This window comes from Echiichthys vipera, assembly GCF_963691815.1.
Source record: "Echiichthys vipera genome assembly, chromosome: 7".
In the NCBI taxonomy this organism is placed as follows: domain Eukaryota; kingdom Metazoa; phylum Chordata; class Actinopteri; order Perciformes; family Trachinidae; genus Echiichthys; species Echiichthys vipera.
Window position 1 is genome coordinate 33,478,149 of NC_139832.1, and position 144,179 is coordinate 33,622,327.

At 39.7% G+C, this 144,179-nt stretch overlaps 1 protein-coding gene and 1 long non-coding RNA gene across 2 annotated transcripts; one reads left to right on the forward strand and one right to left on the reverse strand.

Annotated features, from left to right (window-relative positions):
• The first annotated feature begins 40,711 nt into the window (after positions 1–40,711).
• Positions 40,712–42,457, forward strand: LOC310949607. The gene is made up of 5 exons (XR_014593280.1): positions 40,712–40,746; positions 41,269–41,360; positions 41,468–41,530; positions 41,649–42,027; positions 42,144–42,457. It is a non-coding gene; the product is annotated as an uncharacterized lncRNA (long non-coding RNA).
• A 7,484-nt stretch (positions 42,458–49,941) lies between these two features.
• On the reverse strand, positions 49,942–117,202 carry dnaaf4 (dynein axonemal assembly factor 4; the record flags this gene model as incomplete). Its single annotated transcript, XM_083916970.1, has 9 exons — positions 49,942–50,057; positions 50,277–50,382; positions 50,921–51,074; positions 51,155–51,264; positions 62,046–62,191; positions 62,279–62,492; positions 62,577–62,710; positions 105,596–105,740; positions 117,080–117,202. 9 exons carry the CDS (start codon positions 117,200–117,202, stop codon positions 49,942–49,944), a joined length of 1,248 nt encoding a protein of 415 aa, XP_083773096.1.
• Positions 117,203–144,179: the final 26,977 nt, after the last annotated feature.

Genomic DNA, 144,179 nt, shown 5'->3' on the forward strand with positions numbered 1-144,179 from the left:
TGTCCTTTGATTCTCACATAAAACTAACGACAAGGACTGCAAATTTTCACCTGCGTATTATTGCGAAAATTAGAAACATTGGCCCTCATTTATCAAACGAACTTACGGCAGAAAAAAAGTGCGTACGACCATTTCCACGCAAACGTCGGCATTTATCATGTGTCCTGTTGTATGACCAATTCTGTGCCCAGATCTGTGCCCGTTTTCATGCAAGATTGATAAATGAGGGCCATTGTGTCTCAGAAAGATGGAGAAAAACTAGTCCATGCATTTGTCACTTCTAGGCTGGAGTATTGCAACACCTTATTATCAGACTGCTCCAATAAGTCTGTTAAGAGTCTGGTAAGAGTTGGTCCAAAATGATGCAGCTTGTGTACTAACTAAAACAAATCAAAGAGAACATATTTCTCCTGTATTATCTTCTTTGCACTGGCTACCTGTAAAATCTAGAATAGAATTTAAAATCCTTCTCCTTACCTACAAAGCTCTTATTGGTCAGGCTCCGTCGTATCTTAAAGAGCTCAAAGTACCGTATTACCCGACTAGATCGCTGCGCTCTGAGAATGCAGGGCTACATGTGGTTCCTAGAGTCTCCAAAAGTAGAATGGGAGGCAGACCCTTCAGCTACCTACTCCTCCCCTGTGGAACCAACTCCCAAGTGTTGTTCAGGAGGCAATTCAATTCAATTCAATTCAATTTTATTTATAGTGTCGAATCATAACAAAAGTTATCTCAGGACACTTTACAGAGTAGGTAAAGACCACACTCAATGACTTATTTATGATTTACATAGACCCAACAATTCCTCTGTAGAGTACAGTGGCAACAAACCTTCCCTATAACAGGCAGGAACATCAGACAGACCCAGCTCTGTAGAGGACGGCCATCTGTCTTGACCGGTTGGGGAGGAAGAAAAGGAGAGAGAAAGACAGAAAAGACACACAGATCGACAGAGAGAGACAGACACACTTCCAGAGATGCAAGCAAAGCCTAACAGTAACTATAATGATATTTATAGTAATGTGAATATAACGTATATGTTAAGACAGTTAATACAACAGAATAGTAGAAACAAGCACAGCTAAGGTGACAGAATATGAAAATGATAATAATTATGGTGGCAAACATGATCAATGATGAGTAGTGGCAATAGCAGCTACGATACAGCTACAAATTTTATAGTTTATTAAACTAGTGATAGTATATATGAGTAACAGTGATAATAGCAGCAGGAAGCGTCATGTAGGACCACGGCAGCAGGCACCACCACGATCAGCAGAGACCTGCGAGACGACAAAGCACAAACAGCTCCGGGGAAGAAGCTGAATTAGTAACATGCATTGATGAGACATGAATGGTACAGACAGAGAGGAGAGAAGCTCATAGTATCAGGAAAAGTATTATCCCCCGGCAGACTAGGCTTATAGCAGCATCATTAAGCAGAATAAAGTCTTATCGTAAGCCCTAGCTGTAAGCTTTATCAAAAAGGAAAGTTTTAAGTTTACTTTTAAATAAGGGGACAGTGTCTGCCTCCCGAATAACATTTGGGAGTTTGTTCCACAGGAGAGGAGCTTAGTAGCTGAAGGCTCTGCCTCCACTTCTACTTTTGGAGACTCTAGGAACGACGAGTAGCCCTGCATTCTCAGAGCGCAGAGATCTAGTTGGGTGATGCGGTACTATGAGCTCTTTAAGATATGACGGAGCCTGACCAATAAGAGCTTTGCTTTGGCAGACACCATCCCCATATTTAAGAGTAAACTTAAAACTTTCCTCTTAGATAAAGCTTATAGTTAGGGCTCACGAGCCCTTTGCTATGTTGTTATTGGCATTCAGTTTCTCTTAGAGCCTGCTGATTTTGTTATGCTTAATTATGCTGCTATAGGCCTAGTCTGCCGGGGGATAATACTGTTGCTGGTACTCTGAGCTTTTCTCCTGTCTGTCTGTATAATCCATGTCTCATCAATGTTATTACTTCAACTTCTTCCCCGGAGTTGTTTGGGCTTTGTCGTCTCGCAGGTCTCTGCTGATCGTGGTGGCGCCTGCTGCTGTGGTCCTGCATGACGCTTCCTGCTACCATTATAACTATTAGTCATATATACTATCATTAGTCTTATAAACTATAAAATTTGTAGCCATAAAAACTCCATCAGTGGTATGTCTCGCTGTTTGCAGCTGGTATTGCCGCTAATCATCACTGGTGATGTTTGCCACTATAATTATTATCATTGTCATATTCTAGCACCTTAGCTGTGCTTGTTTCTTACTATTGTGCTTTATTAACTACCATTACATATAAGTCATATTCACATTACTATAGATATTATTATAGTTACTGCTACTTTTGTTGCTTGCATCTCTGAAAGTGTCTCTCTGTCTGTCTTTGTGTCTGTTTTTGTCTCTCTCTGTCCATCTGTATGTCTTTTCTCTCTTTCTCTCTTTTCTTATTCCCCAACAGGTGCAGACAGATGTCCATCCTCCATAGAGCTGGGTCTGTCCCACGTTCCTGCTGTTAAAGGAAAGGTTTTCGTTGCCGCCGTACTCAATGGGGGAATTTTTGGGTCTAAGTAAATCATAAATAAGTTAAAGAGTGTGGTCTTGACCTACTCTGTAAAGTGTCCTGATATAACTTCTGTTACATTTTGGCACTATAGATAAAGCTGAATTGAAAAATTGAATTGAATAGAACAATGACAACTACTGTCCAAAATATTCCCCAGAATAACCTCAAAGGTGCTGCATGCTCAACAAATATGCTGAAAGGTCATATTGACCTGAACGTTACATTACTTGGTAGGGCTGAACCAGAATATTTGAATCCTGTTTGTTGGGTAGGTATTCAGTTTTCAATTTAGTTATTTGGATATTAATTTTTATTTTTTTTACTCATTACTTATAAAATTATGTTTTTAATAAACCTCAAAACACATATTGTAGCTCAGTGTTTCCACTTAAGCTCAGTGTGAGAGTCTTTACTCTGTTTTGCTGTCAGTTACACAGTACAGTACAGTCTTTTTTCTTGTTTCCTCTCCTGACACTTGGAGAGCAGCTGCAGGCTGCTCTGTTTCAACAATGTAGGCTTAAAAGACATGTATGCACAATTACTAGTAATTAGCCGCAAATGTATGAATTCCAGTGAAACAGTGCAGCCTGTGAATGTCTGAGATCGAGACACCTCTGTCAGAGTCATGTTATAACAGAGCCATCTGGTGTGTGTAGATGTCTCTGTGTACTTGAACTATAGCAGACCGCTGTTGTTTTCAGGACAATGAAGATAAACACCGTCTACATCCGTGTGTAACTACGTACGGAGCTGTGAGTTGGCTGGCTCACTTCGCTACCCGCATTAATCGTGCGTCAAACGAATTTGCGTTAACGCGTTGACTTCGTTAGCGTTAATATGAAATTATTAAAATGAGCTCAACCTTTACTGGGATTGGGTAACGAGACAAGGACAGGCAGCACGAGGCACGCTGAGGGTAAATGCAAAGCAGGTGTTCAAGGGAAGACCAACAGGAAACACAGACAGGGAAGAAAACAAGACATGGCACAAGAGCTAAGAAACTTGCTACATTTGCTACATTTTGTATTAGTTGTTCAACATACCCTCCTTCACTTCCCCTCAGCCCGTAGGTGTTACATGACAGCACACGTCACACAGAGGCCACTTCAAGAGCTGAGGGAAATTAGGTGAACCATCTACCTCTGAGCAACAGCCGCACACAGCTTAATACTCATTTCAATGAGATAAAGGGGTTTTCTACGGATGATTGCAATACGTCTGCACCTGGTAAATAGAGCTCTGTCTTTGATTCAGAAACTTCTGTTTTTGATCTGTATCACAATTATCATCATTATAATGAGTTTATGATATATTGCAAAATAGCAGTTTTCCATGCATTTCGAGATTTCTACAGTTGAGAAGAAAATCACACAAGTCAAGTGGATACATATAAAACTAAGACAATATTTACTTAAACTAGTAATTTCCAGTAAAATATTAAGCTATCAATGAGATGTTCTGAAGAAACTGTCTGCTTAATAGGCGAGTGAGCAGCCTACACATGTAAGAGTACAGTAATAAGGAGCTCAGTCTCCTCATCCGACCCCATTACAATTGGAAAACAATCAGCTATTCAAATGTTGTGGTTTTTCAAGCCATGCAGCATTAACACAGGCATAGAGCTATACAAGTTTTACTTTGTGGCAAATGTTTGTATACGTACACTTGTAGATAGACCCTGTATGGGTGTTGGCATTGCAATAATTACTGATAAGATGTTGCTTTCTTTATGCATTTTGTTCTTCTTTAGTGGTGAGTAATGGCAGTGTTTTACGTCCATTACTGCTACCTACCCATGGGTTTATCCTCTTCTACCAACTGATAACTGCAATGCATTGTGGGTGATATTCATCTCTGGAGTGACCATCACTTGATCACTCAGCCCTCCAAGGGTCGATCTAACCATCTTACCTTCAGTTTTTCCAGTTAAGATGGCGGCAGGTATTCAATATGAATTCGGCAAAGGCCTTATAAATATATAAATCTACAACCCATATGAATGTTACATTTTATGATTTTTTTGCACTAAGAGCTGCTTAGTCAGAGAAAAACAGGTTACGGTTTGGAGGGCAAATGAGGAGAAGAGAACGAGGGCAGTGAACGAGGGCATGGTGAACCACTAATGAAACGTAGCAAATAAAGCAGGAAACAACTGAACTAAAACACAGATTCCACCTCTGGTTACTAGTGTTATTGATTTATTTTCCACTGCTCAGGGCTAATAAATTGATGATGATGACAACAGTGCATATGGTAAATGGGCTGCTGCGTCAACAGGTGCATATCATGAATTCACATTGTATAGAAAATGAATGTTTATATCACAGACGACTTACAACCAAGAACTACTTCCAACCCAGCATTCTAAAGGAATGACTGGTAGCCTACTCTTTTTACCTGCAACCAAATATACCCTTGGGTACAATAAAAGTTACCTTACCTTACCTTACCTTAGATGATTCTCTGACATTCTTGATATCATGTTCTGCCTCTACTGCCTGTGAAGATTGTAAAAACCCTGAGTGCATAGTTTCTTCCTCAGACCAAGCTACAAACTTCAACTGACTTGAACTCAAACTTACCTCCTGAGGTGGCCTGAGTCCGATTTGCTTTGGAGCAGCGTAAGTTGATTGCTGACTTGTTGATCTGAGTTTGTTTGGAGGGCTGAAACGGACCAAGTGTGAACACCTGAAGCAAGGAGAATTAACCTGGTGTGGCAGGTTTTCTGTTATATTTCAGTGTTTGATCTGAGTGTATTTGTAATTGGAGAATACTTGCATGTTATCTATTTTTATAATAGTTTCTTGCTGTGAATTTTGAATTTCATGTATCAAGTTTAATATTTAAACCTGTGACTGGTCAAGTTAATGTCATATATTTTACACTGCGTACCAAAGTAGATATTACACATTTTGATGTGAGACTTGTTTGGAAAATGAAACCCATTTTTCAAGGCATGTCTCTATTTCATCACCATGTTCCTTCTTATTATTATTTTTTAATTAATATTATTAATGATAATAATAACACAAATTGCCAAAAATCTAAATAATAGTCTTCCAAGAGAAACATACATTAACAACACATAGGGTAATTGTTACTTGTTACTTCTGTCTTTGGTGAAAAACACAGACAAGATAAACAATCTGATCATTGAAATTTCTCCCCCTTGCTTCTATGGCTTGCTTTAAACCTTAGCCATCCTCTACCTACCCCCACCCCTCTCCACTCAGGAATAATCCCTAGTTCAACCTTTGATTTTACCTTCAACTTTCTCTCTTGATCCCACCGTCTGCCCAAGCAGAGAGAGAGAGGGATAAAGTGACTAGTCGGCTTCCTGCTGCTTCTCTCTTCTTGTTCTTTGCTGGCTTTCGGCCCTTTAGCCTGGGTCTTTACTTCCAGCATGCACTCACACAACAATACACACACACAAACACACACACACACACACACACACACACACACACACACACACACACAGACGCATATGTGAACACAAATGCACAAATGTATATGCTTGCGTGTGGCTTGATCTGGTTTCCTGGTGGACTCTATTGTGTCGGGGCAGGAAACAGCTAATCCACTCAGATCCAACCCAGTCAGGGATCTGCTGCTCATATAATCTGACTGGCAGGGTCTCTGCTTTTGGAAATACAACCCCAATTCACATAAAGTTTAGATGTTGTGTAAAACGTTAATAAAAACTGAATACAATGATTTGCAAATCTTTCAATCTCTATTCATTTGAATACACTACAAAGACAAGATATTTAATGTTAAAACTGATAAACGTTATTATTTTTTGCAAATATTGACTCATTTTGAATTGATACCTGCAACACGTTCCTAAAAATCTGGGAGAGGGGCGTGTTTACCACTGTGTTACATCACCTTTCCTTTGAACAACACTCACTAAGCGTTTGGTAGCTGGTAATTGTAGGAGCTTTGTAGGTGGAATTCTTTCCCATTCTTGCTTGATGTACGACTTCAGTTGCTCAACAGTCAAGGGTCTCAGTTGTCGTATTTTGCGCTTCATAATGTGCCACACATTTTATGCTATGAAAGCATCTGATCTAATTCATCTTTGAATGTCTTATTTGGAATCCGCCGTGGGCCACAAAAATATAAATGTACGATTCTTAAAACATTTTAACTCTGCACTTCTGCTGCTCCCTTGAACATTTGAAATATTTTTAAAGCCCATATATCATTCCTTTGTTTATCCAATCCAACAGTCCATCATTAAACAAAAACATGTTGGAGCAAGCATACAAGTTCACTAACTGCTAAGTCCCAGTGTCTGTCGTGAGATTTAAATCACGGATTATGGTAACCACTGTTACGATCATCCTCTCCGGGAACCATCACCTTATCGTGGTGAAGAGGTTTGTGTGTCCCTGTGAACCTGAGGGTCTCACATGGCAGACTGGTCTCAGGGGAGGGGCCGGACTAAGAATGGTTCACAAAGACTCTATGCACAAACGAGGAAGAGGAGGAGAGACCCTGTCCGGAGGAAGCCAGGCCCAGACGGAGGGCTCGCCAGATTTGCCACGGAGCCCGGCCGGGCACAGCCCGAAAAAGTGATGTGGCGCCTCCCTCCTCTCCATCCTGTGGGCCCACCACTCGCAGGAGGAACCGCTGGAGTCGGGTGCGCTTCTGCACGGGTAGCAGTGAAGGTGAGGGGCCTCGACGGACCAGACACAGGCAGCAGAGGGCTGGCTCTGGGGACGTGGAATGTCACCTCTCTGTCGGGGAAGGAGCCAGAGCTTGCGTGGGAGGTGGAGCGCTACCAGTTAGATCCGCTGGGGCTTACTTCCACACACAGTCTGGGTTCTGGAACCGTACTCCTGGATAGGGGTTGGATCCTATTCTTCACTGGAGTTGCCCAGGGTGTGAGGCGCTGGGCAGGTGTGGGGATACTCACAAACCCCCAGCTGAGCGCGCGGTGTTGGAGTTCACCCCGGTGGACGAGAGGGTCGCCTCCTTATGCCTGCGGGTGGTAGGGGGGAAAACTCTGACTGTTGTTTGTGCATATTCACCGAACAGCAGTTCAGAGTATTCGGCCTTCTTGGATACACTGAATGGAGTCCTGCATGGGGCTCCAGTAGGGGACTCCATAGTTCTGCTGGGAGACTTCAACGCCCACGTGGGCAATGATGGAGACACCTGGAGAGGCGTGATTGGGAGGAACGGCCTCCCTGATCAAAATCAGAGCGGTCGTCTGTTATTAGACTTCTGTGCTAGTCACGGATTGTCTATAACTAACACCATGTTCGAACATAAGGATGCTCATAAGTGTACGTGGTACCAGAGCACCCTAGGCCAAAGGTCGCTGACCGATTTTGTGATCGTATCATCTGATCTGAGGCCGTATGTTTTGGACACTCGAGTGAAGAGAGGGGCAGAGCTGTCAACTAATCACTGTGCGGATTCCGTCCTGGACGTGGAACAACGGACCAGCTCTTCACTCTCGCAAGGATCCTGGAGGGGGCCTGGGAGTATGCCCATCCAGTCTACATGTGCTTTGTGGATCTGGAGAAGGCATATGACCGGGTCCCTCGGGAGATACTGTTGGAGGTGCTACGGGAGTATGGGGTGAGGGGGTCACTTCTGTGGGCCATCCAATCTCTGTACACCCAAAGCGAGGTCGGATTCGTTCCCGGTGGGGGTTGGCCTCCGCCAGGGGTGCGCTTTGTCACCAATCCTGTTCGTGATTTTCATAGACAGGATATCGAGGCGTAGACGTGGTAGGGAGTCGTTGAAGTTCGGTGGGCTGAGGATCTCGTCTCTGCTTTTTGCAGATGATGTGGTCCTGATGGCATCGTCGGTCAGTGACATTCAGTACTCACTGGATAGGTTCGCAGCCGAGTGTGAAACGGCTGGGATGAGGATCAGCACCTCTAAATCTGAGGCCGTGGCTCTCAACAGGAAACCGGTGGATTGCTTTCTACAGGTGGGGAATGAGTCCTTACCCCAAGTGAAGCAGTTCAAGTACCTCTGGATCATGTTCACGAGTGAGGGGACGATGGAGCGTGAGTTTGGCCGGAGAATCGGAGCAGCGGGGGCGGTGTTGCAGTCACTCTACTGCACCGTTGTGACGAAAATAGAATTGAGCCGGAGGGCCAAGCTCTCGATCTACCAGTCAATCTGCGTTCCTACCCTCACCCATGGTCATGAAAGCTGGGTCATGACGGAAGAAACGAGGTTAGAGATAGGGTGAGAAGTTCAGCCATCCGTGAGGAACTCGGAGTAGAGCCGCTGCTCCTTTGCGTTGAAAGGAGCCAGTTGAGGTGGTTCGGGCATCTAGTAAGGATGCCCCCTGGGCGCCTTCCTAGGGAGGTGTTCCAGGCACATCCAGATGGGAGGAGGCCTCGGGGAAGACCCAGGACCAGGTGGAGAGATTATATCGCCACACTGGTCTGGGAACGCCTCGGGATCCCCCAGTAAGAGCTGGTTAATGTGGCCCGGGAAAGGGAAGTTTGGGGTCCCCTGCTAAAGCTGCTGCCCCTGCAACCCAACCCCGGATAAGCGGTTGAAGATGAGATGAGATGTTACGATTATGATCTTGGTGTCGGGATGATACAAAAAGTATTTAAAGTAGCAGCTAATGTTACCAACTCCTGTGGGAGTGATTCTGATGCTTTTACATTTTCATTCTATTTTCACTTACTTTTTCATGGGTGTGTCGGCTATACGGTATATTGCAGTGACTTGAAAAGTTTTACCCAAAATTGCATTAATTTCTCAGTCATCTATTTTTACTTTGTCATGATTAAAAAAATATTATTTTCATTTTCAGCATCAGTCTGCATTGGTTAATTCAAGGGAGCTTTGAGGGGACTAGGCATCCCCACTACCTGAGGACTGCATTGATGAGCCATCAATGGAACAATGGGATATTTTCTAAGGGCGCACTCACACTGTCCATTCGTACCATGTCCCGTGCTTTAGGGAAATTGTCCCCCCCTCACTCTTCCCCAATGGCCCAGGCCCGTTTGTAATCACATTACTTGAAATGATCAGGGCCGCAGCGCAAATGAGTCTTGCTCAAACGTCATCACCCCTCGGACATTTAGTTTTGTCTGACTGTTTTTGAACATTTCATCTGATAAAAGCTGCAGTAAACACTTCACCTCTGCATTAGACCACCGCAAACCGTTCAGCTGCATCTTTGTAAATGTCCGTCGCAAGGAACAGAGGCATATAAATAGATATCAGGACCGCCTTCAATGCTCGTGCTCATGCTCGCACACTTGCGCACATGTGCACACACTTGTGCCTCTACATGTGCATCCGTGCTTTACTGAAGTCAACCTCTCTCAACCGGCAGCGGCCTGTAAGCGTGCCGTGGCAGTTGTACTCACACTGGTCAAACGTACTAGACATTAGCTGTGAAGCTGTGCTCTTGCAACCACCTGAAAGTCTACTGAGTGGTGAAGGACACAGCAAAATGGGCAGGGTTTTCAAAACTTGGAGCAAGACTATTTTGTTGTTGCTAGCAACGAAGATTCAACATCTGTTCCATGCTAAGAAGCATGCACTAGCCCTACTTGGTAAGAAGAGAGCAACAAGGAAGAAGAGGGTGTGGCTCCAAGGTCTCCGTACGATGGATACTGCCAACTTAAGTCAACACAAACCACTTAAATCCTGCCAGAAAAAGAAGAGAGGCTGTTCACGTGTCAAAATTACATTTTAGGGTAGTTTTTGAAAAAAAATTTAATTGCGGACTAGGCATGTAGAGTATAAACTTATACGGTTGTTCTTCTGATTGAAAGAATAATAAAATTAAATCAGGAGGAAACAAACAAATAATAATATAGTCTGATACTTGCATTTGACTTGGACAAGCATTGGAGCATAGAAGCACCTGGACCTTAGAGGCAAGGATTTACACATTAGCTTTCCTCTCTTTTCTCAAGACAGACCCCCATGAAATCACCCTTTGACCAAGGGATCACTCAATGTGTGTTTGTGTGTGTGTGTGTGTGTGTGTGTGTGTGTGTGTGTGTGTGTGTGTGTGTGTGTGTGTGTGTGTGTGTGTGTGTGTGTGTGTGTGTGTGTGTGTGTGTGTGTGTGTGTGTTTGTGTGTGTGTGTTCATGCTGGTAATGCCCATGGTAAATTGATACCATTACTGTCTGGTTGTGAAAAGGCAGAACTAAAGACCATTCCTGTGTCCCAACACTCGCTGTTGACTTTTTAACAGCTGGGTCTCTGTGTGTGTGTGTGTGTGTGTGTGTGTGTGTGTGTGTGTGTGTGTGTGTTTGCACATATACATGCACATGTGCATGTGAGAGCAGAGTGTGTGTGGCACATATCTTTCTTTCTTACGTTCATTCATTATTTCTTTCTATTTCTATGTCTCTCTATGCCCACCCACCCCCACACTGCTCCCTCTCTTTTTCTCTTTCCTTGGTCTCAGACCTAGCCATGTATGACAGATATGGTTGATTGTGAGTAGATCAGAGAAGATCATTGAGGTGAATGACTTCAGTGAAACCTCTCATTCAGCTCAGAGTTGAAGTTTTCAAAGGAGCCCTGGTATGGAAGAAATGGGGATATCCTCCTGGCTGTTCCTTTATTCTAGTGTGTGTGTATGTGTGTGTGTGTGTGTGTGTGTGTGTGCGTGTGTGTGTGTGCGTGTGTGTGTGTGTGTGTGTGTGTGTGTGTGTGTGTGTGTGTGTGTGAGTGTGTGTGTGTGTTTGTGTGTGTGTGTGTGTGTGTGTGTGTGTGTGTGTGTGTGTGTGTGTGTGTGCGTGCGTGCACGTGCAGAGTGTTTGGGTTGCTGACTTTAGTCCATGTGAAATTATCAAACAATGCTGAAATAGGAAGTAGAATCAACAGCAGCCACGCTGGGCACATTGAACATAATCTGGTGCGTGCACACATATGTCTCCGTGCACATTCGCTGTATGAGAAAAAATGGCTCAACACAGTTTTCAAACAGGAAATGAGAATGTTTTCATCCTGTTCTTTATGTGCAGTTTTGAATTCAGCCTTTTGAATTTTTCTTCAATGATAATGGACATGATGCTTTGCTTGTACTATCAATAGTGATTTTCTGAGAGATTGTCAGTCTGCTTGTAACATGAAAACGGTTTGTTTTTCTCAGAATGGATATGTAAATGAGTCATCTGAATATATCTTCATTGTGAAAATGCACTTTAAATTCAGCCCATAACAAGACCCTGTGGCCTTTCCCCAGTGCATTATAAGTGTCATACCCTTCCTTCATTATCATAACTTTTGTAAACATATAGCAAAAGCAGTCCATTGTTATTTACCAACAAGATGATCCCTGACTCACTCAAAATGTATATATGAAGATATTAAGAATGGCTTTTCCTATGTCCATCTTGGTCCTTAGACAGTTTGGTGTTTTACTCACTGGGGAGGGCCAAATCTGGACCGGATTGATAATGTTGACTGATTTTTAATAACCTGAAATAAAATTAAAAAAATGCACACCTTTAGTAATTCTCCCTACTTAAAAAATCCAGAATCTATGAATATTTTCCAAAAGTTTAACTTTACTGTAAAGTCAAATCTTAGTGTGTGACCTAGACGTTACTATTGTTTTGGTCACATATTAGACCATGACTGTCTTCCAAAGTAGTTGGATGTCACAAAATAATGCTCGTAAGAAAATGCCTTGAACTTAAACATCCCCCCTTCAGCGGATGAATGTCTCAAACTCTGTACATACATCATTCTGCACATTGAAGCTCGAACATCACAGTGAAGAAACAAATAAGCAAACATTTTGAGTGTTGGGGGGCTTCAAAGATTTTATGATGTACAAATGCTGCTTTCCAATTATACACATCAAGATCAGGCACAAAGTCAGAAGGACAGGCAGACAGACAGACAAAGGGATGCAAAGCAACCACAGAAAATAATGTAGAAATAACGTCAGTTAAAGTCATATCCCTTAAGAATTGAGATATCTTGTTTCTAGCGGCCTCTGTGGCGGTATGCTGTACCTGCAGGTGCGCCTGTTCTTTCAGAGCCTCCATCTTGTCACGTTCACTGTCGGGATGTTTAATGATTTTTTGCCCTTCTTACAGTTTTACAGTTTTAAGACAATATGAATAATAATAATTATGGTGGTGAATATGATAAGATTATATGAATAGTAGCAATAATAGCTGTAGTACTTTATACAAATAGTACAGTATAGAAATACGACTAATAGTATTATTATGGCAGTGAATATTAGAACTAATAACAGTAATTATAATATATATAAATAATAGTAATAATAGCAGCAGGAAGCATTAAGCAGAACGGTAACAGGCACCACGATCAGCAGAGACCTGTGAGATTAGAAAGCACCCAGAGCTTTCGTTCTGCTCATTGAAAGTTTTTTTGTCTATATGGAATTTAAAGGCTACTACCCTCCACTCTAAAAGGTGTTTTCCTTCTCTTCCTTTCATCTAAAATGACTGACACTGTCTACAGTGACTTGTATCCAATCATATTTTGTCACTACAGAGGTGTTTTTACATTCCTCTCCTGAAGGAGGAGATGTCTGTGCACAAATCTGATTTCTGACATTCAAACGTAAACATATTCCTCATCTGAGTCTGGGTCTGACTGACACCGGGTTCGGGATGCTCAAACTATAACTCGTGCCATAGCACGAGTTGGCGATCCGTCCAAGGTGTTCTGCCGCCTCCTGTCTGAAGCGGGCTCAAACATGTAGGCCTATGGCTGATTCTCTCTGATGTGTTAAGTCCTCATTATGAGCCGTTCAGTGTTTCCTCTAGGGTTTTTTCAGCAACGGGGGCAGGCCAACAACAACACAAAAGAATGCAAGAAGTGGAGCTGCCTTTGTCCTGATTGAAGTAGTGAAATAGTTTACATCTGATCTATGGATGTATGAGGTCTAGTAGCGGAGCTCTGTGTTGGTGCCTTATAATCCTCATAAGTAAAGAAACAATGTGATTGGTTAATGTCTTTATTTGCGTCACTGTCGTGGCGTCGTTGTCTTCACTGTCTTCACTCGTCACTGTTGTCACTGTCATGTGGTCTCTCCTCGTGTGGTCACTGTCATCACTGTCATGTCCTCACTGTGGTCACTGTCATGCGGCCTCTGTCGTGTGGTCACTGTCATCACTGTCGTATGGTCACTTTCATCACTGTCATGTGGTCACTGTCATCACTGTCATGTCGTCACTGTGATGTGGTCTCTCGTCGTGTGGTCACTGTCATCACTGTCATGTCCTCACTGTCGTCACTGTCGTGCGGTCTCATGTTGTGTGGTCACTGTCATCCCTATCGTGTGGTCCCTGTCGTCACTGTCATCACTGTTGTGTCGTTACTGTGGTCACTGTCGTGTGGTCACTGTCATCACTGTCGTGTGGTCAATGTCGTCACTGTTGTGTGGTCACTGTTGGTGGTCACTGTCGTGTGGTCACTGTCATCACTGTCGTGTGGTCACTGTCGTGTAGTCACTGTCCTGTGGGCACTGTTGTCACTTTCGCCACTGTCTTGTGGTCACTGTCGTGTGGTCACTGTCGTCACTGTCATGCGGTCTTTGTCGTGTGGTCACTGTAATCACTGTCGTGTGGTCACTGTCGTCACTGTCATTACTGTTGTGTCTTTACTGTGGTCACTGTCGTCACTGTCATTACTGTTGTGTCTTTACTGTGGTCACTGTCGTGTGGTCACTGTCATCACTGTCGTGTGGTCAATGTTGTCACTGTCGCGCGGTCACTGTCATCACTGTCGTGTGGTCAATGTCGTAACTGTCGTGTGGTCACTGTCATGTAGTCACTGAGTTGCATCTGCCATAGCACGAGTTGGCGATCCGTCCAAGGTGTTCTGCCGCCTCCTGTCTGAAGCCGGCTCAAACATGTAGGCCTATGGCTGATTCTCTCTGATGTGTTTAGTCCTCATTATGAGCCGTTCAGTGTTTCCTCTAGGGTTTTTTCAGCAACGGGGGCAGGCCAACAACAACACAAAAGAATGCAAGAAGTGGAGCTGCCTTTGTCCGATTGAAGTAGTGAAATAGTTTACATCTGATCTATGGATGTATGAGGTCTAGTAGCGGAGCTCTGTGTTGGTGCCTTATAATCCTCATAAGTAAAGAAACAACGTGATTGGTTAATGTCTTTATTTGCGTTGTCACTGTCGCGTGGTCAATGTCGCGTGGTTACTGTCGTGTGGTTATTGTCATCACTGTCGTGTGGTCACTGTCGTGTAGTCACTGTCCTGTGGTCACTGTTGTCACTTTTGTCACTGTCTTGTGGTCACTGTCGTGTGGTCACTGTCGTGACTGTCATGCGGTCCCTGTCGTGTGGTCACTGTCATCACTGTCGTGTGGTCACTGTCGTCACTGTCATCACTGTTGTGTCGTTACTGTGGTCACTGTCGTGTGGTCACTGTCATCACTGTCATGTGGTCAATGTCGTCACTGTTGCGTGGTCACTGTCGTGTGGTCACTGTCGTCACTGTGGTCACTGTCGTGTGGTCACTGTCGTGTAGTCACTGTCGTGTAGTCACTGTCGTCACTGTTCACCCTGTCGTGTCATGTAAAATGAATAGCTCTCGCAGATCCACCCCAAATATATTGTAGGAAGTCAATAAAAAAACAATGCATTTACTATAAATTTCTTTGTTATTAAAATGAATTTTACACACAATTTACTGACTTACAGTATACATGATTTGTTGATTTGATAATAACTCTCACTTCCACAGTGTTTTTTTCAAATGTATTCCCCTACAGATTACTGATTACATGTCTTAAAATATAATCTGTAATGTAGTCCCTTGTATTACTCAAGTAAAATAATGTGTTCTAAATACTTTTGGATTACTTTGATCTTACTTTAAAATCGTCTAGTTGAACGTGTTTATCTGGGACACTGATTTTAGTTCGCACTTGGATTAGAGAACGATCTTATTCCTGTCTTCAGAGAGAAAGTTATGCAAATACACAAATGTGGTACTATTTGTCTGCAACTGATACTATTTAAAGAAACATGGTATCCAAGAGACAGTACTCTTCAATTTAATTTACCTTTATTCATTTCCACAGCTGGGAAATTAGGGAACGGGCGGTCGTAACATGTCTAAAATAAACATAATAAATGACTTAAATACTCCAAATGAAAAAGAAAATGTAGCAGTCATATTATAATGAACGTTAATTTATTTTCTTTTTTCAAATAATTATCTTTTATTCACACTACATGATAAAAGACGTTTTAATGAGTGGAACACACATCATCAAATCTCTTCATCACGGGTGAGGTGGACATCCTCAACAATAAACATACAAGAGAAAAACCTTCTCCCCAAAAAGGAGATAAAACACAGCTATCTGTCTTTTTCTCTTTCTGATATTTGACATCCTGCAATCAAACACATTACAAGTGACTAACAAGCAGCTATACTCATTACATTTAGAGATAACATTTAATATTTTTAAATCTATCTATTTATCTACATCTATCAATCCCTCTACCATCTATCTATCACATCCTGTGGGCCCACCACTTGCAGGAGGAACCACTTGGGTCGGGTGCACTGCTGCAAGGGTGGCAGTGAGGTTGAGGGGCCTCGACGGACCAGACACGGGCAGCAGAGGCTGGCTCTGGGGACGTGGAATGTCACCTCTCTGTCGGGGAAGGAGCCGTAGCTTGTGCGGGAGGTTGCAGGGTTGCAGTTCGGTGGGCTGAGGATCTCGTCTCTGCTTTTTGCAAATGATGTGGTCCTGATGGCATCGTCGGTCAGTGACCTTCAGTACTCACTGGATCGGTTCGCAGCCGAGTGTGAAACGGCTGGGATGAGGATCAGCACCTCTAAATCTGAGGCCATGGCTCTCAGCAGGAAACCGGTGGATTGCTTACTCCAGTTAGGGAATGAGTCCTTACCCCAAGTGAAGCAGTTCAAGTACCTCGGGATCATGTTCACGAGTGAGGGGACGATGGAGCATGAGTTTGGCCGGAGAATCTGAGCAGCGGGGGCGGTATTGCAGTCGCTCTACCCAAAGCTGAGCCGGAAGGCAGAGCGCTCGATCTACCAGTCAATTTTTCCTGTTCCTACCTTCACCTATGGTCATGAAAGTTGGGTCATGACAGAAGAAACAAGGTCGCGGTTAGAAGCGGCCGAAATGGGTTTTCTCAGGAGGGTGGCTGGAGTCTCCCTTAGAGATAGGGTGAGAAGTTCACCCATCCGTGAGGAACTCAGAGTAGAGCTCCTGCTCCTTTGCGTTGAAAGGAGTCAGTTCAGGGTGGTTCGGGCATCTAGTAAGGATGCCCCCTGGGCGCCTTCCTAGGGAGGTGTTCCAGGCACGTCCAGATGGGAGGAGGCCTCTGGGAAGACCCAGGACCAGGTGGAGAGATTATATCTCCACACTGGTCTGGGAACGCCTTGGGATCCCTCAGTAAGAGCTGGTTAATGTGGCCCGGGAAAGGGAAGTTTGGGGTCCCCTGCTAATGCTGCTGCCCCCGCGACCCGACCCCGGATAAGCGGTTGAAGATGAGATGAGATATCAATCCCTCCCTCCATCCATCCATCCAAATATTTACCTATCTATTCATCCATCCATCCATATATTTACCTATTTATCTGTCTATCCATCCATCCACACACACACACACACACACACACACACACACACACACACACACACACACACACACACACACACACACACACACACACACACACACACACACACACACACACACATACCACCACAACCGCCGTAGTGGCTCCACAGTCCCACCTGCGTGGTGCAGTAAAGTAATCTGTAACATCTTTTTTAAGAAAGTTTCTGTATTCTGAATACACCAATTTAAACTGTAACTATCAGAGAATACAGTTACTTGTATTTTGTATTTTTATATACGTAACAAATAATACGTTACTCCCCAACCGTGCACTTCCATAACTTATTATACCCATACTTCCCTTGTCCACCGTACAGTCTATCATATCCCTCTCTCATCAGGTTTTGCCTTCTCCTTCGCTACCATCCCACACGAAAAAAATGAAATGCTTGCTGTCTTGTCTGCTGCCCAAAACAAGAAAACTTCACACCAAATACATGTGGTGTGAGGGACACAGTATTCAGTTCAATCTGCAACCTCACTGCTAGATGCCACCCTGGACCGAAACATCAGGTCTGGAGTAGGCAACTGAGACAGCTCAGTACTCTAATAGTCAGCCTGTGATCACCTACAATGTGTTTTAATGCAGCCTGATTCACTACAGTTGTTCTTATTTACTCTCATTTTCAGTTCTCTGTTGTCAGACATTTTTAAAGGAAGTAGCGACACATTATAATAGTTGCTGACAGCTCATCACGGCTCATAAATATTTCATGTTAACAGACGTGTCTGGCTGCACTATATATATTATAACTGTGACATTGCTGCACAAAGTCAACAAATATATGTGTTAATGATATAACAGCTGTGCAATATATCAACATTTATATAGTTGCTTCTGACTCATAGACTGTATAAAAAAATGGGCGTAGCCTCTCCGTCCGGTCCGTTCTCTCAACTTCATCCAATAATGAGTGCTCATATGACTGCTGTAATGTACTGCATCAGCTGACGTCAGCCTAACGCTAGATAAAATAGAGATGAGCCAAAATTAGGCACTGTGAGGCAAATAACACAGACCTTGAACTGCTGTGGTGGATAAGTGGTACAACGCACTCCATTAAAAGAATGTACTCCTTTCAAATATGAATAAACAATACTGACTGAATGACTGCTGCAAAGTAGCCATGGTAAATGATCAAAATTAAAAGAGAAATAAATAAAAAATACAGAGACTAAATGTTTTGTGTTATTTTTCAATAATTAATAACAATCTGGACATGATTTACGTGCTCTGACAAGTCCTTAGAAAAAAATCTAAATGTCATCCACGTAGACGAACACAGAGCGGTTCAGCATATCATAGAGCACATCATTCACTAATGCCTGGAAGACAGCTGGGGCATTAGTTAAGCCAAAGGGCATAACTAGATACTCAAAGTGGCCAAGAGGGGTATTAAAAAGCGGTCTTCCACTCGTCCCCCTCCTTAATTCTGACTAGATGATAAGCGTTGCAGAGATCTAGTTTGGAGGAGACAGTGGCACTATGCAGCGGTTCAAACACGGAATGAATCAATGGCAGAGGGTACTTATTCTTCATAGTAATGTTGTTAAGGCCGCGGTAATCAATACAGGGTCATAATGAGTTGTCTTTCTTGGCCACGAAGAAAAAAACAGCTCCCAGGGGGGAGGAAGAAGGACGAATGAGCCCGGATTTAAGTGAGTCGTTTTGTACGTCTCCATGGACTCACGTTCGGGTCCTAACAGGTTATACAGACGACTGGTAGGGAAAGCTGACCCGGGTAGCAACTCAATGGGGCAATCATATGGACAGTGAGGTGGCAGGGAAAACCCCTTGGCTTTGCTAAGCACCTCGGCGAGGTCATGATATACTGGTACAGAGGACAAGTCTGGAGGTTCAGGCAACAAAGGTCTGGGGTCACTGGGGCACCTAGAAGGGGCTAAGAAGGCAGGAAGAGTGACAATTGCTGCTCCAACTCACAACCCTGCCTGTTACCCAGTCAATAACAGTGTTGTGAGTGATAAGTCAGGGGAGACAAAGAATAATGGGAGCATTAGCGAACGGCATAATGTGAAAAGCTATGGTCTCACTATGATTACCTGCTAACAACAGGGTCATGGGAATTGTCTCGGCAGAGATCTGAGATCTTACACTCCCCCAACTTCCCATTATAATGCTCCGGTGCAGGGACATAAGGCTCATGAGGCAGAAGGGTACTCACAGTGGTAGCAGGTGACTCAGCATTCGCCGAGGAAACAAGGAGAGTCCCAACCTGTCTCTCTATGCGCGAAACACAGGTGGACAGCTGGTTCAGACACCCAAGGACTCCTTGCAGCGTCTGCGAATGCTGACCGAGCAGAATACCCTGAGAGGATACCGCTTGACGAACGCAAAAACCCGGAGGGTCGACTTCCTTGTCTGCGGGGTCCATATTATGGTCAGACCATTCTGTCATGAACAGTGCGGGGAATAACACGATGAATCGGACCCAAATGCAGACAAAGACACAGTGAAAGGGTAAAAAGGAATATTTAATAAAACAGAAAACAAGGGAATCCAAAAACAGGGGAAAGAGACTAAACAAAATGTGATGAGACAGTCGAGGGTAGATAGGAACGGGATCTTGGGAAACTATAACAAAAGGGAACAAAGAAACAATCGTTAACAAACAAACAAATATGTGCAAAGATTCAAACAGACAAAGTATGGGTGCCAACTGACGAGAAGTTACCACGTAAATGAGGTCTGGTGCCGAATGTGTCCCAAATCCGGCTTCTTATGCAGCATGGCAGGTCATCAGTGGAACTGGATACAGTTGGGTAGAACCATGCCTACCAGCTCCAGACAGACAAAACACCAAGAAGGGAGACACATGCAGGGAACAACAGACAGAGGGAGACAAACATAAGCACAAAAGGAAAGGGAGAGGCTGGCAGAACAGGGATCCTGACAGCTTATTTACATTACTAATTATTATTGTAATGTGTATTTTTTCAAGACCGTTTCATTTCCAGGTCAACAAATACTTTATTGCAGCCCACTGTGTCTGATACCAACACACAGGCCCTCCTTTAGTGTCCATATGAGATGCACCAGGCTTCCAACTAACTCCAGTGTAAAGCCATTCATACCAATATTAGCTGTTCATAGACTGCGGTGCTGTGAGATGACATAGTATAAAGAGCGACAAAGTGCGTGTAGGAAGTAGGTCAGGGTGGATGGAAATGTCAAACAAATATTCACCCAGGATACTGCTGTTCATGTCAACATTTGAAAACAAAAGTCAACATTTACTTATTTCAACTTGCGCACTTAACTTATGTAACATAAGTAATTACTTATGTTTATCACTTAGTATCTGTAAGAAACTAAGAAAGAACCCAAATCACTATATTTTCCCAAACCTAAGATAGTAGTTATAGTTGAATTCACTGCATTAACCACATGTTTAAAGCGGCATCATAGTTTGTTGCATGCGGCTACCCAGAGCGTTAAAAAGGGGCACCAAGGGGTCCTGACCAAGAGTTGGGAATGAGAACAGGTTGTTTTTTTTGTGTAAGTTATGAATTGGGATTGAAATTTAAGAGAATCCCATGTATTTTTTCTTTCAAAACTGTTGATGCTACCCATCTAATACAAAAATGATGTTTTTTTTTTTTTTACTGCATTTCTGTATATTCAACTTTTAACTAGACAGTAGGAACAAAACACTCGCCTTACATCTGTGCTGCTTTAATACCCCAGAAGTCCAAACACCCTCAAGAAACCCCTTAAAACTACTTTCAATTTGGAAAGAGTAAGTTCAGCTGTGTAACATGTCCATTCATATGTTAGTCTAGTGTGTGTGTGTGTGTATGTGTGTGTGTGTGTGTGTGTGTGTGTGTGTGTGTGTATGTGTGTGTGTGTGTGCGCACGCATGTGAAAGAGTGAAAGAAAGCAGTGTGTGTATTGTGTGTGTGGCCTACACTCCCTACAGCTCTAATCCCTGTAATAGAGTGAAGATCATGAAAAGCCCTCTAGCCCGGCCAGCCTGCTCCACTTCACCATATGTCTGTTGGGCTACATTCCCTTCAAATTATCATTCCCATCATTTACTTAAGAACCCCCCGTCCTTCTATCCTTCCCTTTCTCCAATCCATCCATCAATGCATCCACATTTTTTTGTGTTGAGATAATTGTTGCTTTTCTCATCAAAAAGAGAGAAAGGAATGAAGGGCAATCCTACGCGACCAATTACATTATGACATAATTCCCTCATCTCCATTTCCCTAGAGAGAGAGGACCACATAAAAAGTGAGTTTTGTTAAACATCTAACGTCTTATCCACAGCACCTTTAATTAAAGATCAGTTCCAGTCTCGTTTGTCAATCACTTACAATTTACATGTACATTTTTCTCTTTTCAGCGAACACTTTTGAAGTCATTGTCATTGGAAATAAACATAATCAGAGAAACGGCGTCAGCTGACTTCACTGAATGTGACTTACATCTCTAACACCAGTGTATAACATAAATGTATATCATTGTTCAATTATCCAGGAGACCTGTGCATTGCATTCACACAACAAAGAAAAACAATTTGAGATCTTATTTTGTAATTATGATTTAGTTATGTCATAATTATGTGATTTACTATAAGAAAATAATCTTCCAATTTTGAGATGTAGAAGAAATGATGGTGCTACCTGATTAAATTAGCTTTTATTTCCTCAATGGTTTGAGACAGCTGGATAGTGTCTCTGAGTAAAGGCCCATTCCCACCCTACAGCAAATACAGATACGGACCATTTCGTCCGGTCCCGGAGGTCGTATTGTCCGTCAGTGGGTCCGTCGCCTCTAAGCTTACAAATCCGGAGTGCTCCGGATGGAACAGGGCAATACCATCGGAAATCGAGGTGGCAGTATAGAGTCAGTATAGAGTCAGTCCAACCATTTCCGAAAAATCTACGAAGAAGAGAACTGTAACTGGACATTTAAAAATGGCGCAAAATTTTGAGGAGAAAATCGGCCAGTTGGTGAGGGTTTACATCCAGGTAACAAATCATTGAAGGTAGCGGCGGACATCTTAAGTACTGGAAGTGCTTTTTATCATACAGCTCTGACATTGGCAAAACCAAAGATAAAAAATCTCCATTATAGTGTTTTTTTTCCATTGAGTCCAAACAGCAAAATCCTCTCCTCTACCAACAGACTGTGTTGCCTCTACAGACGCCATGTTTGCGATTGTCGAGGCCGGTAATTTGCGACACGGCACTCCCCTCTAAAGGAGGTTTTACGTAACATCCATAACAAAGCTGAAACCGGGCAGAGGTATGAGACAGCGGAGACAGCGTTTGGGACGGACAGAAGAATTTCGTCCGGCTACTGAGGAATGAATCCAGCTTAAGGTGGATAGAATTGCTAACAGTATGACAGAACTGTACCTGCTACCACCATATTTGGTAGCAGCTGTCAAAGCATGCAACATAGCATACTTAAAAAAATTGGAGGTGGTAATATATAGACAGACTACTATGTAACACATATAGAATAATTATGAGATAACATTGGGAGATCTTTGGTAACTGAGATACACCTCAGTTTCTATGTTGAGGAGCATGGATAATATCATTATAAGAAACCTTTATTATTATTAATATTAATTTAGAGTGATAAAAATATATAATAAAAGACCTCCTGTTGTGCAGCTATTATTACTTTGTCATGTAAAAACTGAAATCATTCTATTGTAGTGTGGGAAGATTGAACTCAACTCATTCACTGTCCCTTTCAGTTTGCCTCTTGACTGTAGTTTTGATGAAGGTTTTTATATCAGACCACGCACCGAAGCCCTGCTTAGCCACAGAGCTCTGTGTATACAAGCCTCTACCACCACAGTGCCTGGCTGATTATTCCCCTGAAGTGCTGCCGCTGCAGCAGGACTTTGAAGTCCCACATTCATCAATCCCTTTCTCTTCTCACCCTTCTGTATCAGTGTCTCTCCCTTGCTCACAACTAATACCATAATGATGTAAAGAGGCAGAGGAGGAGGGGATTTAAATTAGAGCACCGTCTTTCTCTCTCTTTGTGTTTAATGGCTCTTATTGTGAGAGCTGTCAGGCCCCAAGGAATCCCTGAAGGAGGGATAGGGCCATTCCTTCTGCCACTCTGAAGAAAGAATGAGGGCAGAAGTGGATCAAGAGAAGGAGCATGGTCAGTGAAAGTGGAGTAAGACCAAAGTATAGAGATGTGAGAGGTAAAAGGAGAGTTTCAGGGATAAGTATCCAGGCACTTTTCTTGGGTTTAATTAAAACACCCAAAAGAAATTCTAAACAAGCCTATTTCTTTCTCTGAGTTCAGAGCTTAATGTGTTGGAAAACTCGTCTGGGTCATAATGGGAGAGGGATGAGAGAGAAGTTGAAGAGGAGAGTACTGAAAGCAAATGAGAGGCTGTTTACAGATAAAGCCATTTACATTTATCGTTAAACAATTAACTTATTCATGGATGAAGAAAAGACTAATTAACTCCTGGTTAAAAGGACATGGGAGGCTTGTGAAGGAAAGGTGCTTGCAGAATGAAGAACTGCTGAGAGGTTTCTGAAGAAAAAAAAACAATAGTCTGAGCAAATCAGCCTCTTAAAATTAGACTGTGCTTATTTAAAGTAGTATAATGCATGACTTTAATATAAAAGGTAGGTGAAAACATTTGACGTATTTTCCTTTTGCTTTTCTTTCCTTTCTAATCCAAATCACCCTTTTCCTGTCTCCTTTAATCCCTCAAATATGCTGTTTCATTTCCTTTAATCCAGTTTGCATTTTCTATTTACCAGCATGGCTGGGTGCTGAGGAGGCAGCATCAAGGTTACAGATACCAGTATTTTGGACTTGGACCAGAGTTAACCAGGACTCTTTATAGGCCATGTTAGAGGGGACAAGTGAAATCTTAGGTGTTCAAAAATAGGTCTTTCGAAAATACCAGCAAGAAGGACCAAACTGAACCAGAGAGTTTATAGACTTTCAGTCTGCTTGGTGTACAGCTTTAAAACTCCTTGTTCGCAGTAAGGGAATGCCTTCCTACCTAAACCCACATGGCTTTGCTAAAGTGCAAAAGTTTAATGTCCTATGTTATTGTGGCAACGTAGTTTAGAAACTAGAACCAACTGAACACCAGTTCTTCTCAGGTCAAACATGTCACAGACAAGTGGATACAAAATACAGGCTTCTGTAACACACAAGAATTTGTGCAGCAACATTTAGTTCTGTGTAACCACTCATTGAAGGAATGAACAAATAAAGGAATCCACATCAAGATTGATAGCTTTTTTGTCTTTCTTTCACTTCTCTTAGCTCAGTAAGACCCTGGCGGAGCCTTACAAAGATCTCATCATGTTAAATATATTTATGTATATCTAATTTCTGTAATGGATGTCCCTTCTAACAACTGTATTTTCACCTTAAAGATAATGTAAGTGGTTTTCAATAATGTAAAATGCAAACTTGAATTGGTAGAGCAAATTTAGAAACTGATTTAAGCTGACTGGTATGTTGTTAAAATTGGGTCATTAATCCAGCACAAAAAAAAATGACTCACAAGCACAGATATTAACCATTGCTTGCAGATTTAAACCCCTTAGGCTCAAGGGAATAGGCAGTGTCCCTGCTCAAGGGTTATTTCTGTGCTCATGGTGCACATTATCGGTAGCTTCCACTCACTCATGGAGTGCTTTCTACGCTTGTGGGTAAAGTATTTGACACTTTGGGGGCAGAGCCACTGGAATATGATTGACAGCTTTCAGGTAGCCAGGGGTTGCAAGGTTTGCGAATTTCACGTATAGGATACCGGCAAGAGGAAAGACAGTGGCCGCATCGGCAGGAGGAGAGTCAACTGACGGTACCGTTGTCCATAGAACATGTTTAATATTTACTGTTCACACACTTTCAAGTAGGCTGTAGCTGTCAAAAACTACTTGATAACTAAGTTTCGTTAGCTACTCATAAAACCTATCAACCTGAGTCAGCAATTTATAGGTTTTCTAGGTAGCTAACGAAACGAGCTATCAAGTAGTTTTTGACACCTACAGCCTACTTAAAAGCGTATGAATAGATGGTAAACGGTAAAATGGTAAATGGACTTGTACTTACAGTATAAACCCCCTTTCTAGTCCTTACTACTCAAGGCGCTTTCACATTACGTTTCACATTAACCCATACATTCACACTGATGGCAGTCAAGCCATCTACAGTACATACCATCACCACAAGTTAGCCTCTGCTCATGGGTGAGAAGCTGTGGGTGGTGGGTGTTAACGACTCGATGATCTCCTGGATTACTGACTACTTGATGGGAAGCCACAGTTTGTCCGTCAGAGCAGTGTCCTGTCTGACGTGATGGTCAGTGATACAGGAGCTCCACAGGGAACAGTACTTTCTCCCTTCCTCCTCACCTTATAGACCACTGACTTTCAGTACAACACTGAGTCATGTCACCTGCAGATATTTTCTGACGACTCAGCTGTTGTAGGGTGTGTAATGTGGAATGAGGGTGAGTACAGGACACTGGTAGACAACTTTGTAGAATGGTCTGAACAGAATCAACTGAGGCTGAACGTCAACAAGATCAGAGAGATGGTGATCGACTTCAGCAGGAAGAAGAGGATGCCTTCACAGCCACTACGGATCGGGGGGAGATGGTGGAGGCGGTGGAGGACTACAAATACTTGGGAGTGGTGATCGACAACAGACTGGAATGGAAATCTAACACCGAGGCTGTGTACAAGAAGGAGATGAGCAGACTCTATTTCCTGAGGAAGCTGAGATCCTTCAACGTGTGCAGCAGGATGTTGGAGATCTTCTTCCAGTCGGTTGCTGCCAGCTCCATTTACTTTGCTGCTGTGTGTTGGGGCAGCAGCATCAGAGCCAGTGACACCAACAGACTTGATAAAATCATCAAGAAGGCTGGCTCTGTACTTGGTCTCAGGCTGGAGTCTTTTGAGTCCGTGGTGGAGAGAACGCTAAACAAACTGTTATCCATCATAGACAGTGATCAGCACCCTCTCCATCACACAGTGGTCAGACAGCAGTGCACCTTCTCACACAGACGGCTGGAGCCGATCCCAGTTAACATTGGGCGTGAGGCTGGGTCCCTGGACCAAAAAAAAAAAATCAATTTTGAGTTTGAGTCGTATACCTAACTTTATGTTTAAAAAGAGGTTAATATCTTGCCACAGTGTTTGACTAAAAGGGCATTCCCTAAAAAGACGCAGTGTTGTTTCATCTGTGATGTGACAAAAGGAGCAGAGAGGATCAATATTTCATCTACATCTTTGTGTTAATTGCTCAATACATCTATTATTAGTTTTATACTCAAAAAAGGACCTGAATGTCCTATGTAAAGTTGGATTTAAGTCAGGCTCCTTTCAGTCAGAGAGACCCTATAAAAGAGGTAGTGAGGCATGCTGGACGGCAGAGAGTGATCTGCTTCTTCTACCTAAGAAACACACACACACACACACACACACACACACACACACACACACACACACACACACACACACACACACACACACATACACACACACACACACACACACACACACACACACACACACACACACACACACACACACACACACACACACACACACACACACACACACACACACACACACACACACACACACACACACCATACCAATGGGCTGTCAAGTGCAGCTGAGAGAGGGTGTGAGTTGGGCAACCACAGTGGGCCCCTAGGGATACAAAGTGACCCCTAGGAGTCTATAATTCAGAAAGGGGTTAGTCTATCATTCACCAACTCTCTGAACAGATTCACAGGGGCAAGACAGGCAGTTCATTATCACAGAGGAAAGGCAGAGGGGAGGAGGGAGGAGGAGGAGAGAGGAAAGAGGAGGAGGGCTGAAAGGAAGGAAGAAGAGATGGTGTGAATAGATTTCCATAGTGAATTAAAACAGCAAAATAAGCTTCAATTTCTACATTAAGAAAACAGAAGGAAGCAACAAACAACACAGAGAGCAAAGGCCACGTCTATTGGGACTGCAAATCCCTTAGGACTTGTGTAATAGGAATGACTTGTTATTGAAAACAAATAGGATATCTTTTTTTTTCAATATGGCTTTCCTCATGAAGTTCAGTGGTCACAAGTAGTGCAAAGCCCCTGCAGTAGTTTAGGGGGTTCAGTCTCATTTTTAGAAGTAGAAGACTAATAGTCCATGGCCATGCTTGTGGCTCTGTGAGGCTCTTCTTGGGCACAGAGGTGCTTTGAGCGAAATGCTGCTGGAGGCATATTATTACTGTAACATGGGTTACAACAGGTATAATGTTTCCATGTTCACAGTCTAAGTCTAGCATGTTAGTATTCTAATATTTAAACTAAACACAAAGTGCAGCTGAGGTAGTTCATTCATGTAGCTGTTATTTGATTAAAATTTGAAATATTCTGCACAAAAAATTGTATGACATCTTACCAAATATAACATTCTATTTAACGTGAAATAGTCAATGGAAGTGGACCGGAACTGTTATGTTTATGAAACAAAAGGTTACGTTCAGGTTTAAATACCAAAACTACCGTTAAAGAACCATTAATAAGTTTATAGGTAAAAAAAGGTGATGTTAGAGTTAAGCATCAAAACAACTTGGTTACGATTAGAAAAAATGTCTTGGCTTGGCTCAGTACTTGGAGGAAACGAACACCTCAGGGACATGAACACAGAGGTAGTCCTGTATTTTGGGATTAGTTACTTTTCATTGTTATATGTACGAACAGCCTGTTCAGTTTCACACATTTCATCAACCCAATTCCCTCAGCAGCATGTGTTTTTTTAATTTTTATTTTTTTATTTTTAGCTAGTGCCTGAAGAAAGTGGAGCATGTACTAAAGCAGCTAAAAAGACAGCTATTTTTCTCAGGAATAGGTGAAGATCAAACCAGAGGTAAAAGGAGAGTAACCATTGGACAAATAGTTATCAGGTGGACACCAAGTGAATGCTACTATCGCTCTGTCTCTGCTGGATGTGTAACTATGATATTATATCAACTTTACAAGCACGCTATGGTGGTAGTTCTCTGCCCCCTAGTGGCATGCATGTTGATGACAGTGACACATCTCTGACATGCAACAACACATGGTTTCTGATATGTGTCTGTTTATATGGTTACTAGTGTCTGTGTGTGTTAGATGGTACCACAAAGAGCTGTGACTAAATAAGCAAAATACAGACATTTCACACACACACACACACACACGCACACAAACACGCACACATGCACACAGAGCTTTTCCGCTCATTAGGCAGAGGGTTGCATGTCTAATCAGGTTTTGTATGGATGGTGCAGGGACATTATGATCTAATTTACCTTTAGTGGTTATTCAGCTGAGCAGAAAGGGAGGAAAAAGGAAGGGGGGGGGTCCAGATCTTGTGGATGTGTCTGTTTGTTCTTCACACTGATAATGAAACATCATTGGCAGAATGCTGAAATGAGAGAAACATGAAGATATCTTTGAAAAAAACCCTCTTAACTCTTATAAATGCGGCCCATGATCTGGTTGGCTGGTCGCGGCTTGCAAATAATTTAATCAGCAAATGTTATGAAGCAAACAATGCCAGATCCATGCATCTTAGCAAGTTACAGATGTTCATGTTCACTGGAACCTAAGCTGGCTGTGTCTCAGCTGTGTGGCATGAATCTGCCGTCAGTTACTTTGTGGCTTTGGCTGATGGAGTGATTTGCAAACAGTGAGCTATTGTTATTATATATGATTGTAATTATTTTATTGAGTTTTGCAAAAAGAAAGAAAGGAAAAAATACAACAGTTGTATAATACTTAAAGACTGCTTTAAGATGAAAAAGAAGAAGAAAAAACCCCAACATAACTCCTACTACCCCTCCCAACAACCCATGTCAGACAGTAAACGACTACGTAATTAAATAACATATAACATAAGTAGATAATTGAGGTAGAATGAAACAAAATAGAGCAAAAACTGTAGATAACAGTAAAAAGAATTGAAGTAAAAAGGGGGGGGGGGGTGTCTCTCTCCTTACAAGTATTAGGAAATCCTCAGCATCAACAGTAAGACTATTACTAAGAGCCAGCAGTGGGTCCTAGGTTTGGTGGAATGCTTTCAAACATCCCCTCTGTGAAAACCTTAACTTTTCTAACCTTAGACATTGTAAAATTTTACGTATCCAGCTGTTGTGAGTTGGTGGAGAAACATGTTTCCATTTAGGGGAATGTTATGTCTGGCGAGCAGGGTGGTAAAGGCCACGATACGTTTTGTAGTAATGGGCAGATTTTTAGACAGAAGGAGCCCAAAAAGAGCAGTGTGAGGATTTGGTTTCAAATTTGTGTTAAGAGCCTGTTTGAGGGTTTGAAATATATCGGACCAAAATTCAGCAAGCTCCGGGCACGTCCAGAACATGTGTGCATGGTCAGCTGGGGACTGCTTACAACAGTTAGAAGCATCACTGTGACTGGGGTATATCTTAGCCAGTTTAGCATTGGTGAAATGGGCTCTATGAAGCACCTCCACTGTAATAGGCTGTGTCTGTTACAAATCGAGGAGTGCTTTGAGTATCACAGAGTCTCATCTCATCTCATCTCATCTCATCTCATCTCATCTCATCTCATCTCATCTTCAACCGCTTAGGGTCGGGTCACGGGGGCAGCAGCTTTAGCAGGGGACCCCAAACTTCCCTTACCAGGGCCACTTTAACCAGCTCTAACTGGGGGATCCCCAGGCGTTCCCAGACCAGTGTGGAGATATAATCTCTCTACCTGGTCCTGGGTCTTCCCCGAGGCCTCCTCCCAGCTGGACGTGCCTGGAACACCTCCCTAGGGAGGTGCCCAGGGGGCATCCTTACTAGATGCCCGAACCACCTCAACTGGCTCCTTTCAACGCAAAGGAGCAGCAGCTCTACTCCGAGTTCCTCACAGATGGCTGAACTTCTCACCCTATCTCTAAGGGAGACTCCAGCCACCCTCCTGAGAAAACCCATTTCGGCCGCCTGTACCCACAACCTCGTTCTTTGGGTCATGACCCAGCTTTCATGACCATAGATGAGGGTAGGAACGAAGATTGACCGGTAGATCGAGAGCTTTGCCTTCCGGCTAAGCTCTCTTTTCTTCACAATGGTGACTGCAACACCGTCCGTTGCTCAGATTCTCCGGCCAAACTCACGCTCCATCGCCCCCGCTTAAAAAAAAACCATCTGCACTTCATTCACATCCACACCAAACCTTAGACGGCACATTGAACTGAAGCACCCGGCATTTCAAGGTCTGTGCAAGCAAATAAAAAAAAATCAAAAGACGGTCAAGACAGATCCTCGACCCAAATCCCATTAACTGCGTACAGTAGCAGCTCTGCTGTCATGTCCCGGTCACAGCTGGACGACCTGGTGGTGCAGTACACTGTCGGAGACCTGCAGCCTTTGAGTAAAGTGGAAAGCCCAGCTTTCTAAAATTTTATTTCAAGTTCAGCCTTAGTTTCCTACCTCAGCCTGGTTTCTGGTTTTACTATTCATGTAACTTGTTTGTTGAACCAGGATTCCAGTATTCCTTTTTAGTATACACTGAAATGGAAAATTATTAGAATTAAAAAACATTTGTACCTTAAGGATTACTGTCCTGTTTTTCTCTATTTTAATTCCTCATTAAAAAAGACCATTGAAGCAGCAAGTTTTTCCTCATGGTTTTGAGAATATACTGTAGGTGTGAAAGCTGCAGCTGCTGGTGTGTGGACTGGATATGAAGATGAAATCTGATGCATAGTTTTAGTGTTAAAACTAATAAAATAATTGCTGTCTGTTGTTCTATATAGACTTTGGCAATCATTTGGAAAAATAATAGCTTGCAGCAACATATTGAAAAAAAGAACTATGAACTAGTTTTTGGAACAGTTCATAATTTTAAATTATGAACTATGAACTGAACTAGTTAATTTTAAAATGTGTAAACGGAACTTTGAACTAGTTTATGTAGAAAATGAACTTTCCCAACACTGGTAAAACCATCGGGACCAGGTTTCATTGAGATTTACCAGTTTCTCTGCAATTTCCCTGGAGGTTTCTAGACCAGGTGGGCGCATAAACTAAGACCACTGGTGTGTTCTGGAGTGTGCCCGAAACTATGACATAGCGGCCTTCAGTATCTAGGATTACATTTGTTGGCTCAAACAGGACCCTTTTATGAATGATTATAGCTGAAACTATAACTCTATCTGTAAACTGCCAATTAAATAATTGGCTCATCCACGCCCTCTTAATATGTGGGGTGTCAGCTGATTTGAGATGTGTTTCCTGCAGAATCATCACATCCCCCTTAAGGTGCTGTAACTGTGTCAAGACCTTACCGATTTTGATCATGGTGTTTATGCCCTTCGTATTCCAGGAAACTAGACACACTCCAGTACCTGTCTTTACAGCATTAGCCATAGAAACAATAATAATAAGTTAGAATGACACTGCATGACCTGAAGTATTCTGTAGTAGAGGAGGTAGAGAGTGGGGAGGAAGGGTAAAAACAAACAAAAACAAACCCAAACACACACAAAACAGAACAAAACAACATAAAAGGGAACAAAATATTAACATTTGTGACCAATCTGAGGGCTACTTCCATAGTAAAAAACATCATCCAACTCACAGCTAAACTGAGCTCCCGGGGTCTCCTCCCTTAACTAACAGTGTTTGACACACTGGATCTTGAATCAACATGTTTGCAGTGCATTGAAATGTCCATTTAGTGGTTTCTGTTCAAAACTCTTAATAGACTAGAATATCAGCAACCTGTCAGGACTGTAACTACTAATGCTGCGGTCCAAAAAAACCATCATGCTCCGACATCACCCCTCGGTATTTCTGGCGTTGTTTCACCATCTCCAGCGCGTAGTCCTTGTAGATGGCAATGGGGGAGCCTCTGTACAGTATCTTGCCTCTCCTGGCACGGGCTTTGCATATCTCCTTCACCTGGTACCTGTGCAGTCTGTTAATGACATGCTCTCTGGTCTGGCTTCGGCTTCTTGGATAGCGTGTGGTGAGCCCTGTCACATTCTGGCGGGGATTCCAGGAAGCCCTCACCGAAAACCTGGTATGCGAAGAGGGCTGTCAGCCCTTATTATTCTACCGGCTCCTGGACTCCAGGTCCCTTACCTTAGCCAGCAGCTTTGCGTTGCTCTCTGCCGGCGTGGCATACAAGGCCTCCAATGTCGACAAGCGCTCATCTTGTAAATTTGCATTTATCTCGAGGGAGCCTATTTTCTGAGTGTGGTCGGACACTATGGCGTGGATGTGGTCTAGCTTCGCCTCAAGTGTTGAAATGGAGGCTTTTGGATCAACAGGGAGGGCTTTGAACTCAATGGATAGGGCTGTACGGTGCTCTTCCAAGAGGTTAGCAATAGCTGCCATGCTAATCTCGTCCCCTGGTCTTTTAGAGTCTGTCTGGTCGCATAGGTCAACATATTTCCGTGGTGTATCCGTCAAACGAGTCAAACTATTTGTTTCGACTTATGGGGTTTCATCATCTTTCAGCTCAACATTTTTAACTCACTATTTTGGTTTGGTCTCAACCCTATCATACCCCTGACCAACCTACTGTACATTACCTGTCCTGCAGCCAACAGCAGAAAAGGTTGATGACTAGCTGGTGAGAAAATAATAGAATAAGAAGACCAAAACCAAGCAAAACGGATAGTAAATATTGTCACATTAATCAAGATAATGTTGCTCTGTGTCTGATGGATGAGTAAACAGTCAATATTTTGCTAACATGTTAGCAATATCAACTTTACAAGGCCATGTTGTGGGGGTTCAAAGATGGAAGATGAAAAAATAACTACACTAGCCTTATCCACCACACAGTGGATACTGTGGCAGATACAATGAGATTTATATTAAATCAGTATGTTGTAACCCTAACCCTGACCTGTTCAAATTAAATCTTATTTCCCCTTCTTTATAGATGAGCATTGATTTTAAAATAACAAATACAAGCACAATGTCATGTAGGGTCCAACTGCATTATTCTGGACCCCAGGAACAGCTTAAATTCTAAACTGTGCTATGGTGCAGGAACATGTATACATAGGGGTTCACTGCCTTTGTTAAAGTGTGTTAAATGGGTTAAAGAGCAGTGTCCAGAATCAGCAGTGTGTGTCCTGCTCAGCATGTAGGGATAAAGACCTCCATATGATACTGGTCAGTCAGGTCCAGCACCCAGCCAGCAGGGTCAACGACCTGCCAATCAAACAGAGCTCACACAACAATAGGTGGGAGTCAGCCTGAGCCTGCGCGCACACACACACACACACACACACACACACACACACACACACACAACTGTATGACTCGCTAAAAACATACCATGATCACATACCAAATTTAAAAGTGACATCACCTGTTATGTCATATAATAATATATATGCACATTTTTGATTAAGGATTGAAGCACCCTATAATGTATTAATTATCTGTAAATGTAATAACGCCTGAAAATGTAATAAAACATTTTCGGGCAATGCACTCATCAAATAAGCCATTGAGACAATGTTTCATGTAACATTTATTACCAGAGAAATCCCAGAGAGGCACTAACAGTCGCTAACAGCACGGGGCAGCGCACTATAATCAAGGTAAAGGCTTTTTGGCCTCTAAATTCCACATTGTATCTGGCAAATTTAGATTTACATCTATGTCTTCAGAAAGGTGCTGAATCTCGGGATACAGACCACGGCACATTTCTGCTTAGTATTTTTGCACAAAATCGCATCAAATGAAAAACCTATTTTTTCGAGCTCCTCCCAGCTGAGAGTCCGATCACCATGGAACTTTTTTTTCTTTTTTTCAAAAGAAACAGAATTTTCCACACAAAATCTTCTACAATCAAAAGTTATCAAAAGAATTTTCATAATCCAAACAATGTGTAAGTTATGGAGGAAAGACTTCCTGTACATTGTAGTCCAAACAGGAAGTTACTATGCAGTAGTTTCTCTGAATAACACACAACTTGGAAAAGTAATTTGTATTTGTGTTGTTCAGACTTTAAACAGCTTTATGCAGTTCAAGCTCTGATCTGACAAGGTTTGTTTCATTATCTGATCTTACAACTTGTATTTGGCCTCTCTTTGCGATGAACCTTCTGATTGCTTTGATGCATGAGTCAGTGTTAAGAGTTTGTGCAACCTGGCTCTGATAATCAATCATGGGAAGACCACTTCATATAGCTTAACAGTAACCCTCCCACGCTTTACATCAAACGGTCCAAAGACATCCACACCCACATTAGTAAAGGGGGGATCACCTGGAGTAACTCTTTCCTTTGGTAAGTCAGCCATGTATTGTTCGCCTTTAATGGCACCTGTATTTCTGCAGGGAACACATTTAGTGATAACCGTTTGAATGGCTAAGATAGTTTTAGGTATCCAATACTTCTGCCTCAAACGTGAGTGTGTATGACTTATGCCACTGTGCCCAAGGTCTTCATGAATGTGTCTGGTGATGAGTTGTGTTATGAGATGAACCTTTGGCGGGATAACTGAGTGCTTGGCTTCTGAAGGTATAGCAGACCTGTTCAACCTGCCACCAACTCTTATCAACTGATCTTGAAGAATTGGTTCAAGCTTGTGAAGATGGCTACTTCTATTCACCACATTTCCTTTGAGCACCGGCTGTCAGTCCAAAAGTCTGATGGTCCAAGAGGGAGTTCAATCTCTTCTCACATCATGCAATCCATCCAAACAGCTACAGCGACTGCTGTAAGCTCCGTTCTGAGGATGGTCACAGTGCCATATCCATTTTTGCTAGCATCAACAAAGTGATGAAGCTGCGATGAGACTGGGTGTGCAAAACCATCAGGTTTAAAACATCTTCACACCTCGTAGTCTGATAGATGGCCCAAGTCTCTCCAAGATTTTAAGGAATCCAAGCTTCATCCAGCAGAGCTCCTGCAGGATCTGTCCAGCAGGGAGGATGACAGGGGCCACCATAACCAGCGGATCATAAATGGAACTCACTACTGATCCTAAGCCGAGTGAGCGTTTTTTCTGGGAAATGGATCTTGAATGAGTCCGTCTCAAGGCACCATTGTACACCTAGTGCTCTTTCGACAGACAAAGAGACTTGCTCTCAATCCAGATCCTTTACCCCCTTAGCTCGATCCTCCGCTAGTATTGAGAGTATTTAAGCTTGGCTGTTGCTGACCCAGTTGTTGAGCTTAAAGCCTCCTGTAGCACATAACGTTGTGAGGTCCTTAGCAAGTGTGGTGACACAAGTATTATTATTATGTTATACACCAAATATCGAAAACGCCACCTTGGGTTAGGGCCCAAGTACCTGTACTAAAGGTACATTTTTACCTTCAAAACGAAAAAGGACACTTAGGTTCGTTACTCCGGGAGGGAAGGAGACAGCGTTCAATGATCACATACAAACTTTATTATTAAAATAAGCACAAGGTTCAGCACAAAATAAGGAGAAGGGAGCCCAATTAAAAAAAGGTGGAATAGGAGGCTTACCGGCTGGAGGAGGGTATGGTAGGGAAAGTGACATCCAAAAGAAAGGGAACACTCCACCCACACTGCAAAAAGTGATGTACAAACAAAGAAAATCTTAAAAAGGGAATCACAAAGCAGACATGAGAACACCACCACCAAGGAGAACCACCACCACCACCACCACCATCGGCCTTCAACACTAGGGGGAAAACAGAAACACAGTTAAAATTAAAGAACAAACAGTATTTTATAGTGCGTGCCAACCAATATAAAATGATCAATTAACTTACTGAAAAGTGTTAAATGGAATTAATAACTCAACTGGGTAAACGAAACAAAACAGTCTCCGGCCAGAGATATCAAATCAACAATTATCCAAGTTTAGTAATTTAACTTAACTCAACCCAAATTAACGGAAATTCAACCATTTAAACAGAAAGTAAATAAATAAACAATTAAACCAAACCTTGACAGACTACATTTAAAATACTCACACACAAATACACACAGTCACCTAACAGTCTTAATGATGAGACTCCAGGGAAAACATGTCGCATCCAGCGGCATGTTACAGCCACACGCATGCACGCACGCACACACAGACACACACACACACACAGAAGCAGAAAGCAGACAGACCATCAGCAGCCGACCGGACCTGAACCAGGCCGTCAACAGCAGCAAAGCAGCAGCAGTAGCAGCAGCCAAATAGCCGTGCTTGATCAGCTGTGCTCGTACTTAGTGTTAGCTTTAGAGCTAGCGTTAGCCGCAGCCTTAGCTTTACAGTTATAGTTTCAATTATAAGTCAGGTCGCATTGGCATCCCTTCCAAAAAGGGAGAGGGGTGAAGAGAGGCACACAAACAGGGAAGACAGCCAACATGAAGCACACGACCAGACGATTGTTAGAGAGAGAGGAGCGGAAGAGGAGCTTAGCACCTGGCTACTGCAATTAATGACAGAAGCATGCCATCACACAGCTGCTTTACTGGGGAAATGGAAACCGTTTTTTTGTTTTGTTTTTCTAGTGATTTTAATGTTTCGTTATCATAACTAGAAATCGAAATCAAATAAAACTCCTTGTAATTCAATTTCGAATTTAGTATTTTAAACAAAAAATCAAATAACCACTCAGCTTGTTTTTTAATATCGAATTGATAATCGAATGACCAAAAGATACACGGACCAAAGGGTACAAGACCTTGGCACAATCTCATGGGGGTAGGCCTACCTCATTTTGAGCATGTTTTACATTGTAAAGTAAATATTACCGTAAGTGGCTGTTTGACTGTACAGTTGTTTTATCCCAAACATAATGCTGTGTTCACACACCTAAATGTCTTCTCATATATGTCCTGTTCTGTTAATTAACTAAGCCTATTTAAACTAAGACAGACTTCTACTCAGCCAACAGAAAGTAAGCAGATTCCCTTAAAACGGGTGGTGGCCCAGCACCACCACCTCTAAAGAAGACACAAGTGCTTTTATAAAATGTAATATGCCCTAGACATATATATATATATATATATATATATATATATATATATATATATATATATATATATATATATACACACGTATATGTATATATATATATATATACACGTATATGTATATATATATACGTATATATATACAAACGCATATATATATGTATATATACATACACATATACACTACCGTTCAAAAGTTTGGGGTCACTTAGAAATTTCCATATTTTTGAAAGAAAAGCACTGTTTTTTTAAACAGTGCTTTGAACTAATCTAAGCTTAAACTAATCTATACGTTGCTAATGTGGTAAATGACTATTCTAGATGCAAATGTCTGTTTTTTGGTGCAATATCTACATAGGTGTATAGAGGCCCATTTCCAGCAACTATCACTCCAGTGTTCTGGTACAATGTGTTTGCTCATTGGGTCAGAAGGCTAATGGATGATTAGAAAACCCTTGTGCAATTATGTTAGCACAGCCTTCAGAGAACAGCACAAACAGGCTCTAACCAGAGTAGAAAGAGAAGTAGGAGGCACAACTGCCCCGCTGCACAACTCAGCAAGAAGAAAAGTACATTAGAGTCTCTAGTTTGAGAAATAGACGCCTCACAGGTCCTCAACTGGCAGCTTCATTAAATAGTACCCGCAAAACGCCAGTGTCAACATCTACAGTGAAGAGGCGACTCCGGGATGCTGGCCTTCACGGCAGAGTGGCAAAGAAAAAGCCATATCTGAGACTGGCCAATAAAAGATTAATATGGGCAAAAGAACACAGACATTGGACAGAGGAAGATTGGAAAAAAGTGTTATGGACGGACGAATCGAAGTTTGAGGTGTTTGGATCACACAGAAGAACATTTGTGAGACGCAGAACAACTGAAAAGATGCTGGAAGAGTGCCTGACTCCATCTGTCAACCATGGTGGGGGTAACGTGATGGTCTGGGGTTGCTTTGGTGCTGGTAAGGTGGGAGATTTGTTCAGGGTTAAAGGGATTCTGAATAAGGAAGGCTATCACTCCATTTTGCAACGCCATGCCATACCCTGTGGACAGCGCTTGATTGGAGCCAATTTCATCCTACAACAGGACAATGACCCAAAGCACACCTCCAAGTTGTGCAATAACTATTTAGAGAAGAAGCAGGCAGCTGGTATTCTATCTGTAATGGAGTGGCCAGAGCAGTCACCAGATCTAAACCCCATTGAGCTGTTGTGGCAGCAGCTTGACCGTATGGTACGCAAGAAGTGCCCATCCAGCCAATCCAACTTGTGGGAGGGGCTTCTAGAAGCATGGGGTGAAATTTCTCCTGATTACCTCAACAAATTAACAGCTAGAATGCCCAAGGTCTGCAATGCTGGAATTGCTGCAAAAGGAGGATTCTTTGACGAAAGCAAAGTTTGAAGGAAAAAAAACATTATTTCAAATAAAAATCATTATTTCTAACCTTGTCAATGTCTTGACTCTATTTTCTATTAATTTTACAACTCATGGTGGTAAATAAGTGTGACTTTTCATGGAAAACACAAAATTTTCTGGGTGATCCCAAACTTTTGAACGGTAGTGTATACGTATGTATATGTATATATATATATATATATATACGTATATATATACGTATATATATATAAACACACACACATATATATACACACACACATATATACATATATATACACACATATATACAGTGGGTACGGAAAGTATTCAGACCCCCTTAAATTTTTTACTCTTTGTTAAATTGCAGCCATGTGCTAAAATCATTTAAGTTCATTTTTTTCCTCATTAATGTACACACAGCACCCCATATTGACAGAAAAACACAGAATTGTAGACATTTTTACAGATTTATTAAAAAAGAAAAACTGAAATATCACATGGACATAAGTATTCAGACCCTTTGCTGTGACACTTGTATATTTACCTCAGGTACTGTCCATTTCTTCTGATCATCCATGAGATGGTTCTACACCTTCATTGGAGTCCAGCTGTGTTTAATTCTAATGATTGGACTTGATTAAGGAAGCCACACACCTGTCTATATAAGACCTTACAGCTCACAGTGCATGTCAGAGCAGATGAGAATCATGAGGTCGAAGGAACTGCCTGAAGAGCTCAGAGACAGAATTGTGGCAAGGCACAGATCTGGCCATGGATACAAAAAAATTTCTGCTGCACTTAAAGTTCCCAAGAGCACAGTGGCCTCCATAATCCTTAAATGGAAGACGTATGGGATGACAAGAACTCTTCCAAGAGCTGGCCGTCCAACCAAACTGAGCAATCGGGGGAGAAGAGCCTTGGTGAGAGAGGTAAAGAAGAACCCAAAGATCACAGTGGCTGAACTCCAGAGATGCAGTGAGGAGATGGGAGAAAGTTCAAGAAAGTCAACCATCACTGCAGCCCTCCACCAGTCAGGGCTTTATGGCAGAGTGGCCCGACGGAAGCCTCTCCTCAGAGTAAGACACATGAAAGCCCGCATAGAATTTGCCAAAAAACACATGAAGGACTCCCAGACTATGATAAATAAGATTCTCTGGTCTGATGAGACAAAGATAGAACTTTTTGGCCTTAATTCTAAGCGGTATGTGTGGAGAAAACCAGGCACCGCTCATCACCTGCCCAACACCATCCCTACAGTCAAGTGTGGTGGTGGGAGCATCATGCTGTGGGGGTGTTTTGCAGCTGCAGGGACAGGACGACTGGTTGCAATTGAAGGAAAGATGAATGCGGCCAAGTACAGAGATATCCTGGACGAAAACCTTTTCCAGAGTGCTATGGACCTCAGACTGGGCCGACGGTTCACCTTCCAACAAGACAATGACCCTAAGCACACAGCTAAAATGACGAAGGAGTGGCTTCGGAACAACTCTGTGACTGTTCTTGAATGGCCCAGCCAGAGCCCTGACTTGAACCCAATTGAGCATCTCTGGAGAGACCTCAAAATGGCTGTCCACCAACGTTCACCATCCAACCTGACAGAACTGGAGAGGATCTGCAAGGAGGAATGGCAGAGGATCCCCAAATCCAGGTGTGAAAAACTAGTTGCATCATTCCCAAGAAGACTCACGGCTGTATTAGCTCAAAAGGGTGCTTCCACTCAATACTGAGCAAAGGGTCTGAATACTTATGTCCATGTGATATTTCAGTTTTTCTTTTTTAATAAATCTGTAAAAATGTCTACAATTCTGTGTTTTTCTGTCAATATGGGGTGCTGTGTGTACATTAATGAGGAAAAAAATGAACTTAAATGATTTTAGCACATGGCTGCAATTTAACAAAGAGTAAAAAATTTAAGGGGGTCTGAATACTTTCCGTACCCACTGTATATATATATATATATATATATATATACACATATACGTATATATATATATATATATACATATATATACCTACATACATATATGTGTGTGTGGAAACATTTCGTCTGTTCAAATCTTCTGCCTCGTGTTTACGCGAGTAGCATCCAGCTGCAGACCCGGAGTACAAGCCCCTCACTTGACAAAGCCCCTCACTTGACAAAGCCCCTTGCTTGACGGAAGTGAATCAGTAAGTGGGCGGGAATTTTAGCGAACTCGCTGTCACGGCTGAGCATGATGAAGATAATGGAGACGTTTAAGAACAACGTAAGCTTTGCTATGTTGATAATGTTGCTAACTACGAGCTAACTAGCAATCTTTGATGCGCGGGAATTTGAGGATAGTGCTGTCACTCTGTGGCAAATACATTTCTGATAAAGTTTTTATGTAACCTGTGAGATGTGTAAGGGATTTTCCTGCGCTGATATTGTTGTGTCGGCCGCTAAAGGCTTATTAAACTGCCAGTGCTAATGAAAACCCTGAGCACCACAGTGATGAAAAGACAAGCCAGCCTCGGCATGTTTCTCTTTAACCCGTATATGGATGCACCATTTGACTTCACTGTTGTAAGTAGACATTATCAAACATGCATAATATCTCTTTGGAATCATGAGGTTACCGTACAACAGAAAAATACAAACAAGCACTATGTATTTGTGGCAATGTTCTTCCTTTAGGATGACATGGCAGCTCTGCGGAGATGGTGGTGTGCAGTGCTAGTGGAAAACCTGCAGCTGGAGGGGTCTGTGTCTGTTTTTGTCATATTTTGACTATTTGTTTGTTCTACAGACATGGCAGAAGGTTTGCCCATTTTTCCAAGGAGGCAGAAAGCATGCTGAATGGTCTTCTTCCACCAGTCTTCAGACTAAAACGAAAGAGAGGTGAATTAAGTGTCCAATATTATAAACGTCTATGTATGTTAATCACCTTAAATGATTGATTTCTAACAGTTTGACATGGTTAAAAAAATAAATACTTTCCTCAAAAGGACACAGCTGTTTTTAATGTCCAGGAGGAGGTGACAAGCCAAGCGGAGGACAAAAATGGAAAGGTTTGGGACATTATTTGTTTAAGAAACTAATGTGTTTTTTACAATTTTAAATAGTGGTAGTAATGTAAATTTTCATGACATTACTATAAGTTCATTATATTATAAATGTGGCCAACAGGAGCCAACACAGGATGATCACGTCATCAGGGAGCACAGTGACTTAAAGAGACCATGCACAATCAACCTGGCTGAGTTGGTTAGTATGTGATTTAGTTATTAGTATCAAGCATGCTATCTAGTCTCCCCAATTTATATCAAGCATTTACTAAGCATAACTACATTTTAAAATGTTTACTTTTAGGACAATGGATCTAAGGGAGCATGAAAAGACTAGAAGTCAGTAAAAAGCCATCCAAGTATGTGGAATTAACTGCGCTTAGTATAATTTTAATATTTGCTCTGTGAAACTACAGGAAATGGTAGAAGAGGAGCAGGAGAAGCGGAAACAGCAGTGTTTCCGCTTCTCAGGGAAGACTAAACTAAGACAACACCTTGAGGTATCTATATGGCACTTAATTCATTAGCAGTTATGGCATTCACTGGATGTCCATCTTAAAGCATTTATCAGAAGATGATCAATGCCATGTCATTTTAAAGTGATGTTTATTTGCAGGCCATCACCACCGGCTATCTGCATTCGCTGTAGGAAGGAAAAAAAGCAAACGGCCACCATCTGCTTTGATGATGACACGCAGCTTGATGAAGTGGTCTCTTTTCTTTTTGGACTCCTTAAAGACACACCAGGAGCGAGACAACCTATAGATTCTGTTGCCTTTGTCTTTAACGTGCTTTTGCCTGAGGTAAAATGTCAGTGTTCATCATTCAGATCCAGATTCATTGGTTGAAGATGAATGAATGATTACAAACTGGTTAACTTTGCCTCATTAAGATTGAAGTAAAAAGTGACAAAATAACTTATGTATTGTTGCCTAGATGATTATTGATTATTGAATTCTAAAATTGTATCATGAAATCAAAATTAAAAGGCTATTAAACTAAACTTTGTTAATCCATACTCGTGTCTGCTGATCGAACTCCGCACCATCTCACAATTTGTCTGCTTTAACATTTACAGTTTACATTTTGTGATTTCTTTAAAATGAACTGACCTTTCACATAACATATAATCATTTAATATAAATTCATATATTTTTCAATTTTATTAATATTTATTGGCAGTCACAGGACTGTTGTGCTAGTGGACTGACTAAGTATCATCCTTTCCTACAGCCCACTATTATTTTGAAATTTCATGTCACCCTGTGATAAAGGGCTTTCAAATATTTGTTTATCAAAGTTGCATTTAATTTTCGTTTCCATTAAAACTTTGCAGATGTTTATCTTCACAAAAACATCCACATTGTAATATTTGATTTTTAATTTTATCTTTGTAATGTCACAATATTCAGGAGTACATTAACTGTAGGATACACTAACTGTGTATAAAGGACTGAGACCTGACTGAGGGGAACTGTATGTTCTTTTTCAAAAAAAAGAAAACTTATTTTTTCAATAAAGTTAAAAAAAAAACCAATTCCTTTAACTTGCTATGTTTTTTGTGCTTTTTCAAAAAAGTTTAAATAACCTATTAAAAAAAACTATTGCGTGACTTTGCATAAAGTAAAAAAAACTACATTTTCACTTCCGGCAAGCAAGGGGCTTTGTCAAGTGAGAGACTTCTGTCAAGTGAGGGGCTTGTACTCCGGGTCTGCAGCTGGATGCTATTGGTTTACGCCGCTTCCTCCGTCCTTTCTGGTGCTCTCTCTGTCGCCCGCTTGCCGCTCACTTCCATGTGCAGTTCAGGGTCAGCTTAGTAAAAAGGAAACACTGCATCTGACCAGGCTGGGTCCAATTGGTCAGACCAGTCCCAGCCTGGTCAAATGTCAGATGTGTACATGATCTGATGAAGCCAGACTACAAAGAAAAAGTAATAGCACGAGGTGTATGGTAAGAAACCATAACTCAGTATATTAATTTAAGGAAGGACACAGAAAACTCAACTAAACAAAAATGTACAAATAAAAAATCTGAGCATGGTCAGTCTGTATGAACTAAAAACGGTGAGGGGCATGAAGTTATAGTGAGGGAAGGGGATCATTAACTATAAAAATAAAAAAACGTATTATTATCATTACTAGAATTTAGGGGTGACCCCGAATAGTTTATTCGACGATTGTGCCAATCTCAGTCAAATCGTTGCAAAATGTGGTTATGAAACAATGGATTATTCCATTCTGGATCTGGGGGTGCTGAATGTCTGATTTCACATGTAGATGCTTGGTTTCTCCCAATAAACCATGATAAATAGCCTAATTGGGTATAAATAAGCCTATTAATAAATACTGTTGCTAAAAATGTGAAAATAACTCATCTCATCTTCAACCACTTACCCGGGGTCGGGTCGCAGGGGCAGAAGCTCGAGCAGGGGACCACAAACTTCCCTTTCCTTTTTGAAAATAACTCGTGTTCTTTTAATCTTCTCCTTAGTGTGCAGGATTAACCCCCTTCGACTAACATCTTGGCTGGACTTTATCTGTCAGACCCAGGCAGGAATGAGGACTCAGATGCGGAGGTTCGCGGATCCAAACTGAATTTATTTTCTTGACGACAAGAACGTGGCACAGAGCAAAAAGGCCACAAACAAAAATTCACTCCGCACAGGAGGAACAAACAAATATTGATGGTTATGAAACAAAGTACAAAATAAAGTCGCTCAGTACAGGAGGAATAACAAAAAACAAAGTGAACAAAATGAGAAATTAAACAAGGTCGCTCCAACCAGGAGGAAAAAACAATGGAGACAAGAGAAAACAAAAGGTTAAACTTACTATGATCAAACGGGGAATACAAACACCTGAACGTGGACACAATGAACTCAATGGCATGAACAAGACTGTGGAAAAACGCTGGATACATTCAATACAAGGTACGAAATATTCTGGCAACAAGACAGGGGAAGGCATGGACTATATATACACATGAAGGGAGGGGGCCACAGGTGGAAACAATCAAGGATCAGGGAAAGACGTTAGACTGGTGACACAAGAGGAAGAGCAGGTGACCTGGAACGAGAGGATAGTTACTTTTCAAAATAAAACAGGAAATTCACAGGACAAAACCCAAAGACAGGACAGACCTCACCGCAGCGTGATAATCTGGGCGTCAGAAATAACAGTCCTGTTCCTGTTTAATCATCAGCATCATATACTTTGAATATTAGCCCATTTGTTGTTTTTCATTATAGACGTTCAGTCCGACACAGTCTGACACAGCGCCGTGAAAGTGAAACTACAGCTGCTTCATGTCCATGGCTTCACCGGATCAGAGGGTTCTTCATGAGCAAAAAAAACTAAAACTGAATCGACAATTAGTCAACTATAGGCAAGACGTGACCAATCAGATTGGACGAAGAACATTTTTAGTCAGTGACACCCCAAGTAGAATTATTATTATAATCACCATTATTATTATTATTATTATTAGCATTTTTACCACTGTAGTCATTATACAGAGTCCAAACAAACAAACAAAACCAGCAAAAACAAAGATACGAACGATTTGGAGAAGCGAGACTCAGTAGGCCTAATGAACATATATAGTTATATACAGCAAAAAATACATATACAGCCACCCTTTTGGAAAGTCATACCGGCACAGTCTCCAGGTATTCTACCTGGACTCCAGCATATCAACTGTTTTTTGCAGCACTGTGATTTTCTCGTCGCCGTAAGCAAAATGATCCCCGGTGGCACTCACTCTGGTTTGAACCTCAAAAAGTTGATCATTCATTGTCTCCATTGATAAGCCAGAATAGATAGGATAGACTTGGCTGACTCAGCTCTCACCTACTCACATGTGTCTGCCTCAAACTCCATCCTGGTGACAGGCATTAATAGAGCAGTTACGTTTCAGTGGACGTTAGGGGTGTATAGAATAGAGCAGAATGAAACAATACAATAGAAATACTTAATTGATCCCAAGCTCAGAAACTGCAGCAATATAATGCCATTTTCATTTTAAAATTGTTAGAAAATTGCAAAATATTACTTGCATAAATAGAAAATGCAGTTACATTGTTTATATTGCATTTTCAACTTTGAATCAACATTTGAATGCTATCTACTATACAACGGAGTGTAACTTAAGGACATGTCCCACAGCTTTCCCATTATTATTCAAATATGTTCGTAGAATGGCCATACCGGTATGTGGAAATGAAAATGCAAATGAGATTATTGCATCATTATTTCCATTTTTACTCAAATAAAAATGAAAATTTGAATGCTATTGTTGGAATTACATCTTCTTTTTCAAGGTGACAAAGGCTCTGTACTCAGCATTCAGATTAATATAGCAGCAAACAAACATTTTCTATGTAAAGATGTGGTGGAGCAATAAAGTCACTCTCCCCTTGTGTGTGTTGTAATCCGAGTTTCTCGGTTGTTTGTTTGATAGACCTGGCCATGCATGTGAGTACCTTGGCGTTGGAATGAGTCGCTTAGGGCTGTGACAAAGCGTCAGTATTTAACTATGAGAAATGTGTGGAGGCAGTCCCAGCTCACTTTTCTTTTTCAGTATTTCGAGTACAGCACCTTTAAAGCCCCCTGTGGGCTTCCATACAATTTGTAAATGTGATTTAAACAAAGGAACAACTAAATTGGGCCTCTGAGGTTTTTGCCTCCTGCTCTACATACAGATTTATAACAGAAGGAAATGCAATCAAAATATTTTACTTTTCGTACCACAGCTAAGTCGTCCAGTGAATTCCCAGCATGCATCTCCGATTGCTCCATTCCAAAGACTTTCATTAATCTTTTGTAATAGCAAAACCTCATCAGTCGTCTATGCTGGAATTGTGTTGATCTTTTCAAACACTTAGAGAAGTCATTCACTGACAATCATTCAGTCAAACTGCCCTAGCACAATGCAGCTCGATTACAAATCAAAGACTTTTAATGATGCCATTCTTTTCATGCTGAATTTCAACCATTTGTAATTCTTTGGAAAGCTTTTGGCACATTTGATTAGGAGATTAGCAAAAACTGAAAATTGGTAGAAGAAAAAAATAACAAAAGCAGCTTTGCGGGGTGTTTACAGATTTCAATTGTGTCCACTGACAGAGGGCAGGGTGTGTGGTCGAGGTCTTCAAGTGCTACTTCACAGTCACATACTTGGCCAGAGTGGAGCTCTGATCTGCTTAGATCAGTGCACTGACAAAAAAATATTTTCTGTGGAGCCACATTTTCATGCTGGCATATTCCTTTTTGTAGATTAACCTGCATTGAGTTGAGTCTGTATTATGTCATGCTTAAGGAATTCAAAAAGGCTCAGACAGTAGCCCAGTTAGAATAAAACCACCACTTTTTCCAGAATTATCTGGAGACTCACACCAGCCTTAACCATGACCAAACACTGGGTCCTGACCCACTGTGTGGTCTGATCAGTTGACCTCAATTTGCACTTCAGATTCAAAGCGAAAAAGGGCCTTCACAGAAAGCGTGTTTATAAAGAAAAGTGGCAATTTCCAAATCCCTTCAATCTGAAATCAGCATCATCAAAATCTGTAGAGTTAGTGGAGTGAAGTGAGCTGTCAGTCTGATGTTAACTTAACAAAAGCCTCTGATCAGGCATCAAGACTGATGTGCCTTTAGTGGAAGACATATTTAGGTCCTTTCCTTTGGAAAAAGTACCAATACATTAATGTAAAAACACTGTATGAGTAAAAATCCTGCATTCAAACAACGTCATCAGTAATATAAATAAGGACCAAAAATGACAGTAATTGCTTTTCAAAAATATGGCTGCTGTGACTGATCATATGTGACATTATTAAATTGTTAATACAGAAACAACGACGTGTACATATTTCAGTGTTGTAGGTACTCAAAGTGGAGCTTGTTATTGTAGGTACTTTGGGTTTAATTGGATCAATAGTGTGACTATCAAATGAAATATTTGATAAAGAAAATTAATAAAGAAAAATTACTAAAAATTAATAACTTCAATTTATTAAAAACGTCACACGAAGAACCAATCAAAGATAGGGCCTTGACTCACGTTCAGATTATGAGATTGAGTATTCTCAATAAACTTTAAATAAATAAATAAATATTAGTTATCACCAATAATTATCAAAGATAATAATAAAAATGACTCTAGTTAAACCAGAGTTCCTCGGGGCACCACCGTCATAGGGGAGTGATAACTAATATTAAAGTCTCGTAAAATATATTAAACTACTAATTAAGGGTTAAACACCGATAAATATAATAGTTTAATTAGTTGAAGGATTTAAAAGTTCTTTTCTTAGTAGAAGCTGGCTCATTCATCTTTGTGTAATATTAAATAATCAGACATATGGTAAACACAAACATTTATTAACAGATTAATAAATGCAACAAACAAAACACAATAAACTAACTAAAGCTAACAGCAAACGTATGTTTGTGTGTGTATGTGTGTGTGTGTGCGTGTGTGTGTGTGTGAGAGAGAGAGACAAAGAGAAGAGGTGGGGGCTCGGAGAAGGTGTGAACATTCTCTTTGTTATACAAAGGCCGGAAGCCTGATCTCTCAGTTCTTATGACAAAGTTACAATGGTATCTAGCCGTTCATACAGTCCTATAACATGTAGTAATGCCCAGTTGGTGATTAGTTACCAGTCCATGAGATGGGAGATGTTTTGCGTTGCTTGATGCCAGTGGCTGGGTGAAGAAAGGAAGCTCCGTGGTAGTTCTTGTCTGATTGTGGCTCTTAGGCAAAAGAGGAAACAGATCGCTCTGTGCTGTGCTCAGTTGAGGATAACCGGTTGGTTAACCTTTGTGGTGATCCCACACCATAGGCCAGGTCCAGGGCCGAGGGGACAGCGGTAGGCTGGTCTCCAGGATCAGGATCGCGTAGAGTTGGAGAAAAGCAGGAGGAAGATCCAGTAGAAAGATCCAGTAGAAAGAGAAAGAAGCTAACCTGGTCCCGACCAGGTTTTTCTCAGAAAACCTTGAGTTTCTCTCTGTCTCCGCCCTCTTTCAGCCACACACGGTGTTTGATTTCATCATTCATTCAGTCAGCAGGCGAGTTTTGGCGTAGTATAGTTCTGTCGTCTGTTTTTTCAGAAAATCATTGCAAAAATCAGACATTAGAAGTTATATTAGGTGGCGACTATTTCACTACCATGACATGTCCTTTTGATAACGATCCCGTGGATGAAGGTGCAGCATTACTGCACAGAGAATTAAATATTCGTCGGGAGATGATTATCAGACCGCGCATAGACGTCCTTAATATACTGCAGCCATAATTACAAAATAAATGAAATGGATCTTTTGAGCAAGTTGAATGTATTTGACTTAGCGTTTCCTAAATATAATCCCAGCTTTTCTTGCAATTCATAGGTTCAAAAGTGTGTGCTTTAAATCGGGTTACCGGTATATAAACTACCCCTATATAGCCTTCTGATCCAGAATATCATCTATAGTGCATTTCACGGCAAGGGCTGAATACGGCACAATACCGTTTCATGTCACAGACTATCATTTACATACACAGCCTTATCCGTTCTTACATTTCCAACTTTAACAACCAAAGTCATGCTCTCACATCACAGCAGATATTGTGTGTTGCGCTGCGTTTTTTTGCAAATGGGAGTTTTTTATACAACATATAAAACAGCCACAGCCACTACCATTAAACTTACCCACTGACCCGAGCAGTAATGTTGTCCCACGCCGTCTCCCTCTCTTTTGCTGCTGCAGCAGTGTTACACTTTCGGCTCAAACATGCTCAAACTCTCTGTATGAGCGCATTCATATTTACAGTTGCAGTTTTAGCGTAGGGCTCCGCTTCCCCGTTGCCATTGTGACTCGTCGAATCAGGGCTCCATTGATGCTGTCTTTTTTTACTTGTGGTGCACGCGCTTAACTCCAGGTCAAACTACTCTGAGTTGATCAACCTAACGCAAATCTGCTGTTCTGGAACTGAAAACTCAGAGTTTCCTATCTCAGAGTAGATCAACTCAGAGTTCAGGGTTAGACTCAGAGTTTTTTGAACCTGCTTTGTGAAACGGACCCTAGGTCTGTAGCCAACTAGTCACCAGATGGGCAGTGCTTGGATAAAACATCCCCTTCCACTATCTAAATTTTGTAAGGGAGTTGTCCGCTTAGCTGTGTCTGTAGCTAGACCATCGTCCCGCCCTGACACAGTGCTGTAGAGATGACATACCTTTACCAGCTTCCAATAAGTCAGCCGGTGACAGCTTGAAGACTGAATCACTATGGCTACAGCAGGGATTAAACAAAGTATTTAACTTTATGACTACAGATAAGCAGCAGCCTTTTGGTTATATCTTGTCATTTATTAACAGACAAATAACACGAACAGTAAACAGCCATACATAATATGTGCAGTACATTTTCAGTGTTTTACTGTGTCTCGGCGTTAGCTGCAGTGCCTTGAATGTCTCTGATTCTCTGTGTGTCCACCTGCAGTGCTTCATTGTGAGGGTCAATATTTAGAGCAGCTTGATAGTCTTGTAGCCCTGAGAAAACATGTCACAGGTAGATCAGCTTAAAAGCATAGAGTAGGTGGTCATGGGTCACTTGTTCAGAACTTCTGTCATTATTTCGGAAAAAAACAATGATGTTACCCTACCATTATGCCTTTAAACACAAGGCAAGTTAGTTTATGTTTATTATTGTGAATGTATCCTTACCAAGACATATATTTCAAAGGTGTATAGTACTGTTGCTGTTCAAACCTTCTGCATAAAGCTGTAGCTGGCAAAAAGCAGATCCTCTGCGAATATGGGCTCTGGCTCTTGCAGCTGCATTGGCAGCAACTGGTGGAGTCAATAGATCAAGGGCCTGCAGAGAAACATGTCAGCAAATGATAATTCCTACTTAAAGCCCAGTTCAGACCAATGATTCGCAACACGATGAAACTGTTTTAGAACATTGCAGGTGAACGTTACAGATATCCAGCTACAAAAAAAGCCAGAAAAGTCGGAGTTTAGAGGGAAGTACAGTCAGGTGCATGTATATGGAGATGATAGACCGTCTCGCCTCGTCTCCTTGGGACACGAGCAGGTTTCAGAACGTTGCAGACCTGACCGTTGCAAGTAGTTGCAAGTTTCAACTTGTCTCGTTGCGAATCTTTGGTCTGAACTTGGCTTTACACAATAGCTTGATTCAGCTTTACTATGAGAATGATTCACAAAGTGAAGTAAACAAAACTCACATCAATACAGTAGAAACTGAATCTAACTGATAAACATGGTTATTATTAGATAAGCTGCTACCAAACTCTTTCTCAACATGATTAAGATATGTCAGATTTAAGGAACTGTCTTTAATGCAAAACATTTTGAAACATGCAGTGGCTGAACACAGATTTAGTACAGACCTGAGAGGAATCCTCAATGGCCTTGTGAAGATTGCTTAACTTCAGATGACAAGCAGCCCTGTTTGAATACAGAGCTGGGATCTTTCTGTTGAGCCTGATCCCCAGGCTGTAGGCGTTCACTGCACCCAGGTAGTCCCCACTCGCAAAACATTTGCTGAAGCAAAGAGTCGATTTAGTGTTCCCATGGTTCATAGAAAATAAATAGTAGTAGTTCTGAGAGCAGACTTCACTTACTCTCCTTTGTCCTTTAACCAGTCAGGGTTCCTCTCCTCCTCCTTCATGTCATCCAGCTCTTCAACATCTGCATTCACTGCACGCCTGGCTTCAGCTTGTTTTTTGAGCCACTGGTTGGTTAAAATATAAAAAGTGCAATTTTAGTGCTAATTCCACTCACTCTGCTAATGAAATGACATGAAAACAGAATCTGTTAAATCATGAATAAATCTTTTTCATATTGTTCCTCAATTACTGCATCATTGAGCACATGTGGCTTCGTAATGGTAATCCTGAGGACCTATTATGCAAGAAAATCTGAATGACTTCCAGTTATGGTGCAGTGTTGAGTGGTCATGTTTCAGAAATCCTACGGAGAATTTGCTCAAAGTGGTCAGCTAAGCAGTCTTAATTAACGTGTGCATTACCTCCAGTTTCATTAATGCAACGACTCCAATAGCACTAAAAACACCCAAGCAGACTCAAAATTATTTTGAAGTTTGACTCAACGCTGAGCCCCTTTGAAACAAGCTACCGAAGGAGCTAACAGTGCTAGCGAAGCAGGCATGGGGACTTACGTTTGAAATTATTCTTATCAGTTCTGACTGTAATTCAGGCGATGAGGGATCACTTTGTGTCGAGGTTTGATGGGCTCCTAAATGCGATGCAAGGGCTAAAGGCTGACGTGAAAGTGATACAGTCCGTGTAACAGAGGCTGAGGACAGAATTAGCACCAACCAAAATAACATTGCGTCGCTGCTAGCGGGCAATATGGACAAGGAAGTTACTATTAAAGAGTTAGCGTCCATGGTCCAACCTGCGCCTGGTGGACTGACACGTGCATGTTTCTAGAGGGATGGCTGCTGAAGGTGCCAATACTTTCCCTTGGCCACTGCTAATCGAGTGAGCCCACAGGCTCGGTAAAGCTAACGAGGCTAGCATGGCTAACAGACAACAATTACTCATTCTTTTTTAAAGGGTGATAAATCAATTAAGTTGCCTTGACTAATGCAAACTTTTTTTTAATGAGCTATTCTGTCTGACTTGTGATCAAACAGACAACAGTGAACTAGGAGTGTCCCCGACTAAAAATGTTTATCGTTGAATCTGATTGGTTTAGGTCTTGCCTATTGTTGACTAATGGTCTAATCAGTTTTGTTTGTTTTTTTTGCTCATGAAAAACCCTCTGATCCGGTGGAGAGCCATGGACATGAAGCAGACAGCGGCGGATGCACGTGAGTCCAGCGCTGATCAGTCACGCGTGTCAGGCAGAGGGTTACTGAGAGATGTGATTTCTGATTTCTGATAGGAGCATCTTATTAAAAGTATTTGTTGTTCTAACATCAATGTGTTTTGTTTGTATCTTTCTTTGACAATAGCTGATGGTATATTTAGAACTATAGTTTCACTTACACGGCGCTGTGTCAGACTGTGTCGGACTGAACGTCTATAATGAAAAACAACAAATGGGTAAATATTCAAAGTAAATGATGCTGATGGTTAAACAGGAGCAGACTGTTGTATTTCTGATGCCCAGATAGATTTAAAGTCCAGCAAAGATGTTAGTCTAAGAGGGAGAGGGGGTTAATCCTGCACACTAAGTAAATAGATTAAAAGAACATAGGTCATTTTCACATTTTTAGCAACAGTATTTATTAATAGGCTTAAATTTATACCAAAATAGGCTATTTATCATGGTTTATTGGGAGAAACCAAGCATCTATATGTAAAATCAGACATCCAGGACCCCCAGAGCCAGAATGGAATAATCCATTGTTTCATAACCACATTTTGTGTCGTCGAATAGTCGACTATTCAGGGTCCCCCCTACAGTGAACTATTGGCCCACCCTGTAATTAATCCAAATAAAAAGATAAATTAATAATGATTATGTTTGTGTTTTGGAAGTCTGAAAAGAAATTTGTACAAAACAACCACACAAATCAAAACAGACCTTGCTTCTAAGTGACCGCAACTGCATGTTGATGCTGAGAGCTAAGAGCTAAATCACACTGCTTTAATGGGTTTTATGATTTTATTAATGTTTTAACTTCAGAGTGTCCATTTTATTTAACCATAATGAATTTGCACCTACATTTAAAAACGAAAGAAGAAATTAAGGGGGAGGCAGCTATGATATGATTATTCACACATTAATGCTGAAGCAACTAAAATACTTCAATTTAATTGTTCTGCTTATTTAACACAAATGATTGAATTATGAAACATTTAGATAAGAGTATTTTACGAGTTAATTCTATCTTAAGACATCTTTTTAAAGTTAAGGAAGCGCATTTTATTTTATTTTTAAGTAATCCAACTTTCTGAAGTTTGTTCATTGTTGATGGTGAGGGAACTCCAGTTTTGGTTACTATGACAAGATAGTTCTTGCATCAGTAACATCTCTCATTTACTCAACAAATTCAGCCTTGAACAATCATAAAATGATGGTTTTTAATACTTAAGGGCTCACTAATGGATATATGTAGACTTGATGAATTTCCCAGCACAAGAAATTCCAGTTTGATACAAGTTAATTAAAATAGAGAAATAAAGGAAAAAACAACGGGCTAAAAGATCTTTAGATCAGGGTAAGACAAAACAAAGTCAGGGACAGAAAAATCTCATCTCTGTCAGTGCCTCAAAACATGCCGGATTCTGACCTTGGCTATGCCTCCACCAAGAAGGACAACAAGCTGTGTCTTACCCATTTTCCCTTTCTGACGGAAAAGAAAAGAGTTTTTGCAGCAAAAATCAACTCGTTGGTTTCATGTAACACGTTCGTAAGCCATCTGACTTTTTTAAGACAAAACTGTCTGAATTCAGATCATCTCAAGACACAATGTGGAGGCCTCCACAACGTAAGCCAAAGCACTGGAGGCATCTTATGCAGTGTTTTGCTTGTAGCTAAAGCCAAGAAGACATTCACTATCGCTGAAGACCTGCTCCTTCCAGCGACTGTAATTCTGGCTGAGACTATGCTGGAAAAAATGCAATGGAGAAATTAAAGACCGTGCCTTTGTCAAATAACTCTATTTGCTGCAGAGTAGATGCAATGGGAACAGACATTGTCGAGCAAGTTGTGGGAAAACTTCACTTGTCAGTGAAAATGCACAGCTTGCTGCTTTTGTGAGGTACGTTGATAATGATGACATTTATGAGCACATACTATTCTGCAAAAGTTTTAAGGGGAAAACAACAGGAGAGGACATGTTTGATGATGTCAATGCCGCTTTCTGTGAAAACAGTTTGAGCTGGAAATCCTGCAAGAGCATCAATGACGGGCAGCTTGAAAGGACTAATAGCACGCAAAAAAACCCAACATGATGTGGACTGTGTCATACACAGGGAGGCATTGGCATCCAAGAAAATGAGCCCTGTCTTACATGACAATTTGAACAGCAGCATCAAAGTGATCAACTTCATTTAGTTAAGGCCACTTAATGCCCGCCTGTTTTGCCGCCTTTGCGAAAATATGGGAGCTGAAAACACTCAACTGCTGCTGCACACAGAAGTGCGCTGGCTCTCTCAAGGGAGAATACTCTACTTGCTTTTGCAAGTAAGATTCAAAGAAGCTTTTCTGATAAAGCAGAGATCTCCCAATGCCACCTTGTTCCAGGACACAGACTGGCTTGCAAAGTTGTGCTATCTGGCAGATACATTCAGCAAACTGACGAACTAAATATGCCTCTGCAGGGCAAGGACACCCGCATTTTAAACCTATATGACAAGGTGGGTGGCTTCCTGAAGAAAGCAGAGCTGTGGAGAGGGGCTTGTGCACAGAAGGATTTGAACTGCTTTCCTCAGCTGGATGATTTTCGCTCAGCTGAGGATGTGGACAGAGCTCCGGTCAAGTTGTTCATTGTTGGACATCTGACCAAGTTCATTCAGGATTTTCATTCCTCCTTTGCTAACATGGTAGAGAAATGTGAACAGCTGGATTGGGTGAGAAACCCGTTTCTCTTGTCCAAAGCAAGCTCCGAAACGAAGTTTGCCATGTTCTCAGGGGCGCCATGACGGGAGGAAAGGTTAGGACGAATTTAAAGGCCTGTGACAGACAGGTGCCCTAAAAAATTAAACATGAGGACATTTTATCAGCTTTAATCAATAATTTCAATTGATAAACTGTTTTATATAGAGTGAAATAAATACAATTAACGGTTAATTTCAATTAATTTCAAACCTCTGTACACCCCCCTGTATTTAGAAGTAATGGTTCGGTCCTCTTCTCTAGCTAGCGCGACCATAGACATATAAAGAGTAGACGCCGCATCGAACGTTGGGCCGCAAGAAATGCGGCCGCCATCTTGGACCGGTCATCCTACCAGATCAGTTCTATGATTGACTAGTTGAGCCTATGAGTTGAGCAGCAGAAGGAACAAGATGCCAGAGCACTGTGCAGCGTATTCCTGCTCTAATCTAATATTACAATATTACAATTCATAATCAGTACGGTACAGTACAATTTTAAACAATTATACATAAATCCATGCATTTTTGAATGTTATAGTGACTCCCTCAGGCTGTGGCAGGTAGATACATATTTAGCTGCCAGAGGAGCTGCTGTCCCTTATTATATTATTATTATCTCGTCACAGTAGAGGCATGGAGATTAGCCTCTGTGGGAATGTTAGTTAATTTACCCCCCGGCCAGATGTGTGTGTGCATGCCTGTGTAGATATGAAAGGAGAAGCAGGGAGGAGAGGGGTTGTCGTACATGTGGTCTAGTGTAAATGGATTGCACATTTCCAGCAGTATGTCAGCGGAGGATGTGCTGTGGTTTCATGAGAGGAAGACACTTCAGAGACAGTAAATCTCAGGTCACCTCAGATATTCTCAGTTCTGGTTTTTTAAATATTGAACAACTTTTTTTTTTAAGTTTAGACTATCAAAGGAGAAGTGGCAGAATCTGATCAATATCCTTTGCTGTTAAACTGTTTCATCAAACAGGAGCAACATGATGTGGGCTTTATTATAAAGAATGAATCAGAGATTTAACATGTGTTTCCACTCTGTGCCCGATATTCTCACAGCTGAACAAAATGTTCCATACATTTTTACTTGGTTCTCCACATCTCCACTTAAAGCAGGACGAACGTCACATGTTTGTAAAGCAGAACTGATGAGTCCAGGCTTTTTTAGTTCAGTTGTACCACAGAAGTTGAAACAGTCTGAAAAGAAAAAATCATAAATTTATTTAACTAAGGAGAAATCTTAAATCGTTTGTATAATTTAAAATGGATATTACTGAACTATGCCCCGTGTTTTTGTTTGCACATTAAATACAATTACTACATAATTAAAATATGTAATAAAGAAGACATTCACATAATTAGACCTTGCCTAAAAACAAAGGACACAGTCATTTTAGATACTATACAAAGTACTCCTACAACATCACTGTCAGAGCTACACTCTAATTGGTAATTGTGCAAGAACAAAACAGTGTGAAAATGATCGATTTAACAAAATGTTATATATATTTTTATACCACACACACTCGCTCAAATGTGGACCCTCCCTCTCCTCTCCACTACCACGACTATGCGACTGGCAGAGCACGGATCATTTCTGAATATTTATAAACATATAGGGTTCGGCTCTTGTTTTGTTTTTTTAGTGCTTTAAATGAAAGTGTGTCTGTTTGACTTGTCTTTAGATGTGTCCAAAATGTCATCTCTCTCTCTCTGACCTAATTGTATTGATACTCTTGATTTATATGTATTTTAATTTTCTCTGAGTGTGTGTGTGTGTGTGTGTGTGAGAGAGAGAGAGAGAGTGAGTGAGAGAGATTTATGTATTCATGTATGAAATATAGCCTATTAATACTCTATAAATGATTTATAATGTTGTGTTTATATTTATAGTGTTTGTAAAACACCTATCATACATCACATATATCATATATCAGAATATTCTATTACTGTTAATCCCACTATGAATATTAAAATACGCCGAACCGTGTCCTGTCCTTACACTGAGTGGAGCGGGCGACCGGTCCAAGATGGCGGCCCCACCGCTCGTCAGCGCCAATAGGCCCAACGTTCGATGAGTCGTCTACTCTTTATGTCTATGAGCGCGACCGTTTGTATGAGCACGAGACACAGAAGGAGAGAGAGTAGGAAGAAAGTGCGGACAGGACTTGTTATCATGAATATAAGAGGTTGTTTTTTAAAAAAAAAGAAAAGTATTGAAACGAGGCACAGGTGAGGTGACACACAAGTCTTTTCTCATGGCTCAGGATGTGTTAAGCTACTACTAATAAAAACGGAACACTATGTGCAGTGCAGCTTCACATTAAGAGCGTGTAACTGCTAAAAGTGAGTTGACTTTTATTTTGAAGCAGACACAGGACGTAGCATTTTACACAGACTGCAGTCCACATATAGCCCTGTTTAGTTTACACTAAATATTCATACTAACTGTCTTGAGTTTACACAGAAGATATATTTTTTTTAATTCCTTCATGCTGACTTGGCCCTACTATTCAAAGTTATAATCAAAAAATAGAATTGGGCACTCGTTTTGATTCTTTTTTAACAAATAGGTCGGTGCCATTTTTGCTTCTTGTGAACGCGGGAGGACTTACTGGATGTAGAAACGCCAAGCACAAGCGAGTCTGTCTCTAACAAACGAAGCCTCTTATTCTTATTTTCGGATTTTTTTTCTATCCATGGTATCTATGGCTTGGTAGTTATTAGATTGAGTAAATGTTGTCCATATACGTAGTTGGCATATGGTATATATGCATTTAAATGAGCTAAAATAACAACAGTATTTACTGTATTAACGGTTTATTGAGCTTTATTAAAATTTCAATCCCCTGACTAAAATTTGCCAAATATCATCTAAAGAAAATAGAAATATAAGTTTTACTTCCCTGTCCTAAGCACTATCTTGATTATAACTGGAATTATAATATTTATATATTTTTATTCATATAATTATTAGAAATAGCACATCTACCAAGTACTAACTAAATAAAATACCACAAGTAGGCCTATTTAGAATAATGAGGTTTCAATACCCATATTGTAATACACTTAAATTGTACACTGGCATAGACTACATAGCTAAAATAATAAAAAAAAGTGTAGCGTATCAAGTTATACTGTAATGTTTATATTAGGCTACTAGAAATGTTAGGAAATTACGTACCATCCTCTCCTATATATGATATATGTTGTTTCAGGCACGGACATATGGATTAAATGCATTGGAGTGAATGGCTGAATGTGCTTCCGGGCACAAGGACACAATACAAATAGGCGAGGGCTGCAGTACCGCGCTTGGCCACTAAGCCCAGGGTGGCAGACAGTAAGAGCGCCGGCCCTGGGGACCTGGGTAGAGGGCCAAGGCTATGGAAAGAGGCAAGGACACCAATCAAAGATGGCGGTGCTTTGGAGGTATGGCACATGCACAGTGGAACTGGAGCTGTGCTCCTTCTGATGGAGCAGACCAGATTTTAAAATCAACCCCCCTGTAAAGAAAATACTCATCTCATCTTCAACTACTTATCCAGATCGGGTCGCGGGGGTAGCAGGTTTAGCAGGGGACCCCAAACTTCCCTCTCCTGGGCCAGGCCAGGCCAGTGTGGAGATATAATCTCTCCATCTAGTCCTGGGTATTCCCCGAGGCCTCCTCCCAGCTGGACGTGCCTGGAACACCTCCCTAGGGAGGTGCCCAGGGGGCATCCTTACTAGATGCCCGAACCACCTCAACTGGCTCCTGTCAACGCAAAGGAGCAGTGGCTCTACTCTGAGTTCCTCACTGATGGCTGAACTTCTCACCCCCTCTCTAAGGGAGACTCCAGCCAGCCGGAGATGAGAAGGAGATGAGCACAACTGTGTGGCTGCCATAACTAAAATTGCTCCCCCAGGCTTGACCTCCAAGAAATTCCTTTGCCAAATCCTGGTCTCAAACTGTTTGTGGATGGATCAGCATCACACAACTCCAAAACCGAAATGAATCCGGTTGGATTATCCTTGGTAACTGCAAATGAGGTTAGTGGCTAAATCCACTTCCTGCTTCACTATCTGCACAAGCAGCTGAGCTTACAGCTCTCATTGTAGTTCATAAACTATCTAAAGAAAAAACAGCAAACATCTACACAGACATATGTATTCGTAGTACATGATTTTGGTACTATTTGGAAACACAGGAACTTCCTAGAATCATCTGACAAAATTGCACACCACACCCTTGTTTCTTGTTTGCTGGATGCTATCTAAATGTATGGCACACACATCTTACTCTAGCCCAGTCTCACAGGAAAATGCGAGGCCCAATACAGCTGTCAAGGCTGCAGCTTGACGGCCCCTCTCACCTACTACCATTTTCCTCCATATTACTAATAAAATGCCTCACTCCCATTGCTGATATACAGGAACTTCAGACATGGACGGAGACTGCACAAAAGGCTCTGTGGAAACTGCCAAAAAAAAAATCTTAAAAAAAAAATCTCAACATAAAACCTTGTAACAAAGTGTCATATTTGATTCCAAGCTGAGTTTTGAACCACACCTTTAAAACATCGCCAAAGTAAGACCGTTTGTCTCTCAAGTGAGTACAGAGACACTGATGCACGCTTTTATTGCTTGCAGAATTGATGACTGCAAAACTCCCTATAAAAAGGAACATAGCTGTCCTACAACTGTTGCAGAATTCAGCTCCAGAGGTTTTAACAAGGACCAGAAAGAGAGCCCACACGCCGAATTGAAAGTCTCGGCACTGGCTACATGTTTGCATCAGAATTGATTTTAAAATTATTTTATTCGTTTTTAAAGCTCTTAATAATCGAGGTCCTAGTTATTTATTCTGCTGTTACCATATGAACCATCTAGAATCCTCATATCCTTTAAGTATTCCCAAAGTAAAAACAAAGAACCAGGATGAGGAGTCTTTTCATTTTTATGGTCCTCGCCTGTGGAACAGCCTGCCAGAGGATCTGATGGCGGCAGAGAGTGTTCATAAAAGATGACTCAAGACCCACCTTTTTAGTTAGGTATTGTTTGTTTTTTCTTTTTGTTTTGTTTTTATTCTGTGAAGCACTTTGTGTTGCCTTGTAGTGAAAAGTGCAATATAAATTAAGTTTGATTTGACCTTTTTGGTATGAACAATTAAACAATAACTGCAAAAAATAGTCGTAATCCATGTCTAACGATATAATGTGAATTGTATAATCCTATGTGTTCTTAATGAGCGATTGTGTGTTCAATTGGGAAGAGTATGTATTATACAGTATTATCATATGTCCAATAATCAAAGAGTTTATTAGGACTAATGCTCATATTCACATAAATTTGGGTCAATGACAAAAGGGGTTGGCAACATGATAAATTTGAAAATCTTCTTTTGAAAAAAGCATTCTCGAGTTTTGTTAAAATGTATATTTTTATGTGAATAGCTCAGGTGGTGTAACCACAAAAGAATGACAAATGTTTGATATTTCATTTGATGTGAGTGCAGTCATACTAATAATAACTTATATTGCAAAATAAAACATGAAAATAGATTTTATTAGGATTACTTCTATATTTAATATTGGTTACTCCCTTTGACAAAAAGCAGTAACACAACCTGACGTGTTTCTTCTACAGTCTAAAACCTTGTTGATAGTGACACTGAGTCAGTGAGGGAAAAACTAAAATAAATAATTTCATTAAGGTGACCATCCATTAGTAGGTAAAACTCATTTGACTCATTCTCTATGATTAGATCTTTATTTTAAAGTGGCATCTAATGAAAGAAAATTGGTTTGATTATATGATTTTAAAAATGAAAAAGCTTTAATTTTCTAATCTTTAAAGAGACATTTTAATAAGTAATTAAGACATATGTATAACATTTTATACTATCCTGAAATTGTTTTAGGTGTTTTAAAGCAGCTGATCATGTTCCACAGTAGGGGTCACTGTTCATCCGCTTCATTCTGCTATTTTATTAAATAACTATTAAAAAATAAAATTATGTGATGTTAAAAATGGCTTAGAATTGCAATTATAAACGAATTTGCATTAAAGCTAACTTAATAAAAAAAAAAAAAACAGGGCCTTGCCACATACTGAGTTTATCACAGACGTACCCAGCTTTGACCATAAAGTTGTGGATAAATTACTTAAACTTTTAGAAAATCCAAACAATAAACACCTAAAAAATAGTTCTTAATATTGAATGAGCACATATTACATCTTAAACCAGTATCATAAACTCAAGATATTTGAGAAAATTGGCCAAAAATGGAAAGCCTTGTAATAAGAGGATAGAAATGTCAAATGGTATAACCGGTTACACCAGACACAGTCGGGGAGAGGAGAAGTAGTCAAACTGCCGGCTCTAGGAAGGAAACTTATAAGATTATTTGGAATTTTTGGAGCCGATCCCAGCTGACATTGGGCGTGAGGCAGGGTACACCCTGGACAGGACGCTGGTCTATCACAGGGCACGTAGAGACATACAGAGACAGACAACCATTCACACTCACATTCACACCTACACCTACGGGTAATTTAGAGTCATTGATTAACCTAACACATGCATATCTTTGGACTGTGGGAGGAAGAACCCGGAGAACCAGGAGAAAACCTACGCAGACATGGGAAGAACATGCAAACTCCACACAGAAGGGCCCCAGCTCTTCTAATGGATCCGTTTTTTATAGTGCTTTTCTCAGTACTCAAAGATGCACTACAGCTAATACACATAAAAACAGGCAATAAAACAGAAATCAAGTCAAACAACACTAGAACAAAAGAACGTCACATTAAGAGATAACACAGGGTGGAATATATCTTTTTTTCCCCTGTATTTCCTGTTGAAGATTCATCCTAAGGGATCTTTCCACATTATGCTCACTGCTTTATAACAACAAGGGGAAACTGCAGATGGCAGGAAAGGAGATCAGCATTCTCACCTCTTCCTCCTCTGGCACTCTTGATTCCCTGAGGGCTGTTTGGAAAACTCGTGGGGTAAAAGTGACTTGAATGTTTCCAACGAGTCTTGGAGCAGGCAGATCCACTGGTTTTCTCTTACTCTTTGCTTCATTGTTACTTCTGTGATCTAAACAGGAATATGTTGATTACCATAACCCACATACCAAAACCAACTAATGTAGGAGAAAATGTTATCACACAGGAACTGACTTACCGACTTTGGTATTTCCTCCATTTGAAGATCCATTTTTCTGCTTATATGTCATGTCTTTCAGTTGGTTTTGATTGCTAGGACTTTGGAGTTTTAGTTGGGCTTCTTCTTCTGCTTTTTGTTCCCATCTCAGTTGCCATGCTGCCAACTCTGCTGTAGTTTTATCTCGCTCATTATCCTTCATTTTCTGGATACTGTCTCTTTCCTTCTTTTCAAGCTGCGATCAAGTAAAACATGTTATAAGTCCATCTAGATTTCAGAGCAGAACGGTAATGTTGGGCACTTGGTTGGAGTATGTTACCTTCATCATTATCTCCAGTGCATATTTTTTCTCTGCATGCTGTTTCTCCACCTTGCATCTGGACTCTGAAGAAAGCTTTTCCTGGTATTTCAAGAGAGCACTTTCTCTGACCATCTTCTTTTTCTCATTATCATCTGAAACATATTAAGTCATAAGGGCAGATTAATTTTATATAACAGGATACTTTTAGTCAAGTCAAGGAGACATTAAAAATTATCATGTCCGGGGCAGCCGGTGGCTGAGTGGTTAGAGCAGTCACGCCACGTAAAGAGGCTGAAGGTCCTTGAGGCAGCAGCTGCGGGTTTGACTCTGACCCTGGCCCTTTGCTGCATGTCTCCCCCTCTCTCTCACCCCATTCCCTGTCTTCTCTATACAATAAAGGCTTGAAAAACTGCCCAGAAAAAAACAACCTTAAAAAAAAAGAAAACAGATTATGTCTTATAAGAAGTGGTTCCTTTTAAGCTGAGAATTTGCTAATTTCTAACCAAGCCCCAGCCTCAGGGACTTCCTGGTTGATCCAATCAGGAAGTGCCAAAAACTATGTCAACTAGGAGCAGGTTTCGTAATAGAGCAGTTTTTCATTTTGTTTTTTGTTTTTGTTAAATCAAGTGCATGTTTAAGCATTTCCGGTGGCCGCGGAGTATTGGTGTGTGGGTGACAATTGTCTGGTTTTAAATTGCCAATCAGTAAAACATCTTCCTTACTGATCCGGTGGGCTGTTTCCGCCTTTCATTCGACACTCTTATTTTGCCTTTTTTGTTTTCAAGGTAATCATGGGGAGGGGAGTGAATCTCTTGAGCCTGGCACGCCTCAGAAGATACACAGGAAAAATTTGGGATACGGTAGGTTCTGGGGAGGTTTGTTTATATAACCAAACATGTGTGTGACACCCTGCATACAGTGCCATTGCTTGTGGGTGCTGGTTAATGCCTTAAGTAGGGTTAGGTATGGTTTGGGGTGCTAAAACTTTAAAATGGTGCCAGTGCCTAAACATGCCTAAAATCTTAAGTTTTTTATTTATATGATAGTGTTAGTTTCTTCTTTTGATACTGCTTCTTTTTGTTATAAACCTTTTATTATTTTCTTTTTTATTATTGATCCAAGGTATCGCAGCTTGTCATACGTCTATGAAGGATTGGGTTTAATGCAAATAAACACATTCATTTCCTTTAAATTTTACACAATAAAAGCCCCCCGTTACTTTGTTATTTAAATTTTTTTATTGTGAAGCGGCAAAATCAGGTAATGTCTTGTTTTCATCAGTAGTAACTTCACACTACTATTCAGCTGAAAGAACAAGGTAAAAACTAAAGAATATATCTGAAAGAACTAACAGAGAAAGTAAACTTCAGAACACAGAGTTTCAGTTAGAAGCTACAAAAGTCCTGAGAGCTGAACGCACAGAGACATTTAGGGGGTTTCCTGGGCTGCTGTCTGGTGAGGATTGTGTTTTAGCTAATAGTGACGGCAGATGTTGGTTAATAACAGAAGAGAATGAGTAGCTGTCCTTGTGAATGCAGCTATGTTTAGTTTTTCTATTACAATGTTACTACCTACCTGATCAGTCTTTATAGTTTGGTTTGAGTAAATGTGTCAGTGGAGTTTTGTTTGTTGCTTGTTGTTACAGTAACAGGAAGAGAGCGAGTTTTTCCTGATAATTTCTAATTAATTTTCTAAAATAATAATTTGTCTTTGAAACTGGCTTGTATAAACACATGTGTAGAATTTTATTAACCCCTAAAAAAAAACATTTTTTTAGGAGATTCATTGTCATGCGTTGTGGGCAAATAAATGAAAGTCAAAAGAGATTAACTCCAGCACTACCTGTCTCCCTGGTGTGGTAAAACATATCTCAGAGTATCTCCTCTTTATAAAGTTTATGAGAATCTCTCTTAAAACACAATCCTGTTTTCATCATCTGCAACCGCAGAGGCACGTAGCTAAAAGTCTCCAGTTAACAGGGTCACTCGTTAAACCGAAACAAGTCAGTCTGCTTTAAGTTTGATTCTGAAGTTATCAAGTCAGTCTGCTTTAAGTTTGATTCTGAAGTTATCAAGTCAGTCTGCTTTAAGTTTGATTCAGAAGTTATCAAATTTGTCTGCTTTAAGTTTGATTGTGAAGTAATCAAGTCAGTCTGCTTTAAATTTGATTCAGAAGTTATCAAGTCAGTCTGCTTTAAGTTTGATTCTGAAATTATCAAGTCAGCCTGCTTTAAGTTTGATTCTGAAGTTACAAGTCAATCTGATTTAAGTTTTAATCTAAAGTTATCAAGTCAGTCTGCTTAAAGTTTTAATCTAAAGTTATCAAGTCAGTCTGCTTAAAGTTTTAATCTAAAGTTATCAGTCAGTCTGCTTTAAGTTTAATTCTGAAGTTATCAAGTCAGTCTGCTTTAAGTTTGATTCTGAAGTTATCAAGTTAGTCTGCTTAAAGTTTGATTCTGAAGTTATCAAGTCAGTCTGCTTAAAGTTTGATTCAGAAGTTATCAAATCAGTCTGCTTTAAATTTGATTCTGAAGTTATCAAGTCAGTCTGCTTAAAGTTTGATTCTGAAGTTATCAAGTCAGTCTGCTTAAAGTTTGATTCTTAAGTTATCAAGTGAGTCTGCTTTAAGTTTAATTCTGAAGCTATCAAGTCAGTCTGCTTTAAGTTTGATTCTGAAGCTGTCAAGTCAGTCTGCTTTAAGTTTGATTTGAAGTTATCAAGTCAGTCTGCTTTAAGTTTGATTCTGAAGTTATCAAGTTAGTCTGCTTTAACTTTGATTCTGAAGTTATCAAGTCAACCTGCTTTAAGTTTTAATCTAAAGTTATCAAGTCAGTCTGCTTAAAGTTTGATTCTAAAGTTATCAAGTCAGTCTGCTTTAAGTTTAATTCTGAAGTTATCAAGTCAGTCTGCTTTAAGTTTGATTCTGAAGTTATCAAGTTAGTCTGCTTTAACTTTGATTCTGAAGTTATCAAGTCAGTCTGCTTTAAGTTTGATTCAGAAGTTATCAAATCAGTCTGCTTTAAGTTTGATTCTGAAGTTATCAAGTCAGTCTGCTTAAAGTTTGATTCTGAAGTTATCAAGTCAGTCTGCTTTGAGTTTGATTCTGAAGTTATCAAGTCAGTCTGCTTAAAGTTTGATTCTAAAGTTATCAAGTGAGTCTGCTTTTAGTTTAATTCTGAAGTTATCAAGTCAATCTGCTTTAAGTTTTAATCTAAAGTTATCAAGTCAGTCTGCTTAAAGTTTGATTCTAAAGTTATCAAATCAGTCTGCTTTAAGTTTGATTCTGAAGTTATCAAGTCAGTCTGCTTTAAGTTTGATTCAAGTCAGTCTGCTTTAATTTTGATTCTGAAGTTATCAAGTCGTCTGCTTAAAGTTTGATTCTGAAGTTATCAAGTCGGTCTGCTTTAAGTTTGATTGTGAAATTATCAAGTCAGTCTGCTTTAAGTTTGATTCTGAAGTTATCAAGTCAGTCTGCTTTGAGTTTGATTCTGAAATTATCAAGTAAGTCTGCTTTGAGTTTGATTCTGAAGTAATCAAGTCAGTCTGCTTTAAGTTTGATTCAAGTCAGTCTGCTTTAAGTTTGATTCTGAAGTTACAAGTCAATCTGATTTAAGTTTTAATCTAAAGTTATCAAGTCAGTCTGCTTAAAGTTTGATTCTAAAGTTATCAAGTCAGTCTGCTTAAAGTTTGATTCTAAAGTTATCAAGTCAGTCTGCTTTAAGTTTAATTCTGAAGTTATCAAGTCAGTCTGCTTAAAGTTTGATTCTAAAGTTATCAAGTCAGTCTGCTTTAAGTTTAATTCTGAAGTTATCAAGTCAGTCTGCTTTAAGTTTGATTCTGAAGTTATCAAGTTAGTCTGCTTTAACTTTGATTCTGAAGTTATCAAGTCAGTCTGCTTTAAGTTTGATTCAGAAGTTATCAAATCAGTCTGCTTTAAGTTTGATTCTGAAGTTATCAAGTCAGTCTGCTTAAAGTTTGATTCTGAAGTTATCAAGTCAGTCTGCTTTGAGTTTGATTCTGAAGTTATCAAGTCAGTCTGCTTAAAGTTTGATTCTAAAGTTATCAAGTGAGTCTGCTTTTAGTTTAATTCTGAAGTTATCAAGTCAATCTGCTTTAAGTTTTAATCTAAAGTTATCAAGTCAGTCTGCTTAAAGTTTGATTCTAAAGTTATCAAATCAGTCTGCTTTAAGTTTGATTCTGAAGTTATCAAGTCAGTCTGCTTTAAGTTTGATTCAAGTCAGTCTGCTTTAAGTTTGATTCTGAAGTTATCAAGTTAGTCTGCTTTAACTTTGATTCTGAAGTTATCAAGTCAACCTGCTTTAAGTTTTAATCTAAAGTTATCAAGTCAGTCTGCTTAAAGTTCGATTCTAAAGTTATCAAGTCAGTCTGCTTTAAGTTTAATTCTGAAGTTATCAAGTCAGTCTGCTTTAAGTTTGATTCTGAAGTTATCAAGTTAGTCTGCTTTAACTTTGATTCTGAAGTTATCAAGTCAGTCTGCTTTAAGTTTGATTCAGAAGTTATCAAATCAGTCTGCTTTAAGTTTGATTCTGAAGTTATCAAGTCAGTCTGCTTAAAGTTTGATTCTGAAGTTATCAAGTCAGTCTGCTTTGAGTTTGATTCTGAAGTTATCAAGTCAGTCTGCTTAAAGTTTGATTCTAAAGTTATCATGTGAGTCTGCTTTTAGTTTAATTCTGAAGTTATCAAGTCAATCTGCTTTAAGTTTTAATCTAAAGTTATCAAGTCAGTCTGCTTAAAGTTTGATTCTAAAGTTATCAAATCAGTCTGCTTTAAGTTTGATTCTGAAGTTATCAAGTCAGTCTGCTTTAAGTTTGATTCAAGTCAGTCTGCTTTGAGTTTGATTCTGAAGTTATCAAGTTAGTCTGCTTTAACTTTGATTCTGAAGTTATCAAGTCAACCTGCTTTAAGTTTTAATCTAAAGTTATCAAGTCAGTCTGCTTAAAGTTTGATTCTAAAGTTATCAAGTCAGTCTGCTTTAAGTTTAATTCTGAAGTTATCAAGTCAGTCTGCTTTAAGTTTGATTCTGAAGTTATCAAGTTAGTCTGCTTTAACTTTGATTCTGAAGTTATCAAGTCAGTCTGCTTTAAGTTTGATTCAGAAGTTATCAAATCAGTCTGCTTTAAGTTTGATTCTGAAGTTATCAAGTCAGTCTGCTTAAAGTTTGATTCTGAAGTTATCAAGTCAGTCTGCTTTGAGTTTGATTCTGAAGTTATCAAGTCAGTCTGCTTAAAGTTTGATTCTAAAGTTATCATGTGAGTCTGCTTTTAGTTTAATTCTGAAGTTATCAAGTCAATCTGCTTTAAGTTTTAATCTAAAGTTATCAAGTCAGTCTGCTTAAAGTTTGATTCTAAAGTTATCAAATTAGTCTGCTTTAAGTTTGATTCTGAAGTTATCAAGTCAGTCTGCTTTAAGTTTGATTCAAGTCAGTCTGCTTTAATTTTGATTCTGAAGTTATCAAGTCGTCTGCTTAAAGTTTGATTCTGAAGTTATCAAGTCGGTCTGCTTTAAGTTTGATTGTGAAATTATCAAGTCAGTCTGCTTTAAGTTTGATTCTGAAGTTATCAAGTCAGTCTGCTTTGAGTTTGATTCTGAAATTATCAAGTAAGTCATCTTTGAGTTTGATTCTGAAGTAATCAAGTCAGTCTGCTTTAAGTTTGATTCAAGTCAGTCTGCTTTAAGTTTGATTCTGAAGTTACAAGTCAATCTGATTTAAGTTTTAATCTAAAGTTATCAAGTCAGTCTGCTTAAAGTTTGATTCTAAAGTTATCAAGTCAGTCTGCTTAAAGTTTGATTCCAAAGTTATCAAGTCAGTCTGCTTTAAGTTTAATTCTGAAGTTATCAAGTCAGTCTGCTTAAAGTTTGATTCTAAAGTTATCAAGTCAGTCTGCTTTAAGTTTAATTCTGAAGTTATCAAGTCAGTCTGCTTTAAGTTTGATTCTGAAGTTATCAAGTTAGTCTGCTTTAACTTTGATTCTGAAGTTATCAAGTCAGTCTGCTTTAAGTTTGATTCAGAAGTTATCAAATCAGTCTGCTTTAAGTTTGATTCTGAAGTTATCAAGTCAGTCTGCTTAAAGTTTGATTCTGAAGTTATCAAGTCAGTCTGCTTTTAGTTTGATTCTGAAGTTATCAAGTCAGTCTGCTTAAAGTTTGATTCTAAAGTTATCAAGTGAGTCTGCTTTTAGTTTAATTCTGAAGTTATCAAGTCAATCTGCTTTAAGTTTTAATCTAAAGTTATCAAGTCAGTCTGCTTAAAGTTTGATTCTAAAGTTATCAAATCAGTCTGCTTTAAGTTTGATTCTGAAGTTATCAAGTCAGTCTGCTTTAAGTTTGATTCAAGTCAGTCTGCTTTAAGTTTGATTCTGAAGTTATCAAGTCGTCTGCTTAAAGTTTGATTCTGAAGTTATCAAGTCTGTCTGCTTTAAGTTTGATTGTGAAATTATCAAGTCAGTCTGCTTTAAGTTTGATTCTGAAGTTATCAAGTCAGTCTGCTTTGAGTTTGATTCTGAAATTATCAAGTAAGTCTGCTTTGAGTTTGATTCTGAAGTAATCAAGTCAGTCTGCTTTAAGTTTGATTCAAGTCAGTCTGCTTTAAGTTTGAAAGTGAAATTATCAAGTCAGTCTGCATTAAGTTTGATTCTGAAGTTATCAAGTTAGTCTGCTTTAAGTTTGATTCAGAAGTTATCAAATCAGTCTGCTTTAAGTTTGATTCTGAAGTTATCAAGTCAGTCTGCTTTAAGTTTGATTCAGAAGTTATCAAGTCAGTCTGCTTTAAGTTTGATCCTGTAGTTATCGTGTCAGTCTGTTTTAAGTTTGATTCTGAAGTTATAAAGTCAGTCTGCTTTAAGTTTGATCCTGAAGTTATCAAGTCAGTCTGCTTTAAGTTTGATTCTGAAGTTATCAAGTGAGTCTGCTTCAAGATAGATATGAAAATATCAAGTCAGCCTGCTTTAAGTTCGATTCAAGTCAGTCTGCTTTAAGTTTGATTCTGAAGTTATCAAGTATGTCTGCTTGAAGTTTGATTCAAGTCAGTCTGCTTTAGGTTTGATTCTGAACTTACCAAGTTAGTCTGCTTTAAGTTTGATTCTGAAGTTATCAAGTCAGTCTGCTTTAAGTTTGATTCAGAAGTTATCAAATCAGTCTGCTTTAAGTTTGATTCTGAAGTTATCAAGTCAGTCTGCTTAAAATTTGATTCAGAAGTTATCAAGTCAGTCTGCTTTAAGTTTGATCCTGTAGTTATCAAGTCAGTCTGCTTTAAGTTTGATTTGAAGTTATCAAGTCAGCCTGCTTTAAGTTTGATTCAAGTCGGTCTGCTTTAATTTTTATTCTGAAGTTATCAAGTCAGTCTGCTTTAAGTTTGATTCTGAAGTTATCAAGTCAATCTGCTTTAAGTTTTAATCTAAAGTTATCAAGTCAGTCTGCTTAAAGTTTGATTCTAAAGTTATCAAATCAGTCTGCTTTAAGTTTGATTCTGAAGTTATCAAGTCAGTCTGCTTTAAATTTGATTCAGAAGTTATCAAGTCAGTCTGCTTTAAGTTTGATTCAGAAGTTATCAAATCAGTCTGCTTTAAGTTTGATTCTGAAGTTATCAAGTCAGTCTGCTTAAAATTTGATTCAGAAGTTATCAAGTCAGTCTGCTTTAAGTTTGATCCTGTAGTTATCAAGTCAGTCTGCTTTAAGTTTGATTTGAAGTTATCAAGTCAGCCTGCTTTAAGTTTGATTCAAGTCGGTCTGCTTTAATTTTTATTCTGAAGTTATCAAGTCAGTCTGCTTTAAGTTTGATTCTGAAGTTATCAAGTCAATCTGCTTTAAGTTTTAATCTAAAGTTATCAAGTCAGTCTGCTTAAAGTTTGATTCTAAAGTTATCAAATCAGTCTGCTTTAAGTTTGATTCTGAAGTTATCAAGTCAGTCTGCTTTAAATTTGATTCAGAAGTTATCAAGTCAGTCTGCTTTAAGTTTTATCCTGTAGTTATCATGTCAGTCTGCTTAGAGTTTGATTTGAAATTATCAAGTCAGCCTGCTTTAAGTTTGATTCAAGTCGGTCTGCTTTAATTTTGATTCTGAAGTTATCAAGTCAGTCTGCTTTAACTTTGATTCTGAAGTTATCAAGTCAATCTGCTTTAAGTTGTAATCTAAAGTTATCAAGTCAGTCTGCTTAAAGTTTGATTCTAAAGTTATCAAGTCAGTCTGCTTTAAGTTAAATACTGAAGTTATCAAGTCAGTCTGCTTTAAGTTTGATTCTGAAGTTATCAAGTTAGTCTGCTTTAAGTTTGATTCTGAAGTTATCAAGTCATTCTGCTTTAAGTTTGATTCAGAAGTTATCAAATCAGTCTGCTTTAAGTTTGATTCTAAAGTTATCAAGTGAGTCTGCTTTAAGTTTAATTCTGAAGTTATCAAGTCAGTCTGCTTTAAGTTTGATTCTGAAGTTGTCAAGTCAGTCTTCTTTAAGTTTGATTTGAAGTAATCAAGTCAGTCTGCTTTGAGTTTGATTCTGAAGTTATCAAGTTAGTCTGCTTTAACTTTGATTCTGAAGTTATCAAGTCAACCTGCTTTAAGTTTTAATCTAAAGTTATCAAGTCAGTCTGCTTAAAGTTTGATTCTAAAGTTATCAAGTCAGTCTGCTTTAAGTTTAATTCTGAAGTTATCAAGTCAGTCTGCTTTAAGTTTGATTCTGAAGTTATCAAGTTAGTCTGCTTTAACTTTGATTCTGAAGTTATCAAGTCAGTCTGCTTTAAGTTTGATTCAGAAGTGATCAAATCAGTCTGCTTTAAGTTTGATTCTGAAGTTATCAAGTCAGTCTGCTTTGAGTTTGATTCTGAAGTTATCAAGTGAGTCTGCTTAAAGTTTGATTCTGAAGTTATCAAGTCAGTCTGCTTTGAGTTTGATTCTGAAGTTATCAAGTGAGTCTGCTTTTAGTTTAATTCTGAAGTTATCAAGTAAATCTGCTTTAAGTTCGATTCTGAAGTTGTCAAGTCAGTCTGCTTTAAGTTTGATTCGAAGTTATCGAGTCAGCCTGCTTTAAGTTTGATTCTGAAGTTATCAAGTTAGTCTGCTTTAACTTTGATTCTGAAGTTATCAAGTCAGTCTGCTTTAAGTTTGATTCAGAAGTTATTCAATCAGTCTGCTTTAAGTTTGATTCTGAATTTATCAAGTCAGTCAGCTTTAAGTTTGATTCAGAAGTTATCAAGTCAGTCTGCTTTAAGTTTGATCCTGTAGTTATCAAGTCAGTCTGCTTTAAGTTTGATTCTGAAGTTATTCAGTCAGTCTGCTTTAAGTTTGATTCAAGTGGGTCTGCTTTAAGTTTGATTCTGAAGTTATCAAGTCGGTCTGCTTTAAGTTTGATCGTGAAATTATCAAGTCAGTCTGCTTTGAGTTTGATTCTGAAATTATCAAGTAAGTCTGCTTTGAGTTTGATTTTGAAGTAATCAAGTCAGTCTGCTTTAAGTTTGATTCAAGTCAGTCTGCTTTAAGTTTGATTCTGAAGTTATCAAGTCAGTCTGCTTAAAGTTTGATTCTGAAGTTATCAAGTTGGTCTGCTTTAAGTTTGAAAGTGAAATTATCAAGTCAGTCTGCATTAAGTTTGATTCTGAAGTTATCAAGTTAGTCTGCTTTAAGTTTGATTCTGAAGTTATCAAGTCAGTCTGCTTTAAGTTTGATTCAGAAGTTATCAAATCAATCTGCTTTAAGTTTGATTCTGAAGTTATCAAGTCAGTCTGCTTTAAGTTTGATTCAGAAGTTATCAAGTCAGTCTGCTTTTAGTTTGATTCAAGTGGGTCTGCTTTAAGTTTGATTCTGAAGTTATCAAGTCGGTCTGCTTTAAGTTTGATCGTGAAATTATCAAGTCAGTCTGCTTTAAGTTTGATTCTGAAGTTATCAAGTCAGTCTGCTTTGAGTTTGATTCTGAAATTATCAAGTAAGTCTGCTTTGAGTTTGATTCTGAAGTAATCAAGTCAGTCTGCTTTAAGTTTGAATACAGTAAGTCTGCTTTAAGTTTCATTCTGAAGTTATCAAGTCAGTCTGCTTAAAGTTTGATTCTGAAGTTATCAAGTCAGTCTGCTTTAAGTTTGAAAGTGAAATTATCAAGTCAGTCTGCATTAAGTTTGATTCTGAAGTTATCAAGTTAGTCTGCTTTAAGTTTGATTCTGAAGTTGTCAAGTCAGTCTGCTTTAAGTTTGATTCAGAAGTTATCAAATCAGTCTGCTTTAAGTTTGATTCTGAAGTTATCAAGTCATTCTGCTTTAAGTTTGATTCAGAAGTTATCAAGTCTGTCTGCTTTAAGTTTGATCCTGTAGTTATAAAGTCAGTCTGCTTTAAGTTTGATCCTGAAGTTATCAAGTCAGTCTGCTTTAAGTTTGATTCTGAAGTTATTAAGTCAGTCTGCTTCAAGATAGATATGAAAATATCAAGTCAGCCTGCTTTAAGTTATATTCAAGTCAGTCTGCTTTAAGTTTGATTCTGAAGTTATCAAGTCAGTCTGCTTAAAATTTGATTCTGAAGTTATCAAGTCAGTCTGCTTTAAGTTTGTTTCTGAAGTTATCAAGTCAGTCTGCTTTAAGTTTGATTCTGAAGTTATCAAGTTTGTCTGCTTTAAGTTTGATTCTGAAGTTAATAAGTCAGTCTGCTTGAAGTTTGATTCAAGTCAGTCTACTTTAAGTTGGATTCCGAAGTTATCAAGTCAGTCTGCTTTAAGTTTGATTCTGAAGTTATCAAGTATGTCTGCTTTAAGTTGGATTCAAGTCAGTCTGCTTTAGGTTTTATTCTGAAGTTATCAAGTTAGTCTGCTTTGAGTTTGATTCTGAAGTTATCAAGTCAGTCTGCTTTAAGTTTGATTCAGAAGTTATCAAATCAGTCTGCTTTAAGTTTGATTCTGAAGTTATCAAGTCAGTCTGCCTTAAATTTGATTCAGAAGTTATCAAGGCAGTCTGCTTTAAGTTTGTTCCTGTAGTTATCAAGTCAGTTTGCTTTAAGTTTGATTTGAAGTTATCAAGTCAGCCTGCTTTAAGTTGGATTCAAGTCGGTCTGCTTTAAGTTTGATTCTGAAGTTATCAAGTCAGTCTGCTTTAAGTTTGATTCTGAAGTTATCAAGTCAATCTGCTTTAAGTTTTAATCTAAAGTTATCAAGTCAGTCTGCTTAAAGTTTGATTCTAAAGTTATCAAGTCAGTCTGCTTTAAGTTTAATTCTGAAGTTATCAAGTCAGTCTGCTTAAAGTTTGATTCTGAAGTTATCAAGTTAGTCTGCTTTAACTTTGATTTTGAAGTTATCAAGTCAGTCTGCTTTAAGTTTGATTCAAGTCATTCTGCTTTAAGTTTGATTCTGAAGTTATCAAGTCAGCCTGCTTTAAGTTTGAATTGAAGTTATCAAGTCAGTCTACTTTAAGTTTGATTCTGAAGTTATCAAGTCTGTCTGCTTTAAGTTTGATTGTATTCTGAAGTTATCAAGTCAGTCTGCTTGAAGTTTGATTCAAGTCAGTCTGCTTTAAGTTTGATCCTGAAGTTTTCAAGTCAGTCTGCTTTAAGTTTGATTCTGAAGTTATCAAGTCAGTCTGCTTTAAATTTGATTTGAAGTCATGAAGTCAGCCTGCTTTAAGTTTGATTTGAAGTCATCAAGTCAGCCTGTTTTAAGTTGGATTTGAAGTTATCAAGTCAGTCTGCTTTAAGTAGGATTTGAAGTTATCAAGTCAATCTGCTTTAAGTTTGATTCTAAAGTTATCAAGTCAGTCTGCTTTAGGTTTGATTCTGAAGTTATCAAGTCAGTCTGCTTTAAGTTTGATTCTGAAGTTATCAAGTTAGTCTGCTTTAACTTTGATTCTGAAGTTATCAAGTCAGTCTGCTTTAAGTTTGATTCAGAAGTTATCAAATCAGTCTGCTTTAAGTTTGATTCTGAAGTTATCAAGTCAGTCTGCTTTGAGTTTGATTCTGAAGTTATCAAGTCAGTCTGCTTAAAGTTTGATTCTGAAGTTATCAAGTCAGTCTGCTTTGAGTTTGATTCTGAAGTTATCAAGTGAGTCTGCTTTTAGTTTAATTCTGAAGTTATCAAGTAAATCTGCTTTAAGTTCGATTCTGAAGTTGTCAAGTCAGTCTGCTTTAAGTTTGATTTGAAGTTATCGAGTCAGCCTGCTTTAAATTTGATTCTGAAGTTATCAAGTTAGTCTGCTTTAACTTTGATTCTGAAGTTATCAAGTCAGTCTGCTTTAAGTTTGATTCAGAAGTTATTCAATCAGTCTGCTTTAAGTTTGATTCTGAATTTATCAAGTCAGTCAGCTTTAAGTTTGATTCAGAAGTTATCAAGTCAGTCTGCTTTAAGTTTGATCCTGTAGTTATCAAGTCAGTCTGCTTTAAGTTTGATTCTGAAGTTATTCAGTCAGTCTGCTTTAAGTTTGATTCAAGTGAGTCTGCTTTAAGTTTGATTCTGAAGTTATCAAGTCTGTCTGCTTTAAGTTTGATTGTATTCTGAAGTTATCAAGTCAGTCTGCTTGAAGTTTGATTCAAGTCAGTCTGCTTTAAGTTTGATCCTGAAGTTTTCAAGTCAGTCTGCTTTAAGTTTGATTCTGAAGTTATCAAGTCAGTCTGCTTTAAATTTGATTTGAAGTCATGAAGTCAGCCTGCTTTAAGTTTGATTTGAAGTCATCAAGTCAGCCTGTTTTAAGTTGGATTTGAAGTTATCAAGTCAGTCTGCTTTAAGTAGGATTTGAAGTTATCAAGTCAATCTGCTTTAAGTTTGATTCTAAAGTTATCAAGTCAGTCTGCTTTAGGTTTGATTCTGAAGTTATCAAGTCAGTCTGCTTTAAGTTTGATTCTGAAGTTATCAAGTTAGTCTGCTTTAACTTTGATTCTGAAGTTATCAAGTCAGTCTGCTTTAAGTTTGATTCAGAAGTTATCAAATCAGTCTGCTTTAAGTTTGATTCTGAAGTTATCAAGTCAGTCTGCTTTGAGTTTGATTCTGAAGTTATCAAGTCAGTCTGCTTAAAGTTTGATTCTGAAGTTATCAAGTCAGTCTGCTTTGAGTTTGATTCTGAAGTTATCAAGTGAGTCTGCTTTTAGTTTAATTCTGAAGTTATCAAGTAAATCTGCTTTAAGTTCGATTCTGAAGTTGTCAAGTCAGTCTGCTTTAAGTTTGATTTGAAGTTATCGAGTCAGCCTGCTTTAAATTTGATTCTGAAGTTATCAAGTTAGTCTGCTTTAACTTTGATTCTGAAGTTATCAAGTCAGTCTGCTTTAAGTTTGATTCAGAAGTTATTCAATCAGTCTGCTTTAAGTTTGATTCTGAATTTATCAAGTCAGTCAGCTTTAAGTTTGATTCAGAAGTTATCAAGTCAGTCTGCTTTAAGTTTGATCCTGTAGTTATCAAGTCAGTCTGCTTTAAGTTTGATTCTGAAGTTATTCAGTCAGTCTGCTTTAAGTTTGATTCAAGTGAGTCTGCTTTAAGTTTGATTCTGAAGTTATCAAGTCGGTCTGCTTTAAGTTTGATCGTGAAATTATCAAGTCAGTCTGCTTTAAGTTTGATTCTGAAGTTATCATGTCAGTCTGCTTTGAGTTTGATTCTGAAATTATCAAGTAAGTCTGCTTTGAGTTTGATTCTGAAGTAATCAAGTCAGTCTGCTTTAAGTTTGATTAAAGTCAGTCTGCTTTAAGTTTGATTCTGAAGTTATCAAGTCAGTCTGCTTAAAGTTTGATTCTGAAGTTATCAAGTTGGTCTGCTTTAAGTTTGAAAGTGAAATTATCAAGTCAGTCTGCATTAAGTTTGATTCTGAAGTTATCAAGTTAGTCTGCTTTAAGTTTGATTCTGAAGTTATCAAGTCAGTCTGCTTTAAGTTTGATTCAGAAGTTATCAAATCAATCTGCTTTAAGTTTGATTCTGAAGTTATCAAGTCAGTCTGCTTTAAGTTTGATTCAGAAGTTATCAAGTCAGTCTGCTTTTAGTTTGATTCAATTGGGTCTGCTTAAATTTGATTCTGAAGTTATCAGGTCGGTCTGCTTTAAGTTTGATTGTGAAATTATCAAGTCAGTCTGCTTTAAGTTTGATTCTGAAGTTATCAAGTCAGTCTGCTTTGAGTTTGATTCTGAAATTATCAAGTAAGTCTGCTTTGAGTTTGATTCTGAAGTAATCAAGTCAGTCTGCTTTAAGTTTGATTACAGTAAGTCTGCTTTAAGTTTCATTCTGAAGTTATCAAGTCAGTCTGCTTAAAGTTTGATTCTGAAGTTATCAAGTCAGTCTGCTTTAAGTTTGAAAGTGAAATTATCAAGTCAGTCTGCATTAAGTTTGCTTCTGAAGTTATCAAGTTAGTCTGCTTTAAGTTTGATTCTGAAGTTATCAAGTCATTCTGCTTTAAGCTTGATTCAGAAGTTATCAAGTCTGTCTGCTTTAAGTTTGATCCTGTAGTTATCAAGTCAGTCTATTTTAAGTTTGATTCTGAAGTTATAAAGTCAGTCTGCTTTAAGTTTGATCCTGAAGTTATCAAGTCAGTCTGCTTTAAGTTTGATTCTGAAGTTATTAAGTCAGTCTGTTTTACGTTTGATTCTGAAGTTATCAAGTCAGTCTGCTTTAAGTTAGATTTAAAGTTATCAAGTCAGTCTGCTTCAAGATAGATATGAAAATATCAAGTCAGCCTGCTTTAAGTTATATTCAAGTCAGTCTGCTTTAAGTTAGATTTAAAGTTATCAAGTCAGTCTGCTTCAAGATAGATATGAAAATATCAAGTCAGCCTGCTTTAAGTTATATTCAAGTCAGTCTGCTTTAAGTTTGATTCTGAAGTTATCAAGTCAGTCTGCTTAAAGTTTGATTCTGAAGTTATCAAGTCAGTCTGCTTTAAGTTTGTTTCTGAAGTTATCAAGTCAGTCTGCTTTAAGTTTGATTCTGAAGTTATCAAGTTTGTCTACTTTAAGTTGGATTCTGAAGTTATCAAGTCAGTCTGCTTTAAGTTTGATTCTGAAGTTATCAAGTATGTCTGCTTTAAGTTGGATTCAAGTCAGTCTGCTTTAGGTTTGATTCTGAAGTTATCAAGTTAGTCTGCTTTGAGTTTGATTCTGAAGTTATCAAGTCAGTCTGCTTTAAGTTTGATTCAGAAGTTATCAAATCAGTCTGCTTTAAGTTTGATTCTGAAGTTATCAAGTCAGTCTGCCTTAAATTTGATTCAGAAGTTATCAAGGCAGTCTGCTTTAAGTTTGTTCCTGTAGTTATCAAGTCAGTCTGCTTTAAGTTTGATTTGAAGTTATCAAGTCAGCCTGCTTTAAGTTGGATTCAAGTCGGTCTGCTTTAAGTTTGATTCTGAAGTTATCAAGTCAGTCTGCTTTAAGTTTGATTCTGAAGTTATCAAGTCAATCTGCTTTAAGTTTTAATCTAAAGTTATCAAGTCAGTCTGCTTAAAGTTTGATTCTAAAGTTATCAAGTCAGTCTGCTTTAAGTTTAATTCTGAAGTTATCAAGTCAGTCTGCTTAAAGTTTGATTCTGAAGTTATCAAGTTAGTCTGCTTTAACTTTGATTTTGAAGTTATCAAGTCAGTCTGCTTTAAGTTTGATTCATGTCATTCTGCTTTAAGTTTGATTCTGAAGTTATCAAGTCAGTCTGCTTTAAGTTTGATTCTGAAGTTATCAAGTCTGTCTGCTTTAAGTTTGATTGTATTCTGAAGTTATCAAGCAAGTCTGCTTGAAGTTTGATTCAAGTCAGTCTGCTTTAAGTTTGATTCTGAAGTTATCAAGTCAGTCTGCTTTAAATTTGATTTGAAGTCATCAAGTCAGCCTGCTTTAAGTTTGATTTGAAGTCATCAAGTCAGCCTGTTTTAAGTTGGATTTGAAGTTATCAAGTCAGTCTGCTTTAAGTAGGATTTGAAGTTATCAAGTCAATCTGCTTTGAGTTTGATTCTAAAGTTATCAAGTCAGTCTGCTTTAAGTTTGATTATGAAGTTATGTCAGTCTGCTTTAAGTTTGATTCTGAAGTTATCAAGTCAGTCTGCTTTAAGTTGGATTTGAAGTTATCAAGTCAGTCTGCTTTAAGTTTGATTCTGAAGTTATCAAGTCTTTCTGCTTTAAGTTTGATTGTATTCTGAAGTTATCAAGTCAGTCTGCTTTAAGTTGGATTTGAAGTTATCAAGTCAGTCTGCTTTAAGTAGGATTTGAAGTTATCAAGTCAATCTGCTTTAAGTTTGATTCTAAAGTTATCAAGTCAGTCTGCTTTAAGTTTGATTCTGAAGTTATCATGTCAGTCTGCTTTAAGTTTGATTCTGAAGTTATCAAGTCAGTCTGCTTTAAGTTGGATTTGAAGTTATCAAGTCAGCCTGCTATAAGCTTGATTCAAGTCAGTCTGCTTTAAGTTCGATTCTGAAGTTATCAAGTCAGTCTGCTTTAAGTTTGATTTGAAGTCATCAAGTCAGCCTGCTTTAAGTTTAATTTGAAGTCATCAAGTCAATCTGCTTTAAGTTTGATTCAAGTCAGTCTGCTTTAAGTTTGATTCTGAAGTTATCTAGTCAGCCTGCTTTAAGTTTGATTTGAAGTTATCAAGTCAGTCTGCTTTAAGTTTGATTCTGAAGTTATCAAGTCAGTCTGCTTTAAGTTGGATTTGAAGTTATCAAGTCAGTCTGCTTTAAGTAGGATTTGAAGTTATCAAGTCAATCTGCTTTAAGTTTGATTCTAAAGTTATCAAGTCAGTCTGCTTTAAGTTTGATTCTGAAGTTATCAAGTCAGTCTGCTTTAAGTTTGATTCTGAAGTAATCAAGTCTGTCTACTTTAAGTTTGATTCTGGAGTTATCAAGTCTGTCTGCTTTATGTTTGATTTGAAATCATCAAGTCAGTATGCTTCAAGTTTGATTCAAGTCAGTCTGCTTTGAGTTCGATTCTGAAGTTATCAAGTCAGTCTGCTTTAAGTTTGATTCTGAAGTTATCATGTCAGGCTGCTTGAAGTTTGATTCTGAAGTTATCAAGTCAGCCTTCTTTAAGTTTGATGCTGAAGTTATCAAGTCAGTCTGCTTTAAGTAGGATTCAGAAGTTATCAAATCAGTCTGCTTTAAATTTGATTCTGAAGTTATCAAGTCAGTCTGCTTTAAATTTGATTCAGAAGTTATCAAGGCAGTCTGCTTTAAGTTTGTTCCTGTAGTTATCAAGTCAGTTTGCTTTAAGTTTGATTTGAAGTTATCAAGTCAGCCTGCTTTAAGTTGGATTCAAGTCGGTCTGCTTTAAGTTTGATTCTGAAGTTATCAAGTCAGTCTGCTTTAAGTTTGATTCTGAAGTTATCAAGTCAATCTGCTTTAAGTTTTAATCTAAAGTTATCAAGTCAGTCTGCTTAAAGTTTGATTCTAAAGTTATCAAGTCAGTCTGCTTTAAGTTTAATCCTGAAGTTATCAAGTCAGTCTGCTTAAAGTTTGATTCTGAAGTTATCAAGTTAGTCTGCTTTAACTTTGATTTTGAAGTTATCAAGTCAGTCTGCTTTAAGTTTGATTCATGTCAGTCTGCTTTAAGTTTGATTCTAAAGTTATCAAGTCAGTCTGCTTTAAGTTTGATTCTGAAGTTATCAAGTCTGTCTGCTTTAAGTTTGATTGTATTCTGAAGTCATCAAGTCAGTCTGCTTGAAGTTTGATTCAAGTCAGTCTGCTTTAAGTTTGATCCTGAAATTATCAAGTCAGTCTGCTTTAAGTTTGATTCTGAAGTTATCAAGTCAGTCTGCTTTAAATTTGATTTGAAGTCATCAAGTCAGCCTGCTTTAAGTTTGATTTGAAGTCATCAAGTCAGCCTGTTTTAAGTTTGAATTATGTCAGTCTGCTTTAAGTTGGATTTGAAGTTATCAAGTCAGACTGTTTTAAGTTTGATTCAAGTCAGTAAGCTTTAAGTTTGATTCTAAAGTTATCAAGTCAGTCTGCTTTAAGTTTGATTCTGAAGTTATCATGTCAGTCTGCTTTAAGTTTGATTCTGAAGTTATCAAGTCAGTCTGCTTTAAGTTGGATTTGAAGTTATCAAGTCAGCCTGCTATAAGCTTGATTCAAGTCAGTCTGCTTTAAGTTCGATTCTGAAGTTATCTAGTCAGCCTGCTTTAAGTTTGATTTGAAGTTATCAAGTCAGTCTGCTTTAAGTTTGATTCTGAAGTTATCAAGTCAGTCTGCTTTAAGTTGGATTTGAAGTTATCAAGTCAGTCTGCTTTAAGTAGGATTTGAAGTTATCAAGTCAATCTGCTTTAAGTTTGATTCTAAAGTTATCAAGTCAGTCTGCTTTAAGTTTGATTCTGAAGTTATCAAGTCAGTCTACTTTAAGTTTGATTCTGAAGTAATCAAGTCTGTCTACTTTAAGTTTGATTCTGGAGTTATCAAGTCCTTCTGCTTTATGTTTGATTTGAAATCATCAAGTCAGTATGCTTCAAGTTTGATTCAAGTCAGTCTGCTTTAAGTTCGATTCTGAAGTTATCAAGTCAGTCTGCTTTAAGTTTGATTCTGAAGTTATCAAGTCAGTCTGCTTTAAGTTTGATTCTGAAGTTATCATGTCAGGCTGCTTGAAGTTTGATTCTGAAGTTATCAAGTCAGCCTTCTTTAAGTTTGATGCTGAAGTTATCAAGTCAGTCTGCTTTAAGTTTGATTCAGAAGTTATCAAATCAGTCTGCTTTAAATTTGATTCTGAAGTTATCAAGTCAGTCTGCTTTAAATTTGATTCAGAAGTTATCAAGGCAGTCTGCTTTAAGTTTGTTCCTGTAGTTATCAAGTCAGTTTGCTTTAAGTTTGATTTGAAGTTATCAAGTCAGCCTGCTTTAAGTTGGATTCAAGTCGGTCTGCTTTAAGTTTGATTCTGAAGTTATCAAGTCAGTCTGCTTTAAGTTTGATTCTGAAGTTATCAAGTCAATCTGCTTTAAGTTTTAATCTAAAGTTATCAAGTCAGTCTGCTTAAAGTTTGATTCTAAAGTTATCAAGTCAGTCTGCTTTAAGTTTAATTCTGAAGTTATCAAGTCAGTCTGCTTAAAGTTTGATTCTGAAGTTATCAAGTTAGTCTGCTTTAACTTTGATTTTGAAGTTATCAAGTCAGTCTGCTTTAAGTTTGATTCAAGTCAGTCTGCTTTAAGTTTGATTCTGAAGTTATCAAGTCAGTCTGCTTTAAGTTTGATTCTGAAGTTATCAAGTCTGTCTGCTTTAAGTTTGATTGTATTCTGAAGTCATCAAGTCAGTCTGCTTGAAGTTTGATTCAAGTCAGTCTGCTTTAAGTTTGATCCTGAAGTTATCAAGTCAGTCTGCTTTAAGTTTGATTCTGAAGTTATCAAGTCAGTCTGCTTTAAATTTGATTTGAAGTCATCAAGTCAGCCTGCTTTAAGTTTGATTTGAAGTCATCAAGTCAGCCTGTTTTAAGTTTGATTCATGTCAGTCTGCTTTAAGTTGGATTTGAAGTTATCAAGTCAGACTGTTTTAAGTTTGATTCAAGTCAGTCTGCTTTAAGTTTGATTCTGAAGTTATCAAGTCAGTCTGCTTTAAGTTTCATTCTGAAGTTATCAAGTCTTTCTGCTTTAAGTTTGATTGTATTCTGAAGTAATCAAGTCACTCTGCTTTAAGTTTGATTTTAAAATGATCAAGTCAGTCTGCTTTAAGTTTGATTCTGAAGTTATCAAGTCAGTCTGCTTTGAGTTGGATTCTGAAGTTATCAAGTCAGTCTGCTTTAAGTTGGATTTGAAGTTAGTAAGTCAGTCTGCTTAAAGTTGGATTTGAAGTTATCAAGTCAGTCTGCTTTAAGTTTGATTCTGAAGTTATCAAGTCAGTCTGCTTTAAATTTGATTTGAAGTCATCAAGTCAGTCTGCTTTTAGTTTGATTTGAAGTCATCAAGTCAGCCTGTTTTAAGTTCTATTCAAGTCAGTCTGCTTTAAGTTGGATTTGAAGTTATCAATTCAGACTGTTTTAAGTTTGATTCAAGTCAGTCTGCTTTAAGTTTGATTCTGAAGTTATCAAGTCAGTCTGCTTTAAGTTTGATTCTGAAGTTATCAAGTCTGTCTGCTTTAAGTTTGATTGTATTCTGAAGTAATCAAGTCGGTCTGCTTTAAGTTTGATTTTAAAATGATCAAGTCAGTCTGCTTTAAGTTTGATTCTGAAGTTATCAAGTCAGTCTGCTTTAAGTTGGATTCTGAAGTTATCAAGTCAGTCTGCTTTAAGTTGGATTTGAAGTTATCAAGTCAATCTGCTTAAAGTTGGATTTGGAGTTATCAAGTCAGTCTGCTTTAAGTTTGATTCGCAAGTTATCAAGTCAGTCTGCTTTAAATTTGATTTGAAGTCATCAAGTCAGTCTGCTTTTAGTTTGATTCAAGTCAGTCTGCTTTAAGTTGGATTTGAAGTTATCAATTCAGCCTGCTTTAAGTTTGATTCAAGTCAGTCTGCTTTAAGTTTGATTCTGAAGTTATCTAGTCAGCCTGCTTTAAGTTTGATTTGAAGTTATCAAGTCAGTCTGCTTTAAGTTTGATTCTGAAGTTATCAAGTCAGTCTGCTTTAAGTTGGATTTGAAGTTATCAAGTCAGTCTGCTTTAAGTAGGATTTGAAGTTATCAAGTCAATCTGCTTTAAGTTTGATTCTAAAGTTATCAAGTCAGTCTGCTTTAAGTTTGATTTTGAAGTTATCATTTCAGTCTGCTTTAAGTTTGATTCTGAAGTTATCAAGTCAGTCTGCTTTAAGTTGGATTTGAAGTTATCAAGTCAGCCTGCTATAAGCTTGATTCAAGTCAGTCTGCTTTAAGTTCGATTCTGAAGTTATCAAGTCAGTCTGCTTTAAGTTTGATTTGAAGTCATCAAGTCAGCCTGCTTTAAGTTTGATTTGAAGTCATCAAGTCAATCTGCTTTAAGTTTGATTCAAGTCAGTCTGCTTTAAGTTTGATTCTGAAGTTATCAATTCAGCCTGCTTTAAGTTTGATTCAAGTCAGTCTGCTTTAAGTTTGATTCTGATGTTATCTAGTCAGCCTGCTTTAAGTTTGATTTGAAGTTATCAAGTCAGTCTGCTTTAAGTTTGATTCTGAAGTTATCAAGTCAGTCTGCTTTAAGTTGGATTTGAAGTTATCAAGTCAGTCTGCTTTAAGTAGGATTTGAAGTTATCAAGTCAATCTGCTTTAAGTTTGATTCTAAAGTTATCAAGTCAGTCTGCTTTAAGTTGGATTTGAAGTTATCAAGTCAGCCTGCTATAAGCTTGATTCAAGTCAGTCTGCTTTAAGTTCGATTCTGAAGTTATCAAGTCAGTCTGCTTTAAGTTTGATTTGAAGTCATCAAGTCAGCCTGCTTTAAGTTTGATTTGAAGTCATCAAGTCAATCTGCTTTAAGTTTGATTCAAGTCAGTCTGCTTTAAGTTTGATTCTGAAGTTATCTAGTCAGCCTGCTTTAAGTTTGATTTGAAGTAATCAAGTCAGTCTGCTTTAAGTTTGATTCTGAAGTTATCAAGTCAGTCTGCTTTAAGTTGGATTTGAAGTTATCAAGTCAGTCTGCTTTAAGTAGGATTTGAAGTTATCAAGTCAATCTGCTTTAAGTTTGATTCTAAAGTTATCAAGTCAGTCTGCTTTAAGTTTGATTCTGAAGTTATCAAGTCAGTCTGCTTAAAGTTTGATTCTGAAGTTATCAAGTTAGTCTGCTTTAACTTTGATTTTGAAGTTATCAAGTCAGTCTGCTTTAAGTTTGATTCAAGTCAGTCTGCTTTAAGTTTGATTCTGAAGTTATCAAGTCAGTCTGCTTTAAGTTTGATTCTGAAGTTATCAAGTCTGTCTGCTTTAAGTTTGATTGTATTCTGAAGTCATCAAGTCAGTCTGCTTGAAGTTTGATTCAAGTCAGTCTGCTTTAAGTTTGATCCTGAAGTTATCAAGTCAGTCTGCTTTAAGTTTGATTCTGAAGTTATCAAGTCAGTCTGCTTTAAATTTGATTTGAAGTCATCAAGTCAGCCTGCTTTAAGTTTGATTTGAAGTCATCAAGTCAGCCTGTTTTAAGTTTGATTCAAGTCAGTCTGCTTTAAGTTGGATTTGAAGTTATCAAGTCAGACTGTTTTAAGTTTGATTCAAGTCAGTCTGCTTTAAGTTTGATTCTGAAGTTATCAAGTCAGTCTGCTTTAAGTTTGATTCTGAAGTTATCAAGTCTTTCTGCTTTAAGTTTGATTGTATTCTGAAGTAATCAAGTCAGTCTGCTTTAAGTTTGATTCTGAAGTTATCAAGTCAGTCTGCTTTGAGTTGGATTCTGAAGTTATCAAGTCAGTCTGCTTTAAGTTGGATTTGAAGTTAGTAAGTCAGTCTGCTTAAAGTTGGATTTGAAGTTATCAAGTCAGTCTGCTTTAAGTTTGATTCTGAAGTTATCAAGTCAGTCTGCTTTAAATTTGATTTGAAGTCATCAAGTCAGTCTGCTTTTAGTTTGATTTGAAGTCATCAAGTCAGCCTGTTTTAAGTTTGATTCAAGTCAGTCTGCTTTAAGTTGGATTTGAAGTTATCAATTCAGACTGTTTTAAGTTTGATTCAAGTCAGTCTGCTTTAAGTTTGATTCTGAAGTTATCAAGTCAGTCTGCTTTAAGTTTGATTCTGAAGTTATCAAGTCTGTCTGCTTTAAGTTTGATTGTATTCTGAAGTAATCAAGTCGGTCTGCTTTAAGTTTGATTTTAAAATGATCAAGTCAGTCTGCTTTAAGTTTGATTCTGAAGTTATCAAGTCAGTCTGCTTTAAGTTGGATTTGAAGTTATCAAGTCAATCTGCTTAAAGTTGGATTTGGAGTTATCAAGTCAGTCTGCTTTAAGTTTGATTCGCAAGTTATCAAGTCAGTCTGCTTTAAATTTGATTTGAAGTCATCAAGTCAGTCTGCTTTTAGTTTGATTCAAGTCAGTCTGCTTTAAGTTGGATTTGAAGTTATCAATTCAGCCTGCTTTAAGTTTGATTCAAGTCAGTCTGCTTTAAGTTTGATTCTGAAGTTATCTAGTCAGCCTGCTTTAAGTTTGATTTGAAGTTATCAAGTCAGTCTGCTTTAAGTTTGATTCTGAAGTTATCAAGTCAGTCTGCTTTAAGTTGGATTTGAAGTTAGTAAGTCAGTCTGCTTAAAGTTGGATTTGAAGTTATCAAGTCAGTCTGCTTTAAGTTTGATTCTGAAGTTATCAAGTCAGTCTGCTTTAAATTTGATTTGAAGTCATCAAGTCAGTCTGCTTTTAGTTTGATTTGAAGTCATCAAGTCAGCCTGTTTTAAGTTTGATTCAAGTCAGTCTGCTTTAAGTTGGATTTGAAGTTATCAATTCAGACTGTTTTAAGTTTGATTCAAGTCAGTCTGCTTTAAGTTTGATTCTGAAGTTATCAAGTCAGTCTGCTTTAAGTTTGATTCTGAAGTTATCAAGTCTGTCTGCTTTAAGTTTGATTGTATTCTGAAGTAATCAAGTCGGTCTGCTTTAAGTTTGATTTTAAAATGATCAAGTCAGTCTGCTTTAAGTTTGATTCTGAAGTTATCAAGTCAGTCAGCTTTAAGTTGGATTTGAAGTTATCAAGTCAATCTGCTTAAAGTTGGATTTGGAGTTATCAAGTCAGTCTGCTTTAAGTTTGATTCGCAAGTTATCAAGTCAGTCTGCTTTAAATTTGATTTGAAGTCATCAAGTCAGTCTGCTTTTAGTTTGATTCAAGTCAGTCTGCTTTAAGTTGGATTTGAAGTTATCAATTCAGCCTGCTTTAAGTTTGATTCAAGTCAGTCTGCTTTAAGTTTGATTCTGAAGTTATCTAGTCAGCCTGCTTTAAGTTTGATTTGAAGTTATCAAATCAGTCTGCTTTAAGTTTGATTCTGAAGTTATCAAGTCAGTCTGCTTTAAGTTGGATTTGAAGTTATCAAGTCAGTCTGCTTTAAGTAGGATTTGAAGTTATCAAGTCAATCTGCTTTAAGTTTGATTCTAAAGTTATCAGGTCAGTCTGCTTTAAGTTTGATTCTGAAGTTATCATGTCAGTCTGCTTTAAGTTTGATTCTGAAGTTATCAAGTCAGTCTGCTTTAAGTTGGATTTGAAGTTATCAAGTCAGCCTGCTATAAGCTTGATTCAAGTCAGTCTGCTTTAAGTTCGATTCTGAAGTTATCAAGTCAGTCTGCTTTAAGTTTGATTTGAAGTCATCAAGTCAGCCTGCTTTAAGTTTGATTTGAAGTCATCAAGTCAATCTGCTTTAAGTTTGATTCAAGTCAGTCTGCTTTAAGTTTGATTCTGAAGTTATCAATTCAGCCTGCTTTAAGTTTGATTCAAGTCAGTCTGCTTTAAGTTTGATTCTGAAGTTATCTAGTCAGCCTGCTTTAAGTTTGATTTGAAGTTATCAAGTCAGTCTGCTTTAAGTTTGATTCTGAAGTTATCAAGTCAGTCTGCTTTAAGTTGGATTTGAAGTTATCAAGTCAGTCTGCTTTAAGTAGGATTTGAAGTTATCAAGTCAATCTGCTTTAAGTTTGATTCTAAAGTTATCAAGTCAGTCTGCTTTAAGTTGGATTTGAAGTTATCAAGTCAGCCTGCTATAAGCTTGATTCAAGTCAGTCTGCTTTAAGTTCGATTCTGAAGTTATCAAGTCAGTCTGCTTTAAGTTTGATTTGAAGTCATCAAGTCAATCTGCTTTAAGTTTGATTCAAGTCAGTCTGCTTTAAGTTTGATTCTGAAGTTATCTAGTCAGCCTGCTTTAAGTTTGATTTGAAGTAATCAAGTCAGTCTGCTTTAAGTTTGATTCTGAAGTTATCAAGTCAGTCTGCTTTAAGTTGGATTTGAAGTTATCAAGTCAGTCTGCTTTAAGTAGGATTTGAAGTTATCAAGTCAATCTGCTTTAAGTTTGATTCTAAAGTTATCAAGTCAGTCTGCTTTAAGTTTGAGTTTGAAGTTATCAAGTCAGTCTGCTTTAAGTTTGATTCAAGTCAGTCTGCTTTAAGTTTGATTCTGAAGTTATCAAGTCAGTCTGCTTTAAGTTTGATTCTGAAGTTATCAAGTCTGTCTGCTTTAAGTTTGATTGTATTCTGAAGTCATCAAGTCAGTCTGCTTGAAGTTTGATTCTAGTCAGTCTGCTTTAAGTTTGATCCTGAAGTTATCAAGTCAGTCTGCTTTAAGTTTGATTCTGAAGTTATCAAGTCAGTCTGCTTTAAATTTGATTTGAAGTCATCAAGTCAGCCTGCTTTAAGTTTGATTTGAAGTCATCAAGTCAGCCTGTTTTAAGTTTGATTCAAGTCAGTCTGCTTTAAGTTGGATTTGAAGTTATCAAGTCAGACTGTTTTAAGTTTGATTCAAGTCAGTCTGCTTTAAGTTTGATTCTGAAGTTATCAAGTCAGTCTGCTTTAAGTTTGATTCTGAAGTTATCAAGTCTTTCTGCTTTAAGTTTGATTGTATTCTGAAGTAATCAAGTCAGTCTGCTTTACGTTTGATTCTGAAGTTATCAAGTCAGTCTGCTTTGAGTTGGATTCTGAAGTTATCAAGTCAGTCTGCTTTAAGTTGGATTTGAAGTTACTAAGTCAGTCTGCTTAAAGTTGGATTTGAAGTTATCAAGTCAGTCTGCTTTAAGTTTGATTCTGAAGTTATCAAGTCAGTCTGCTTTAAATTTGATTTGAAGTCATCAAGTCAGTCTGCTTTTAGTTTGATTTGAAGTCATCAAGTCAGCCTGTTATAAGTTTGATTCGAGTCAGTCTGCTTTAAGTTGGATTTGAAGTTATCAATTCAGACTGTTTTAAGTTTGATTCAAGTCAGTCTGCTTTAAGTTTGATTCTGAAGTTATCAGGTCAGTCTGCTTTAAGTTTGATTCTGAAGTTATCAGGTCTGTCTGCTTTAAGTTTGATTGTATTCTGAAGTAATCAAGTCGGTCTGCTTTAAGTTTGATTTTAAAATGATCAAGTCGGTCTGCTTTAAGTTTGATTCTGAAGTTATCAAGTCAGTCTGCTTTAAGTTGGATTTGAAGTTATCAAGTCAGTCTGCTTAAAGTTTGATTCTGAAGTTATCAAGTTAGTCTGCTTTAACTTTGATTTTGAAGTTATCAAGTCAGTCTGCTTTAAGTTTGATTCAAGTCAGTCTGCTTTAAGTTTGATTCTGAAGTTATCAAGTCAGTCTGCTTTAAGTTTGATTCTGAAGTTATCAAGTCTGTCTGCTTTAAGTTTGATTGTATTCTGAAGTCATCAAGTCAGTCTGCTTGAAGTTTGATTCAAGTCAGTCTGCTTTAAGTTTGATCCTGAAGTTATCAAGTCAGTCTGCTTTAAGTTTGATTCTGAAGTTATCAAGTCAGTCTGCTTTAAATTTGATTTGAAGTCATCAAGTCAGCCTGTTTTAAGTTTGATTCAAGTCAGTCTGCTTTAAGTTGGATTTGAAGTTATCAAGTCAGACTGTTTTAAGTTTGATTCAAGTCAGTCTGCTTTAAGTTTGATTCTGAAGTTATCAAGTCAGTCTGCTTTAAGTTTGATTCTGAAGTTATCAAGTCTTTCTGCTTTAAGTTTGATTGTATTCTGAAGTAATCAAGTCAGTCTGCTTTAAGTTTGATTCTGAAGTTATCAAGTCAATCTGCTTTGAGTTGGATTCTGAAGTTATCAAGTCAGTCTGCTTTAAGTTGGATTTGAAGTTAGTAAGTCAGTCTGCTTAAAGTTGGATTTGAAGTTATCAAGTCAGTCTGCTTTAAGTTTGATTCTGAAGTTATCAAGTCAGTCTGCTTTAAATTTGATTTTAAGTCATCAAGTCAGTCTGCTTTTAGTTTGATTTGAAGTCATCAAGTCAGCCTGTTATAAGTTTGATTCAAGTCAGTCTGCTTTAAGTTGGATTTGAAGTTATCAATTCAGACTGTTTTAAGTTTGATTCAAGTCAGTCTGCTTTAAGTTTGATTCTGAAGTAATCAAGTCGGTCTGCTTTAAGTTTGATTTTAAAATGATCAAGTCAGTCTGCTTTAAGTTTGATTCTGAAGTTATCAAGTCAGTCTGCTTTAAGTTGGATTTGAAGTTATCAAGTCAATCTGCTTAAAGTTGGATTTGGAGTTATCAAGTCAGTCTGCTTTAAGTTTGATTCGCAAGTTATCAAGTCAGTCTGCTTTAAATTTGATTTGAAGTCATCAAGTCAGTCTGCTTTTAGTTTGATTCAAGTCAGTCTGCTTTAAGTTGGATTTGAAGTTATCAATTCAGCCTGCTTTAAGTTTGATTCAAGTCAGTCTGCTTTAAGTTTGATTCTGAAGTTATCTAGTCAGCCTGCTTTAAGTTTGATTTGAAGTTATCAAGTCAGTCTGCTTTAAGTTTGATTCTGAAGTTATCAAGTCAGTCTGCTTTAAGTTGGATTTGAAGTTATCAAGTCAGTCTGCTTTAAGTAGGATTTGAAGTTATCAAGTCCATCTGCTTTAAGTTTGATTCTAAAGTTATCAAGTCAGTCTGCTTTAAGTTTGATTCTGAAGTTATCATGTCAGTCTGCTTTAAGTTTGATTCTGAAGTTATCAAGTCAGTCTGCTTTAAGTTGGATTCTGAAGTTATCAAGTCAGTCTGCTTTAAGTTTAATTTGAAGTCATCAAGTCAGCCTGCTATAAGCTTGATTCAAGTCAGTCTGCTTTAAGTTCGATTCTGAAGTTATCAAGTCAGTCTGCTTTAAGTTTAATTTGAAGTCATCAAGTCAGCCTGCTTTAAGTTTGATTTGAAGTCATCAAGTCAATCTGCTTTAAGTTTGATTCAAGTCAGTCTGCTTTAAGTTTGATTCTGAAGTTATCAATTCAGCCTGCTTTAAGTTTGATTCAAGTCAGTCTGCTTTAAGTTTGATTCTGAAGTTATCTAGTCAGCCTGCTTTAAGTTTGATTTGAAGTTATCAAGTCAGTCTGCTTTAAGTTTGATTCTGAAGTTATCAAGTCAGTCTGCTTTAAGTTGGATTTGAAGTTATCAAGTCAGTCTGCTTTAAGTAGGATTTGAAGTTATCAAGTCAATCTGCTTTAAGTTTGATTCTAAAGTTATCAAGTCAGTCTGCTTTAAGTTTGATTCTGAAGTTATCATGTCAGTCTGCTTTAAGTTTGATTCTGAAGTTATCAAGTTAGTCTGCTTTAAGTTGGATTTGAAGTTATCAAGTCAGTCTGCTTTAAGTAGGATTTGAAGTTATCAAGTCCATCTGCTTTAAGTTTGATTCTAAAGTTATCAAGTCAGTCTGCTTTAAGTTTGATTCTGAAGTTATCATGTCAGTCTGCTTTAAGTTTGATTCTGAAGTTATCAAGTCAGTCTGCTTTAAGTTGGATTTGAAGTTATCAAGTCAGCCTGCTATAAGCTTGATTCAAGTCAGTCTGCTTTAAGTTCGATTCTGAAGTTATCAAGTCAGTCTGCTTTAAGTTTAATTTGAAGTCATCAAGTCAGCCTGCTTTAAGTTTGATTTGAAGTCATCAAGTCAATCTGCTTTAAGTTTGATTCAAGTCAGTCTGCTTTAAGTTTGATTCTGAAGTTATCAATTCAGCCTGCTTTAAGTTTGATTCAAGTCAGTCTGCTTTAAGTTTGATTCTGAAGTTATCTAGTCAGCCTGCTTTAAGTTTGATTTGAAGTTATCAAGTCAGTCTGCTTTAAGTTTGATTCTGAAGTTATCAAGTCAGTCTGCTTTAAGTTGGATTTGAAGTTATCAAGTCAGTCTGCTTTAAGTAGGATTTGAAGTTATCAAGTCAATCTGCTTTAAGTTTGATTCTAAAGTTATCAAGTCAGTCTGCTTTAAGTTTGATTCTGAAGTTATCATGTCAGTCTGCTTTAAGTTTGATTCTGAAGTTATCAAGTTAGTCTGCTTTAAGTTGGATTTGAAGTTATCAAGTCAGCCTGCTATAAGCTTGATTCAAGTCAGTCTGCTTTAAGTCCGATTCTGAAGTTATCAAGTCAGTCTGCTTTAAGTTTGATTTGAAGTCATCAAGTCAGCCTGCTTTAAGTTTGATTTGAAGTCATCAAGTCAATCTGCTTTAAGTTTGATTCAAGTCAGTCTGCTTTAAGTTTGATTCTGAAGTTATCTAGTCAGCCTGCTTTAAGTTTGATTTGAAGTAATCAAGTCAGTCTGCTTTAAGTTTGATTCTGAAGTTATCAAGTCAGTCTGCTTTAAGTTGGATTTGAAGTTATCAAGTCAGTCTGCTTTAAGTAGGATTTGAAGTTATCAAGTCAATCTGCTTTAAGTTTGATTCTAAAGTTATCAAGTCAGTCTGCTTTAAGTTTGATTCTGAAGTTATCAAGTCAGTCTGCTTTAACTTTGATTCTGAAGTTATCAAGTCTGTCTACTTTAAGTTTGATTCTGGAGTTATCAAGTCAGTCTGCTTTATGTTTGATTTGAAGTTATCAAGTCAGTCTGCTTTAAGTAGGATTTGAAGTTATCAAGTCAATCTGCTTTAAGTTTGATTCTAAAGTTATCAAGTCAGTCTGCTTTAAGTTTGATTCTGAAGTTATCATGTCAGTCTGCTTTAAGTTTGATTCTGAAGTTATCAAGTCAGTCTGCTTTAAGTTGTATTTGAAGTTATCAAGTCAGCCTGCTATAAGCTTGATTCAAGTCAGTCTGCTTTAAGTTCGATTCTGAAGTTATCAAGTCAGTCTGCTTTAAGTTTGATTTGAAGTCATCAAGTCAGCCTGCTTTAAGTTTGATTTGAAGTCATCAAGTCAATCTGCTTTAAGTTTGATTCAAGTCAGTCTGCTTTAAGTTTGATTCTGAAGTTATCTAGTCAGCCTGCTTTAAGTTTGATTTGAAGTAATCAAGTCAGTCTGCTTTAAGTTTGATTCGGAAGTTATCAAGGCAGTCTGCTTTAAGTTGGATTTGAAGTTATCAAGTCAGTCTGCTTTAAGTAGGATTTGAAGTTATCAAGTCAATCTGCTTTAAGTTTGATTCTAAAGTTATCAAGTCAGTCTGCTTTAAGTTTGATTCTGAAGTTATCAAGTCAGTCTGCTTTAAGTTTGATTCTGAAGTTATCAAGTCTGTCTACTTTAAGTTTGATTCTGGAGTTATCAAGTCAGTCTGCTTTATGTTTGATTTGAAATCATCGAGTCAGTATGCTTCAAGTTTGATTCAAGTCAGTCTGCTTTAAGTTCGATTCTGAAGTTATCAAGTCAGTCTGCTTTAAGTTTGATTCTGAAGTTATCAAGTCAGTCTGCTTTAAGTTTGATTCTGAAGTTATCATTTCAGTCTGCTTTAAGTTTGATTCTGAAGTTATCAAGTCAGTCTGCTTTAAGTTGGATTTGAAGTTATCAAGTCAGCCTGCTATAAGCTTGATTCAAGTCAGTCTGCTTTAAGTTCGATTCTGAAGTTATCAAGTCAGTCTGCTTTAAGTTTAATTTGAAGTCATCAAGTCAGCCTGCTTTAAGTTTGATTTGAAGTCATCAAGTCAATGTGCTTTAAGTTTGATTCAAGTCAGTCTGCTTTAAGTTTGATTCTGAAGTTATCAATTCAGCCTGCTTTAAGTTTGATTCAAGTCAGTCTGCTTTAAGTTTGATTCTGAAGTTATCTAGTCAGCCTGCTTTAAGTTTGATTTGAAGTTATCAAGTCAGTCTGCTTTAAGTTTGATTCTGAAGTTATCAAGTCAGTCTGCTTTAAGTTGGATTTGAAGTTATCAAGTCAGTCTGCTTTAAGTAGGATTTGAAGTTATCAAGTCAATCTGCTTTAAGTTTGATTCTAAAGTTATCAAGTCAGTCTGCTTTAAGTTTGATTCTGAAGTTATCATGTCAGTCTGCTTTAAGTTTGATTCTGAAGTTATCAAGTCAGTCTGCTTTAAGTTGGATTTGAAGTTATCAAGTCAGCCTGCTATAAGCTTGATTCAAGTCAGTCTGCTTTAAGTTCGATTCTGAAGTTATCAAGTCAGTCTGCTTTAAGTTTGATTTGAAGTCATCAAGTCAGCCTGCTTTAAGTTTGATTTGAAGTCATCAAGTCAATCTGCTTTAAGTTTGATTCAAGTCAGTCTGCTTTAAGTTTGATTCTGAAGTTATCTAGTCAGCCTGCTTTAAGTTTGATTTGAAGTAATCAAGTCAGTCTGCTTTAAGTTTGATTCTGAAGTTATCAAGTCAGTCTGCTTTAAGTTGGATTTGAAGTTATCAAGTCAGTCTGCTTTAAGTAGGATTTGAAGTTATCAAGTCAATCTGCTTTAAGTTTGATTCTAAAGTTATCAAGTCAGTCTGCTTTAAGTTTGATTCTGAAGTTATCAAGTCAGTCTGCTTTAAGTTTGATTCTGAAGTTATCAAGTCAGTCTACTTTAAGTTTGATTCTGGAGTTATCAAGTCAGTCTGCTTTATGTTTGATTTGAAATCATCGAGTCAGTATGCTTCAAGTTTGATTCAAGTCAGTCTGCTTTAAGTTCGATTCTGAAGTTATCAAGTCAGTCTGCTTTAAGTTTGATTCTGAAGTTATCAAGTCAGTCTGCTTTAAGTTTGATTCTGAAGTTATCAAGTCAGGCTGCTTGAAGTTTGATTCTGAAGTTATCAAGTCAGCCTTCTTTAAGTTTGATGCTGAAGTTATCAAGTCAGTCTGCTTTAAGTTTGATTCTGAAGTTATCAAGTCAGTGTTCTTTAAGTTTGATTCTGAAGTTATCAAGTCAGTCTGCTTTTCGGTGTGGAATTCAGTTTTCAGTTTTCACTGCTACAATGTTGCATCAGTGGCTAATGCTAATGCAACCACATCAAAGTCCACTATACTGGACTATTTTCATCACCATTATGTTGTTATTTTTAACTTTGATTCTGAAGTTATCAAGTCTGTCTACTTTAAGTTTGATTCTGGAGTTATCAAGTCAGTCTGCTTTATGTTTGATTTGAAGTTATCAAGTCAGTCTGCTTTAAGTAGGATTTGAAGTTATCAAGTCAATCTGCTTTAAGTTTGATTCTAAAGTTATCAAGTCAGTCTGCTTTAAGTTTGATTCTGAAGTTATCATGTCAGTCTGCTTTAAGTTTGATTCTGAAGTTATCAAGTCAGTCTGCTTTAAGTTGTATTTGAAGTTATCAAGTCAGCCTGCTATAAGCTTGATTCAAGTCAGTCTGCTTTAAGTTCGATTCTGAAGTTATCAAGTCAGTCTGCTTTAAGTTTGATTTGAAGTCATCAAGTCAGCCTGCTTTAAGTTTGATTTGAAGTCATCAAGTCAATCTGCTTTAAGTTTGATTCAAGTCAGTCTGCTTTAAGTTTGATTCTGAAGTTATCTAGTCAGCCTGCTTTAAGTTTGATTTGAAGTAATCAAGTCAGTCTGCTTTAAGTTTGATTCGGAAGTTATCAAGGCAGTCTGCTTTAAGTTGGATTTGAAGTTATCAAGTCAGTCTGCTTTAAGTAGGATTTGAAGTTATCAAGTCAATCTGCTTTAAGTTTGATTCTAAAGTTATCAAGTCAGTCTGCTTTAAGTTTGATTCTGAAGTTATCAAGTCAGTCTGCTTTAAGTTTGATTCTGAAGTTATCAAGTCTGTCTACTTTAAGTTTGATTCTGGAGTTATCAAGTCAGTCTGCTTTATGTTTGATTTGAAATCATCGAGTCAGTATGCTTCAAGTTTGATTCAAGTCAGTCTGCTTTAAGTTCGATTCTGAAGTTATCAAGTCAGTCTGCTTTAAGTTTGATTCTGAAGTTATCAAGTCAGTCTGCTTTAAGTTTGATTCTGAAGTTATCATTTCAGTCTGCTTTAAGTTTGATTCTGAAGTTATCAAGTCAGTCTGCTTTAAGTTGGATTTGAAGTTATCAAGTCAGCCTGCTATAAGCTTGATTCAAGTCAGTCTGCTTTAAGTTCGATTCTGAAGTTATCAAGTCAGTCTGCTTTAAGTTTAATTTGAAGTCATCAAGTCAGCCTGCTTTAAGTTTGATTTGAAGTCATCAAGTCAATGTGCTTTAAGTTTGATTCAAGTCAGTCTGCTTTAAGTTTGATTCTGAAGTTATCAATTCAGCCTGCTTTAAGTTTGATTCAAGTCAGTCTGCTTTAAGTTTGATTCTGAAGTTATCTAGTCAGCCTGCTTTAAGTTTGATTTGAAGTTATCAAGTCAGTCTGCTTTAAGTTTGATTCTGAAGTTATCAAGTCAGTCTGCTTTAAGTTGGATTTGAAGTTATCAAGTCAGTCTGCTTTAAGTAGGATTTGAAGTTATCAAGTCAATCTGCTTTAAGTTTGATTCTAAAGTTATCAAGTCAGTCTGCTTTAAGTTTGATTCTGAAGTTATCATGTCAGTCTGCTTTAAGTTTGATTCTGAAGTTATCAAGTCAGTCTGCTTTAAGTTGGATTTGAAGTTATCAAGTCAGCCTGCTATAAGCTTGATTCAAGTCAGTCTGCTTTAAGTTCGATTCTGAAGTTATCAAGTCAGTCTGCTTTAAGTTTGATTTGAAGTCATCAAGTCAGCCTGCTTTAAGTTTGATTTGAAGTCATCAAGTCAATCTGCTTTAAGTTTGATTCAAGTCAGTCTGCTTTAAGTTTGATTCTGAAGTTATCTAGTCAGCCTGCTTTAAGTTTGATTTGAAGTAATCAAGTCAGTCTGCTTTAAGTTTGATTCTGAAGTTATCAAGTCAGTCTGCTTTAAGTTGGATTTGAAGTTATCAAGTCAGTCTGCTTTAAGTAGGATTTGAAGTTATCAAGTCAATCTGCTTTAAGTTTGATTCTAAAGTTATCAAGTCAGTCTGCTTTAAGTTTGATTCTGAAGTTATCAAGTCAGTCTGCTTTAAGTTTGATTCTGAAGTTATCAAGTCAGTCTACTTTAAGTTTGATTCTGGAGTTATCAAGTCAGTCTGCTTTATGTTTGATTTGAAATCATCGAGTCAGTATGCTTCAAGTTTGATTCAAGTCAGTCTGCTTTAAGTTCGATTCTGAAGTTATCAAGTCAGTCTGCTTTAAGTTTGATTCTGAAGTTATCAAGTCAGTCTGCTTTAAGTTTGATTCTGAAGTTATCAAGTCAGGCTGCTTGAAGTTTGATTCTGAAGTTATCAAGTCAGCCTTCTTTAAGTTTGATGCTGAAGTTATCAAGTCAGTCTGCTTTAAGTTTGATTCTGAAGTTATCAAGTCAGTGTTCTTTAAGTTTGATTCTGAAGTTATCAAGTCAGTCTGCTTTTCAGTGTGGAATTCAGTTTTCAGTTTTCACTGCTACAATGTTGCATCAGTGGCTAATGCTAATGCAACCACATCAAAGTCCACTATACTGGACTATTTTCATCACCATTATGTTGTTATTTTTAATTTTTTTTTATGGCACAGATATCTGTGGCTACAGCCCCGTATGCCCAGGTCTAACGATGCCCTTGGCGCGCGCACACCGAAAAATACACTTATTTTATTGTAGTCTACTTATCAAGCATTAAATAGAACTTCTTATCACTCGAGTACTTTTTATCACACTGCTAATGTGAAAGTCTTTGCAACAAACATCTGTCTGCTAAAACACTCAAACCAACTACGCACTCTGGCACAATATCTGGTTCAACAGGCGCTGCTCGCTCGTGATTGAACCAGATTGAAACATCAACATATTTTTCTGAACATGCTGTTATTATTTAGGAGGCTTTGCAACAAATGTCTGTCTCCTAAAATACTTCGGAAACCAGCTGCGCATGTTGGCAAAGGATGGCTAAGCAGTACACACACTATCTTGCTCCTTGTCCGACGAGTGAAACGCTGCACTGAAGGGCCAGACACAATTCAGAGACAATTCAGAGCGACTTATATGTAACGTGTATTGGTGAAAACATCATGCTTCTGGTAATTTGAAGTTAGTGTTAGTGTGTTGTTTTTTCAGAGACAGTATATTTTTCTTTCCGGTATGACGTCCTCCTCCAAATCTTTTAGTGGTACGCAGTACCGGCCAGTACCGCCTTACTTTCACCCCTGGGTTTTATCAATATCTATACTTTATGAGCTTTGTGCGACAATGGGGCAGCGTGTTTGTGTGCAGCTTCTCTCTGCTTGATCACTGCCTGCAGCCAGAGTGAGCAGGGTTTTATAGTGACGGACAGTCACAGAGGCCGACATGGCTGGAAGTGGCATGAGTGCTCCTGCCCACCGTCCTAGGCTTGTTGAAAAAGCAGACGTAAGAGCCGATAGAAAGGGGCAGACGGACCGAAGCGCGGCTGCCATTCAGCGCTAACCGCCCCTCAGACCAGCTCCTTAAACAAACAGCAGTCTCACACATCCACACGAGGCAAGGTGGGTTTAGAGTCTTGCCCGAGGACACACATGGATAAATTAATCAGCGTTAACACATCCATGAACCCACTTATTGTAAATCACCACACAGAAGGATCACAATTATACAAGCAATAATCAGAGCCACAATGCAAACTCAGTTTAAATCAATGTATTGCACAATGAGCCACAGGCAGCATCAGAAAATGTATTTTAAATAATTGTCCAAAAGGTTCAAATAATGTTCTCCAACAGAAACAGAACAGAGTTAAATCAAAAATCTTCTCAAAACTAAATAATCCCGTTAGGAGTGGAGCCTCTTCCTAAACAATTTAACAAACACTCTTTGAACATGTGAATCTCCAGCACGGTCTGAGAATTGTAAACGGGCAACCATGTAGAGACAGAATTGACATGACGTCGTATAAATAAGATAAATGACATAAGGCTGTTTAGTTTGTTTACTAAAAGGACAAGGTAAAGCTGTTCAAAAGGAAAGGGATCCTTAAATTACTCCTGTTGGGATCTAACGCCATTCAGAAAATACAATTAGATAAAGGTTATGGGGCGCCCCCCTCATATAACGGTAGGGGAAACCCTGATATTATGCCCTCTAGTTATGCCCCTCTAGTGCTCGGTCTTCCCTGACTCCAACTACTGGGCTGCAGGCAAGATCATTAGTTGGAGCACGTTTTGCCATGCTGTCTCAAATGCTCTCAGCTTAGGTGTACTCCTGAAAATCAGTGTTGCTCCACCAGAACCCCCTGATGCCTCCTCTGTGCCGCCAGTATGTTGTACCCAAAGTGTTGACAAGTAGTAAGGTCCAATCATTTTTCGCGCGGGACCCTCCTTTGTTTTAAGTGGAGGTTGGGCCACACTTACTGTAATGGGAATAGGGTAATATAGGAGTGGGAGTAGTAAGACTGTATCCAGGGAGATGCAAAAGGATCTCACTGTGTGTGTGTGTGTGTGTGTGTGTGTGTGTGTGTGTGTGTGTGTGTGTGTGTGTGTGTGTGTGTGTGTGTGTGTGTGTGTGTGTGTGTGTGTGTGTGTGTGTGTGTGTGTGTGTGTGTGTGTGTGTGTGTGTGTGTGTGTGTGTGTGTGTGTGTGTGCTTCCTGTCTTTCTCCAGGTTGCTGCAGGCATGATTGATTGAGTGAGCTCTCTCTCAGCTCCTTAGGTTAAAGGCATGGAGGAGATCCTCAGACCGTCTCTCTTCTGACTGTATGAAGCTTGTGTAGCTTGGTAGGTTTGACTTATTTTTACTCAAAATGAGGGTGATGATAATGCACTTTGGTTTTGCATGATTTGGACTTTGTTTAATCATTGTCTAACACTGTTGTCTTCTCTCATTATAGATCAGACTCTGTCTGTTCATGGTTCAAAGTTTCTTTGTTTTTCTTTATTGATAAAGTGTAGAGATAATTTTGTCAACAATCGTCTCCCATCCTTCATCTATAAATTAACATTAATTGTTACTCACTAACCCATATTGGAACGTAACAGCAAACAACCACAATCATGGGGAAGACTGCTGACTTGACAGTTGTCCAGAAGACTCATTGACAGCTTCCACAAGGAGGGTAAGCCACAGAAGTTCATTGCTGAAAGGGCTGGCTGTTCACAGAGATCTGTATCAAAGCATATTCATGGAAAGTTGACTGGAAGAGAAAAGTGTGGTTGGAAAAAGGTGAATAAGCCACGAGGATGACCACAGCCTTGAGATTGTCCAGCAAAGCCGATTCAAGAACCCAGAGGAGGTTCACAAGGAGTGGACTGAGGCCGGAGTCACCCCTCCCCACCACAACTACGTCTCGATATCCTGTCCATGAAAATCACAAACAGGATTGGTGACAAAACGCACCCCTGGCGGAGGCCAACCCCCTCCGGGAACGAATCCGACTTACTGCCGAGAATCCAGACACAGCTCTCGCTTTGGGTGTACAGAGATTGGATGGCCCACAGAAGTGACCCCCTCACCCCATACTCCCGTAGCACCTCCCACAGTATCTCCCGAGGGACCCGGTCATATGCCTTCTCCAGATCCACAAAGCACATGTAAATTGGATGGGCATACTCCCAGGCCCCCTCCAGGATCCTTGCGAGAGTGAAGAGCTTGTCCGTTGTTCCACATCCAGGATGGAATCCGCATTGGTCCTCTTCAATCTGAGGTTCGACTATAGGCCAAACCCTCCTTTCCAGCACCTTGGAAAGTAGAATTTACCAGGGAGGCTGAGTAGTGTGATACCCCTGTAATTGGCTCACACCCTCTGGTCCCCCTTTTTAAATAGGGTAACCACCACCCTGGTCTGCCACTCCCTTGGCACTGTCCCAGACTTCCACGCAATGTTGAAGAGACGTGTCAACAAAGACAGCCCCTCCAAACCCAAAGCTTTCAGCATTTCTGGACGAATCTCATCAATCCCTGGGGCTTTGCCACTGTGGAGTTTTTTGACTACCTCAGTGACTTCCGCCATTGATATTGACAATGATTCCCCATCAGCCTCCAGCTCTGCCTCTACAAAAGAGGGCACGTTGGTCAGATTAAGGAGTTCCTCAAAGTGCTCCTTCCATCGCCGGATTACCTCATCAGCTGAGGTCACCAGCGTCCCGTCCTTACTGTAAACAGCTTGGACGGTTCCCCGTTTCCCCCTCCTGAGATGTTGAATGGTTTTCCAGAAGCACCTTGGTGCCGCCCGAAAGTCCTTCTCCATGACTTCTCCAAACTCCTCCCACACCCGCTGCTTTGCCTCTGACACAGCAGAGGCTCTGGTCCGTCGGTACCTTGAAACTGCCTCCGGAGTCTTCTGGGATAACATATCCCGGAAGGCCTCCTTCTTCAGTCGGACAGCTTCCCTGACCACCGGTGTCCACCATGGTGTTCGAGGGTTACCGCCCCTTGAGGCACCTAAGACCTTGAGACCACAGCTCACTGCTGCAGCTTCAGCAATGGAGGCTTTGAACATTGCCCACTCTGGTTCAATGCCCCCAACTTCCACAGGGATGGCAGAAAAGCTCCGCCGGAGGTGTGAGTTGAAAATCTCTCGGACAGGGGCCTCCTCCAGACGTTCCCAGTTCAGCCGCACTACTCGTTTGGGCTTACCTGGTCTGTCCAGAATCTTCCCCCATCCTCTGACCCAACTCATCACCAGATGGTGATCAGTTGACAGCTTTGCCCCTCTCTTCACTCGAGTGTCCAAAACATACGGCCTCAGAGCAGATGATACGATCACAAAATCGATCATCGACATTTGGCCTAGGGTGCTCTGGTACCACGTACACTTATGAGCATCCTTATGTACGAAAATGGTGTTAGTTATAGACAATCCGTGACTAGCACAGAAGTCTAATAACAGACTCCTCCCAATCACGCCTCTCCAGGTGTCTCCATCATTGCCCACATGGGCGTTGAAGTCTCCCAGCAGAACGACGGAGTCCCCTACTGGAGCCCCATGCAGGACTCCATTCAGGGTCTCCAAGAAGGCTGAATACTCTGAACTGCTGTTCGGTGCATATGCACAAACAACAGTCAGAGTTTTCCCCCCTACCACCCGCAGGCGTAAGGAGGCGACCCTCTCGTCCACCGGGGTGAACTCCAACACCGCGGCGCTCAGCCGGGGGTTTGTGAGTATCCCCACACCTGCCCGGCGCCCCACACCCTGGGCAACTCCAGAGAAGAATACGGTCCAACCCCTATCCAGGAGTACGGTTCCAGAACCGAGACTGTGTGTGGAGGTAAGCGCCACCAGATCTAACTGGTAGTGCTCAACCTCCCGCACAAGCTCTGGCTCCTTCCCTGACAGAGAGGTGACATTCCACGTCCCCAGAGCCAGCCTCTGCTGCCCGTGTCTGGTCGGTCGGGGCCCCTCACCTTCACTGCTACCCGTGCCACAGCACACCCGGCTCCAGCGGTTCCTCCTGCGAATGATGGGCCCAAAGGATGGAGAGGAGGGAGGTGCCATGTCATTTTTTCGGGCTGTGCCCGGCCGGGCTCCAGGCCACCAGGCGCTTGCCGGCAAGCCCTCTGTCTGGGCCTGGCTCCAGACGGGGGCCCCGGGCTTCCTCCGGGCAGGGTCTCTCTTCCTCTTCGTCGTTTGTGCATAGAGCCTTTGTGAACCATTCTTAGTCCGGTCCCTCGCCTGAGACCAGTCTGCCAGGGGAGAACCTACCAGGTGCACTAGGCTCCAGACATCACAGTCCTCAGGTTCACAGGGACACACAAACCTCTCCACCACAATAAGATGATGGTTCCCCAAGAAGAACCATCACTGTTTTTGTTGTACAAAATTTCGAAACATTCATATTTATATTTCCTTCATAAATACAAATAAATTTTGTCCGATGATGTCGATTTTATGAAATATCATGTGGTACGACCATTTTGGGACTTAAATGTTCAAATCCATTCAAAGACAGAGTTTGCCAAGGACCCATGGAAGAAGCTAGCAGGTTTGTAACTCACTCTCAAATTTGGAAAAACATAACCTATTTAAGAGCTGGTGTGTAGTTGCCACATTTGGATATCATGTGGTACGACCTCTACAAATGTATTTTTGATCATAGATTTCATTTTGTGGGAAGCTAGCTCGTATTGTTTAGGTGGCCAATTCTGTGTCTGTGAATTGTGTTGCGACCATGGCATAGGGTTTTCCATGAAAGGTATGTCCTAGATTGGCAGTATTTGTGCTTTTACATTAAATTGATGATCTATTTACTTACTTTATTTTAGTTTTATTTAACGTAGATTTAGCAATTTAAGTTTTTATTTCTAATATTTCAGAAACAACACCTTATGGTTGCAATTTACCAGCTTGGGATCAATAATGTATTTCTATTCTATTCTAACCTTTGCGCAATATCATGACAAAAATGCAACTAAATAATACAGAATTTAATTTAATTTGGGCACTCATGCATTTTTTATTTATGGTTATAATTTACAACTGTTTTCATCTATTTTACCAGATATCACTGTCATGTACAAACGCTTAGCATAGGCAATGTGTTATTTCTGATCCTGCACTAAATTTTCTAGAAGAGATATATATAGAAGGTGTTAAAATGTTAAATATGAAAACTAAGATTGAGGAATTACCAGAACCATCCAAGATGCCATAAGCACACGCAATGCAGCCTATAACTTAGGGATTCAGTCTGGAAGTTCACCATCATTCCTGTGACCAATAAAACAAGACCAGCCTGTGTGAATGACTACCGCACAGTGGGACTAACCTCTGTATTGAGTAAATTATTTTAAACGGCTGGTCAAGGCTTACATCTGCTCCAAATTATCCAGCGAAGTGGACACACTACAGTTTGCTTACCATCCAATCAACCGAATACACCACAGCTAACATCCTCCCAACCTCCCTATCTCACCCGGAAAAGAAGGGAACCTATGTGAGACTGTTGTTCATAGACTATAGTTAAGTCTTTAACACCATAGTTCCCTCCAGGCTCATCACAAAGCTCAAGGACCTAGGATCAAACACCTCACTGTGCAAGTGGATCCTTGACTGACAGGCAGACCCCAGGTGGTGGGGTCACACCTTTTCCACCCTCACCCTTAACACCAGAGAATTCCTGGGTTGTGTTTTTAGCCCCCTGCTGTTCTCCTTGTGCGCACAACTGTGTAACTTTCAACTCCAACACCATCATTAAGTTGGCTGATGACACTGCTGTGGAGGGCCTGATCATAGATAACAATGAAAAAGTCTACTTGAAAGAAGAAGAGGACAGCGCTGATGTTAGGCCAACATAGAGGACTTTGGGAAGAAGCGGGAAATAAACTAAACCTTCCTTAATATCAACATGTCCTTAGTGGACAGCATCAACATTGGTGTCAATATCACTAAGAGCATGACCGTGCTGCTTACTGACTGTGGTAGGAAAGGCAGATTCACTTTAGACACCTGAGAAAATTCCAGGCGAGTGTCAGACTATCGCGAGTGTCAGACTATCGCGTCACATTGATGCTCTCTGTCCACACTTATTTATTGAATGTGTGGAACTCTATTGAAATTATTTCAATAGAGTAAATGAAGTCTTCCACCTTCTACCCACTAGACGAATTTGGGCAAAGAGGCTTTTCTTTATGCTGGAACGAGCCTTTCAATCAATTAATCCAACAAGCTGTAAAAAATGTGCCTGATAAATCGCTAATGCCCCGTGTATTTCCTCTGAGCCTCTTCTGGCTGTACCTTATCTGGCCTGTTTAGCTACAACAACAAATTAATCAAGTCTTGCAGTAAAATGAGGATGTCTAGTTTAGATAACTGATCATTTTCAACTTCATTAATCGTATCAGCTGTTCTTTGTCCATCTTCACCCACTTTCATCGCTCGCGACAGGACTAAATGAGACGGGCCATCCCACAAAAGTTCAGCTAAAAACAGCATGACGCATCACACTGCACAGCGCTGTATTCCTTGCGGCCAGTTAGGACATTCAGGCATTACGATGTAATCAAACTGATTTTATCTCTGACAGTCGCTTGTGTCGCGTGCTGTGCTGTAAAAATTATGTGAAATGTTAATAAAATCCGGTGTAAAGCTACATTTTTGTATGGAATTGAAACTCAATTAATCTCTTTAAATAGATTTTCAAAGATATTGTGGGTATTAAATTAAAAATAAAATATATAATTTCTGTGGCTGAAACATCTCATCACTGATACAGTATGTGAATGCTATTTCTTTTAAATAGTTTTATCAGTTTTATGTGATTTTCAGGAAAAATAAGTCTATTAACTACGTTTAAGAAGTGGACTGTGACATTATAGAACAAAAATATCCGATTATTTTTTACAAAAGCAAAATAAATCTAAATACTTTTTTTCTTAACACTATATATTACTGAACTTGTAAGAAATGTTAATTGTTAACTGATTTTAAGATAAATCACGGTTGTAACAAATGACACTTTTAAGGCCAATTCATCTAGATGGAAAAAAAACATTGAAACCATTTCATTTTAAATTCTAATATAAATGTGTACATACCTTCCTTAATGTCTGAGTAGTTGCAAGAGATATTCTTATTGTTTTGTATTTTTAAATTGGCATGTTAAAAATCATCATACGTCATTAACAAAGTCAATCTCTTTGGAATAAACTGTGTGGAGTTACAGCTGATGGTGCTCAAGCCATGACAGGTGAGCATCCCTGCTGTGCGGTAAAGTTATGGAGATTGGTGAAAATGCTGTAAATTACACTGTTATACATTATACGCCCACCTTGGTGATCTGTTGAGAACTGTAGTGAAAACTATTAATCTCATCGCATCAAAAGCATTTAAGAGTTTTGGACATTGCTTTTCTGGTGGAAATTTATGCACATTATGGGGATGTAATCTTTCACTCAGATGTACACTGGGTTAGTAGGATATTTGCCTCCTTGAACTGAGTGACCCTTGAGTGGCAGATCTTAATCCGAATGTCCACCCTCTGGACTTGTTGACTCAGCTCTCCCTCCCTTACCACCTATGCATGGCTTAATTAGATTGTTGAAAATTTCTGAACAGATAAAACTAGAGAAACATGTGACATACAGAACAACTTGAACAGCGAGTTTCAGCTTGTGGCCTTCATCAAGTTCGCAATATTTTATTTGCCATAGAATTTGGCAATAGTTATTTTGACTATTTTAATGTCCTTCCGAACCTTTTTGGATATTTTAATTGGGCAATGTAGACTGATAAAACAATGATGTGATAAATACAGATTATAAGACTAGGATTAATTTCTCATGCATTGTTCTAGCAATGTTTTAATGTATATTAAAGGAGAGTTTTTTGACAGTTATGTCAGCTGGGATCGACTCCAGCCCCCCGCGACCCCGACAGGGACAAGCGGTTGAAGATGAATGAATGAATGATGTGTTTGAAGTAATGTTTATGTAACTTGTATTGATATTGATGTATTTATTGATTGAAGTGTGACCCCAGACTCATTCAAAGATTTCAGGGCTAAGCTTCTGAGAGCCACTGACCCACCACCCTTGTTGGCTAAAAGAGAGAGATGGAACAGCTCACAGTTAAGTTGAATGATTTAAAGGTCAACTAGATGCTCTTACTGGTAGTTATCAGATTCTCCCACACCTTCTTGGTCTTCTTTGGCAAACTGATGACTGCAACTCCGTTTCCAACCTTTGCTGTGCTTCTGTCATCATCAACAGGTTCAAACAAGAAGGCTTCAAAAAGATATGGTGGGTAATGCACCTGTGTAGACAACAAAGTAGAAAACATGTTATAGGCCACCTGTATGGAGAGAATATTATTCAAATGTAAGCATTAGTTTGATATTAGCAACCAACTCAACCAAGAAATTCAATGCCAGCATTATTCTTGTGTTGTCATAAGATGTTCTCCACTCATGCATTTCCACTTATCATTACGTGTTGCTATGACTGTTGACGAAGCTACATAAAATTGAGCAGGTGGGTGATTCTCTTGAACTCCCTGACACTTACTCGAAGTGTTTTGTGGAAAACCACAAAATGCACTCTAAAGCCACCATCTTCGAGACAGGAGCTGTTTGGCAGGCGTTTGAAGAGGGCTTCCTTGCAAGAAAATGATTTGGAATAAACTCACATGGAGAAAGCCGATCTTGTTTCTTCATCTTTCTTGTCTGACCCTTATTGATTAATTTTCCCACAACACATTATAAGCTAAACAAAATAAAATATTTTTTATTTCATTATCAAAAAATGGGTTGTGTCAGTTGTAGATGACAAGCATTTTGCATGGCAGGCTTTAAACATGTTTAACCGCTGGAAAATATGACTTAATTTACCTATATATTTTCCATCCTATTACATTAATTATGTCTATTCATGTGAAGCACTAAAATTTCCATATTCTAAAACACCGAGCTGTAGTTTATTTACTGTGGTCTAGTTAACAAACTAATTATTATCATAGTTGCTGCATGCTCAATCTCCTGTCCTCATATATATCCTCATATGAATCCCAATTATTTTATGAAGGATAAACCTAAAATGTTTACCTCTAAATCTGCAACTGTACATACATGTATTGTTGTTAGATGGTTGCAGGTGGGTGAAATAATAGGCTACATGCAGAAATTATTTTTTTCATCTGTACCTCCACTGTGCGCATTTACACACAAAGAACAGCAGTCAGCAGTGTGTTTCAGAAGCTAAAGTTGACAAAAGTTAATACACTTTTTAGTTTTTCTGCTTAAATGTCCCATGATATTTGCTACGGAGACGTCACTGAAACACATGGAGACGTTTACAGTTACTGAAAGTAGCCTCTCTTATCATTAAAGAAAACATTCATACATCAATATAATATATCAGGGGGAGTGAAATGTGTTTTTTTTCTCCAGAAAAGGGGATATAAGATGTTTTTTATCCAGATGCTGTTTTTAATCCAACACGTTTGAAACTTGAATTAATTATTTGCTCTTATTTATAACGGCTGAAGGGTGAAGTGTTGTTTTAAATGTTGCTGCCGCAAGGAATTGTGGGATGGCATTATCTCCTTTCCTTTGGTAAAGGATGGTCCAGTGTATCCTGTCCTTAAGGAGATGATATAGAAAGCACTGAAGCTCAATTGGGAACCATCACCTTATCGTGGTGGAGAGGTTTGTGTGTCTCTGTGAACCTGAGGGCTGTGTTGTCTGGAGCTTAATGCTCCTGGTAGGGTCTCCCATGGCAAAGTGGTCTCAGGCGAGGGGCCGGACTAAGAATGGTTCACAAAGACTCAATGGACAAACAACAAAGAGGAAGAGAGACCCTGCCCGGAGGAAGCCCGGGGCCCCCGTCTGGATGCAGGCCCAGACGGAGGGCTCGCCGGCGAGCGCCTGGTGGCCGGGTTTGCCACGGAGCCCGGCCGGGCACAGCCCGAAAAAAGTGACGTGGCACCTCCCTCCTCTCCATCCTGTGGGCCCACCACTTGCAGGAGGAACCACTTGGGTCGGGTGCGCTGCTGCACGGGTGGCAGTGAAGGTGAGGGGCCTCGACGGACCAGACACGGGCAGCAGAAGCTGGCTCTTGGGACGTGGAATGTCACCTCTCTGTCGGGGAAGGAGCCGGAGCTTGTGCGAGAGGTGGAGCGCTACCAGTTAGATCTGGTGGGGCTTACCTCCACACACAGTCTCGGTTCTGGAACCGTTCTCCTGGATAGGGGTTGGACACTATTCTTTTCTGGAGTTGCCCAGGGTGTGAGGCGCCGGGTGGGTGTGGGGATACTCACAAACCCTCGGCTGAGCGCCGCGGTGTTGGAGTTCACCCCAGTGGACGAGAGGGTCGCCTCCTTACGCCTGCGGGTGGTAGGGGCGAAAACTCTGACTGTTGTTTGTGCATATGCACCAAACAGCAGTTCAGAGTATTCGGCCTTCTTGGAGACCCTGAATGGAGTCCTGCATGGGGCTCCAGTAGGGGAATCAATAGTTCTACTGGGAGACTTCAACGCCCAAGTGGGCAATGATGGAGACACCTGGAGAGGCGTGATTGGGAGGAACGGCCTCCCTGATCTAAATCCGAGTGGTCGTCAGTTATTAGACTTCTGTGCTAGTCACGGATTATCTATAACTAACACCATGTTCGAACATAAGGATGCTCATAAGTGTACGTGGTACCAGAGCACCCTAGGCCAAAGGTCGATGATCGATTTTGTGATCGTATCATTTGATCTGAGGCCGCATGTTTTGGACACTCGGGTGAAGAGAGGGGCAGAGCTGTCAACTGATCACCATCTGGTGATGAGTTGGATCAGAGGATGGGGGAAGATTCTGGACAGACCAGGTAAACCCAAACGAGTAGTGCGGGTGAACTGGGAACGTCTGGAGGAGGCCCCTGTCCGAGAGATCTTCAACTCACAACTCCGGCGGAGCTTTTCTGCCATCCCTGTGGAGGTTGGGGGCATTGAACCGGAGTGGGCAATGTTCAAAGCTTCCATTGCTGAAGCTGCAGCGGTGAGCTGTGGCCTCAAGGTCTTAGGTGCCTCAAGGGGCGGTAACCCTTGAACACCGTGGTGGACACCGGTGGTCAGGGAAGCTGTCCGACTGAAGAAGGAGGCCTTCCGGGATATGCTATCCCAGAAGACTCCGGAGGCAGTTGCAAGGTACCGACAGGCCAGAAGGGCTGCAGCCTCTAATGTGTCAGAGGCAAAGCAGCGGGTGTGGGAGGAGTTCAGAGAAGCCATGGAGAAGGACTTTCGGGCGGCACCAAGGTGCTTCTGGAAAACCATTCGACATCTCAGGAGGGGGAAACGGGGAACCGTCCAAGCTGTTTACCGTAAAGACGGGACGCTGGTGACCTCAGCCGATGAGGTGATCGGGTGGTGGAAGGAGCACTTTGAGGAACTCCTTAATCCGACTAACACGCCCTCTTTTGTAGAGGCAGAGCTGGAGGCTGATGGGGAATCATTGTCAATATCCCTGGCGGAAGTCACTGAGGTAGTCAAACAACTCCACAGTGGCAATGCCCCAGGGGTTGATGAGATTCGTCCAGAAATGCTGAAAACTTTGGGTTGGGAGGGGCTGTCTTGGTTGACACGCCTCTTCAACATTGCGTGGCAGTCTGGGACAGTGCCAAGGGAGTGGCAGACCGGGGTGGTGGTTCCTCTTTTTAAAAAGGGGGACCAGAGGGTGTGTGCCAATTACAGGGGTATCACACTACTCAGCCTACCTGGTAAAGTCTACTCCAAGGTGCTGGAAAGGAGGGTTTGTCCTATAGTCGAACCTCAGATTGAAGAGGAACAATGTGGATTCCGTCCTGGACGTGGAACAACGGACCAGCTCATCATTCTCGCAAGGATCCTGGAGGGGGCCTGGGAGTATGCTCATCCAGTCTACATGTGTTTTGTGGATCTGGAGAAGGCATATGACCGGGTTCCTAGGGAGATACTGTGGGAGGTGCTGCAGGATTATGGGGTGAGGGGGTCACTTCTGTGGGCCATCCAATCTCTGTACACCCAAAGTGAGAGCTGTGTCCGGATCCTCGGGAGTAAGTCGGATTCGTTTCCGGTGGGGGTTGGCCTCCGCCAGGGGTGCGCTTTGTCACCAATCCTGTTCGTGATTTTCATGGACAGGATTTCAAGGCGTAGTCGTGTTGGGGAGGGGTTGCAGTTCGCTGGGCTGAGGATCTCGTCTCTGCTTTTCGCAGATGATGTGGTCCTGATGGCATCGTCGGTCAGTGACCTTCAGCACTCACTGGATCGGTTCGCAGCCGAGTGTGAAACGGCTGGGATGAGGATCAGCATCTCTAAATCTGAGGCCATGGCTCTTAGCAGGAAACCGGTGGATTGCTTACTCCAGGTAGGGAATGAGTCTTTACCCCAAGTGAAGGAGTTCAAGTACCTCGGGATCATGTTCACGAGTGAGGGGACGATGGAGCGTGAGTTTGGCCGGAGAATCGGAGCAGCGGGGGCGGTGTTGCAGTCGCTCTACCGCACCGTTGTGCCGATCTACCGGTCAATCTTCGTTCCTACCCTCACCTATGGTCATGAAAGTTGGGTCATGACCGAAAGAACGAGGTCGCGAGTACAAGCGGCCGAAATGGGTTTTCTCAGGAGGGTGGCTGGAGTCTCCCTTAGAGATAGGGTGAGAAGTTCAGCCATCCGTGAGGAACTCGGAGTAGAGCCGCTGCTCCTTAGCGTTGAAAGGAGCCAGTTGAGGTGGTTCGGGCATCTAGTAAGAATGCCCCCTGGGCGCCTCCCTAGGGAGGTGTTCCAGGCACGTCCAGCTGGGAGGAGGCCTCGGGGAAGACCCGGGACTAGGTGGAGAGATTATATCTCCACACTGGCCTGGGAACGCCTCGGGATCCCCCAGTTAGAGCTGGTTAATGTGGCCCGGGAAAGGGAAGTTTGGGGTCCCCTGCTAAAGCTGCTGCCCCCGCGACCCGACCCCGGATAAGCGGATGAAGATGAGATGAGATGAGATGAAGCTCAATTGGACCAGCTCTTATCATGGTTAACACTTCAATTCTTCCGGGCTATTTCACTCAGTAAGGAACCTGCCTAAGCCAAAAGGACTATTCTTCACGTCCTCTCTCCACTGTGGCCTGGAAAAATTCCTCCTCAGCCATCATGAAGGATCTTCCAATCCCTTAAATGTACCTCGAGGAGACGAGGAGAGGGGAGGCTTCTGGAGGAGCTGAGAGTGAGGAAACACAGTGTATCCTACCAGGAAGTCTTTTATCAAGTACCGTTGTACCACCTCTTTCTTTTCTTTTTTTAAAAGTTAATGTTTTAGATTTCTCTTCATTCCACTTTCAAAGTTGAATGGTTATAAAGATTTTTAACTAATCCAACCTCATTATTTAATTTTATTTCAAGATATATATTTGACACAGCTGAGTGTGAAACGGCTGGGATGAGGATCAGCACCTCTAAATGTGAGGCCATGGCTTTCAGCAGGAAACTGGTGGATTGCTTACTCCAGGTAGGGAATGAATTCTTACCCCAAGTGAGGGAGTTCAAGCGTGAGTTTGGCCGGAGAATCGGAGCAGCATGGGCGGTAATCTCAATCTTCGTTCCTACCCTCACCCATGGTCATGAAAGCTGGGTCATGACCGAAAGAACGAGGTCGTGGGTACAAGCGGCCAAAATGGGTTTTCTCAGGAGGGTGGCTGGAGTCTCCCTTAGAGAGAGGTTGAGAAGTTCAGCCATCCGTGAGGAACTCGGAGTAGAGCCGCTGCTCCTTTGCGTTTAAAGGAGCCAGTTGAGGTGGTTCGGTCATCTAGTAAGGATGCCCCCTGGGCACCTCCCTAGGGAGGTGTTCCAGGCACGTCCAACTGGAAGGAGGCCCCCGGGGAAGACACACTGGCCTGGGAACGCCTCGGGATCCCCCAGTTAGAGTTGGTTAATGTGGCCCCGGAAAGGAAAGTTTGGGGTCCCCTGCTGGAGCTGCTGTCCCATGCTGGAGCTGCTGCCCCCGCGACCCGACCCAAGATAAGCGGTTGAAGATGAGTGATGACTAATATATATTTGAAGCTTTATTTTTTTAATTAAGATCCCATAAAAGTTTCTGATTCCCATAAAGTTACTTTTAAGCTGGTCCCTAGTGTATAAACATACCCCCCCCCCCCAAATGTTACATTTGGAATAACCAAGATATATGTTTAAGATGCAAGTCATTGTTTTTAAATAATTGGGGTGAGAATGCTCAACAGATGCAGCTTAACAAGGAGAGTAATTTAAATAGTGAATTTTGGTCAGAGAATAACATTCCGGTGCTTTCTTCCTTGTCTTTGATGCAGTTCCTTTAGGTATTAAAAATCGTCTTTCATCTGCAATCAGAGATACTGTCTAATAATAGATGTATAAGGCAATTAATACAAAGATGCACAATTGGTAAACCAGCTTCTATATTTTTGGAGTTATTATTTTGATATAGAATGTGAAAAAACATGGTTATTGCCCAGGAAATGTTTTCTCAAATATGGAGCAAGAGGTGTCCCTGAAAAGATTGCACAGATGTTATCCTGTTAAGTCTGTTATTGTAAGATATCTGTTAAATATTGACCCTCTCTGCTCCTTTTGTCACATCACTGTTAAAAAATTGTATGTTTTTAATCTTTTCTTATTATTAGGTCAATTCTATATACACACCACTAAATTTGCTAACCAGAAACCTAATTTTATTGTTTTCATTTCTTACTTTAACTCTTCCCTGGACACACTTAAGTACTGCACCAACAGCAAAGCTGTGAAAACCAAAGACAATGTGTAATGAATTTGATCTGTGTTGATTTATGTTCTTCAATGTTTTGTTTTATTTATGATATACCCACTACCTCAAACGATATTGATATTGTTACGATTGTTATATTGTTTGAAGATTGAACAGTTATCACTGGTGTAAGTCTATTTGTGTGAATCAAGTTAAGAAACGGAAAAAAAAAGAATAATGTGAATAAAACTATGTTTTTTTTAATTGGTTGTTGCATTAAATCTTACCCAGATACAATAATGCTATTTTCTGATTGGCCATTGTGTAGCCCCGTCTTTTTTTTTTGATTGGCTGGTAAGTGGCAGCTTGACTAATGTCATGTCATATATATATATATATACACACACTAGTAATATATACTATAGAGCTTTTTGCTGTGTTTGTTTTCACCTTAGGTAGTGTGAATCTGCCTTCTGAGGCATTCCTTGTATTATAATCATGTTCATCAAAACTGAAACCGAAAGATGAGCTAAGACAGTTGTTTTAATGACATTTCCCATTATATTTTTAGGTAAAAAAAATTGTATATCACCTCATAACTTTGAGACCCCTGTCCATTTTAGTTACCACTGTATCAATATGTTGGGCCCAGGATAATTTACTATCTACAATAATGCCAAAAAGTTTGGTAATTTTCACTTGTTCGGCTGCCATACCATTAACCCACAAATTCAATTTTGGATCAGTAAATAACAGATGTTTTGTCCCTAATACAATGCTTTTTGTTTTAGAAACATTCACCAGTTTGTCATCTGTTACCCATTCCAATGCCGACTGCAATTCCTTGTTCAAGCCTTTAGTAAGCATTTAAATTGTGGTGAGTCATCAGTAATTCATTGGTAATTCCTTATGAAACTCCACAAGTTAATGATTTTAGTTCAGAGAAACTTCCATTAAAGTCAATGTCTGTTTCCTATTTGCTAAATAGAGTATTGCAGCCAAATTAAAACCAGATTCTTTAAGTTTTTGTAGTAACAGATCGTGATCAATTATATCAAAAGCTGTGCTGAAATCCAGCAAGTTGACTTCTCTGTGCCAAACATCAGTCATTTAAGTAAGGGCTATGCTAGTGAAATGTCCAACTCTATAGGCCTGTTGAAAGACTGTATTTAAATCATTAACTGAAAAATAACATTGTATTTGTTAAAAAGCAATTTTTCCCAAGATCATACTTTATTAGGGCCACTGAATGGTACAGTTGCGTTCTTTGGTAATGGAATGATCTTTGCAGTTTTTCACGCTTGTGGGAAAACACATTTTTCGAAACTTTCGGTTGACCACATGACAAACTGGAGTGGCAATCAAGTTTGCTGCCAGTTTTAACAGTTTTGTATCCATATTATCTACTCCAGATAGTTTGTCTTTACAATCAAGTAGCAACTTTTCCACATAGCTTACACTGACTTTACTAAATTCAAATGTATATTTTTTTACCTCTCATAATTTACTCTCTAATCGAGGAATTTGATAGTGTGTTGTTTGTTTGGTACATTTCATCCCTAGATTTTTCCACTTTATTAAAAAGGTTGCTGAGGTGATTATCAATACCTGAAAGATTAGTAATGAAATGTCCTTCTGATTCAAGAAATTTTCTGCCCATTATGTCATTAAGAATATTCCACTTTTTTTACTGCCATATCTTGCATTACTAATCACCTTTACATAAAAACACCTTCTTCCTTTTATTTAATTTGGTTACATAATTTCTTAGCTTGCAGTAAACTTGCAGATTCATAATTAGAATTATTTGTCATTTTCTTTGCTTGATCTCTCTGATCATACAATCCTTCAACTCCTCATCAATCCAAAGGGATCTGACATTTCTGACAGTTCTCTTTTTCACAGGTGCATGCTTATCAACTATTTCTTCAAACTTATCAAATGCCTCAACAGCATCATCTGGATCAACCTTAACCAACACACTATCCCAGGCAATATTTTTTAACATCTTCGACAAAACGATCTTCACTTAAGTGTGTTTACAGTGCATCCGGAAAGTATTCACAGCGTTTCACTTTTTCCACATTTTATTACGTTACAGCCTTATTCCAAATTGTATTAAATGAATCTCTGTCCTCAAAATTCTACACATAATGCCCCATTATGACCACGTGAAAAAAGTTTTGAGAGTTTTGAAAATGTATTAAAATTAAAAAACAAAGAAATCATATTTACATAAGTATTCACAGCCTTTGCTTAATACTTTGTAGAACCACCTTTGGCAGCCTCTACAGCCTCAAGTCTTTTTGAATATGATGCCACAAGCTTGGCACATCTCTCTTTAGGCAGTTTTGCCCATTCTTTTTTGCAGTACCTCTCAAGCTCTATCAGGTTGGATGGGAGACGTATGTGCACAGCCATTTTCAGATCTCTCCAGAGATGTTCAATTGGATTCAAGTCTGGGCTCTGGCTGGGCCACTCCAGGACATTTACACAGTGGTCCTGAAGCCATTCCTTTGAGATCTTGGCTGTGTGCTTGGGGTCGTTGTCCTGCTGAAAAATGAACCGTCGCCCTAGTCTGAGGTCAAGAGCACTCTGGAGCAGGTTTTCATCCAGGATGTCTCTGTACATTGCTGCATTAATCTTTCCCTCTATCCTTACCAGTCTGCCAGTTCCTGCTGCTGAAAAACATCCCCATAGCATGATGCTGCCACCACCATGCTTGACTGTAGGGATGGTATTGGCCTCGTGACGAGCAGTGCCTGGTTTCCTCCAAACATGGCGCCTGGCATTCACACCAAAGAGTTCAATCTTTGTCTCATCAGACCAGATAATTTTGTTTCTCATGGTCTGAGAGTCCTTCAGGGACCTTTTGGCAAATTCCAGACGAGCTGCCTTGTGCCTTTTACTAAGGAGTGGCTTTCGCCTGGCTACTCTGCCATACAGGACTGATTGGTGGATTGCTGCAGAGATGGTTGTCCTTCTGCAAGGTTCTCCTCTCTCCACGGAGGAACGCTGGAGCTCTGACAGAGTGACCATCGGGTTCTTGCTCACTTCCCTGTCCAACGCCCTTCTCCCCCGATTGCTCAATTTAGACGGCCAGCCAGCTCTAGGAAGAGTCCTGGTGGTTCCAAACTTCTTCCATTTACGAATGATGGAGGCCACTGTGCTCATTGGGACATTCAAAGCAGCAGATATTTTTCTGTATCCTTCCCCAGATTTGTACCTCGAGACAATTTTGTCTCTGAGGTCTACGGACAATTCCTTTGACTTCATGCTTGGTGTTTGTGCTCTGACATGCAGTCAACTGTGGGACCTTATATAGACAGGTGTGTGCCTTTCCAAATCATGTCCAATCAACTGGATTTACCACAGGTGGACTCCATTTAAGCTGTAGAAACATCTCAAGGATGATCAGTGGAAACAGGATGCACCTGAGCTCAATTTTGAGCTTCATGGTAAAGGCTGTGAATACTTACGTAAATGTGTTTTTTTTTGTTTTTTAATTTTAATAACTTTTCAAAACTCTCAAGAAAACTTTTTTCACGTTGTTATAATGGGGCATTATGTGTAGAATTTTAAAGACAGAGATTGATTTAATACAATTTGGAATAAGGCTGTAACGTAATAAAATGTGGAAAAAGTGAAACGCTGTGAATACTTTCCGGATGCGCTGTATGCTCTCTTTTAAACGATTTTGGGTCCTGCTTTCGGAACCTTTGTTTTCCTCACTACGGCCACTATTGTAATCACTACATCCAATTGGTAATGATATTACTTTGCTACATAGTTCGGCTTGGTTAGTATCTATATGATCTATACAGGTTGCTGTCCTTGATCCATCCCTTTTTAAGCACACTCTCGTTGGCTGGGTACTCACTTGTGTTAGTCCACATGCATCTGTGATAGCAAGAAGCTTATTTTTAAGTGAACAATATAGTGACTTCCGATCAATGTTTATCTCTCCTAGGAGATATATTTAATTTGCATGATCACATACATTATCTGTCATTTCACACAATTTATCTAAGTAATCAGAATTTGCATTAGGTGGCCTAAAACAACAGCCCACTAATAAGGGCTTCAAGTGGGGAATATAAGCTTGAAGTCATAATGCTTCCATCTCTGCTGACAGCCTAACCTTCACTGGTATATGATTTTGGATGTAGATGGCTACCGTGCCTCCATTTGGATTTCTGTCTCATACATATATATATATATATATATATCCTTGAATACTTATTACAGAGTCTTCAAACGTGGAATCCAGATGAGACTCTGATATTGCAAGGACATGTATGTTAGCTTCTATTAACATATCGGAGCTATCAATTAATTTATTTCTAAGGCTTAATATATTAATTTGAGCCAATTTTAACCCCTTCCGGGGTAGTTAAACAGAAGTCGTCATACATAATAATCTATATAATCCATAATGTTTTCATTTATTAACTGATCGATCTTAGTGCTCCTACCTCTACAACCATTCTTCAAATGACTTCTAGGTCCAGACCTACATACAGACACAAACCACCAAATGCAACCCACAAAAACATAAACTCAACAAGTATCCCACTCCCTCAGAGTCCCAGTTGTTCGTGGCCTCAAAGTCCCAGAATGGAAGAAAAATAGACTAAGAAAAGCTGAGGGGGAAAAGGATGTGGAGGGTGGGCTACGTTTCTCAGGTTCTAGGAACTTTCTAAGAATCTCCTCCTCGATTACAATAATAATTCGTGGCTGAGGTGGGAATTTGTATTTTCTTTAAAGTTTAACGAGTCTACTATCATATAACCTTATTATGACCCAAAAGTATCCCTTCTTAGAGAATCACCTGTGTGACAACATACATGTCATAGGAGAGCACACTTTACAATACGGTAAAAAGGGAGCATCGTTCATTGTTGAAAGCTAACTTTACCTTGAGGTATTCGTCTGTAGACATTATGTCCACTTCACCAACTTTCGTTCCTTTTAAAGGCACACTTATGCAAACCGTCGAGTCTGTCTGTGTCCATGAGTAGTCTGTCACCAGCAGCGGCATTTTCAGCTCTCTTTGGAGTTGTGCCAGCAGCTACTTAGAAGCAGTCTGGTTAAAAACGTCTGCAATAGGCGACAAACGGTGAAGATCCGGGAAGGGCAACTGCTTCTAGTGCCTCATGGCGTCTTGTTGCTATGGTTACCAGACAGCCTGTAAAGCGACACGTCGTTCAACCAAGGCTATAGAAGGAGGCTGGGACTGGCAATACACGATCTGCCGCGCCAGCACGATCTGAGGTGCGCATGTGCAGAAGGTCGGCCGTCTTGAGAAGGGTGAGACAAGAAAGCCCGCTAGTCATGGGTGCAGATGTGCAGATCCCCCCCAAATTTCTGAAAAACATGAATTGCCCCCCCCCCCCCCAATAAAAATACCCTAAATGATTCAAAATTAAACAAAAGTATTTTTTTAGACTTCACTTTCTTCACATTTTAGATTCACATCTAAACAGAAATGATTGAAATGGAGGAAAAAAATAATGTTTGACAAAAATATTTCCTCCACATTCATCTCTGCTCTGCTCCACTACAACACAAATGAACGGGTAGTTTCTTACACAGATGCTGATGATCAACAGGCTTTTAAAAAAAGGCTTCATATTTTCACATTTATCCATATCGGTTAATCATGCATAAAGTAGTCCCCTACACTGGGAGGAAACGAAGATAGTGAGTAGACTTTACATGTCTGAGACGCTGTAGTGAGTTATAGGATGTTATATTGAGTTACACCACAAGATGTCACTGTGTGCTTTGGGGGCTCAGAGAAGTTGGGGCTTCTGGGTAAGGCTAGCATCATTGTAGCTAGTTGAAGAAGCAACTGTTGTGTTGACATGTTGACTATAAATTCTGTATTAGCTCCTGAATAAACGAGCATTAAGTTACATCGAGTTAGTCTGAGAGCTTCATGAAATGGTGTCAGAAGTGACTTCCCTGGCCGACTGAGAGAAGAAACTAGTTTGGAGCGGCGGCATGGCAAAGTTTCATGCGCCGGAGTCGTTTGACTTCACCCAGCTGACGGCATGGCCGACATGGAGACAGCATTTCTCTCGCTATCGGAGTGCTACCAAACTTGACCAAGAAGACTTTGACGGGCAAGTAAATTCGTTGTTATATGCTATGGGGAAGGAGGCAGAGCCCACATTCAGCACGTTCACATTCCCGGAGATGGGAGGGGATGATTTTGACTATTACGGAGCAGTAGTCAGGAGGTTTGATGAACATTTCCTAAGCCTAAGAGGAATACTATACACAAGCACGCATGTTTCCACAGACGCTCTCAGCGACAGGGGGAGAGTGTGGAGGCGTTCGTGAGACATCTTTATGAACTGGCAGAACATTGTGATTTTGGAGCTGCTAAAGATGAACAGATAAGGGATCGGATCGTCATCGGGATCGCGGACAGCGGCGTGTCACAGAAACCACAACTGGAGCCGGACTTAACGCTGGAAAAAGCCATTGGCATTGCTCGACAGTCCGAACTCATTAAAGTGCAAAATGCCCGTGACAGATCGACTGAAAATGAAGTAAGTGCTGTTACAAGCAAATCCAAGAAATTCAAGCCATTTGGAAAAATATATGCTAGAGATAGAACAGTGTAAAGGTGCAGCAAAAACAGATTATGGAAAGACTGTTCAAGGTGTGGCAGAACGCATGATTATGGTGCCTGCCCTGCAACAGGAAAACGCTGCCGTAAATGCAACAAGATCGGACACTTTGAGATAAGGTGCAAAACAAAGTGTGTAGAAGCTGTAAAAACTACAGATGCAGACAGTGATGACGGCAGTGCATGGTTTTTGGGGGCTGTCACAGAGAAGGGATATTGTGATGATGATAACTGGATACAAGATCTGCACATTAATGGGACTACTGTACAATTTAGAATTGACACAGGCGCTGATATAACGCTAATATCAGAAAACACTTACCGGAGCCTGCTAAAGCGTCCTCCCTTGAAAGCTACTAAAGCTGTTTTCACAAGTCCTGGTGGAGAGCTTGTTTGCAAGGGCAAATTTATGACTGAGTGTGTAACTAAGGGGGTGAGATACCCTTTCTGGATATACGTGATGGAAGGTCCATTAACCACGAACCTGCTTGGACGGAAAACTGCTATTAAAATGGGGCTTGTGCACAGAGTGGAGAGACTTGAGGCATATGAGGACATTTTTGGAGACATTGGGCTATTAAACTGTGAACCCGTGAAAATAGTGCTCAGGCCTGATGCCCAGCCCTATAGCATCACAACACCTCAGCGTATTCCTTTTCCCATTCTGCCACAAGTGGAACACATGCAGTCACTTGGCATCATTGAGGCAAAGGAGGCTACTGACTGGTGTGCACCTATGGTGCCTGTTATTAAAAAGAACAAGAAACCAAGAATATGTGTGGACTTAACGAAACTTAACAAGGCAGTGAAACGTGAGAGGTTTATTTTACCAACACTGCGACAGTTTTCTCTACTGTTGACGCCTCAAGCGGGTTTTGGCAAATACCGCTTGACACGTAAAGCAGAAAATTAATTCATCTCACCTGTGGGACGATTCTGTTTCCGGCGGCTTCCGTTTGGAATTACGTCTGCCCCAGAAATATTTCAGCAAAAGATGAGCACTCTCTTGAGGGATCATCAAGGAACGGTGGTGGTGATATGGTGGATGATATCCTGGTCTTTGGTAAGGATAAAGACGACCATGACCAAAACCTCAGCACTGTTATGCAGAATATTAGAGCTTCAGGACTGAAACTGAACTAGGACAAATGTCAGTTTGGAAAAACTGAGATTCAGTATTTTGGACATTTCATTGGGAAAGATGGCATCAAGCCCAACCCAGAAAAAGTCTATCAGCGAGCTGCCTAGCCCCACTAACGTGGCAGAGCTACGCTAGAGGATTGGGATGATCAACTATCTGGGAAGGTTTCTCCCAGACCTTTCATCTGTCATGCACCCAATAGAGAGCCTGCTGAGAAATTATGCTGTGTGCACTTGGGGCTTTGTGCAAGAGGAGGCATTCAAACAGGTGAAAGCCATGTTGACCACAGCATCAGTCTTGGCGTACTATGATGCAAGCAAACCAACTGTGGTAAGTGAGGATGCCAGTAGTTATGGCTTGGGGGCAGCTTTGTACCAGGAGCAGGGAGATTGCCTCCGGCCGGTTGCCTTCTGCTCACGAACACTGACAGAGATTGAGCAACGTTACTCACAGTTCGAAAAGGAATGCCTTGCTAGTGTCTGGGCATGTGAGCGATTTGTGAGGAACCTACAAGGCATGGAAAAGTTTTGCGTGCAAACCGGCCATAAACCACTTGTCCCGCTGATTAACTCATATGACCTTGACAAAGCACCTGTGAGATGTCAGCGTTTGTTAATGAGACTAATGAAGTTTAATGTCGAAGCTGTGCAAGTTCCAGGAAAGCTGCTAGTGGTGGCTGATACTTTATCCCGCAACCCTCTGCAAGATAATTGTATGTCTAACACAGAGCACGACATCAGAGCTTATGTACAGGCAGTGATATCTACAAGACCAATAACAGCTGATCGACTGGATGCTATCAGAGAGGCTACGAGCCAAGATGCAGGCCTTCAAACCGCGGCTCGCTACATCAACATGGGCTGGCCTGCAGAGGTGTCACAAATACCACACACATTACACAATTTTCATGTTGCCAGAGCTCATCTATCAGAAGTCGAGGGACTCCTTCTGTATAATGACAGCATTGTTGTTCCTCTGTCGCTGCGGGAGACTGTGCTCTCTCAGATTCATGAAGGTCACCAAGGCCTGACCAAGTGCTGCATGAAGCAAATATGTCGGTGTGGTGGCCAGGTATTGGCAGAGACATTAATGAACTTGTTAAAACGTGTGAGTTTTGCCTGAGAAACAAACCTACACAGAAAAGAGAGCCATTAATGACCACAACACTGCCACAAGGCCCATGGCAGAAAATAGCAGCAGACATTTGTGAACAAGATGGTAAACAGTATCTTGTTGTTGTGGACTATAATTCCTGTGTTATTGAGAATGCACATCTGCCGACCATCAGCAGTCAACAAGTTATTACTCTCCTGAAAAGCATGTTTGTCAGGAGGGGGATCCCTTTAGAGCCGATAACTGATAATGGCACCCAATTCACCTCAGCTAAATTCAGAAAGTTCAGTAAAACATACAACTATGGACACACAACATCCAGTCCACACAACCCCTAAGCCAACAGCGCTGCTCAAAGGTGTGACGCTACAGCAAAACGGATTCTGCGCCAGGCAGATCCTCACTTGGCCTTGATGAGTTATCGTGACACCCTGATCTCTGCTACAGGTTTGAGCCCTGCACAAGTAATGATCGGTCGACAGTTGAGAACTACAGTTCCCATTCTGCCTAAGCAGCTAAATCAATGCCCAATAGATGACGAAACTGTAAGACTTAAAGACCAACAACCTAAAGCTGCCTATCGCTTCTTCTATAACAGACGCCACTCTACACGACCATTACCTGCACTAAAGCCTGGTCAGTGTGTCAACATCAAGCTTGATGGTGAGAAAAGCTGGAAAACTCCTGCAAAAGTTGTTGCTAAGGCACCAGAGCCCAGGTCTTATTATGTGCAGACGGAGCAGGGCATGCTTGCCCGCAGAAACAGGAGGCACATTCAGGTGATGCCAGAGTCCCCTGTGCCACCTACAGTGGTAGAGACTCTTCCTGTGACATGGGCCAGGCCTCGATTTGTCCTGGTGCACCTGTCACTGCGACTCCTGCTGTGCCCTTCAGCCCCAGGTCTACTCCAAAGAGAACCTTGGCTGGGAGAGCAATCAAACCACCTATCAGGTTCAGAGACTTTGTTGCAACGTGAAAATAAAGTTGATTTCCTATGTCATGTACAGGTTAAGGATGTTTTTGAAAAAAGAAAGGAAGAAAAGAGAGACATATGTGAGAGCATGTGAAATGCTTTTTTTTGTTTGTTAACAATATAGACGTTTTGAGTTTCAATATTGCACTGAACAGCAGTTGACATTTGTTAGTCTTAGAGTCTTTCTAAGTTGGAATCTATGGTTACAGTATTAAGTGTTAATTGTTTCAGAGAGCTCCTTTAAAAAGGGGGAGATGTGTTGAGTTATAGGATGCTATATTGAGTTACACCACAATATGTCACTGTGTGCTTTGGGGGCTCAGAGAAGTGGGGGCTTCTGGGTAATGCTAGCATCGTTGTAGCTGGTTGAAGTAGCAACTGTTGTGTTTACATGTTGGTACCTATTCAGGTTACATGCTCCTGAATAAACGAGCATGAAGTTACATCGAGTGAGTCCGAGAGCTTCATGACAGACGCTTAAAATGATGATTTACTAATACAACAGTTAAAGTGAAATTCCGGTAAAAACTCGCCCCAGGGTCTTTTTAGGCAAATTGGGTCATCAAATAAGCCATTGATACAATTATTTTCATGTATGAACTTTTCCCGTAGATTTACCTGAGAGACGCTAACAGCCTGCCTCGGCTAACCCGGTTTAGACGTGTTTTGCTGGAATAAATCATCAATGAGCTCCTTCCCTTTAGATTGACCTTGGTTATTGACGTGAATGGAGAAGCTAGTACCGGCTGAATAGGCAAGTCTTTCAAAACACTCTTAATAAACTCTGGGTTCACTAACTACGTTGTTGGTGCTTTGTTTAATGTGTCAGGACTGTTATTATGCAAGGTCTAGTGTTAATTGGAGCAGCATTAGCGGTTAAAAAAGATGTTTTAATGCGTTCAACTTGCCGCCCTGAGGTAACCCGGGTTAGCGACGGCAGACTGTTAGCAAATCTCCGGAAAATCTATATTCATAGTTCATACACGAAAAAAAATTGTCTCGATGGCTTACTTGATGACCCAATTTGCCTAAGAAGACCCTTGGATGATTTTACAGTGGAATTTCACTTTAAGTAAGCAGTGATACTGTATGTTGGCTGTTTAAACAAGGTAAGCACAGTAAATGATTTCATGTGCAGTATTTTGAATGATATTACGAGCCTCTACGATGTTGTGATTTATGGTGTCATGATATGAGTTGCATACGGGCAAAAAAAACCCAACACAACACTTTTGTGCCCCCCCCCCCCCCCCCCCCCAATCCTGACATCAGATCTGCACCCCTGCTGCCAGAATGCAGATAAAGTGTATGTGAGAAATGCAGACTTAATGAAAAGAAATACAGACACTCTAATTTTTAACCAGTTTTAATGAAATTTGATTTGACATCTATTTAAACATATTTATTCAGGTTAATTTCAACCATCACGTATTCATTTCCATTTATAATCAACAACAAAATCATCTTTATACCCTCAAAGCAATTTCAGTCAAAAACAACTGGACTGGTTGTTTGTCTAGGAAACAAACAACCAGTCCAGTTGTTTTTGACTGAAATTGCTTTGAGGATAACGATGACCTGGACGAATGAGAACATTCACAGGCATCTTTATACCATTTTATTATGTTAATTTTTACTTAATTTTAATTAAATTTGATTTGGTTTGAATTTCTATATACACATCGAATAAAATCTTTCAGTAATATATTTATAACTATTTCTTTATTTATGTATTAATTATTTTTAATCTGCCTCCCCTTATGTTTCCATCGTGTATTTGTTGTTTCAAATATAAATGCCTACAGGTATCTTAATGGATATGACATAACATGCTATGTTAATGTAACCTGGACGTGTGTCCCTCTCTCTTATAAAAGAGATCTATACTGCTAATCCTAAGTACAATATCTACAATATCTGGTTCGAGGCTTGTATTCAAAAAAATCTTAGACCTAGGACTACAGGTTTACTCAGATTCACACTCACTGATCTACTAGGTTTGGGAAGGAGATTGGCAGTAGCAGGCTCTATGAGAGATTAATAAGACCTCCAACCCACACAACACAACACACAGGACCACAGGTTTATGAACAAAAGAATATATTTCAAGTGAATACCTGTTCAGTTCCATTTACCTCATTGTACCTCCTTTAAAGTAGGATTATCTTTAGGGAAAAAACAAACAACTCAAATATACCCCAAAAAATAATTTAAACAACCCAAATGGATGTAAAATAAATAAATAAAATAAAATAAAATATTTAAATACCTCAAAAATTAGGAAAGAAAAAAAGAACACCTGTGGTACCACTTAGGGTTTACTAGTTGTCAACCTTCATTTCTTTATGTCCGTTCAGCTATTGTGTATCTTCGGCCCAAGAATAAAAAACAACCTGAGTCTCAGGTGGAGAAAAGTAGCAAAATAATTAAGGTGGCTCTCAGGTAGATTTCTTTTGGTTTTTCACACACACACAAGCCTCACACACACCGAGAGCTGCAGGTGATGCGTTCAGGGCAAGCTTCAGAAAACAGAGCTCCTCAAAACTATGATGCTTTCAAGGAAACCGGTATTTCTGAGAGCTGTAAATCTAACCAGGGTTACATTAACTTTCAGGACAGAAGTACTTGCCGAATGACTAATCAATTTAAAGTTGTACTCCATAAGAATATCTCGTTTCTAGCGGCCTCTTTGGCAGTAAGATGTAACTGTTCTTTCAGAGCTTCCATTTTGTCACGTTCGTGGTCACCATGAGTGTGACAATTGTACTTTTTTTTGTAAAGCTTTTGTAAACTTTATTGAAACACATTAGCCTCTCTACTTCCAGTCCGTCCCCTATATGTTCCCATCTTAAATCCATACAAACACACACACTTGTTCTTATTACACTTCTGCCCTTACTAAAACCTCACTCAGAAGTTGAGGTTCCCAATTTGCCAATTACAAGCGAACGCAGCATAGCTGTTAGTGACGATCTGGGCCGACAGACAAACCATTTACATCTAACCCGGGAATGTCTCCACAGACACACATATTGGAATACTTGGCAATTAGAAGTGTTTTCATTTGTAGGCGAGTAAGCCTACAAGTATTATGGCTAGAATATATTAGTCGCTGAATCAATTATGAATTAACTCGATTCGTTAAAATTTAGGATTTATTTTACCTCGAAGTAAGGCACCACACCAAAATAAGACAGAATGTTTATTAAACTTTGGTGAAGGTTTAATACCTGTTAGTAAATTAAAGTAATTGATTGTTTAAATTTTATTAGTCTCGTCTTGAACGCGTTAGTTCGTACCACAGCCTTATCAGTGACCAAAACTTTCTGTACAGAACGGAAGATTCTCACAACGACGTAAGGTTATAAACATTTATTTGACTACCTAGCAAGGAGAATACAGGATAGTGCAACACTGAATAGAGAAGTGAAAAAGGGTTAAATGTGGATATAAAAAGTTTAAGACCAGAGTGATTCAGACCTACAGGGCTGGCTTAAAATATTACTGGCGGACTTAAACTGGCTCTAGTTAGTCTGTCAACAGAACTCGGACCAGAATTTAACCAACGTTTCAACCAGGAGTTGTATTAAAAGGCCAACCTTACTTTGCCGTTGATATTACAGTCGCCCTGGCGTCTTACAGTACCGATGCAGGTTCTGTAGGTCTGCGTCCCGGTGTTTGGCGGACCTGAGTTCTGGTCTGTAGACTGTGTCAGCTGCGCAGTTGGATCAGTCTTGATCATCTTGTCTGCTCCCGTCCCGGCTTGGATTCAGCTCTTCAGGTGGCTTGCAGCTCTGCACGTGGCTTGTCTCTGGCTGTTGTTGGTTGACAAAAGGTTATGATCGGTTCTATGGACTGGTGTCGCGAGTTCAATGCAATTTGCCGTCCGGACAAAAAGGCAAAGACAGCACGAGGGGTTTTACTATACTTATAAAAGATAAAAACGTGTCGTAGAAAACTTAGAAAGTCGCACGATAAAAATAGATTAATAAACGAAAATACTTTAGTAAGAAAACAAAATATAGAGTAACGTCTCTTGCTAACTTTGGGTTAACAAAGCTGAACAAAAGAAACAAAACGCAGGAAGCGCAGAAGAGGGGGAGAAGAGAGAAGAGTTGAAGAGGAGATGAAGGAAAGATGAAGGTGAAGCGAGAAGAGAGTTAAGGACACCATTGTCTGTTCCTTTATCTCACGGATGAACGAAAAGGGGGGGGGGGGGTCTTGGCATAACCCAACCCTCTGGCTCTGAGCCAATGAACTGCTTTATATGCCGGAATTCTAACAGGACAGATTAAACTATCTCTGGTTGATTTTCCATTATTAATCTTTCTGATATCCAATTTAACCAAAGTCTTTAGGCAGACAGTTTTAACAGATACAGATAATGAGTGTAGGTAAGTATTATTAAGAGACCGAGAATATTTCAGGAATTATACAGAGACTTTGCACTTCTGAAACCTCATAAACATAATCACAACAAGATACAAATAATGTATATACTGTTACACATTTACAAGAATGTCTTTGGACAGCCAGTCGCAATGAAACATCGAACTTTAACTGTTTTTCAAACTTTCACACAAAGTCCTTATCACTGAAATTCCCTCTGTCTCCAAACAGAGACCGATCTTCCAGTTTGAATTGCAGTCAGGTTTGACGTTGATTTAGGATAAAAGGGTCCTTCATCCTGAAGTTCTGGGTTTTAATTACCCTAGGAGGGTTTGAGGTTGTAAAACACACCTTATCTCATATTGAAACAAGTATAAAAACATCTTATCTCCCGCTCCCTTCCTGTGACGCTGAGCAGAAAAACCAGACACAAAGAACTCATAAAACAGCACTTCCTCTCGGGGTCCTACACATTAGTGGGTCATATGATCAGTCACCATTGTTTTTAACTCACTCTTTGATAGAAAGAAACTTAGAAGTCAAATAGATGAAAATCTCTTGGAGTACAACTTTAAGTTATATAATGTATTATGTTACCTTTCAGGATGTAATTACTTGCCAAACAAGCTATCCTCGGGTCCTATATGGTTTGTCTAAGTGGTGTAGCCATGGCTTGCTGCACATGCGCACCTCAGATCGTGCAGGCGCCTCCGATCATGCATTGACAGGGACACGTAAAAAAGATGTCTGAACTTTGGGGTATGACGCATGCGCAGTAAAATCTGGTCTGCAATTGCCGAGAGGCTCAATAGCTGGCTCACTATCACAGAACGAGAATGTTTTTTTTTATTATTCTTCATTCCCTTTTTTATGTTTTACTGTCTTTGTGCATTTTATTTTTTGTTATTTATTTTTACATTTAGAAATACTCTTTCAGCATTGTGTATAACTCTGGAACATGTACAATTGTAAGAAGAGCAATGTATTGAATATATTTTTTATTGATTGATCGATTGATTATTGATTTTATTCTTATTGATTCATTTCACAAAGGTGTCCACAGTCAGCCTCGTGTTGGAATATATTGTATTGTAAAAATTCATCACTCATCTTTAACCACTTATCCGGGATTGGCAGCTGCCCCCCTAACTTTTGTGTTCTTAAAACTGTACTTGTAAAAACATACCGTCACTATGTCCACAATCTTCTCAAAGAAGGAAAAAACAATACATTGTCCAAAACTTAATAATTGTACATGTAATCTTAAGCAGTGCAGCGTTCGCAGTCCGGCTCACATACAAAGGGTAGAGCAACTGAGCTGCCCCGGAGCATCTGAAGGTGAAGTCAGTTTGCCCTGATGGAGTTTAAATACACCAACTTAAAATCATAATCCGTTAGAATTGACATACGTTGTTTCTAGCGGCCTCTGCTGAAGTAAAGCGTAGTTGCAGACGAGCCTCTTCTTTCAGAGCCTCCATATTGACACATTTTTGGTTGCTATTGTATTGTTCCTATATACTTTATATAACTATCAGATGCAGCTAGATAACTTTTATTCTTCTTCGATTCTCATGCATTCAACCATAAACTATTCAGTGTGCCACCACATGGCCGTACCATGCCATTACATCCGCCCCTTTTAGATGAAAGTTAAACTGTTTGACCAAAACTTCAAGGCACTAAAATACATTAAACAGTTAATGTAAACTAAGAGGCTCTTAACACGTTTTTCTTTCTTGTCCTCTATGGTGTGCATGTGTGTTCTTTGTTTAAAGGACCAGTCTCTCAGAAACCTTGGTTGGTCTCCCTGAACTAGTCATTGTCACATCACCTGATGTTGGAGGCACTGGTACATTCCTGAGGTGTGAACAGTTGCGTTACAGTCGTCCTCCTTCCGGGGTTTCCACCTCATATGAGCACAGTGTATGTGCAAGACCCACAAATGTCCCTCTGGTGCGTATGGGTTTAATCCACGCTTGCTGTCCAGTCTGAAGAGGTGGCAGGGTTTGAGTACAGTGCCTCAGGTTGAACATTTGTAGCTGTTGCAGTTTCAAGGTTGTGTCCTTTTCTCTGAATATCTAGAGATCAGGCCACTGTGGTCGTAACTGATACGGTGACACTGGGACTGTTGTTCTGATTCTCCTCCCCATCAGTAGTTGTTGAGAGTGAGCCCAGCTTCTCTGAATTTCCGTAGCACTCTGTCCAGTCGTTCATCAAGCTCTGCCTAATCTTTTCCCGTAAAAAGGACCTCATCGGCATGGCACAGGACTCCGTCAACACTGTTAATCAGCTGAGAAATCCTCTTTTGGAAATGGCCGGGTGCTGATGATGATGATGGTGGCGGCTGTGGGTCAGTGGCAGAGTTGGTCATCCTCCATTTGAGAGGATATCGACAAAATTCCATTTCAGACATTCATTTTATGTATCTGTGGCACCCCTGAGAGGGAATGACCACATTAATATTATTTTGTATAACGTGTTATGGGACACTTTCATAAATATATGTATTTATTTTCATTAATTTTATTTAAATATAGAGAACCATATTAAAGGTGTCATTTTATTTTGAATAGCAGTGGTTGCTCCAAGTGTTTGGGGGTACGGTAAAGGAGCCCCACCTTCCGCTGCTACCTCAGACATGTTCTGGAGGAAAACGGAGACGCATGGTGTCATCATTACTTCGCTCTTCACCTGCTTCTTCGCTCTTCACCTGCTTCTACAGGTCGGTAAACGGTGTGAGAACCGGAAAATGTTGTTTGTGTTGTCCCCTTTTATCCATGCTAATGTTAACAAGAGAGTTTAAGATGGTTTGCTTGAGTTATTTACAAGTAAAATGCACTAGAAACGGCAGAAATTTCCCGAGCATCCGCCAGTACGGGGCGAGTTCATTCAGGTCAAGTGCTCGTTAATGAGAGTCTGTGCCCTTTATACACGGGTATAAACCCAGGGGTTATGTTTTGTATCTTTTTTATTGAAATATATTTTTGTTAATGTGAATATTTACAGTGGTGGGGGGTAGGGATAAAGATTGGTCCATGCTGCGTGCTGTTTGTGTGTTGCTAGCTTTCGCCGATTCACCCTTTGTCTTGCTCCACAAGTCACCTGTATTCACCCTGTACACCATCACACTGCTCCAACTAGCTATCTGTGCCTCTATACTATTAAATAAGCCACCACATGGCCAAACTTATTCACCTCTCTACTTTGCAGCCTGTCCCCTATATGTTCCCCCTCTTAAATCCATACACACACACGTTTCTATCACACTTCTGCCCTTACTACAAGCCTGACTCAGAAGTTGGAAGTTGCTTTTTTCCGATTACAATGAAACTCAGCATAACCAGCAGTGACGAGCTCCACCAGGGTGGCACGTTTGCATTTAGAGAGGGAATGTCGCCACTAACACACAGATTGGAATACTTGGAAAAAAGGCAAGTACAAGTGCTTTCATTAGTGGGTCATATGATCAGTCCGCATTGTTTTAACTCACTCTTTGATAGATAGTAACTTAAAAGACAATTAATTAGAATGTGAGGATGAACAGGAGGCTGCAGATTCAGAAAGAGGGACAGAAGCAGGGAGTGACAGGAGAAGGCAGATGAAGATGAAAGAGAGGAAGAGGTTACAACTGCAGTTCCCCCTGGAACATAGTAGGCTGTTTTTATTCTTCTTCCATATAAAGTGGGCATTTTCCTGTTGTGCATTAAGAATGCTTAGTGTGTAAAGGTATGATAAAACAATAAAATACAATAATACAGTAGTTTAAACTTTTTTGTGTGTGTGTTAAAGCCATTGACATATGGGGATTCCTGTGTAACATCCTCCCGTGCCAACCTCCCATGATCTCTTGCCACAGCTTTGCCACCCCATGTAAAATTTTCTAGATCATCCATTGGATGGGAGTCCAGAAGCCCATATTAACACATTAATCAGAAGGGCAAGCCAGATAATCTCTGGCTATGTATTTCCCACAGACACATCACCATATAACTCACCTGTAAATCAGAGCAATTAATGATTTGATTATTTCATTTACCACCTTTTATTCCTGATGTTCCATCGATCCTCCAGCTAAGGATACATTTTTATTGACTCAGCAGTGGCCTTTTCTGTTGCAGTAAGAGGGTTGGATAGTTTTGCTCCACCAGCAGGTTGTACTCTGAGACACAAGAACCATCTGAAACAGCCTCATTAACCCAGTACGCCTGGCTTGCAGCGGACACAAGGCCTTATCGTTAAGTTACAATGGTGGCAACAGGAAGTGCAGTATTTGGGATTTATCTGATTCTAATGATGTGCTCGTTATCTAACAGGTGAAGCTTGTCACAGGTTTAAAAATTGTTTGAATCAGGTGTCTTAGAGCAGGGAGAAATCTAAAACATGCAGGGCAGTAGCTATCCAGGAGCAGGATTGGACACCTCTGATCTAAGAGGTTCCTCCTTATTCCCTGACTTTTCTTATTTTATTAGATTTTGGGACAGACTTGTCTTAGAGACTCTCCCCAGATTTGTATGGTCCACAGAAATGAGAGTCATTTTCAGCATTAAACGCTGCTCTCTGCACTGCTCCTGCTTGGGCCAGCCAGATCCCAACCTTCCCTAAATCTGTATGTCTTTGAAGCTGGAAGCATTGCTGTTACTAACTTACTATACTGTGTTAACAGGAATAGGAGGGAGGGTGCAGGACAATTGCATATCTGTCTAAAGTCCTATTCAGATGGGATTAGTTTATTGTGGGGACACGGGATAAAATAGTTTTACCTCAGGCCGTCTGTAATATAAATGGCCAATTCACACAGGATTAAGAAATCCCTGTATTCTACCAGAGGTGGGAGGGGTTACTTGTTTTACACACTGCTTTCACCTCCCTGTTTCCATGTGCGTGCTACGTAGCGTCCTGATATCACAAAATTAAGTAAACAGGAAACTAAAGGACAAAATCGATTAACCAAGCTTATAAATATACTTATAAATATTTGGAAACTATGTATTGATGTCATATGACAGCATATCAACATAGCCTTTCCAGGGAGTTTTGGTGATCAGCTTTCCATTCAATGGGTGTTTTGGATGGGAGTTGGGGACCCTTGGACTTGCAGTGACGTGGACGGAGATGGGGCATTCAGGACTTAACTTTTTGCAGCTCATACACGTAGGAGCGGTAATAGCTCAGGAAACCGACCCTTCTGCTACAAACCCCTGGTGGTAAGCTTTACCTTGGTCAAGTATACTGAACACTAAATATCCACCCAGCGTCTTGCGGCAGTGGATGCCTGTCAGGTACAGTTTTTTGGCTTAGGAGGCGATAATCTATACATAGGAGTAGAGTGCCGTCCTTCCGCACACACACCACTGGGGCAGAATAGGCAGACTTAGATTTAACTATCCATCCCTTTACAAGAAGATCTTTAATGTACTCCTTTACCTCTTTAAACAGTGGTTTGGGAATGGATGTGTACGCTGTCTGCACAGGGACGTCGTCTTTGAAGTTGATCAGCATTTGTAGATTTGGGATACAGCCAATGTTATCTCCATTTCATGCAAAAGCGTTTGACTTCTCACGCAGCATCCTCCTAGCAGCCTCCTGCTGTTCTTCCTCTAGGTGGTCCAAGTTCAAAGGTGGGTGTCACAGGGCTGAATCTGAGCTGCTGACTTGAGTGGTCGTGACCTCACTGACAATCGCTGCAGGCTGTAATATGTCCAGGATATCTGCCTCCACAACATTTTCAGCATGCTGCAGGACGTGGTATTACGTGGTATTGTGATGTCATGATTGGTTTTGGCCCTACATCCCACTATCCAGACGACAGACTGTCTTCATCTGTTTCGAACAACACTAATCGGGTAGAGGCATCCATTTTCTGTTTGAAAGGACTCTAGACTTCACCCATAATATTTGACCAGCTGGGAATACGATGTCTTTGGCCCCTGTTCTCACGCGCCCGAGGTCGATGTCAGAACAAAGTTGACGAGAGCTTCAGCTGTTTCAATGGGGACAGATATGGCATTGCTAAGAAGGCTAACAAGTACTGACATTTGCTTCTCTGTTTGGCCACAAATTAACACTTCCAAAACCTTAAAGCCAATCAATTGTCTGTCCATGGGGTAGCTGCTGATGAGAAATGGGACACTAATGGACAGATTGGAGTCCAAATTTCCTGGTTCACTGAAATAGCAACCCTGTAATAGTTCACTGTAATAGCAACCCACTGTAATAGCAACCCACCCATCATATGGTATGAGACGGCCATTTGTGCTACTTGTGTGCAGTGATCTTGTGTACTTGTCATTACTGGGGTCGGAGGTGAGGAGGGGCGTGCCTTGTCATTACTTCCAGACTCGGTCACTAGATGTTTCCTCCAGCGACCGGTTGAAGTTCCCCTGCCTCTTTGGCCATTTCAGACAGCCTGCTGCACGGTGTCCTTCAACCCCCGATATGAAACAATGTTTACAATCTTGTCTGTCTTTGTTCTACATCAGTTGGACAACCATAGGATTTTCCACGTTTAGGTTGTGTCCATTTTGGCTGTACTGGCACCTATTGTGTTAGCTGTTGTCATAACAAGTCTGGTGAGCTCCTCTACTTGGGTCGCGAGGTCTCCCAGGAGATCTGGTTTTGTTTGGTTTGATTTGGACTCTACACTCTATGACTTTGGGTTAAGGTCTATTTACCCCATGTGAGAAATCGATTTTACATAGTGGGTTTTTCTGAGTTTAAGGTGTGTGAATCCTTGGTTTCTGTATGTTGATTAACATAACAATTAACTGGCATATAAGCTGTAGGTGAGTGCTGGGGGGATTTTTGAGATCAATCATCAATCTCAACAATTAACATCAACAACGTCACCATCTGCAACCCACATGGGGGTTGCAGATGAGGACAATTGGTGGTCGTAAAGCATTGATAACATCTACTGGAGTCATGAACACTGGATGGTGTGTTTGTTGCTATTGTTACTTTGATGTTCTTGTGTTTGTAAGGTGCTTTGATATGACTGCATATGTTGAAGCTATCTGGAGAAAGGCAGAGAACATTTCGACAGCGTTGTTTGTAGTGTCTCTCCTGTATGCATGTAGCTTGGTAAAGACCAACACAGTCTCACACCCAACGCGTCAAAAACTGACGATTGGTCAGGGGCCTTTAGTGTTAGTTACTGACTAAAAAGGTCTCCTTAAACGTACAAACCTGACACAGAGGGCTTTCAACTCATTCCAATGTAAGCCCGTCCGCGGCGATATTTGAAGCTCAGGGCGCTCATCACGGTGCTCCTTAAACGTACAAACCCGACGCAGGGGGCTTTCAACTCATTCCAATGTAAATCCGTCCGCGGCGATATTTGAAGCTCAAGGAGCGCTCTTCGGGGCGCTCTTCGGGGCGCTCTTCGGGGCGCTCTTCGGGGCGCTCTTCGGGGCGCTCTTCAGGGCGCTCTTCGGGGCGACCCACGGAGTGCTAACACGTTTTTTATTTATGCTATCTTGACAAAAAAATGCTACCTTATGTGATTTTGTGTATTTCCGTCAGTATTAGGACATCTGTTAACTATTTATTTTGGTAATAAACAGGTGAAAATGCACTGTAAGAACTTAGAGAGCGCATTTTGATACTTAATCATTTCTAAAATACAGAGCCCTGATAGTTTTAATTAGTGTCAGTGTACTCATAACTTTTGTAGGCGCACGTTTTATTTCTCTTTTTATTCTTTTGATAATTTACTCTACATTTTGCTAAATTTTTATTTTTAGTGGCAATAAGTAACATTTATGGAAGTGCAACTAATCCTGCTTCATTTTTTTTTATTTTCCAGGTCTTTGTACATCAAAAAACTCTCTTCATATATCACAAATCCAACGGTTCTTTTAAGAGCCATTTCCTTAATCCTTCTCCCTGTTACACTAATTTAATTTTCTGAGCTTTTGCTTTGTCATTTTGTCTCTTTGTCTTTGTCTTTACTTTGACTGTAGCCTTTGTTTGGTCTTCTGTTTGTTAGTTTCTTCTCTCTCTCTCTCTCTCTCTCTCTCTCTATCAATATCAATCACTGAAATGTACACTTCTACACATAACTGAAAAGGATGTGTGTGCCTGAGTATAGGCAAATTTATCACCTTATTTCTTTTACTTTTAGCCTCCGAAAAGAAAACAGAAAGGGACTAAAGTTTCCAGACTTACCTTAAGGAAGAGGGACAAGAATGGGAACATTATAGCTCAACACTTTAGGAAGAATCGATCTGGTCAGTAAAATATAATACAGTTCTGCTGTTAATCACAAGTAGGTCAGCAGTTATGGTTCCTACATTATGTTTTGTGTTTATAGTTAAACCTTGTGGCGCTAGGAAGCCCCCAGAAGTGGAGGAGTTGCTGACAGATGACATTCCTCAAGATGTCCTAAGTCTTGGTACGCATATTGACATCTGATAGCTTAAATAGCTTAAAGACGACCTTTATGTTTCCATTTAAAAATGTGAAATTTAGGCAACTGATTTAAGTAGTGGCCGTGATTTTTTTATGCACATGCAGTAACAAAGCCATTTTGGAAATGACTTTTCTGTCTTTAAATTCACTGTCCTTTACATCAATTTTTGTGTTTTATTATTTTAGATCAACATTTTCAGAGACTAAAGTGGAGGAGACACCCACAATGTCAGCATGGACAAGAAAACAGTTAATGTCTGAAAAAGAATTCAGAGCTGCAATACCAGAGCTCTTGAATTCGAAATTGGGCGCAGAGACTGTAACTCCACATTGCTGTCAGCAATGTAAAACAGCCGATGCTGGTTGGTGTGTAGTCAGAAAAGGGTAGGCTTGACACGGTACCAGATTGTAAAATTTTTGTGTGGATATTTTTTTTACAGGCAGAGCAGAGATGATAACTGTGCTTGCCATGGGATGGAACAACAGGAAGAAAGAGAGTCTGCACAAGACCCTGGCAAAAAGATTTTTCAAAGTAAGAAGTCTTTACTGCAAGTTAACATTTGTCATTTCATGGTTACTTTCTGTGGGCTTGAATACTGGCATCACAGGTTAAAGGAGTGACAACTTTGTTCAGCTCATGTCCTGTGACTGGTGTGGTGTGGAGGCATGGCAGAGCCTTATGCTGGTTGGCTGCTGGCTTGCTGGATCACTGTGTTTTTGTGCTGCATTGGCTACAAAAAATGAGCAGAACAATGGGCTTATGGTCCACTGACTCACTGCTACTGAGTTTAACAGTCCCTTCTCCTCACACCTTCCTGCTCTGAAGAACGTCTCCAAAACATCCTCCCAACGAGCTGTGGCACACTTTACGGCCCCACTGGCGTGTGTTGTCATCATGACAACTCACAAAAATCACCATTTAGTGTTTTTGACATCAAATGACTGCAGCAAACAACTCAATGTCCTTTCTATCCAATTAGCATTCTTATATACGTATTGCATTCTTTCACCATAAAATAGCCTTTGTTATAACATGAAATAATTGTTTCATGAGGCACATAGTCTCTTTTGAGGACATACCTTTGAGAATATCCTCATCAATTTGTGCTTGAATGTTTTGCATGTTGTCATTTAGGTTTTTCAATCATGATTAGAGATACACTCACTGATATTGTCCCCTTTTTTAAAAATAACATATTTTGTCTGATACTATGAAATACTTTTGGTGAATTAAATTCCAATAGATAGTTGTCCTACATCTTAAGCCCCTGTCACACATGCACTGCAAACCTGAAACTATCTGAACATATCCTGGTACAGCTGTGTGTGTACACAAATATCGGATTCAGTCGGACCAGGCATCAAATGGAGTACCCTGCCAGCTTAATAGTGCAAAGACTAGGTAATTCCAGAGTGTGCACATGTGTGAAAGAGAAACTCGGGACCATCTCCGGACCTGATTCTCTGACATTATTCTGGGTTCAAATGTGAAAACATCTTTATTCTCTTATCTCTAATGCCCTATGTCAACATACCTTTTTACGGATCACACCATGACTTATCTATGTTTTTTTTTTTTTTAAACATTCTAAATGGACTAAACAGAGAGCAGAAATCGAAGGAGCTAATCTTGAGAGTCTCAAGCAGGAGCTCAACATCTCTCTGGAGGACACGGAGGAATGGGTGTGTGACGTCCAGCAGTGGGCAGCCACTGGTATGTGTTATGGTCACGGGTGTATAGATTTGGTGGTCTTGACATACATTTCACTAAATGTTTTACAATACAATTTTTTTATTGTCAATTTTGCTTGTTTCTGTTTTTCAAAAGAGACATGTAGCTCATCTTAGTAGTACTTGGGAGCTGGCCAGGTAAATTCCACTTGATGTCCAGTCTGACTGGATCAAATATTTGTGTTTTCACATACTGATTGTCTAGATCATTTTATGTTTGCAGTGTATATGTGAAAGGGGCTCAAGTGTTTTACTTTTGTCCCATCTGTTCTCTTTTCAAAAACAGTGGTGAGTCTTCGCCTGAAGAGGCGACTTTTTGACCAGGTTATGCTGGTCAGGCCTATGGAAGAGGAAAAAGTTATTATTGTGAAGGAGATGACCCAGCATTGCCAGTACCTGAGAAAGGCCTTGGACAAAGTAGACAGCCTCCTTCGTCACACTCAAGAGAACATCACGAAACATAGTATGGTATGTAGTAGTACAGTCTCAGAGCTGGGCAGACAATCTGCATTTTAATGTTCACAAAGAGTTGCCTTATTTTCTATCTGATTCTAATTTTTTTTTTTTTTTTACATTTTATTTTAGCACCCCCCACAGAGCTGAGACAAAAGGGGGATACAGGGGGCTGCTCTGCTGTCTGCTGCGCAAGCTGCAAATTCTGCAGCAGAAACTGAGCGCAGTCACCAGCACTAACACCCATTTTGACACTGAACCCTCCTTTTTCATGTTGGAGGAAGACAATGAGGACGTTGAAGAGAACAGTGACCAGGAGGACAACAGCACTCCAGGTATTTCAGAGGAAGAAATGTAAAGCCTTTGAGGCTGTGATTCAGTTGTGGACATAAGGCCACAGGCCGTGTGCCTTTTACATATTCACAGCTGTGATGATGTTCAGCACATCACTCCCTCTCGTGTGATATTGCTTTTATACATCCTTTCTACAAAGTACCAGACTGGAACTGGACTGTGGCTAAGCAACACATATCCATTTGACTGTGCAATAGCTTGATACTTTGTGTAAGCTGGAAACTAACTGTTGTATAAAGTTAACATAACAGGTGACGAAAGTTGTGCTCAGTTTTGGTCAGAGTGCTGTACTTGTTACTCGTGGAAGTTCAGTAAATGGCTGCATTTATATAGTGCTGGACAGTGTGACCAATTATTTGTTTAAATATTTTAAAGGTTCTGTAAGTTTTACAGTATATCACAGTGGGATGGGTTTTATTTTGCATGAGAGTGGCATATTCTAATGGGAGTACATAGAATATAAAAACATAGCGTTTTGAAATGTAACATTATTCGTGTCACAAATTGTTGTGCCATGGTGTTCTGGTTCATCCAGTATACCGGTGGCTCATTCAAACATTACTGTTATTACAGACAAGGTATTTTCATACATCCAACGTCTGGAGATAATCTTTAAAAATATTGTATTTTGTATGTAATAACAACGTAGACATGAAGAATTAAGCCTCACAAATAAATGTCTAATCTAGAGCTTTGTCTAGTGAATGTTTATGATATATTATTTATGAGTTATTACAAAGCGAACAAATAGATGGAATGCACAGATGCATCGTTTTCTATTGTTGCTATGGTGGTTGCCACGCACGCTGTGGAAGCCGAAAGTGGCTATAGAGACGGAGCTAGTCCGCTGCATGCAAACCCTAATTTACTTAAAACTAATAAATATTGTTCAAACACCTAGCATCTGAACTGTTTCTTAACATAAAGACCATATATATGAAGAGAAAACGGGAGTTAGGCTATATTCAATATTTAAAGTATACGACACATTATTTACTACCCTTTTTGCAAACCAGAAAACTGCATACCTATTTCAAGAATACATCTTTACTTTTTGTTGACATAGATCATCTTTATGTAATCTAATTACTAATCCAGCTGTTCTAGATATTTTATATATATATATATATATATATATATATATATATATATATATATATATATATATATATATATATATATATATATATATATTGCGAACCCATTTATTTGCAAACCGGAAGAACTACAGAAAACTACAACTATGGCAGATAGTAGTACTTAGCGTTATTGCGCGGCTCATTGAAGTTGTAGTTCTTTAATTAAGGTTGTATTTTTCATAGAATTGGAATTTATAAATGTTGAAATGAGAATACATTGAGGAGTTTAAGGGCATAGTTAACACATTGATGTAAATTTAAAATCAAATTATTTCATATGTGAAAATTAATTTGACCCATAATTGACAAAACCCAAAATTGTTGATTGTACTCATGTTATAGCTGGGGTCAAGAGCTCTCTATAACAGTTGGTCCCATTTCTGTATTTCTTTTTATTGCAGAATTATAAGCCCTCAAACAGGCCCTGAGGTCAAGGTTCAAAGTTCATTATTAACAGGAGCCATGTATAATATTAATACTAACATATTATTACTCCCCAGGTCGAGACCTTTCCAATGATGTATTTGGTTTAGCTCTAGAGCAAAGTTTTAATTTTTTCATGTCATGGACTCAGGTCATCCAAACCCTACATCCAGACAGCACTTTGAAGGCTCTACACATAAAAGTTTGTTTGTTTGTTTGTTTCTTTCATTCTATGTTTGTTTCTTTGTTGACTGACATGAGTCACCTTCATATATCACAATATTCACTGTGTATATGTTATTATTAGCCAATGCAAGCATTAAGAATGATGTTATATGTATGACGCACAAATGCCGCACTCACTCACTCACTCACTCACTCACTCACTCACTCACACACACACACACACACACACACACACACACACACACACACACACACACACACACATGCACGCAATTATTATTTGTTGTAGTGAATGTGAATTACATCAGCTGATGATGTAACAAGGACCAAGGCTGTTGCCTAGCACGGGAATTACATTCAAATGTCTATAGCCTGTTATCTATTATTTAGTATTTACCTTTTATTTATTTTTTGATCTTTTTCCTTTTAATATGACAATATGATAATAAAAACCCATTCTGATTCGTATGTGGTTCAATATTAATTGAGGAAGACACATACGAAATACGATTTTATTTTAAATATAATCAGCCATATATTCTTAAAAATATAATATTAAATTATATTAATGAGCCACTTCATATTTTACAATCACTGGCTATAAAATGTCTCATCAACAGAGCTAGTGACGCTGACCGGCGGCAATTTGAGTTGGAATGGAGCCCATCCACGGAGGACAGCTCAAAATAGTATTCGAACACACCACTTCCGCCTGCAACACAAGTATAACAAGCGCAACGGTGGCTGCGGGTAAAAACGTAGCCTTCCGTTATCCAAAACTGACAAAATAAAACTACATTTCTCAGATCCGAAAGAAATAATTATAATCGATGGCCATTGCATTAACCCATCGTATTGTGAAGTTATCAAGGACTCTTTATCAAGAGATTTGTTGAAGAAAATACTTCCGGGAGGCGGGTCCTCGGTTCTCCAATGGGACTGCAGGATGATTTAAAACCCATGTCAAGTCATAAATGTATTCAAAAACAAAAGCCCAATTATTTACTTAGTAAAGGACAACAATTATTAGTCTAAGCTAAGTGATTCTATGATAAAAACGTTATCCCTCTCTGGCATCTTCTTACCTTGTACTATTCCTCTTGTCTGGGTATTGTCTTCAGCGTACAAATACATAATACATAGAAAGAAACCCAGGGGATGGAAAATTATTTCTGCTTTAAGAAATGGCGAGGGAATAAGCCAAAAAATAATTGTTTTACATCCACCTTTTTTCAGTAAATCATTCTATTTCTCAAGTTCTTTGGGGGGAACTGCAACTGAGAAAATTGTGGCGTTCACTTTTATAAGGTGATACAATTTTGAATCATTTCACATTATAGTGATATTGCACAGGGGTTTTTTCTTGATTATGTTATATACTGGGAATTTATTTTAAGTCCAATGCACAATACTGCCCAAAACATTTGACTGCTATGTGACTTGCTTGACCCTCAGACTTTGCTGTCCCTTATTAAACTGCAGTTAAAGTTGAAGACATTTTTCTATTTTTATTAGTGAATTTTCCTCATCTACATTAAAATAAACTTAAGAAAACCTACACACCATCCAGAGCAAGGCAGCCACTGCATCAACACCTCGGCACGGCCCTTAAAAAAGAAAGAAAGATATAAGGAACAATATGTGTGGGACACTTGATTAGAGCACAAAACAGTTTGCTGTACAAACTGAACATGTCAGCACCAAATGAAAGAGACATAATACCACTATGGAATCAATCAAGATTCATTATTCCACATCAAATTGTGGAAGGACACAGTTAAAGACTGATGGGTAACCAGGTCTGCATTTTCATCCTAAGCCATGTTGTTCACATGTTAACAAAGAAAAAAAGACTTTGCTTTGCTATATGCAGAAATATGTTGCAAAGGCAGTATTTCAAAGGAGTCTTAAAAATATAGCATGCACTGTGTACATTACCGCTAAGAAGACTTTCATAAACCCTCTTAATTGTAATAAGGGCATTCCTGGCATCTTCTCAGTCCATTCCCCGTGGACAGACACACTCAGCTGTAAACCCATCTGGAGTTCTGCTGGCAAGGAGGATGGGATGTTGCTTGTGGAGCTGAAACAAAATTGGCACAAAATCACAAGACAGAAAATTGGATACATAAATGGAAGGTCATAATACATAAAAAAATATATTTTATGCTTTGATACCTATACATATAAGCTATACATTGAGACTCAGAGTGAGGTCACTATAAACTGTTTTAGTAGCAATGTAAAAAACAAAAAACCTTGGTAAAAAGACAGCTATTCCAATTCAGTGTGAGACAAGGGAAGCCTCACATGCTTCTATATCTAAAAACACAGCTACCGCTACAAACTATCCAATTAAATTTTATTCATGGTATCTCATCATAACAGAAGTAGTCTCAGGACACTTTTCATAAAGAGCAGGTCAAAACCACACTATAAGATATCAAAGACCGTCAGATATGCGTTAAGGAACAACTTCCGAATTCTAATCCTGCAATGTAAATGTTCATTTTCAGGTTTTGCGATGTATTTGAAAGTAGCTTGAATCAATCTTACATGCTTTTACATACTTTCTATGACTAAAATTTTGTCAAACAATACAATAGATCATATGTTTATACTCAGCTAGATTGGGCCCAGGTATTGTGGATATTACACATTATTTTTTTTTATTCGATCCCAAGAATTTTCTATTACATTTTCTCCTGTTTTGCCTAGTTAATAAGTTGAACAACTGTGTTTTTACTTGCCCAGAGCAATCTTTTAAAATATATTTTTTAATAATTTTTTTGCATCCATATTTTATCCAAAATTGATAGATAGCAATGTGTTTATTTATACACAATAACAGCAGGCTCTGGGGCCTGTTTCACAAAGCAGGTTTAGTGAAAACTCTGAGTCTGTTAACCCTGAAATGAGGGTTTTCCGTTTCACAAAGGGAGGTAACTCAAACCAGAGACAGAGGGGTAACTCTAGCCTGTTTCACAAAGAGAGGTAACTTAACCTCTCGGTCAGTTACCATGGTAACATGCTCTCTGAAACTAACCTGGTCCCGACCAGGTTTTTCTCAGAAAACCTTGAGTTTCTCTCTGTCTCCGCCCTCTTTCAGCCACACACGGTGTTTGATTTCCTCATTCATTCAGTCAGCGGGCGAGTTTTGGCGTAGTATAGTTCCGTCTGTTTTTCAGAAAATCACTGCAAAAATCAGACATTAGAAGTTATATTAGGTGGCGACTATTTCACTACCATGGCGTGTCCTTCTGATAACAATCCCGTGGATGAAGCTGCAGCATTACTGCGCAGATAATTATATATTCGTCGGGAAATGATTATCAGACCGCGCATAGACGTCCTTAATATACTGCAGCCATAATTACAAAATGAATGAAATTGATCTTTTGAGCAAGTTGAATGTATTTGACTTAGCGTTTCTAAATATAATCCCAGCTTTTCTTGCAATTCATAGGTTCAAAAGTGTGTGCTTTTAATTGGGTTACCGGTATATAAAATACTCCTATAGGTGGAAACAACAGCCTTCTGATCCAGAATATCACCTATAATGCGAGGGGGCTGAATACGGCACAACACCGTTTCATGTCACAGTCCATCTCATCCCTCCTTACATTTCCAACATTAACAACCAGTCATGCTCTCATATCACAGCAGATATTGTGTGTTGCGCTGCGTTTTTTTTGCAAATGGGAGTTTTTTATACAACATTGATATGTTGTTTAAAAAACAGCCACTTACGGTAATATTTACTTTACGATGTAAAACATGCTCAAAATGAGGCGTCACCATGAGACTGTGCTGAGGTTTTACCTGTTTTAAAAATGTTTTTATGTTTCATCTTAAGCTGCGCTTCTCCCCCGCGGGGTTGCACTTAAATGAAATAAATTAATAGGCTCCCACTAAAGCAGTTCCCCCTGTGATATTACTGTGATTGCAACTGGACTACATTTAAACTTATGCACTGACCCGAGCCGCAATGTTCTCCCGCACCGTCTCCCTCTCTTTTGCTGCTGCAGCGGTGTAAACCTGCTCAAACTCCGTATGGCCGCATTAATATTTACAGTTCCAGTTGTAGCGTAGCGCATCGCTTCCCCGTTGCCACGGTGACTCGTCGAATCAGGGCTCCATTGATGCTGTCTTTTTTTACTTGTGGTGCACGCGCTTAACTCCAGGTCAAACTACTCTGAGTTGATCAACCTAACGCAAATCTGCTGTTCTGGAACCGAAAACTCAGAGTTTCCTATCTCAGAGTAGATCAACTCAGAGTTCCGGGTTAGACTCAGAGTTTTTTGAACCTGCTTTGTGAAACAGGCCCCTGATCTAGTAGTACATAACCCTGTTCACCAGTGACTTAGGGCGCACTCACACTGTCCTTCCGCACCGTGCCTCGGGCTTTAGGGTACTTGTCCCCCCTCCCTCTCCCCCCGCGCCCCAGGCCCGTTTGTACTCACACTGCCTGGGCCTCGCGCAAATGCTTCACACGTCACATGCATTGATTGACGTCATCGCGATGCGTCTCTTTGTTTACAAATCTTTCCATAGAGCTCGGAGTTTTTCTGCGTCTTGTCAACTGTCGACCAAATCTGCAGTAAACACTCCACCTCCGCATCACACCAACGTGAACCTTTCGCCGCCATTGTTGTTGTTGGTAAATGTCCGCGCATGGTCCGTCCTTCTATTTACTATGTCCGAACAGGCGCACATAAATGACGTCAGAACCGCCGTAGGCATCGTGCTCGTGCATGTGCGTGCGCTCGTACATGTGCAAACGGGCTCTACAAAAGCCCACCTCTCTCAGGCGGGCCGTGGACGGCCCGCTGGCCGCAGTTATACACGGAGCGGGTGCACTCACACTGGTCAAACACACTAGGCTTATCCGAAAAACCAGTTTGGGCCCGGTGCGGAAGGACAGTGTGAGTGCGCCCTTAGGTAGAGTGAAAACAAGACAACAAGACAAGACAATTGGGAGTGGTACAGTAAATCGAGAATTCAGGATTGTCTTGCACAATAAAACAAAGATGAGTGTTAAATTGCTGCAAAAGCTAATAATGTAAG